Source organism: Chlorocebus sabaeus, chromosome 16, assembly GCF_047675955.1.
Source record: "Chlorocebus sabaeus isolate Y175 chromosome 16, mChlSab1.0.hap1, whole genome shotgun sequence".
Taxonomy (NCBI): domain Eukaryota; kingdom Metazoa; phylum Chordata; class Mammalia; order Primates; family Cercopithecidae; genus Chlorocebus; species Chlorocebus sabaeus.
In genome coordinates this window covers 51,538,016-51,676,792 of record NC_132919.1, presented here as the reverse complement: position 1 = coordinate 51,676,792, position 138,777 = coordinate 51,538,016, and the positions used below count along the sequence as shown (strand labels likewise).

General features: G+C 49.3%; 6 protein-coding genes across 16 annotated transcripts; 2 read left to right on the top strand and 4 right to left on the bottom strand.

The window, feature by feature from the left end:
* Window positions 1–16,564: 16,564 nt before the first annotated feature.
* Window positions 16,565–33,004, bottom strand: SUMO2 (small ubiquitin like modifier 2). Of its 2 annotated transcripts, XM_008011783.3 has the most exons (4): window positions 32,810–33,004; window positions 31,066–31,197; window positions 24,242–24,313; window positions 16,565–17,231 (listed from the first exon to the last, which is right to left on the bottom strand). In XM_008011783.3, the coding sequence occupies exons 1-4, from the start codon at window positions 32,828–32,830 to the stop codon at window positions 17,169–17,171; spliced, it is 288 nt and encodes a 95-aa protein (XP_008009974.1). In that variant the 5' UTR covers window positions 32,831–33,004; the 3' UTR covers window positions 16,565–17,168. The 2 variants fall into 2 exon arrangements, with proteins under 2 accessions (XP_008009974.1, XP_037849182.1); XM_037993254.2 differs by lacking the exon at window positions 24,242–24,313 and having other exon boundaries at window positions 32,810–32,978.
* Window positions 33,005–50,454: 17,450 nt separating this feature from the next.
* NUP85 (nucleoporin 85) lies at window positions 50,455–82,873 on the top strand. Of its 2 annotated transcripts, none has more exons than XM_008011782.3 (19): window positions 50,455–50,745; window positions 53,048–53,141; window positions 54,740–54,902; window positions 57,189–57,259; window positions 58,340–58,383; window positions 61,028–61,097; window positions 64,390–64,511; window positions 72,399–72,533; window positions 72,638–72,760; window positions 72,994–73,125; window positions 73,350–73,456; window positions 78,681–78,764; window positions 78,918–78,983; window positions 79,174–79,325; window positions 80,168–80,285; window positions 80,375–80,475; window positions 81,768–81,919; window positions 82,219–82,320; window positions 82,697–82,873. In XM_008011782.3, exons 1-19 carry the CDS (start codon window positions 50,713–50,715, stop codon window positions 82,796–82,798), a joined length of 1,971 nt encoding a protein of 656 aa, XP_008009973.1. In that variant the 5' UTR covers window positions 50,455–50,712; the 3' UTR covers window positions 82,799–82,873. The 2 variants fall into 2 exon arrangements, with proteins under 2 accessions (XP_008009973.1, XP_037849733.1); XM_037993805.2 differs by having other exon boundaries at window positions 82,219–82,357.
* A 1,137-nt stretch (window positions 82,874–84,010) lies between these two features.
* On the bottom strand, window positions 84,011–105,023 carry GGA3 (golgi associated, gamma adaptin ear containing, ARF binding protein 3). Of its 2 annotated transcripts, XM_008011772.3 has the most exons (17): window positions 104,899–105,023; window positions 94,310–94,394; window positions 94,109–94,184; window positions 92,078–92,176; window positions 91,199–91,322; window positions 90,816–90,919; window positions 90,583–90,663; window positions 89,748–89,885; window positions 89,030–89,111; window positions 88,815–88,931; window positions 88,233–88,478; window positions 87,770–87,840; window positions 87,177–87,496; window positions 86,772–86,968; window positions 86,315–86,484; window positions 86,056–86,166; window positions 84,011–85,794 (listed from the first exon to the last, which is right to left on the bottom strand). In XM_008011772.3, the coding sequence occupies exons 1-17, from the start codon at window positions 104,936–104,938 to the stop codon at window positions 85,684–85,686; spliced, it is 2,172 nt and encodes a 723-aa protein (XP_008009963.1). In that variant the 5' UTR covers window positions 104,939–105,023; the 3' UTR covers window positions 84,011–85,683. The 2 variants fall into 2 exon arrangements, 1 of the variants encoding a protein (XP_008009963.1); XR_005238772.2 differs by lacking the exon at window positions 84,011–85,794 and having other exon boundaries at window positions 86,059–86,166; window positions 86,315–86,419.
* On the top strand, window positions 105,020–109,702 carry MRPS7 (mitochondrial ribosomal protein S7). Its single transcript, XM_008011775.3, has 5 exons — window positions 105,020–105,339; window positions 105,871–106,062; window positions 106,178–106,241; window positions 106,705–106,872; window positions 109,032–109,702. The coding sequence occupies exons 1-5, from the start codon at window positions 105,257–105,259 to the stop codon at window positions 109,251–109,253; spliced, it is 729 nt and encodes a 242-aa protein (XP_008009966.1). The 5' UTR covers window positions 105,020–105,256; the 3' UTR covers window positions 109,254–109,702.
* On the bottom strand, window positions 109,557–115,680 carry MIF4GD (MIF4G domain containing). 5 transcript variants are annotated; one of them, XM_073005041.1, is made up of 6 exons: window positions 115,578–115,680; window positions 114,324–114,455; window positions 111,548–111,657; window positions 111,211–111,366; window positions 111,004–111,096; window positions 109,557–110,271 (listed from the first exon to the last, which is right to left on the bottom strand). In XM_073005041.1, the coding sequence occupies exons 2-6, from the start codon at window positions 114,403–114,405 to the stop codon at window positions 110,044–110,046; spliced, it is 669 nt and encodes a 222-aa protein (XP_072861142.1). In that variant the 5' UTR covers window positions 114,406–114,455; window positions 115,578–115,680; the 3' UTR covers window positions 109,557–110,043. The 5 variants fall into 5 exon arrangements, with proteins under 5 accessions (XP_072861142.1, XP_008009968.1, XP_008009967.1 ...); XM_008011777.3 differs by lacking the exon at window positions 115,578–115,680 and adding an exon at window positions 115,322–115,526; XM_008011776.3 differs by lacking the exon at window positions 115,578–115,680 and adding an exon at window positions 115,073–115,409.
* Window positions 115,681–116,976: 1,296 nt separating this feature from the next.
* SLC25A19 (solute carrier family 25 member 19) lies at window positions 116,977–136,091 on the bottom strand. Of its 4 annotated transcripts, none has more exons than XM_037993518.2 (8): window positions 135,993–136,091; window positions 135,024–135,097; window positions 133,136–133,305; window positions 132,807–132,962; window positions 129,623–129,793; window positions 122,478–122,661; window positions 121,707–121,837; window positions 116,977–117,633 (listed from the first exon to the last, which is right to left on the bottom strand). In XM_037993518.2, the coding sequence occupies exons 3-8, from the start codon at window positions 133,265–133,267 to the stop codon at window positions 117,445–117,447; spliced, it is 963 nt and encodes a 320-aa protein (XP_037849446.1). In that variant the 5' UTR covers window positions 133,268–133,305; window positions 135,024–135,097; window positions 135,993–136,091; the 3' UTR covers window positions 116,977–117,444. The 4 variants fall into 4 exon arrangements, with proteins under 4 accessions (XP_037849446.1, XP_037849447.1, XP_037849449.1 ...); XM_037993519.2 differs by lacking the exon at window positions 135,993–136,091 and adding an exon at window positions 135,530–135,593; XM_037993521.2 differs by lacking the exon at window positions 129,623–129,793.
* Window positions 136,092–138,777: the final 2,686 nt, after the last annotated feature.

Genomic DNA, 138,777 nt, shown 5'->3' with positions numbered 1-138,777 from the left:
GCATTTATGTGCTTACCACAACAGTGTGAAGCACACCAATTGTTTGCGTTAGAAAGTTCCCTTTTTTTCTTTCTTTTTTTGAAGTGGAGTTTCGCTCTTGTCACCCAGACTAGAGTGCAATGGCGCTCAAGGCAACCTCCATCTCCCAGGTTCAAGCAATTCTCCTGCCTCAGCCTTCCTAGTAGCTGGAACTACAGGCACGCGCCACCACCCCTAATTTTTGTATTTTTAGTAGAGATGGCATTTCACCATATTGGCCAGGCTGGTCTCAAACTCCTGACCTCAGGTGATCCACCCTCTTTGGCCTCCCAAAGTGTGGGGATTACAGGCGTAAGCCACCACACCTGGCCAAAATCTTACCATTCCTTTTTTTTTTTTTTTTTGAGACAGAGTCTTGCTCTGTCACTCAGGCTGGAGTACAGTGGCGCGATCTCTGCTCACTGCAACCTCCACCTCCCAGGTTCAAGCGATTCTCCTGCCTCAGCCTCCCGAGTAGCTGGGACTACAGGTGCATGCCATTATGCCTGGCTAATTTTTTGTAGTTTATTAGTAGAGACAGGGTTTCACCATGTTAGCCAGCATAGTCTCACTCTCCTGACCTCGTGATCCACCCACCTTGGCCTCCCAAAGTGCTGGGATTACAGGCATGAACCACCACATGCCTGGTCCATCTTCCCAATCTTTTTTTTTGAGATGGAGTCTTGCTCTGTCGCCCAGGCAATCTCAGCTCACTGCAAGCTCCGCCTCCCGGATTCACACCATTCTCCTGCCTCAGCTTCCAGAGTAGCTGGGACTACAGGCACCCACCACCACACCCGGCTAATTTTTGTATTTTTAGTAGAGACGGGGTTTCACTGTGTTAGCCAGGATGGTCTCGATCTCCTGACCTCATGATCTGCCTGCCTCGGCCTCCCAAAGTGCTGGGATTACAGGTGTGAGCCACTGCACCTGTCCAATCTTCCCATTCTTAAATGGCTGAGCCTACATTTCCAAAACCTTAAAAGAAAACAAAAAATCAGACCAATCTAGTCAGTGAGCATGCCTTCCTCAGAAACCATATAATTACCAACTAGGAGGTAGTGGAGTATAGTGGTTGCTGGCTCAGACTCTCATGGGAGAAATTGGGATTGGAATCACGACCCTTACCTTTTCTGAGCACTAGTTTTCACCTTTCTGAAATAAACACACAATAGTACCTGGGGTCCATGGAGTTTTGAGGACTAAGTGACCTCATGGATGTAAACTGCTTGGCTCAATATACAAGTCATCAAAGTGATAGTCCATTTTATTATCACACTTATTTAGAAAGCAATCACATACTTGTATGTTAAATGAGGGGTTTGGACTAGACTCACAGGGTCCTTTGGCTTACATTTTCAGGTTGTACTTATTTCCTTGCAGTCTAGTAGAAGATAGCTTGGTGAGGCAATGCTACAATAGACTAGAAGTCAAAAGACCGAAGTTCTGGTTTTGCCTTTTCCCAATATAAGACACTGGTACATCATTCATGCCCTCAAGCCTCATTTTTCTTATCTATAAAATGGGATTGCAGGCCGGCCACGGTGGCTCACGCCTGTAATCCCAGCACTTTGGGACACAGAGGTGGGCGGATCAGAAGGTCAGGAGTTTGAGACCAGCCTCACTAACATGGGGAAACCCCATCTCTACTAAAAATATTTAAAAATTAGCTGGGCATGGTGATGCACCTGTAATCCCAGCTACTCACAAGGTTGAGGCAGGAGAATCGCTTGAACTCGGAAGGCAGAGGTTGCAGTAAGCCGAGATCGTGCCATGGCACTCCAGCCTAGGCAAAATGAGTGAAACTCTTTCTCAAAAAAAAAAAAAAAAGGGATTAACAGCACTTGTGTTACTGGAAAGGTATCCCAATCCAGACCCCAAGGGAGGTTTCTTGGATATCACAAAGAAGAGTTCAGAGCAAGTCTATAAAGTGAAAGCAAGTTTATTAAGAAAGTAAAGAAACACACTGGGCGCGGTGGCTTACGCCTGTAATCCCAGCACTTCAGGAGGCCGAGGCGAGCTGATCACGAGGTCAGGAGATCGAGACCATCCTGGCTAACACGGTGAAACCCTATCTCTACTAAAAATACAAGAAATTCGTCGGGTATGATGGCGGGTGCCTGTAGTCCCAGCTACTCAGGAGGCTGAGGCAGGAGAATGGCATGACCCCGGGAGGCAGAGGTGGCAGTGAGCTGAGATCATGCCACTGCACTGTAGCCTGGGTGACAGAGCGAGACTCCGTTTCAAAAAAAAAAAAAAAAAAAAAAGTAAAGGAACAAAAGAATGGTTACTCCACAGGTAGAGCAGCCAGGAAGGCTGCTGGTTGCCCATTTTTATGGTTTTCTTTTTTTTTTTTGAGACAGAGTCTGGCTCTATCGCCCAGGCTAGAGTGCGGTGGCGTGATCGGCTCACTGAAACCTCTGCCTCCCAGGTTCATGCCATTCTCCTGCCTCAGCCTCCCAAGGAAGCGGGGACTACAGGTGCCCGCCACCACGCCCGGATAATTTTTTATATTTTTAGTAGAGACAGGGTTTTACCGTGTTAGACAGGATGGTCTTGATCTCCTGACCTTTGATCCGCCCGCCTCGGCCTCCCAAAGTGCTGGGATTGCAGGCATTAGCCACCGCACCAGCCAGTTATTTCTTGATTATATGCTAAACAAGGGCTGGACAATACCTAGAACTGAGGGTTTCTCCCCTTTTTAGACCACATAGGGTAACTTCCTGATGTTGCCATGGCATTTGTAAACTGTCATGGTGCTGGAGAGGCTGTAGCAGTAAGGATGACTCTCTTTTTTTTTTTTTTTTTGAGATGGAGTCTTGCTTTGTCACTCAGGCTAGAGTGCAGTGGCGCAATCATGGCTCACTGCAAGCTCTGCCTCCCGGGTTCACACCATTCTTCTGCCTCAACCTCCCGAGTAGCTGGGACTACAGGCACCCGCCACCACACCCGGCTAATTTTTAGGATGACTCTCATTGCCATCTTGGTTTTGGTGAGTTTTGACCGACTTCTTAACTGAAAACTCTTTTATCAGCAAGATCTTTACGACCTGTATCTTGTGCTGACTTCCTGTCTCATCCTGTGACTTAGCACGCCTAATTGTCTGGGAATGCAGCCCAGTAGGTCTCAGCCTTATTTTATCCAGAACTTATTCAAGATGGAGTTACTCTGGTTCAAACGCCTCTGACACCTGTTCTGAATTATGAGGGCTGGAATTAGATAAATATAAGAATGTACATGCTGGACAGGCACGGTAGCTCATGTCTGTAATCCCAGCACTTTGGGAGGCCAAGGTGGGTGGATCACGAGGTCAGGAGTTCAAGTCCAGCCTGGCCAATATGGTAAAACCCCATCTCTACTAAAAATACAAAAATTAGCTGGGCGTGGTGGCACACCCCTGTAGTCCCAGCTGGTCGGGAGGCTGAGGCAGGAGAATCGCTTGAACCCGGGAGGCGGAGGTTGCACTGAGCCCAGATCATACCACTGCATTCTAGCCTGGTTGACAGGGCAAGACTCCATCTCAAAAAAACCAGAAAACTTTCTATTAGAAGTGCCCCATCCTGGCTGCACATCAGAATCACCTATGAGATTTTTGAAGAATACAAATGAATGCCAGGTCTCCACCCAAAATCTACTAAATTGCAATTTCTGGGGTGAGGGTTTAGTCATGGATATCTTTAAAATGTTAAACAGGTAATTCTCATTTACAGCTTAGGCTGAGAACCTTTGCTACAAAGGTAAGGAATCAGTCCCAGGAGAACCCTTTTAATCTAAACTGATTTATGAATCACAGCAAATGTATGTAAAACAAACAAGTGAGTAAGGCTGTTGGCCTATTTGGCATATTTGTTTAAGTTCTCAAGTTAACCAAAAAATCAAAGGAAACAGAAGAAAGATTAATTCTGATGACCAGGAATGGTCTAACAGCTTCTTCGTGACCTATAGCAGTGTTTCTTAAACTTATTTTTTTTGAGACAGAGTCTTGCTCTAAATAACCCAGGCTAGAGTGCAGTGGCACAATCTCAGCTCCCTGCAGCCTCCACTTCCTGGACTCAAGGAATCCTCCCACATCAGCCTCCTGAGTAGCTGGGACTACAGGCACATGCCACCACACCTGGCTTTGGTTGTTGTTGAGACAGAGTCTTGCTATGTCACTCAGGCTGCTCTCGAACTCCTGGCTCCAAAGGATCCTCCCACCTCTGCCTCCCAATGTGCTGAGATTACAGGCTTGAGTTAACTGTGCCCAGCCTCTTGAACTTCTCTGAAAGCAAAACTCATATATATAAAATAGAATTAACAGCAAAGCAGCTGTGATTAAAACTGGGCAGAGGGTCCCAGATCCTGGCCCTCTCTCCCTCTGTCCTTTGTCACCTTTTTCTTGACTGTCCTCATAAAACAATACCAGGTTTCCATTAATATTTCATTTTAAAACCACTGCTAGCCAGGTGCGTGTTGGCTCACGCCTATAATCTCAACACTTTGGGAAGCTGAGGCGGGCAGATCACAAGGTCAACAGATCAAGGCCATCTTGGCTAACTCAATGAAACACCAACTCTACTAAAAATACAAAAATTAGCCAGGCATGGCAGCACGTGCCTGTAGTCCCAGCTACTCAGGAGGCTGAGGCAGAAGAATCGCTTGAACCTGAGACGAGATCCCACTAGTGTTCCCAGCCTGGCAACAGAGGTAGACTCCGTCTCAAAAAAAAAAAAAAAAAAAAAAGCAGGGGGATGGTGGCTCAGGCCTGTAATCCCAACACTTTGGGAGGCTGAGGCGAGTGGATCACAAGGTCAGGAGATCGAGACCATCCTGGCTAACACGGTGAAACCCTATCTCTACTAAAAATACAAAAAATTAGCCGGGCACAGTGGCGGGCGCCTGTAGTCCTAGCTACTCGGGGGGCTGAGGCAGGGGAATGGCGTGAACCCTGAAGGCGGAGCTTGCAGTGAGCCGAGATTGCGCCACTGCACTCTAGCCTGGGCAACAGAGAGAGACTCCATCTCAAAAAAAAAAAAAAAAAAAAGCCGGGCACGGTGGCTCATGCCTGTAATCGCAAAACTTTGGGAGGCCGAGGCGGGCAGATCACAAGGTCAGGAGTTCGAGACCAGCCTGGCCAACATGGTAAAACCGCGTCTCCACTAAAGTTACAAGAAATTAGCTGGGCGTGGTGGCACGTGCCTGTAGTCCCAGCTACTCAGGGGGCTGAGGCTGGGGAATCACTTGAACCCGGGAGGCAGAGATTGCAGTGGGCTGAGATGGCGACATTGCACTCCAGCCTGGGTGACAGGGCAAGACTCCATCTCAAAAAAGAAAAAAGAAAAAGTCACTGCTATGGCCAGGCGCAGTGGCTCATGCCTATTAGCCCAGTACTTTGGGAGGCCAGATTACCTAAGATCAGCAGTTTGAGACCAGCTTGGCTAACATGGTGAAAATCCGTCTCTACTAAAAATACAAAAATTCGCCGAGCATGGTGGTACACACCTGTAATCCCAACTACTCAGGAGGCTGAGGCAGGAGAATCGCTTGAACCTGGAGGCGGAGGTTGCATTGAGCCAAGATCATGCCACTGCACTCCAGCCTGGGTGACAGAGTGAGACTTCTCAAAAAAATAACAACAACAAAAACCCACTGCCTTATATACTTGTAAATTTCACCTGCTTTTAAAATGCAGGTATGAGGAGAATGGGCTAGGCACAGTGGCTCATACCTGTAATCCTAGCAGTTTGAGAGGTTGAGGCAGGAGGATTGCTTGAGCCCTGGAGTTCAAGACAAGCCTGGGCAACATAGCAAGACCCCATAACTAGTTTTATTAAAAAATAAATGTAAGGCCAGACACGGTGGCTTACGCCTCTAATCCCAGCACTTTGGGAGGCCAAGGTGGGCAAACCACTTGAGGTCAGGAGTTTGAGACTAGCCTGGTCAACATGGTGAAATCCCGTCTCTACTAAAAGTACAAAAATTAGCTGGGCATGTCAGTGGGCCCCGGTAATCCCAGCTACTTGGGAGGCTGAGGGAGGAGAATCCCTTGAACCTGGGAGGCAGAGGCTGCAGTGAGTTGATATTGCGCCACTGCACTCCAGCCTGGGTAACGGAGGCTGTTTTTTGTTTGTTTGTTTGACTCCATCTCAAAAAAAAAAAAAAAAAAAAAACAATTGGGCCACGCGCGGTGGCTCACGCCTGTAATCCCAGCACTTTGAGAGGCTGAGGCAGGCGGACCACAAGGTCAAGAGATTGAGACCGGCCGGGTGCGGTGGCTCAAGCCTGTAATCCCAGCACTTTGGGAGGCCAAGGCGGGTGGATCACCTGAGGTCAGGCATTGAGACCAGCCTGGCCAACATGGTGAAACCCCATCTCTACTAAAAAAAAAAAAAAACACACACAAAAATTAGCCAGGTATAGGCTGGGCATGGTGGCTCAGGCCTGAAATTCAGGTACTTTGGGAGGCCAAGGTGGGCAGATCACCTGAGGTTAGCATTTGAGACCATCCTGGCCAACATGGTGAAACCCTGTCTCTACTAAAAATACAAAAATTATCCGGGTGTGGTGGCTGAGGCAGGAGAATCACTTGAACTCGGGAGGCAGAGGTTGCAGGGAGCCAATGTCGCCCACTGCACTCCAGCCTGGGTAACAGAGCAAAACTCCATCTCAAAACAAAACAAAACAAAAAGCCGGGTGCAGTGGCTCATGCCTATAATCCCAGCACTTTGGGAGGCCAAGGCGGGTGGATCACAAGGTCAGGAGATCCAGACCATGATGAAACCCCATCTCTAGTAAAAATACAAAAAATTAGCTGGGCGCAGTGGCAGGTGCCTGCAGTCCCAGCTACTCGGGAGGCTGAGGCAGCAGAATGGCGTGAACCCAGGAGGTGGAGCTTGCAGTGAGCAGAGATTGCACCACTGCACTCCAGCCTGGGCAACAGAGCGAGACTCCATCTCAAAAAAAAAAAAAAGAAAGAAAAAAAAAGAATATAAAAAAAATATAAGAAGCCTGGATAACATGGCAACACTCCATCTCTACAAAAAACAGAGAAGTTAGCCAGGAGTGGAGGTGCCTGCCTTTAGTCCCAGCTACTCCAGAGACTAAGAGGTAGGAAGATCAGTCTGGCCCAGTGGCTCACCCTGTAATCCCAGCACTTTGGGAGGCCGAGGAGGGTGGATCACCTGAAGTCAGAAGTTCGAGACCAGCCTGGCCAACAAGGTGAAAACCCATGTTTACTAAAAATACAAAATTAGCCACACATGATGGCACACACCTGTAATCCCAGCTACTTAGGAGGCTGAGGCAGGAAGAATCACTTGAACCCAGGTGGCACAGTTTGCAGTGAGCCAAGATCTCCTGACCTCGAACTCCTGACCTCATGATCCATTCACTTCAGCATCCCAAAGTGCTAGGATTACAGGCATGAGCCTCCATGTCTGGCCTCTCTGTAATTTTAAGCAGCCTCAACTTATCCCAGAATGCCAAAGGAAATGGCAATCTACACTGCCCTTCTTCTTGCGATTTATTCTCCCTAGATTCTGCGATCTAGATTGAACCAATCTCAGATGGTGTCTTTCAGTATGATCCAGTAGACATATATTATTTTGTTTTTTGGTTTTTTTTTTTTTGAGACAGTCTCGCTCTGTCACCCAGGCTGGAGTGCAGTGGCATGATCTCAGCTCACTGCAAACTCCACCTCCCAGGTTCACGCCATTCTCCTGCCTCAGCTTCCCAAGTAGCTGGGACTACAGGTGCCCACCACCACCACGCCTGGCTAATTTTTTTTTTTTTTTGTATTTTTAGTAGAGACGGGGTTTCATGTATTAGCCAGGATGGTCTTGATCTCTTGACCTCGTGATCCACCCACCTCAGCCTCCCAAAGTGCTGGGATTACAGGCGAGAGCCACCGCGCCCAGCTGACATATATTATTTTGAACTCCATGAAAAAGCAGATATTTGACTGGTTTTGACCTACAATAGTAACTGACTAGATTCACATTAGTTTAATATACATTCTTAGTATTTCCTTCATGGGTTTGTTTTTGTTTTGTTTTGCTTTTGAGACGGAGTCTCACTCACCTGTCACCCGGGCTAGAGTGCAGTGGTGCAATCTCGGCTCACTGCAACCTCACTTTCTGGGTTCAAGCAATTTTCCTGTCTGAGCCTCCCAAGAAGCAGGGACTACAGGCACATGCCATCATGCCCAGCTCATTTTTGTATTTTTAGTAGACATGGAGTTTCGCCATGTTAGCCAGGCTGGCCTCGAACTCCTAAATTCAAAGAGATCTGCGTGTCTCAGCCTCCCATAGTGCTCATATTACAGGTGAGAGCCACCATGCCAAGCCCACTCTTACATATTTTCTTTCTTTTTTTTTTTTTTTTTTGAGACAGAGTCTCCATCTGTCACCCAGGCTGGAGGGCAATGGCGTGATCTTGGCTAACTACAACCTCTGCCTCCAGGGTTTAAGCAATTCTCTGCCTTAGCTTCCCGAGTAGCTGGAATTACAGGCACCCGCCACCATGCCAGGCTAATTTTTGTATTTTTAGTAGAGATGGTGTTTCACCATGTTGGTCAGGCTGATCTCGAACTCCTGACCTCATGATCCACCCGCCTCGGCTTCCCAAAGTGCTGGGATTACAGGCATGAGTCACCGTGACCGGCCTGTCTTATGTATTTTCTTTTTCTTTTTTTTTTTTTTTGAGACACTCTCACTCTGTCGCCCAGGCTGGAGTGCAGTGGCCAGATCTCAGCTCACTGCAAGCTCCGCCTCCCGGGTTTACGCCATTCTCCTGCCTCAGCCTCCCGAGTAGCTGGGACTACAGGCACCGGCCACCACGCCTGGCTAGTTTTTTGTATTTTTTTAGTAGAGACCGGGTTTCACCGTGTTAGCCAGGATGGTTTCGATCTCCTGACCTCGTGATCCGCCTGTCTCGGCCTCCCAAAGTGCTGGGATTACAGGCTTGAGCCACCATGCCCAGCCTGTCTTATGTATTTTCTATTCTACTTTATTTCATTATTAGAAGAAAATGCTAGTCACCGGGCATGGTGGCTCACGCCTGTAATCCCAGCACTTTGGAAGGCTGAGGCAGATGGATCACCTGAGGTCAGGAGTTTGAGACCAGCCTGGCCAACATGGAGAAACACCGTCTCTACTAAAAATACAAAATTACCTGTGCATGGTTGCACATGCCTGTAATCTCAGCTGCTTGGGAGGCTGAGAGGAGAATTGCTTGAACCCAGGAGGTGGAGGTTGCAGTGAGCCAAGATGGTGCCATTGCACTCTAGCCTGGAAAACAAGAGCAAAAACTCCTGTAAAAAAAAAAAAAAGAAACAAACAAAAATGCTAGTCATGTGCTTTTGAACTTGATTAAGTTATTGAACTAACAAAATCATGCAGGGACAAGTATTTCCCCCAAACTTTACTTCTCAATCCCAACATCTCAGGGTGTCCCTTAAGTGTATCACTTGTGACTTAACCACATCTTCATAGACACATTCTGCATCCATTACTTCGAAGGCCAAATTTAGTATGCATCTGTCCATTCTTTTCTTAGCTGTATCCTCACAAAAAAAGACAGATCAATGTACTGGAAGAGACAGCTCAAGGAGTTTATTTCCTTTTAAAACTCATTTGCCATTAAACAAATAAACCGAGAGTTCTCAAATGTGGAAAATGGCTTTGTCAAGTTTATGTCTTCCCTTTATTTCAAGTTAAAGTTAACAGAATGGCACATACACTCTACTAAGGTCTGACATGACCCTCTTGGGTCCTTTTTAACCTCTCTAAAGTGTAGAGATGGAGAGCATGATTCCTAAATTGTCCTCCTCAAGAAATTCATATTTCCTCCTCCTCAGAGTAAGGACTGAATAAAATTATGTGGTTTAAGTTTCTCCTGTTTACCCCAATACTATACTGCTATTTCTCTATTTAAAAACAAGCAGAATCCCAGCACTTTGGGAGGCAAAAGCAAAAGAACTGCTGGAGCCCAGGAGTTCAAGATCAGCTTGGGCAACATGGCAAGATCCCATCTCTAAAAAAAATACAAAAACTTTTTTTTTTTTTTTTTTTTGAGACAGAGTTTCGCTCTTTTTGCCCAGGCTGGAGTGCAATGGCGCGATCTTGGCTCACCGCAACCTCCGCCTCCCGGGTTCAAGTGATTCTCCTGCCTCAGCCTCCTGAGTAGCTGGGATTACAGGCATGTGCCACCACCCCGGCTAATTTTGTATTTTTAGTAGAGACGGGGTTTCTCCATGTTGGTCAGGCTGGTCTTGAACTCCCGACCTCAGGTGATCCACCTGCCTCGGCCTCCCAAAGTGCTGAGAACTTTTTTTTTTTTTAGACAGAGTCTCGCTTTGTCTCCCAGGCTGGAGTGCAGTGGCATGATCTCGGCTCACTGCAACCTCTGCCTCCTAGGTTCAAGCGATTCTTCTGTCTCAGCCTCCTGAGTTGCTGGCAACACAGGCGCGTACCACCATGCCTGGCTAATTTTTGTATTTTTAGTAGAGACGGGGTTTCACCACATTGGCCAGGCTGGTCTCAAACTCCTGACCTCATGATCCACGCGCCTTAGCCTCCCAAAGTACTGGGATTACTGGCGTGAGCCACTGTCCCCAGACAAACTTTCCCTTTTTTTTGAGATGGAATCTCCCTCTGTTGCCCAGGCTGGAGTTCAATGGCCGAATCTTGGCTCACTGCAGCCTCTGCCTCCCGGATTCATGCGATTCTCTGGCCTCAGCCTCTCGAGTAGCTGGGATTACATGCACCCACCACCAATACCTGGCTAATTTTTGTAGTTTTAGTAGAGACGGGGTTTCGCCATGTTGGCCAGGCTGGTCTCAAACTTCTGACTTCAGGTGATCTGCCTGCCTCAGCCTCCCAAAGTGCTGGGGTTACAGGTGTGAGCTACTGCACCCAGACAACTTTTTTTTTTTTTTTGAGACACGGTCTCGCTCAGTTTCCCAGGCTGGAGTGCAGTGGTGTGATCTCGGTTCACTGCAACACCTCCCAGGTTCAAGCAATTCTCTTGCCTCAACCTCCCAAGTAGCTGGGATTACAGGCGCCCGCTAACACGCTCGGATAATTTTTGTATTTTTAGTAGAGATGGGGCTCGCCATGTTGGCCAGGCTGGTCTTGAACTCCTGACCTCAAGTGATCCACCTGCCTTAGCCTCCCAAAGTGCTGGGATTACAGGTATGAGCCACTGTGCCTGGCCTACAATTTTTTGTATTTTTGTATGTATGGTGGTGTGTGCCTGTGGTCCAAACTACTCAAGAGCCTGAGGCAGGAGGACTGCTTGAGCCCAAAGGTTTAGGCTGCAGTGAGCCATGATCACACCACTGCACTCCAGCCTGGGTGACAGAGCAAGACCGTTTCAAAAAAAATTAAAAAAAAACAGGAAAACCCCATTACCCATCTGTCCTGTTCTCCTAGAGAAGAATTTAGCCTCCTTTGCAAATATATTTGTTAAAATTACAAATACATAACTTCAAAGGGTATCCCCAGAAAAAATGTGGAAAAATTCTTCCCTTAACAGTCTAAATTCTGTAACTTGTGGCAAATTTAGCCACATAATATACCTTTAAAATATGAACAGTAAAAAAATATATATATATAATTTATATATTTTTTGAGACGGAGTCTCGCTCTGTCACCCAGGCTGGAGTGCAGTGGCGGAATCGTGGCTCACTGCAAGCTCCGCCTCCCTGGTTCACACCATTCTCCTGCTTCAGCCTCCTGAGTAGCTGGGACTACAGGTGCCCGCCACCATGCCCAGATAATTTTTTTTTTTTATTTTTAGTAGAGATGGGTTTTCACTATGTTAGCCAGGATGGTCTCCTGACCTCGTGATTCACCTGCCTCAGCCTCCCAAAGTACTGGGATTACAGGCATGAGCCACCGCGCCCGGCCAAGAAAACAAATATTAGGTGATAATTCTTGGACTTTAAAGTGTTTCACAAAGCCCTCAGGGTATAAGAAATCCTAAAAGTGCCTCATACAGCACTGCTTACAGGGAACTAACAATCTACAATTCAAATAACAGATTAATTCCAAACTAGTTTATATACTCTGTTCTAATTATGTTTTACCTCGAGGAACTTTTTAAATTAGCTAACCACTATAAAAACCAAAGTCTCATTATAAAACATGCTTACAGGCATGCCTCATTTTATTGCACTTTGCAGATACTATGTTTTTTGGGTTTTTTTGAGATGCAGTCTCACTCTGTTGCCCAGGCTGGAGTGCAGTAGCGCAGTCTCTATTCGCTGCAACCTCCGCTTCCTGAGTTCAAGCAATTCTCTGCCTGAGCCTCCCAACTAGCTGGGATTACAGGTGTCTGGGATATCCAGGGTGCACTGAACTGTGATTACATCCCTGCACTCCAGGCTGGGTGGACCAAGCAAGATCCTGTCTACAAAACAAAGTACTTTAAGGTATGGGCCAGGCACAGTGGCTCATTATTCCCAACACCTTGGGAGGCTGAGGTGGGAGGACTGCTTGAGTCCAGGAGTTCGAGGCTGCAGTAAGCTATAACTGCACCACTGCCCTCTAGCCTGGGCAACACAGAAAATAAGATCCTGTCACCCCCTCCCAAAATATAAAAATTAAAGTATGTATTTTTTTTAAAGACGTAATGCTACTGAATACCTTACTACAGTATAAACTTTTTTTTTTTCCCTAAGACAGGGTCTTACCCTGTCAACCTAGCTGGACTGCTGTGGCACGATCACAGCTCATTACAGCCTCGGCCTTCCCCCGGGCTCAGGCAATCTTCTCACCTCAGTCTTCAGAGTAGCTGGAACTACAAGCATGCACAACTGCACCTGGCTTTTATTTTTTGTAGAGATAGGGTCTCACTATATTGCCAGGGCTGAACATAACTTTTATATGCACTGAAAAACAAAAAAATTTGTGTGACTCGTTTTATTGAGATTATCTTCTTTATTGTAGTGCTGTAGTCTGGGACCAAGCCCGTAGTCCCTGTGAGGTATGCCTCTATTTCCTACCACAACCAGCAGAAACTTTCAAGTCACAATGTAGATAATCAGAACTCTAACTCATCCTATGGATGGATGCTTTGCTTCTTAGGGTACCAAAGAGACAGTGAGACTGTCTCAGAAAAAGAAAAAAACAAAAAAAAAACAAAAACAAGAAACAACTTACATGCGGGAGACACCATGCTAGACATCTAAAACACACATTGCTTGGGCACAGAGGCTCATTCCTGTAATCCCAGCACCTCGAGTGGCTGAGGCGGGTGGGTTACTTGAGGTCAGGAGTTCAAGACCAGCCTGGCCAACATAGTGAAACCCCATCTCTACTAAAACACAAAAAATTAGCCAGGCGGTAGTGGCCCACTCCTGTAATCCAAGCTACTCCAGAGGCTGAGGCACGAGAATCGTTTGAGCCTGGGAGGCAAAGGTTGCAGTGAGCCGAGATCGCGCCACTGTACTCCAGTCTGGGCAACAGAGTGAGACCCTGTCTCAAAAAAAAAAAAAGATAAAACACATTAATATTTTCATAGCAGTGTTAAAAAAAAAACAACACACATTACCTTATTTAATCTTCACCATAAGGTGCTTAACTTGTGAAGATGCCTGCCAGAGGTGGTTTTCAATTCCATATTGCTTTGAAAATACATTTCTGGGGGTAGGGTACAGGCTTTCGGTATTTTTTAAAAACTTGCCAGAGGGCCGGGCGCAATGGCTCAACGCCTGTTAATCCCAGCACTTTGGGAGGCCGAGGCAGGTGGATCATAAGGTCAGGAGTTCGAGACCAGCCTAGCCAAAATGGTGAAACCCTCTCTCCACTAAAAAATATAAAAATTAGCGGGTGTGGTGGCGGGTGCCTGTAATCCCAGCTACTTGGGAGGCTGAGGCAGGAGAATCACTTGAACCCGGGAGGCAGAGGTTGCGGTGAGCCGAGATCGTGCCATTGCACTCCAGCCTGGGTAACAAGAGCAAAACTGTCTCAAAAAAAAAAAAAAAAAAAAAAAAAAACTAGCCAGGCGCGGTGGTGTGTGACTGTAATCCCAGCTACTCAGAAGGCTCAATTAAACCTGGCAGAGGTTGCAGTAACTAAGATAGCGCCACTGCACTCTAGCACTGAGCAACAAAGCGAGACACTGTCTCAAAACAAAATGGCAGTGAGATAATCTGTGATTATAAAACTGCCATTTTCCCCTAAATATTTGAATTAAAAACTGTAGTGATGGCTGGGCGCGGTGGCTCACACCTGTAATCCCAGCACTTTGGGAGGTTGAGGAGGGCAGATCACAAGGTCGGGAGATCGAGACCATCCTGGCTAACAAAGTGCAACCCCGTCTCTACTAAAAATACAAAAAATTAGCCAGGCGTTGTGGCGGGTGCCTGTAGTCCCAGCTACTTGGGAGGCTGAGGTAGGAGAATGGTGTGAACCTGGGAGGTGGAGCTTGCAGTGAGCCGAGATCGCGCTACTGCAACCCAGCCTGGGCAACAGAGCGAGACTCCATCTCAAAACACACACACACACACACACACACACACACACACACACACACAAAACTGTAGTGGTTGGCTGGGCACGGTGGCTCACGCCTGTAATCCCAGCACTTTGGGAGTCTGAAGTGGGTGGATCACGAGGTCAGTAGATGGAGACCATCCTGGCTAACACGGTGAAACTCCGTCTCTACTAAAAATACAAAAAGTTATCTGGGTATGGTGGTGGACGCCTGTAGTCCCAGCTACTCAGGAGGCTGAGGCAGGAGAATGGCATGAACCCGGGAGGTGGAGCTTGCTGTGAGCCAAGATTGCATCACTGCACTCCAGCCTGGGTGACAGAGCAAGAGTCTGTCTCAAAACAACAACAACAAAAAGACTGTAGTGGTTGGGCATGGCGTCTAATCCCCAACACTTTGCAAGGCCAAGACAAGGGATTGAGGCCAGAAGTTCGAGACCAAACTGGTCAACATGGTGAGACCATATCTCTAATTTAAAAATAATAAAAAATTTGGCTGGGCACAGTGGCTCAAGCCTGTAATCCCAGCACTTTGGGAGGCCAAGGCAGGCGAATCACCTGAGGTCAGGAGGTCGAGACCAGCCTGACCAACATTGAGAAACCCCTTCTCTACTAAAAATACAGAATTAGCCAGGCATGGTAGTACATGCCTGCAATCCCAGCTATTCCGGAGGCTGAGGCAGGAGAATCAGTTGAACCTGGGAGGCGGAAGTTGCAGTGAGCTGAGATCATGCCATTGGACTCCAGCCAGGGCAACAAGAGCGAAACTCCGTCTCAAAAATAAACAAACATTTAAAAAAAATTTAAAAGGGGCTGGGCGTAGTGGCTCATGCCTGTAAACCCAGCACACTGGGAGGCTAAGGCAGGTAGATCACTTAAGATCAGGGGTTTGAGCCCAGCCTGGACAATATGGCAAAACTCTATCTCTATTAAAAAATATAAAAATTAGTGGGCTGTGATGGCATGCACCTGTGGTTGTAGCTACTCACGAGGCTGAGCAGGGAGATCTCTTAAGACCTGGAGGTGGAGGGTGCAGTGAGCCGAGATCACACCACTGCACCACTCCAGACTAGGCAACAGAGGCATAACCTCTTTCAAAAAGACCTAAGATGGGAGGCTGAGGCAGGAGAATGGCGTGAACCTGGGAGGCGGAGCTTGCAGTGAGCCGAGATTGCGCCACCACGCTCCAGCCTGGGCGACGGAGTATGCTCTGTCTCGAATCACCACCACCACCAAGAAAAAAAACCTAAGAAACAAAAATTAAAATAATAAAGACTGTAGTGACCTGTATATTTAAGGTTCTGAAGATGGATACAGATATTTTCTGTCCCTCAATATTCTTGAATAAGCCAGGCGCGGTGGCTCACACCTGTAATCCCTGTACTTTGGAAGGCTGAGGGGGGTGGATCACCTGAGGTCAGGAGTTCAAGACTCCCAGCCTGGACTACATGATAAAACGCCATCTCTACTAAAAATAGAAAAAAAATTAGCTGGGCATGGTGACATGCACCTATAATCCCAGCTACTCAGGAGGCTGAGGCAGGAGAATCGCCTGAACCTGGGAGGCGGAGGTTGCAGTGAGCCGAAATCATGCCACTACACTGCAGCCTGGGAAACAAGAGGAAACCTCCGTCTCAAAAAACAATCCTTGGATAAGGAACGAAAACTTTTATTTTAGGTTAGGGAGTATTTACTTATTTAAGTGAGGGCTAGAATGGTTCATTTTATCAGCAACAAAGGCAAATCACAACTTTTTCCTTGCCACATGTGCTACCCTATACCCTACACTCTGTGCCTCACTTACTATACAGAAAATACTTGGAAATCCACAATACTATGGCCCAATTTTTCTGCTAGTATACTTGCATATTAACATGGGACCTAGAGAAACTTTTGGAACAAGGTGATATTTATAAAACTGTTATTCTTTGTTTCACATCAGTATCAAGTCTGTCAGAAACACCAAGTAGCTTTATTTCCTTCCTGAAATGTTACTTCTAAGCAGGCCTATTTATGTGTTTTTTCTAAGCCTCAATTTTCTATTTAATATTTCTCAGAATAAAGAAAACAGCTCATTTTAAACAAGAAGTTTATTTAAACAACAAGACGCTTGACTTGAAGGGAAAACTATCTAAGATTCTTTTTTGTTTTAGAGTAATTTATCCCTACTTAAAGACAGATTGCCCTACATGTAACAGCTACGTACAAAAAAGTTATAAAATTGTCCTTGGTTTTACAATGATAAATGAAAAACATTAAAATTCTCCAATTGAACAAGGTATGCAAGGATTTTTATGTTGTGTGTTTTTGTTAAAACAGTGAGAGCAAAATAACTTACTGGAATATAAAGATAAGAGCTGAATGAGCATGCCACTAATGGAGAAAGGGGGTATTTTCACAGAATCAGTATTTTTCCCCATCCCGTCTCCACTTGATGTCAATTAAAACATACCATTGGCTGTTTAGTTAAAAAAAAAAAAAAATGCAATATGCTTGTGCACATATACCAGTTACTTTATGTACAATAAAGGAATGGGGAAGGGGGAAATGAAAGAATAGAGAAAACTATACGGTAGTAGTCAGGATGTGGTGGAACCAAATTGCAGTTTTCTAATTGAGAATGTAATCTTGGTCTTTAAAGAACAGAGTTCTGGAGTAAAGAAGCAGGTTCCCTTTTCAGTAGACACCTCCCGTCTGCTGTTGGAACACATCAATTGTATCTTCATCCTCCATTTCCAACTAGCATAAAAGAAAAAACAAATGTAAGAGCACTGATTAAGTTCTGAAAATTAATGATTTTCGGGTTTAAGTATGCTGAAAACATGTACATGTTCCACTGAGTTCCAAGTTTCATTATTTTAGATGCCTCATAGCTTAATGTATCAACACACTTGGTTTAAGTAATTTACTTGGCTTCCTTTTTTATGACTATTAGATAAAACTTAACTTGTTATGTGTGTTTTTTTTCTTTTTTTTTTTTTTTTTTTGAGACAAGATTTCTGTCACCCAGGCTGGAGGGCAGTGGCATGATCTTAGCTCACTGCAACCTCCATCCCTCAGGTTCAAGAAATACTCCTGCCTCAGTCTCCTGAGTAGCTGAGATTACAGGCATCCACCGCCATGCCCAGCTAATTTTTTTTGTATTTTTAGTAGAGATGGGGTTTCATCATGTTGGTCAGGCTGGTCTCAAACTCCTGAGCTCAAGTGATCTGCCTGCCTTGGCCTCCCAAAGTGCTGGGATTACAGGCGTGAGCCATTGCACCCAGCCAAAACTTAGTTTTTGAGTAAAAAGCAGAATATTATCCAGGTGCGGTGGCTCATGCCTGTAATCCCAGTACTATTAGAGGCCAACACTGGAGGACTGCTTGAGCCCAGGAGACCTAGACCAGCCTGGGCAACAGAGAGAGACAACATCTCTACAAAAAAAAGTAAAAAAAAAAAAAAAAAAAAATTAGCCAGCCACGGTGACACATGTCCATACTCCCAGCTACTCAGGAAGCCAAGGTGGGAGGATCGATTGAGCCCATAAGATAAGGCCACAGTGAACTGTGACCACACCAGCTCACTCCAGCCTGAGTGACAAAGCGAAAGACCCTGTATCAAAAAAAGAGAAAAAAAGGCAGGGGCCAGGCACAATGGCTCACTCCTGTAATCCGAACACTTTGGGAGGCTGAGGCGGGCGGATCACCTGAGGTCAGGAGTTCAAGACCAGCCTGGCCAACGTGGTAAAACCCCATCCCTACTAAAAATATTTAAAAAATTAGCCGGGCATGGTGGCATGTGCCTGTAATCCCAGCTATTTGGGAAGCTGAGGCAGGAGAACTGCTTGAACCCAGCAAGCAGAGGTTGTGGTGAGCCAATATCGTGCCATTGAACTCCAACCTGGGTGACAAAGCAAGACTTGGTCTCAAAAAAAAAAAAAAAAAAAAGAGAGAGGCTGGGTGTGGTGGCTCACACCTGTAATCCCAACACTTTGGGAGGCTGAGGCAGGCAGATCACCTGAGGTCAGGAGTTCGAGACCAGCCTGGCCAAAATCGTGAAACTCAGTCCCTACTAAAAATACAAAAAAAAAAAAAAAAAAAAAAAAAGAAATAATAGCTGGGCATGGTGCCGTACGCCTGTAATCCCAGCTACTTGGGAGGCTGAGGCAGGAGAATCACTTGAACCCGGGAAGCTGAAGTTGCAGTGAGCCAAGATCATGCCATTGTATGTGACGAGAGAGAAACTCTGCCTCAAAAAAAATTAAATAAAAGCTAAATATGTGTGTATCGAGGGTCCACAGAAGGGTGATATGTTTAAAGAATCTCGCTGCACTGTTCAGCAAAGACTGAAAATAAATCTCAATAAAAACCCAAATTAGGCCGGGTGCCAGGGCTCACACCTGTAATCCCAAAACTCTGGGAAGCCAAGGTGGGCGGATCACCAGGTCAACAGGTCGAAACTCCATTTCTATCAAAAATACAAAAATCAGCTGGCCGTGGTGGCGCACGCCTGTAGTCCCAGGTACTCAGGAGGCTGAGGCAGGAGAATCAGTTGAACCCATGAGGTGGAGGTTACAGTGAGCCATGATTGCCCAACTGAACTCCAGCCTGGCAACAGAGCAAGACTCTGTCTCAAAAAAAAAAAAAACAAAACCCCAGGCCGGGCACCGTGGCTAACACCTGTAATCTCAACACTTTGGGACGCCGAGGCAGGTGGATCACGAGGTCAGGCATTCAAGACCAGCCTGGCTAACATAGTGAAAACCCATCTCTACTAAAAATACAAAAAATTAGCTGGGCGTGGTGGCAGGCGTCTGTAATCCCAGCCACTTGGGAGGCTGAGGCAGGAGAATTGCTTGAACCTTGGAGGCAGAGGTGGCAGTGAGCCGAGATTGTGCCACTGCACTCCAGCCTGGGTGACAGCGGGAGACTCCGTGTCAAAAAAAAAACAAAAAAAAAAAACCCAAACTAATAAAACATAGTATGCTCAGATATTAAATACCATATAGCCGTTAAAAAATAAGATTTTCATGTACAGAAATGAAAATATCTTTAAGATACAGTAGATACAGTGTTAGGCTAAAAACACAATTTTAAAACTAAGCAGCAGCCAACTCTGGGTACACTGACTATATATAAGTTAGCCATGCTTTGTAAGGAGCAGTTAAAAAAAAAAAAGTACACCCCAAGGAGCAAAGCAGCTTATTGTATGACTAAATTGGTTTTTTTTTTCTTGCGATGGAGTTTCGCTGTTGTTGCCCAGGGTGGAGTGCAATGGTGTAATCTCGGCTCACTGCAACCTCTGCCTCCCGGGTCAACCAATTCTCCTGCCCCAGCCTCCCAAGTACTTGGGATTACAGGCATGTGCCACCATGCCCAGCTAATTTTGTATTGACTCCGTCAATACAAAAAAATAAATAAATAAAAAAACAAAAACAAAATTAGCCAGGCATCGTGGTGGGCGCCTATAAATCCCAGCTAATCGGGAGGCTGAGGCAGGATAATCACTTGAACTCAGGAAGCGGAGGTTGCAGTGAGCTGCGATCATGCCACTGCACTCCAGTCTGGGAGACAGAGCAAGACTGTCTTGAAAAATAAAAAAACAAAAAAAAGTTGGGGAGGCGGGGGCAGGCAGAGGCCTGCTAAGATGTTTTAATTTATCAAAATCCTGTTATCAAAAACTATTGGGAGAACAATTCTAAAACGAATCAATTCCAAATTCTTCAAAATGAAGTAAAATGAATTGCAAAGTCAACCTGAAGATTTTTAAATGCCTCAAGGTCACGGATCCAAACAAATAACTCCTTGTTTAATATTTGTAACTAGTATAGCAGATAATCCCGTTTTACTGGTGGGTAAGGAGGGCTTAAAGAGAGGAAATACATTCTAATAACTGAGAGTATAGCACAATGGATACTTTTTACTACTACTGTTTTTTTTTTTTTTTTGAGACAGTCTAGCTCTGTCGCCCAGGCTGGAGTGCAGTGGTGCGATCTCGGCTCACTGCAAGCTCCGCCTTCGGGGTTCACGCCATTCTCCTGCCTCAGCCTCCCCAGCAGCTGGGACTACAGGCGCCCGCCACCACACCTGGCTAATTTTTGTATTTTTAGTAGAGATGGAGTTTCACCAGGGTGGTCTCGATCTCCCGACATCCGCCCACCTTGGCCTCCCAAAGTGCTGAGATTACAGGCATGAGCCACCGCGCCTGGCGTATTTCTTTTAAAACCAAACAAGCCTGTCATCTATCTACTAAAACAAAATTATCCAACTGTGAAGTTTTACAGTGAAACTTTAAATGCCTTTAAAAAATGAAGTTCCTGTTCCAGCCTCATTTATCAACAGAATTTAGCTCCTCCTTGTGGCTATATACCATAATTGCGCCCCCCCCCTTTTTTTTTTGAGCTGGGAGTTTCACTCTCACCCAGGGTAGAGTGAAGAGGCATGACCTCTGCTCACTGCAACCTCGGCCTGTCTACCCCCCGACACCTTCCCCCCACCCAGATTCTCCTAGCTCAGCCTCCTGAGTAGCTGGGATGGGATTACAGGGGAGCACCACCATGCCTGGCTAATTTTTGTATTTTTAGTAGAGATGGGGTAGTTTCGCCATGTTGGCCAGGCTGGTCTTGAATTCCTGACCTCAGGTGATCAACCCACCTCTGCCTCCCAAAGTGGTGATTACAGTGGTGAGCTACTGTGCCCAGCCTTTTTAATTTTTTTTTTTTTTTTTTTTTTTGAGACGGAGTCTTGCTCTGTCGCCCAGGCTAGAGTGCAGTGGCCAGATCTCAGCTCACTGCAAGCTCCGCCTCCCAGATTTACGCCATTCTCCTGCCTCAGCCTCCCGAGTAGCTGGGACTACAGGCACCCGCCACCTCGCCTGGCTAGTTTTTTGTATTTTTTAGTAGAGACGGGGTTTCACCGGGTTAGCAAGGATGGTCTCGATCTCCTGACCTCGTGATTCACCCGTCTCGGCCTCCCAAAGTGCTGGGATTACAGGTTTGAGCCACCGCGCCCGGCCAATTTTTTTTCTTTTTCTTTTGAGACAGGGGCTGTTACCCAGGCTGGAGTGCAGTGGCACGATCTCTGTGCTTCAACCTCCGCCTCCCGGGTTCAAGTGATTCTCCTGCCTCAGCCTCCTGAGTAGCTGGGACTACAGGCATGCACCACCATGCCTGGCTAATATATATATATATTTTGTGAGATGGAATTTCGCTCTTGTTGCCCAGGCTGGAATGTAATGGCGCAATCTCCAGCTCATCACAACCTCTGCCTCCTGGGTTCAAGCGAATTCTCCTGCCTCAGCCTCCTGAGTTCAAGCGATTCTCCTGCCTCAGCCTCCTGAGCAGCTGGGATTACAGGCCACCACATCCAGCTAATTTTGTATTTTTAGTAGCGACAGTGTTTTCCCCATGTTGGTCAAGGTGATCTTCAACTCCCAACCTCAGGTGATCCACCTGCCTCGGCCTCCCAAAGTGTTGGGACCACAGGCGTGAGCCACTGTGCCCGGCGATGCCTGGCTAATTTTTGTATTGCTTGGCAGACATAGGGTTTCACCATATTGTCCAGGCTGGTCTCAAACTCCTGACCTCAAGCGATTTGCCTGCCTCAGCCTCCCAAAGTGCTAGGATTATAGGTGTGAGCCAGTGTGCCCAGCCCATAATTCCTTTTTAGAGACTGTCACCAGTTGAAATTTCTTCAAAATATTCTTCTTTTCAGTACAACTCATGGGCTTTTCCAATTTTCAAAGATTATCAACAAAACTACAATCTGGATGTGCTGCTTCATGCCACATTTATCATTTTCTAGTTTTTACTGGGTGATAAAGTTGAAATTCAAAAGCACATGGGATCCAATTTAAATTTCTACTATCACAACATTTTAAAATATTTTTCAAAAACCGTAAGTCTTCTATTTTCGAGACAGTCTTGGTCTATCACCCAGGCTAGAGTGCCACAGTACGATCATAACTCACTGCAGCCTGAAACTCCTGGCTCAAGCACCCCTTCCACTAAACTTCCCAAGTAGCTGGGACTACAGACACATGCTACCATGCCCAGCTCCTTTTTTTTTTTTTTCCCTGTAGAGACTGGGTCTTGCTATGTTGCCCAGGCTGGTCTTAAACTCCTGGCCTCAAGCAACCCTCCTGCCTGTGTCAGTTTCATAAAGTGCTAGGATTACAGGTGTGAGCCACCAAGTCAGGACAAGACTGGAAGTTTTTTTTTCTTTGAGAGAGGGCCTCACTTTGTCACCCAGACTGGTGTGCAGTGGCGCCATCTTGGTTCACTGCAGCCTCCACTTCCTGAGCTCAAGCAATCCTTCCACCTCAACCTAAGAAGTAGCTGGTACTACAGGCATGTACCACCACTCCCTGGCAAATTTTTTATTTTTTTGTAAAGACAGGGTTTTGCCATGTTGCCCAGGCTGGTCCTGAAATCCTGGACTCAAGCACTCCGCCCACCTTAGTCTCACAGTGCTGGCATTACAAGCACTTTGTAATCTTGACAATGGCTCTCATGAGCCATCTTGCTAGGCCAAAACTGGAAATCTTTAATGGAACTTTGAGAGGGTAAAAAGAAACAAAGAGCTTCTGCCACAGAAGACAATCCAGCTGATCCTACAGAAAGTGACAGAACAAAATGAAGTAGTATGTAAAGAGAGTTAAAGGATCAGAGAGCATCACGTTTTGTAGTAAGGGTTTGGAAAATATATCATCAGGGGCTCTCCCTGTCAAACAAAGCTATGGAACGCGGCAGTTAGGGCCATTAGTTCCCTTTCATTCATGAAGACACGTAAAGGAGAATTTCTTTTTTTTTTTTAGAGACAGAGTCTCACTGTCGTCCAGGCTGGAGCGCAGTGGCGCGAACTCGGCTCACCGCAAGCTCCGCCTCTCAGGTTCGCACCATTCTCCTGCCTCAGCCTCCCCAGCAGCTGGGACTATAGTGGCACAACCCCACACTTGGCTCATTTTTTGTATTTTTAGTAGAGACGGGGTTTCACCGTGTTAGCCAGGATGGTCTCGATCTCCTGACCTCGTGATCCGCCCGCCTCGGCCTCTCAAAGTGCTGGGATTAGGGGCGTGAGCCACCGCGCCTGGCCGAGAATTCCAATTCAGCACGTAGAACTAAAATGGTGAGGATTTGGCTGGGTGCGGTGGCTCACACCTGTAATCCCAACACTCTGGGAGGCTGAGGCAGGTGGATCCCTTGTGGTCAGGAGTTCAAGACTAGCCTGGCCAACATGGTGAAACCCTATTCCTATCAAAACTACAAAAATTAGCTGGGTGCGGTGGTGCATGCCTGTAATCCCAGCTACTCTGGGAGGCTGAGGCAGGAGAAAGGCTTAAGCACAGGAGGCGACAGCTGCAGTGACCTAAGATCGTGCCACCACACTCCAGCCTGAGCGATGGAGACTCTGTCACAAAAAAACAAACACAAACCACTGGTGGGGTTGGGAACATTGATTTGTGCCTATAACCCCATCACTTTGGGATGCCAAGGATGCAGTGAGCTATCATGAGGCCACTACACTTCAACCCAGGCAACAGAGAAGCCCTATCCCTAAAAAAAAATTAAAATTAAAAATAAATGAATAAAAACCATTGGCATTTCCTGAGCCTATTCCTATTTTCCTTTCTGTTCCCCTTTGGTCATACTTCCCAAAGCTCTGAACTCTACAAAAACTATACTCCAGTGTCTCAACGTTCAAATTCATAAACACAGCTGTTCAAAAAATTACAAATGGTAATTTTTCTAATTAGGAGAGATTTTTTACCTGTGCAGGTGTGTCTGTTTCATTGATTGGTTGCCCGTCGAATCGGAATCTGATCTGCCTCATTGACAATCCCTGAACGAGAGAATTTAAAAGCAATAAACGGCATTAAGAGAAATAGAATTCTATTTAGATAAAACTACATGCATATTTAGCCATGACTATATTAAAGAAATAGCTAAATAAACAATCGCTAACATGTTAACATACCCTATAAATAAAAAGATTTGGGGTGATTCTCTTTTTTTTTTTTTTGAGACAGAGTTTTGCTCTGTTGTCAAGGCTGAAGTGCAGTGGCGTGATCTCGGCTCAAGGTAACCTCCACCTCCTGGTTCAAGCGATTCTCCTGCCTTAGTCTCCCAAGAGTAGCTGGGACTACAGAACCCTGCTACAACAACCGGCTAATTTTTGTGGTTTTAGTAGAGACTGGATTTCACCACGTTGGCCAGGCTGGTCTTGAACTCCTAACCTCAGGTGATCCGTCCGCCTCGGCCTCCTGATTAGCTGGGACTAGGCACGTGCCACCATGACTGGCTAATTTTCATATTTTTTAGTAGAGACAGGGTTTTGCCATGTTGGCCAGGCTGGTCTCGAACTCCTGACCTCAGGTGATCTGACCACCTCAGCCTCCCAAAGTGCTGGGATTACAGGCATAAGCTGCCTGTTTGTTGTTGTTGTTGTTGTTTTTTGAGACAGAGTCTCGCTCAGTCGCCCAGGCTGGAGTGCAAGGGCACAATCTCGGCTCACTGCAAGCTCCGCCTCCCGGGTTCATGCCATCCTCCTGCCTCAGCCTCCCGAGCAGCTGGGATTACAGGCGCCCGCCGCCACACCCGGCTAATTTTTTGCATTTTTAGTAGAGATGGGGTTTCACCATGGTAGCCAGGATGGTCTTGATCTCCTGACCTTGTGATCCGCCCACCTCAGCCTCCCAAAGTGCTGGGATTACAGGCGTGAGCCACCGCGCCCAGCCTGTTTGTTTTTTAAGACAGAGTTTTGCTCTGTCGCCCAGGCTGGAGTGCAGTGGTACGATCTTGGCTCACTGCAACCTCCGTCTCCCGGGTTCAAGCAATTCTCCTGCCTCAGCCTCCTGAGTAGCTGGGATTACAGGTGCCCGCCACCACGCCCAGCTAACCATGCCTAGTTAATTTTTGTGTTTTTAGTAGAGACGGGGTTTCACCATTTTGGCCAGGCTGGTCTCGAACTCCTGACCCCAAGTTGTCCACTCACCTCAACCTCTCAAAATGCTGGGATTACAGGTGTGAGCCACTGTGCCTGGCCAGTAAATCATTCTTTTAAAAAGCTTTACTGCTTTTCAGACACAGCTACTATGTTAAATAGAACATACCTTGAGACAAATATGCATTTAAACGAGTTAGACACTGAAATGAATTTTTTTTTTTTTTTTTTTTTTGAGACAAGTCTCCCTCTGTCGCCCAGGCTGGAGTACAAGTAGTGCAATCTCAGCTCAATGCAACATCCACCACCGGAGTTCAAGCAACTTTCCTGCCTCAGCCTCCTGAGTAGCTGGGACTACGGGCTCATACCACCATGCTGGGCTAATTTTTTGTATTTTAGTAGAGATAAGAGTTTCACCATGTTAGCCAGGATGGTCTCAATCTCCTGACCTCGTGATCCCCCCCACCCAGCCACTGACAGGAAATTTAAAGAAAAAAAAAAAGCCCATTTAAAGACTTTCCAGTCAGAGCTCGCGGGCTCACGGTGTAATTCCAATGCTTCAGGAGGCCAAGGCGGATCATCTGAGGTAAAGAGTTCAAGACCAGCCTGGCCAACGTGGTGAAACCCCGCCTCTACTAAAAATACAAAAATTAGCCCAGCATGATGGCGCACACCTGTAATCCCAGCTATTCGGTAGGCTGAGGCAGGAGGATCGCTTGAACCTGGGAGGCGGAGTTTGCAGTGAGCCTAGATCGTGCCATAGCACTCCAGCCTGGGTGACAGACCAGACTCCGTCTCAATAACAACAATAACAACAACAAAATCGACCTAAAATGCCACAACCTATACCCTTGAACTACCTGGAATAGCTTTAAAAAAGCACCTGCTTTTTAATTTCCTTTAATACTTACCCAAATCTGTACTCACTTATCGTCCTACTAAAAAACACTCTTCAGGAAGTATAGGAACCTAGATTGTTTTACTTACACAGTCTATTCCTTGCACATAGTAGGTGCTGCTCATTAAGTATCAGTGAAATAAAAGGGATGAAAAACATTATATAACCATAATCTACTTAAAAACGAAGGCCAAGTGTGGTGGCTCACGCTTGTAATCCCAATACCTTGGGAAACTGAGGTGGAAGATCACCTGAGGTCAAGAGTTAAGAGACCAGCCTGTCCAACATGGTGAAACCCTGTCTCTACTAAAAATACAAAAATTGACTGAGCACGATGACACACGTCTGTAGTCCCAGCTACTCCAGCCAGAGGTTGAGGGGGGAAAATTGCATGAACCTGGGAGGTGGAGGTTGCAGTGAGCCGAGATTGTGCCATTGCCTGGGCAACAGAGTGAGACTGTCTGAAAAAAAAAATTAAATAAATAAACAAATAAAAATACAAAAAATTAGCCAGGCAAGGTGACAGGTGCTGTAATCCCAGTTATTCAAGAGGCTGAGGCAGGAGAATCGCTTGAACCCAGGAGGCAGAGGTTGCAGTGAGCTGAGATCATGCCACTGCACTCCCGCCTGGGCAACAGAGCAAGACTCCATCTCAAAAAAATTTAAAAATTTGCATGGTGGCCAGGTGCAGTGGCTCACGCCTGTAATCCCAACATTTTGGGAGGCCAAGACAGGTGGATCACCTGAGGTCAGGAGTTTGAGACCAGCCAACCTGATCAACATGGTGAGGCCCCGTCTCTACCAAAAATACAAAATTAGCCAGGCGTGGTGGCGCATGCCTGTAACCCCAGCTACTTGTGAGGCTGAGGCAGGAGAATCACTTGAACCTGGGAGGCAGAGGTTTCAGTAAGCCTAGATTGCGCCATTGCAGTCTAGCCTCAGCAACAAGTGGGAAACTGCATCCTAATCCCAGCATGGGATTACATTGGGAGGCCGAGGCGGCGAGGCGGGTGGATTACCTGAGCTCAGGAGTTCGAGACCAGCCTGGCCAACATGGTAAAACCTCATTTCTACTAAAAATACAAAAATTAGCCAAGTGTGGTGGTAGGTTCCTATAATCCCACCTACTCAGGAGGCTGAGGCAGGAGAATTGCCTGAACTCGGCGGTGGAAGTTGCAGTGAGCCGAGATTATGTCACTGCACTCCAGCCTGGGCGACAGAGCGAGACTCCGTCTCAAAAAAAAAAAAAAAAAAAAAAAGAATTGCATAGTGGCACAAGCCTATAGTCCCAGCTACCTGAGAGTCTGAGGTGGGAGGATTGCTTGAACCTGGGAGGCAGAGGATGCAGTGAGCCATGATCATAAATAATCCTGCCACTACACTTCACCATGGGCAACAAGGCAAAACAGTGTCAAAAAAAAAAAAAAAAACAAAACAAAAACAAAAAAGGCAAAATTTTGTAATTGCAGAAAAGTTAAATAAGATATGCATAAGAATAGTGTTCAAGGCTGGCACCAGTGACTCACGCCTGTAATCCCAGCACTTTGGGAGGCTGAGGCAGGCGGATCACAAGGTCAAGAGATCGAGATCCTGGCGAATACTGTGAAACCCCATCTCTACGAAAAATACAAAAAGTAGCCGGGCGTGGTGGCGCACACCTGTAGTCCCAGCTACTCAGGAGGCTGAGGCAGGAGAACTGCTTGAACCCGGGAGGCAGAGATTGCAGTGAGCTGAGATCGCACCACTGCACTCCAGCCTGGGCGACAGTGTGAGACTCTGTCTCAAAAAAAAAAAAGAAAAGAATACTGTTAAAAACCACCAAAGTGAAGCATGATTCTGTTTGTGGTTTTGAGACAGGGTCTCACTCTGTCACCCATACCAGAGTACAGTGATGAGATCATAGCTCACTGTAGCCTAGACTTGCCAAGCTCTAACAATCCTCCCACCTCTGTCACTGAAATAGCCTGGACTACAGGTGTGTGCCACCACACCCAGCTAATTTTTTTTTTAAGAGATGAGGTCTGGGCCAGGCACGGTGGCTCATACCTGTAATCCCAGCACTTTGGGAGGCCAAGGCGGTTGGATCACGAGGTCAGCAGTTTGAGACCAGCCTGACCAACATGGTGAAACCCCATCTCTACTAAAAACATACAAAAAAAATAAACTGGGCGTAGTGGTGGGCGCCTGTAATCCCAGCAATTTGGGAGGCTGAGGCAGAAGAATCGCTTGAAACTGGAAGGTGGAGGTTGCAGTGAGCTGAGATTGCACCACTGCACTCTAGCCTGGGCAGTAAGAGCAAAACTCCATCTCAAAACAACAACAACAAAAAAAGAGATGAGGTCTTACTATGCTGTCCAGACTGGTCTTCCAGCCTTGGCCTCCCAAAGTGCTGGATTACCACGCCTAGCCTATGATTTTCCATTTTGTATGCAGTTTTGCTACAGAAGTTCTCCAAAAGGATTACCATTTAAAATTCCCCTGTATCCTGAAGGGGCACTAGTGTTCAAATATAGAAGATACCAGTGGATAAACTATTTAGCACAACTTGTAAGTTCATGTAGGGTAATTTCAGCAAAATTATTCAAATAAGAGTATATGGTATATTGCTGGGCACAGTGGCTCACGCCTGTAATCCCAGCATTTTGGGAGGCCGAGGTAGGTGGATCACCTGAGGTCAGGAGTTCAAGACCAGTCTGACCAATATGGTAAAACCCCATCTCGCTGAAAATACAAAAATTAGCTGGGCGTGGTGGCCTGCGCCCGTAGTCCCAGCTACTCGGGAGGCTGAGACAGGAGAATTGCTTGGTCCCGGGAGGCAGAGGTTGCAGTGAGTCAAGATCGCACCACTGCACTCCATCCTGGACAACAGAGCGAGCCTCTGTCTCAAAAAAAAAAGTATCTTCACAAGGAACTACATACAAGAAGGTTTACATATGAAGAATTATGAGCATAGTATTTTCTTATTACATCGTAAATACACTAAGCATAAAAATACTTCAAACATTCTAAAGTTTCTTTTTTCTTTTCCTTTGAAATGCTCTTGCTCCATCACCCAGGCTAGAGTGCAGTGGTGTGATCTTGGCTCACGGCAGCCTCCACCTCCCAGGTTCAAGGGATTCTCAGCTTCAGCCTCCGGAGTAGGTGGGATTATGGGCGTGTACCATCACGCCGAGCTAATTTTTTTGTATTTTTTGTAGAAATGGTATTTTGCCATGGTGGCCAGGCTGATCTCAAGTGATCCACCCGCCTCAGTCTCCCAAAGTGCTGGGATTACAGATGTGAGCCATTGCACCAGGCCTAAAGGAAGTTTTTATCTTCACTGATCTTTCAAGTATGAACTCAAACTCAATTTCCCAACTTACATAGGCCTTATTCTACTTTGAACCTATTTAGAACAATCTGAAGGGGCCAGGCACAGTGGCCCATGCCTGTAATCCCAGCACTTTGAGAGGCCAAGGTGGGTGGATCACTTGAGGTCAGGAGTTGAGGTTAGGTCTACCAAAAATACAAAATTAGCTGGGCATGGCGGCGCACGCCTGAAATCCCAGCTACTCAGGAGGCTGAGGCATAAGAATAGCTTCAACTTGGCCGGGCACAGTGGCTCAAGCCTGTAATCCCAGCACTTTGGGAGGCTGAGACGGGCGGATCAGGAGGTCAGGAGATCGAGACCATTCTGGCTAACACGGTGAAACCCCGTCTCTACTAAAAAAAAAATACAAAAAACTAGCCAGGCATGGTGGCGGGCGCCTGTAGTCCCAGCTACTCGGGAGGCTGAGGCAGGAGAATGGCGTAAACCCGGGAGACGGAGCTTGCAGTGAGCTGAGATCTGGCCACTGCAGTCCAGCCTGGGCAACAGAGCAAGACTCTGTCTCGGGGGGGAGAAAAAAAAAAAAAAAGAATAGCTTCAACTCAGGAGGCAGAGGTTGCAGTGAGCAGAGATTGAACCACTGCACTCCAGCCTGGGTAACAGAACAAGACTCCGTCAAAAAAAAAAAAAAAAAAAAAAAACCCCACGATTTACAAGGTAGATAAGTTCTAGCTTAAAAAAATACAGCGAGACTCCCATCTCAAAAAAAAAAAAAACAAAAAAGACTTCTTGGTCTGGCGCGGTGGCTCATGCCTGTAATCCCAGCACTTTGGAAGGCCGAGGCGGGCGGATCACCTGAGGTCAGGAGTTTGAGACCAGCCTAGCCAATATGATGAAACCCCATCTCTACCAAAAATACTAAAAAAAATTGGCCAAGCGTGGTGGCGGGCACCTGTAATCCCAGCTACTCAGGAGGCTGAGGCAGGAAAATTGCTTGAACCCGGGAAGTGGAGGTTGCAGTGAGCTGAGCTCACGCCACTGTACTTCAGCTTGGGCAACAAGAATGAAACTCCGTCTCAAAAAAATAAAATAAAATAATAAAAGACTCATAAGTAATTTTACCAAGTTCACTCTTACTTTCTTATAAACATAAAATTACATTTCCTTGGTTAAAAAAAAACACAAAAAACAAGTATTGTAAATATAATTTGATGGATTTCTGGCACAGGACTGGAACCACATATAATACTAACCAAATCATCCTAAGGGTTTTCATGAGCAATCACTATACCAAGTGCACGATAAAACTGACATGCCAAGTATAAGTGCATATTCATCCCATCAAAAAGTCACTGTAGTATTATGCCAGGCTAGTTTTTGTTCCCATGAAAATAAGATTTTTAAAAATAGTTTTATTCAGTAGAAGTACACATATGAATTCCTCACCTGTCGTTCACAATAGGCTTTCATTAGTTTACTAAGTGGTGTATGCCTCTTAATCTTAAACTGCACCACAGAACCATCCTGCCCCGCCACCTTCAAATTAATATGATCGTTGTTCTCAGTCTTGACTCCTTCCTGTTAAAAGAAAAATAAAAGTATAATTTGGGAAATGTGATCAACACACACTTTTATAAAGCAGCAGCCGCCCTAAGTTGCTTCAAAAATCAACAGGTTTCTCATACGGTATGCTAAAACGGCATACGGCTGTTTTCAGCTGCTGAAATCAATGTGAAAGAGGAGAAATCCTGCAGCAACAATATTAGATAGCTGTCAGATACAGAAAAGCCTACATGCAATACTATCAGTAACAACAATACATGTTTAAAGTTGGGTCCTATTCAGTGTATTGAACGTTCTCTTGAAGCTAAACTTTCTAAAATGGCATAATCACTCCCAAAATATACATTTTACCCCCCAAAAAAGTTGAAAATAAGAGTCTCTTTTCTAAGCACTTTAAGTACAACTGCAAGAAACGAAACAATAAATCTACAGCCTGCCATTCAAAACTCATTACCGTTGTCGTTAGAAAGTTACCAAACTCAGTTTAATAACCTAAATCCAATCTCCATTAAAGTAAACACACACACAAAAAATCGAAGAATATCCCGATTCCCTCCGGAACAGCGGTAATACTCAGGACCACAGTTACGTTCTCCTCTATTAGCAGCTTCATTTTCATCTTCGGTTAAGAGCACTTATTCTCCCCTCCCCTTTGTTGTCATGGGTCAAATGCATGTTTCATCCCAAGTGTTTCTTGTACATTTCGACCCAACCTAAAGTTGTCCAAAATCGAGTGTAGAAGGCATTCTGCTGCCCTAAAACGCTCCAGAAAGTAAAGGCGCGAGAGGCGGGAGGTGTCACCAAACTAAAAGCATCAAGTCCCGTGTGCCCCGATGATGGGTGTCCCCTAGTCCTCCCGAGAAGTCTTCGGGTGCCTCAAAAGCCGCATTCAAAAGTTAAGCCGCACAAAGTCTCTCTGCTCGTACCTGTGCCTCCAACTTCATGAAACCGCATGGTCTTCGCGGATTAGGGGTTCGTTGGCACCCAGGGAAAAGCCGCTGCCCCTCCCCCCTCAGGTCCCTGAGGCCATTAAAGTGGGAAATACTCCACGGGAATCCCCCTACCCCCAGGCCCAGTACGGCGGCCAGCGGACATCCAGGTTCCTGCTCATCAGCAGCCCATTGATTCGCCCCGAACCCTCGCCCCGCCGCCGCCGCCCTGGGCAGGAGTCCCCAGATGCCCGCGGTTCCTACCCCTGAGAGGTGAAGCCCGAGCCCAGGGGACTCCCCGCCGCCTCGGAGACTGCAACACCCGACGCGGGGTCGGCGCAGGGTGGAGACCCCGCGCGCCCTAACGCCCCTCCTCACGCGCGCCGGTCGGCTGGGCCAAGAATCCCCGTTCGGGGCTGGTGGGCCCGCGGGCGTCCGCGATCTGCCCGCCCAACTCGCGCCCCGCGCGCACTCAGAGGCCGCCGGGGGCGGGAGAGAGCGGCGGGGCCTCCTCCGGCGCGGGAGGGAGGAAGAGAGGGAGGGAGGAAAATGGCGCGGAGCGCCGGGGCCTGAGCTGCGGCCGGCCCTGTGGGGGGCCCGGGAAGGCGCTGGGAGCCAGCGGCGAGCTCTGGCCGGACCCCGGCCCGCGCCCTGACCCCGACCGCGCGGCGAGGCGAAGGGGCCGGCGCTGAGCTCACCTTGGGCTTTTCGTCGGCCATGGCGAGCGCCGGAGTCTCCTCAGCTGCCGCTTCACAAAAGAGGTACCAGGTCCGCACCAAACGAGCACACAAGCAGCACCAGGAGCGGCAGAAGAAGGAGGCGGCAGCGGTGGACGAGGGAGAGGGTGCGCGCACGTCGTGCGCTCCCTCCCCCCACCCTGCGTGCGCGAGCACGAGCCGCCGGGGCCTCCCATTGGCTGGCGCCTCGCGGGAGCGCGCAACGCTTACATAACCACCCCCACCCCCCGCCCCGCGCCGCCGGGTCCTGGGCCAGGCGCCCGCCCGGCCGGCGGGAAGAAGCGCGGACACGCGCACCCGGCCCGCCGCGGGGGCGCGCCTGGCTCTGGGCGGGGCTGTATTGTCCTCCTTCGTGGTGGAGCATAATCAAAATGGCTTCCAGCTGGTCCTCGGTGGGAACGATGGGGCTCGAGGCTTTAGACGTGAGCCATAGGCCAGGGAAGGCTGACTGACTAGAGGAAGAAGGGGATTCCTAAATCAAAGCCCCAGCATGAGGTTCTGGAAAAATCTCTCTCTTTCAGTGGACCAGCAGCCCTCCCACGGTTACTTCCTCTCAGTCAGTCTTAACCTGCTTTCCACCGGACTCTTGCCTCAAATGCAGTCTCTTTTTTTTTTTTTTTTGAGACGGAGTCTCGCTCTGTTGCCCAGGCTGGAGTGCAGTGGCACGATCTCGGCTCACAGCAACCTCTGCCTCCCAGGTTCAAGTGATTCTCCTGCCTCAGCCTCCCAAGTAGCTGGTATTACAGGCGCACGCCACAACACCCGGCTAATTTTTTGTATTTTTCGTAGAGACCAGGTTTCCCCGTGTTAGCCAGGATGGTCTCGGTCTTCTGACCTCGTGATCCGCCCGCCTCGGCCTCCCAAAGTACTGGGATTACAGGCGTGAGCCACCATACCCGGCCTGCAGTGTCTTCTTCTGTCCTGCTGGTAACCCTAGACTTTGACTAGCTACGGGAAAATGTTCATGTATTCATTCAACGAACTCCTTACTCATTGCCTATCTTCCAAGAGGAAACAGTATCCTTAAACGAGAACTACCCAACAATCAAGCTTCCAGCCAATTTAATCATTTCCTCCTTGCATCCAGTTAAAACATAGACATGCATCCCTCCTGTCTGAAGACCAATCCAGTGTGTGCACTGGATTCCATCTTGCTCCTCCCCCTGGGCTTTGTTATTTCCTTTTGTCCCTGAATTTTCTTCCTCTCCTCCGTTAGTATAGAAAAAAAAAAAAAAGAAGCTCTCAATTCTATTAAGTTACCATCCTATCTCTCTCCATTCTTGGCCAAACAGCTTGAAAAAATGTCGCTGCCAGCTGTCTCCAACCCCTCCCCTCCCACTCACTCCTCAACCCACTGCAATCTGGTGCCGTCCCCAAAGTTCCACTAAAACTGCTCTCCACAAGGTCACCGCAGACTTCTTTGCTGAATCCAGTATGCTTCTCAGTTTGTCACTCTTTCTCTTGAACTTTGCAGGAGGTAGGTTTTCCTCTCATCTCTAGCCTGTCCTTTGTTTTCTCTGCAATTTTTTGTCTTACTCACTCCTTCCCTTAACTGTTCCTTAGGGTTTTCTTCAAGATCCTTTAATCACTCTATTCCCTCTCCGGGGATGATTTCACCCGCTTTCGCTGCCATCTCTTTGCTAATGATCCTCAAATCTGTTATTTCTAGTCCACATCTTTCTCCTGAGTTTCCAGTTGGATGTCCCAGAGGCACCCCAAACCCAGCAACTCTCAACTAAAACTCCTCACTTTACCTTCCGCGTGGGTTCTTCTTCCTGACCTACCACTCTTAAACTGAGTGACACACCACAACAACAGCTGCCCTAAGCTGGAAAGGCCAGTGACATTCCTGACTTCTTCTCATTCACACACTCCTCATCCAATCACCAAGTCTTGTCTATTCCACCTTCTTACCAAATCTACTTTCTTCAGCCTCTGGATGGAGCTGCATTTGTTCGCCTTCTGTAGGTCCTCTTTGGGTAGGAAGAGGCTCAAGACCTTAGATATGTGATAGGCCAAAGTAGGAAGATTAACTCTATCTAGTTCAGATCAACACTCTCAAAAGATACTGCAATATCAGCTGGGCATGGTGACTCACGCCTGTAACCCCAACACTCAACACTTTGTGAGGCTGAGGCAGGCAGATCACCTGAGGTCAGGAGTTTGAGACCAGACTGGCCAACATGGTGAAACCCTCTGGTGGCTCATGCCTGTAATCCCAACACTTTGGGAGGCCGAGGTGGATGGATTGCCTGAGGTCAGGAGTTCGAGACCAGCCTGGCTAACATGGTGAAACCCTGTGTCTCTACTAAAAATACAAAAATTAGCTGGGCGTGGTGGCAGGTGCCTGTAATACCAGCTACTTGGGAGGCTGAGGCAGGAGAATCTCTTGAACTCAGGAAGTAGAGGTTGCAGTGAGTCGAGATCACACCACTCAGTGCACTCCAGCCTGGGCAACAGAGCAAGACTTCGTCTTGAAAAAAAAAACAAAAACAAAAAAACACAAAGATACTGCAATATGGAAATACCCTCCTAACTCATCTGTTTTTGTTGTTGTTGTTGCTTGTTTGTTTTGTTTTAGACGGAGCCTCACTCTGTCGCCCAGGCTGGAGTGAAGTGGCACGATCTCGGCTCACTGCAACTTCTGCCTCCTGGGTTCAAGCTATTCTCCTGCCTCAGCCTCCCAAGTAGCTGGGACTACAGGCACGTGCCACCACGCACAGCTAATTTTTTGTAATTTTAGTAGAGATGGGGTTTCACTGTGTTAGCCAGGTTAGTCTTGATCTCCTGACCTCGTGATCCGCCTGTCTCAGCCCCCCAAAGTGCTGAAATTACAGGCATGAGCCACCACACCTGGCCGTTTGTTTGTCTGTTTGAGACAGAATGTTGCTCTTGTGGCCCAGGCTGGAGTGCAATGGCAAGATCTCGGCTCACTGCAAACTCTGCCTCCTGGGTTCAAGAGATTATCCTGCCTCTGCCTCCTGAGTAGCTAGGATTACAGGCATGCCATACACCACCATGCCCGGCTAATTTTGTATGTTTAGTAGAGACGGGGTTTCTCCGTGTTGGTCAGGCTGGTCTTGAACTCCCGACCTCAGGTAATCTGCCCACTTTGGCCTCCCAAAGTGCTGAGATTACAGGCATGAGCCACTGTGCCTGGCCTAACCCATCTGTTTTAAAGTACCTCCATTATGCCTGGATGTTTAAGTGAGTCAGAATCATCTAAAGGACTGGTTTAAATACAAATTTTGGGGCCCCTTGGAAGGTTGGCTCTGGAATTCACCTTATTTATTTTTTTTCTTTTTTAAGAAAGGTCTGCTTTCCACCCAGGATAGAGTGCAGTGCCGCAATCATAGCTCACTACAGCCTCGAACTCCTGGGCTTAAGCCATCCTCTCACCTCAGCCTCCAAGTAGCTAGGACTACAGACATGTACCTCCATACTCACCTAATTTATTTTTATTTTTTATAGAAATAGCATCTCCTGGCCAGGCGTGGTGGCTCATGCCTGTAATCCCAGCAAGAATCACTTGAACCCAGGAGGCGGAGGTTGCAGTGAGCCAAGATCGCGCCAGTGCACTCCAGCCTGGGCGACGAGCGAAACTCCATCTTCAAAAAAATGATGGAAGAAATGGCGTCTCCTGGGCTCAAGTGATCCTCCAGATTCAGCCTCCCAAAACGCTAGGATTACAGGCATGAGCCACTGTACCCTGCCAAATCTGCCTTTTTTTTTTTTTTTTTGGAGGGTCTCACTCTGTTGCCCAGGCTAGAGTGAATTGGCGTGATCTCAACTCACTGCAACCTCTGCCTCTTGGGCTCAAGGGATCCTCCTACCTCAGCCTCCCAAGTAGCTGGAACTACAGGTGCATGCCACCACACCAGGCTAATTTTTTTTAAATTTTTTGTACAGATGAGGCTCTCACTATGTTCCTCAGACTGGTCTCAAACCCCTGAGCTCAAGAGATCCTCCCACTTCAGCTTCCCAAAGTGATAGGATTATAGGTGGGAGCCACTATGCCCAGCCCTGGTGTTTCTTAAACACACTAAAGTTTGAGGCCGGGCACAGTAGCTCATGCCTGTAGTCCCAGCACTTTGGGAGGCCGAGGTGAGGGGATCATCTGAGCTCAGGAGTTCAAGACCAGCCTGGACAACATGGTGAAACCTCGTCTCTACTACAAATACAAAAATTAGCCGGGTGTAGCTGGCATACCCAGCTACTCTGGAGGCTGAGGCTGGAGAATTGCTTGAAACCAGGAGGCAGAGGTTGCCGTGAGCCAAGATTGCACAATTGCATTCCAGCCTAGGTGACAGAGTGTGACTCTGTTTCAAAGAAAAAAAAAAAGGAATAAATAATAACATTTGAGAAACACAAGCCATTATAAAATAAATATAAACCAAAAAGGTCGGGCACTGTGGCTCACACCTGGAATCCCAGCCCTTTGGGAAACCAAGGCAGGCAGATCATCTGAAGTCAGGAGTTCAAGACCAGCCTGGCCAAAACATGTTGAAATCCCATCTCTACTAAAAATATAAAAATTAGCCAGGCATGGTGGCAGGCGCCTGTAGTCCCAGCTACTCGGGAGGCTGAGTCAGGGGAATCACTTGAACCCAGGAGGCAGAGGTTGCAGTGAGCAGAGATGGCGCCACTGAACTCCAGCCTGGGTGACAACACAGCGAGACTCTGTCTTAGAATAAGTAAGTAAGTAAATAAATAAATAAAATACAAAAATTAGCTGGGCATCGTGGCAGCCACCTGTAGTCCCAGCTACTCAGGAGGCTGAGGCAGGAGAATTGCTTGAAACCAGGGGGCAGAGGTTGCCGTGAGCCGAGATTGCGCCATTGCACTCCAGCCTGGGCAACAGTGCAGACTCTGTCTCAAAAAAATAAAATAAAATAAATAAAAATAAAAAATAAACCAAAAGAAGTTTCTGACACTCCCTGGTTCCTCACTAATCATCTGCTTCATAGGATAAGACCTGCATGCCCTTTGAGAACTAATCCAAACCAACCACTCTAGCCTTGTTTCTCATCTTGAAGCCTCTGCTTTGGTCATATTCAATTACTTGGGGTTCCTAAATGTTCCCTCTCAACTTCAAGCTTTTGTACACTGTAGGCATTCGAGGATTCACTGTCTGACCGACTGACTGAATGAATGAATGAATGAATTGAAACTATCAGCTGGATGCAGTGGCTCATGTCTGTAATTCCAGCACTTTGGGAGGACAAGGTGAGAGGATTGCTTGAGCCCAGGAGATTATGGCTGCAATAAGCTATGATTGTGCCTATGCACTCCAGCCTGGGTGACAGAGCGAGACCCTACCTCAAAAAACAACAACAACAAAAACCTATTACTAGGCCAGGTGCGATGGCTCATGCCTGTAATCCCAGCACTTTGGGAGGGCGAGGCGGGTGGATCACCTGAGGCCAGGAGTTCCAAGACCAGCCTGGCGAATAGGCGAAACCCTGTCTCTACTGAAAATACAAAAATTAGCCAGGCATGGTGGTGCATGCCTGTAATTCCAGCTACTTGGGAGGCTGAGACAGGAGAATCGCTTGAACTCGGGAGGTGGAGGTTGCAGTGAGCCGAGATTGTGCCACTGCACTCCAGCATAGGTGACAGAGCAAGACCCTGTCTCAAAACAAAAACAAACAAAAAAAACTATGTGTAAGATCCTATGACACTGGAAATACCAATAAGGGGAGACAAAATCTCTGACTCATATAACTTATGATTGGCGGAGGAGGAAATACACAAGAAGTGAAAGAGAAAGAGAACCGACAACTATTGAATACCTGCCACTTCTCAGGCACTAAGTGGGGTATTACTAATGTTAGCTCATTTTCCGCTTACACAAACTATTCCAAGCAGGTGTAGTAGTTATTTGCTACTCACTCTCAAAGGGGTTAAGTAACCTATTATCACACAGCTAGAAAGTAGTGTTAATTGAGCTCCTACTATGTGCTAAGGAAAAGACAAAGAGATACTGGCTGGGCACGGTGGCTCATACCTGTAATCCCAGCACTTTGGGAGGCCGAAACGGGCCGATCACCTGAGGTCAGGAGTTCAAGACCAGCCTGGCCAACATGGTGAAACCCTGTCTCTACTAAAAATACAAAAAAATTAGCTGGCATGGCAGTGGGCGCCTGTAATCCCAGCTACTCAGGAGGCTGAGGCAGGAGAATCACTTGAACCCGGGAGGCAGAGGTTGCTATGAGCCAAGATTGCACCACTGCACTCCAGCCTGGGCGAGAGGAGCAAGACTCTGTCTAAAATAATAATAATAATAATAGTAATAATAATACCTGACAACCTATTACACTAAATTACAAAATCACCTTCAGGCAAAGGAGTAATTTGTATAAGATGCATGTTCGGCAGGGGGCAGTGGCTCACGCCTGTAATCCCAGCACTTTGGGCAGCCAGGGCGAGTGAATCACGAGGTCAGGAGTTCAAGACCAGCCTGACCAACATGGTGAAACCCCATCTCTACTAAAAATACAAAAAAATTAGGTGGATGTGGTGGCAGGCACTTGTAATCCCAGCTACTCGGGAGGCTGAGGCAGGAGAATCACTTGAACCCAGGAGGTAGAGGTTGCAGTGAGCCGTGATCGTGCCACTGCACTCCAGCCTGGGCAACAGAATGAGACTCCATCCCAAAATAATAATAATAATAATAGTGATAATGCACATTCAAGGCCGGGCTCAGTGACTCACTCCTGTAATCCCAGCACTTTGGGAGGCTGAGGCGGGTGGACCACCTGAGGTCAGGAGTTTGAGACCAACCTGGCTAACATGGTGAAACCCCATCTCTTTTTTTTTTTTTTTTTTTTTTTTTGAGACGGAGTCTCGCTCTGTTGCCCAGGCTGGAGTGCAGTGGCCGGATCTCAGCTCACAGCAAGCTCCGCCTCCCAGGTTTACGCCTTTCTCCTGCCTCAGCCTCCCGAGTAGCTGGGACTACAGGCGCCCGCCACCTCGCCCGGCTAGTTTTTTGTTTTTGTTTTTGTTTTTTTTGTTTTGTTTTGTTTTTTTGAGACGGAGTCTCGCTGTATCGCCCAGGCTGGAGTGCAGTGGCCGGATCTCAGCTCACTGCAAGCTCCGCCTCCCGGGTTTTTACGCCATTCTCCTGCCTCAGCCTCCCGAGTAGCTGGGACCACAGGCGCCCGCCACCTCGCCCGGCTAGTTTTTTGTATTTTTTAGTAGAGACGGGGTTTCACCGTGTTAGCCAGGATGGTCTCGAACTCCTGACCTCGTGATCCGCCCGTCTCGGCCTCCCAAAGTGCTGGGATTACAGGCTTGAGCCACCGCGCCCGGCCCTTTTTTTTTGCATTTTTTAGTAGAGACGGGGTTTCACCGTATTAGCCAGGATAGTCTCAATGTCCTGACCTCGTGATCCGCCCGTCTCGGCCTCCCAAAGTGCTGGGATTACAGGCTTGAGCCACCGTGCCCGGCCGGTGAAACCCCATCTCTAATAAAAATACAAAAATTATCCGGGCACAGTGGCGCACACCTGTAATCCCAGCTACGCAGGAGGCTGAGGCAGGAGAATTGCTCGAACCTGGGAGGCGAAAGATGCAGTGAGCTGACATCATACCACTGCACTCCTGGCTGGGCAACAAGAGCAAAACTTCATCTAAAAAAAAAAAGGGCCAGGCACAGTGGCTCATGCCTGTAATCCCAGAACTTTGGGAGGCGGAAGCAGGTGGATCACCTGAGGTCAGGAGTTCAAGACTAACCTTGTCAACACGGTAAACCCCTGTTTCTACTAAATATATAAAAATTAGCTGGGTGTGGTGGTGAGCGCCTGTGATCCCAGCTACTCAGGAGGCTGAGGCAGGAGAATTGCTTGAAACCAGGGGGCAGAGGTTGCCGTGAGCCAAGATCACGCCACTGCACACAGCCTGGGCAACAAGAGCAAAACTTCATCTCAAAAAAAAAAAACAAACAAAAGAAACATGCTCAAATATCTGAGCAATACATATTCCAAGGGCACATTGAAATTCTGGGAGCTGGTCCTAGGGAATGTACTGAAATTATATCCTGAGAATCCTTTTGCAATTTCCAGGAAAAAATTGTGAAGAGATAGAAATTTCCACTGGGCGCGGTGGCTCACGCCTGTAATCCCAGCACTTTGGGAGGCTGAGGCGGGCAGATCACGAGGTCAGGAGATCGAGACTATCCTGGCTAACACGGTGAAACCCCATCTCTATTAAAATACAAAAAAATTAGCCGGGCATGGTGGTAGGTGCCTGTAGTACCAGCTACTTGGGAGGCTGAGGCAGGAGAATGGCATGAACCCAGGAGGCGGAGCTTGCAGTGAGCCGAGATTGCGCCACTGCTCTCCAGCCTGGGCGACAGAGCAAGACTCCGTTGCAAAAAAAAAAAAAAAAAAAAGAAAAGAAAAAAGATAGAAATTTCCTATTAATATTCTCCATCTTTTTGTTTGTTTGTTTGTTTGAGATGGGGTCTTGCTCTGTCACCAGGCTAGAGTGCAGTGGTGTGATCTTGCCTCACTGCAACCTCCACCTCCCGGGTTCAAGTGATTCTCCTGGCTCAGCCTCCTGAGTAGCTGAGACCACAGGTGCGTGCCACCACGCTCAGCTAGTTTTCTATTTTTAATAGAGATGGGGTTTCACTATGTTGGCCAGGATGGTCTTGATCTCTTGACCCTGTGATTGCCCACCTCAGTCACCCAAAGTGCTGGGATTATAGGCGTGAGCCACTGCACCTCTCCCTCCATCGTTTTTATAGGGGTGGGAGGAAAGGGATAGCTGTGCACTGAAAAAGGATGCTTTAGAAAAAGAAAGTGGGTCTGGGCATGGTGTCTCACCCCTAGAATCCCAGCACTTTGGCATGCCTGGCAGGCTGAGTTGGGTTGTTCGAGGCCAGCCTAGGCATCATGGTGAAACCTCATTTCTATCAAAAATACAAAAAATCAGCCAGGCATAGTGGCGCTTCCCTGAAGTTCCAGTTACTCAAGAAGCTGAGACGGGAGGATCACTTGAGCCCAGGAAGCAAAGGCTGCAGTGAGCTGTGACTGCACTACTGCTCTCCAGCCTGGATGACATAATGAGGCCCCATCTCAAAAAAAAAAAAAAAAAAAAAAAAAAACAGGAAAAGAAAAAGAAAGTGGACTGGGAGACAGTGGCTCATTTAAGTAATCCCAGCACCGTGGCAGGCCAAGGCATGAGGATCACTTGAGGCCAAGAGTTCAAGACCAGCCTGGGCAACATAGCAAGACCTCTGTCTCTAATAAATAAAAAATAAAATAAATAAAAATAAATAAATAAGAATAAATAAATTTTTTTTGAGACAGAGTCTCACTCTGTCACCCAAGCTGGAGTGCAATGGTGCGATCTTGGCTCACTGCAACCTCCACTTCCTGGGTTCATGTGATTCTCTTACCTCAATCTCCAGAGTAGCTGGGATTACAGGCTATGCCACCATGACTGGTTAATTTTTGTATTATTGTTATTGTTATTTTTAGAGACAGGGTCTTGCACTGTCACCCAGGCTGAAGTGCAATGGTGCAATCTCAGCTCACTACAAATCTCCCAGGTTCAAGCAATTCTCCTGCCTCAGCCTCCTCAGTAGCTGGGATTACAGGTGTGTGTCACCACGCCCGAATAATTTTTTTTTTTTAGATGGAGTCTCGCTCTGTCGCCCAGGCTGGAGGGCAGTGGTGTGATCTTGGCTCACTGCAAGTTCCGCCAACCAGGTTCACGCCATTCTCCTGCCTCAGCCTCCCAAGTAGCCGGGACTACAGGCACGTGTCACCACGCCCAGCTAATTTTTAATTTATGTATTTTTAAAATTTTTTTGTATTTTTAGTAGAGACGGGGTTTCACCGTGTTAGCAGGATGGTCTTGATCTCCTGACTTCATGACCCACCTGCCTCGGCCTCTCAGAGTGCTGGGACTAAGGTGTGAGTTTGAGACAGAGTCTCCTTCTGTTGCCCAGGCTGGAGTGCAGTGGCGTGATCTCTGCTCACTGCAACCTTGCCTTCTGGGTTCAAGCGATTCTCCTGCCTCAGCCTCCTGAGTAGCCGGGATTACAGGTGAGCGTCACCAAGTCTGGCTAATTTTTTTTTGCATTTTTAGTAGAGATAGGGTTTCACCATGTTTTTCAGGCTGGTCTCAAACTCCTGACCTTGTGCTTCGCCTCCCTTGGCCTTCCAAAGTGCTAGGATTACAGGCATGAGCCACCGGGCCCAGTCAATTTTATTTATTTATTTATTTTTTTTTTTGAGACAGGGTCTCGCTCTGTCACCCAGGCTGGAGTGCAATGGCACCATCGCATCATCTGGGCTCACTGCAAGCTCCACCTCCCGGGTTCACGCCATTCTCCTGCCTCAGCCTCCTGAGTAGCTGGTACTATAGGCTCCCACCACCACGCCCAGCTAATTTTTTGTACTTTTAGTAGAGACAGGAATTCTGTTGTTTTTGTTTGGTTTGGTTTGGTTTTCTTTTTTTTTTAAGACGGAGTTTTGCTCTGTCGCCCAGGCTGGAGTGCAGTGGTGTGATCTCCGCTCACTGCAAGCTCCGCCTCCTGGGTTCATGCCATTCTCCTGTCTCAGCCTCCGGAGAAGCTGGGACTACAGGTGTCCGCCACTACGCCCGGCTAATTTTTTTTGTATTTTTAGTAGAGACGGGGTTTCACCATGTTAGCCAGGATGGTCTCGACCTCCTGACCTCGTGATCCGCCTGCCTCGGCCTCCCAAAGTGCTGGGATTACAGGCGTGAGCCACCACGCCCAGCCAAGTGCTAGGATTATAGGTGTGAGCCACCACCACGCCTGGCCTAATTTTTTTTTTTTTGGAGACAGAGTCTCATTCTGTTGCCCAGGCTGGAGTGCAGTGGCACTATCTGGCTCACTGACACTTCTACCTCCTGGGTTCAAGGGATTCTCCTGCCTCAGCTTCCTGCAAAGCTGGGACTACAGGCACCTGGCACCATGCCTGGCTAATTTTTGTATTTTTAGTACAGGCAGGATTTTGCAATGTTGACCAGGCTGGTCTTGAACTCCTGACCTTAAGTGATCTGCCTGCCTCGGCTTCCCAAAGTGCTGGGATTACAGGTGTGAGCCACCGTGCCCGGCCTATTTTTTTTTTATGTTTTGTAGAGATGGAGTTGGTGTTGCTCTCACTTTGTTGCCCAGGCTGGTCTTGAACTCCTGGCTTCAAGTGATTCTCCCACCTCAGAACTGAGTAGTTATTATTATTATTATTATTATTATTATTGTCACGGAGTGGAGTCTCACTCTGTCGCCCAGGCTGGAGTGCAGTGGCGCGATCTTGGCTCACTGCAAGCTCCGCCTCCTGGGTTCACGCCATTCTCCTGCCTCAGCCTCCCGAGTAGCTGGTACTACAGGTGCCCACCACCATGCCCGGCTAATTATTATTATTCTTATTTTTTGTATTTTTAGTAGAGGTGGGGTCTCACCATGTTAGCCAGAATGGTCTCGATCTCCTGACTTCGTGGTATGCCTGCCTCAGACTCCCACAGTGCTGGGACTACAGGTGTGAGCCACCGCGCCTGGCCAGAACTGAGTAATTATTAAGTGGAACTCTGGGCTAAACCCTTAATTCTCACAAAGCCTCTGTCATAATCATCCCCATTTTACAGATGAAAAATGTGAGACCGGCCGGGTGCGGTGGCTCAAGCCTGTAATCCCAGCACTTTGGGAGGTCGAGACGGGCGGATCACGAGGTCAGGAGATCGAGACCAGCCTGGCTAACATGGTGAAACCCCGTCTCTACTAAAAAATACAAAAAAACTAGCCGGGCGTGGTGGCGGGCGCCTGTAGTCCCAGCTACTCGGGAGGCTGAGGCAGGAGAATGGCGTAAACCCGGGAGGCGGAGCTTGCAGTGAGCTGAGATCCGGCCACTGCACTCCAGCCTGGGCCACAGAGCCAGACTCAGACTCCCTCTCAAAAAAAAAAAAAAAAAAAAAAAAAAAGAAAAAGAAAAAGAAAAAAGTGAGACAGAGAATGGATGGATGGGCAACTTGGTCACTTAACTTGAAGTGGCAGAGCCAGCGTGGAACTTAGATCTTCTGACTCAGAGCCCAGTGCTTAATTATTGTAGAACTGCTGCTGTGGAAAGCCACAGAGAGAAAACATACCAAAGAAAGAAAAAAAAAAAAATTCCGGCCAGGCAAGGTGGTTCACGCCTGTAATCCCAGCACTTTGGGAGGCTGAGGTCGGCAGATCATGAGGTCAGGAGATCGAGACCATCCTGGCTACAGTGAAACCCTGTCTCTACTAAAAATACAAAAAATTAGCCGGGCATGGTGGTGGGCACCTGTAGTCCCAACTACTCGGGAGGCTGAGGCAGGAGAATGGCATGAACCCGGGAGGCAGAGCTTGTAGTGAGCCGAGATCATGCCATTGCACTCCAGCCTGGGCAACACAGCGAGACTCCGTCTCAAAAAAAAAAAAAAAAATTCATAGAATAGTACCAGGAACATCAGTCAAGTTGTCGTGACCTAAATTTGTGTGTGTGTGTATTTTGTCTCCTCCAGTAGAACAGAAGTTGCACAGAAGCAGAGGTCTGTCTGTAGTATCACACTTTTATTTCCAGCAGCAAGCACAGTTTCTGGGTCCTACTAGGTAAATAAAAGAATTAATGGGGAGAGACAGTGAGCAGTTTGTACCATTAACAGTTAACTAGAAACTCTGGTAAGAGGCCCAGTGCAGTGGCTCATGCATGTAATCCCAGAACTTTGGGAGGCCGAGGTGGGCGGATCACCTGAGGCTGGGGGTTGGAGACCAGCCTGACCAACATGGAAAAACCCCGTCTCTACTAAAAATACAAAATTAGCTAGACGTGGTGGCGCATGCATGTAATCCCAGCTACTCAAGAGGCTGAGGCAGGATAATCGCTTGAACCAGGGAGGCGGAGGTTGTGGTGAGTTGAGATCGCATCATTGTACTCCAGCGTGGGCAACAAGAGTAAAACTCCATCTCAGAAAAACAAACAAACAAACAAAAAGAACTACAGATTAAGGGCCAGGCGTGGTGGCTCACGCTTGTAATCCCAGCTCTTTGCAAGGCTGAGGCAGGCAGATCACTTGAGGTGAGCAGTTCAAGACCAGCCTGGGCAATATGGTGAAACCCCGTCTCTACTAAAAATACAAAAATTAGCCTGGCATGTTGGCATACACCTGTAATCCCAGTTACTTGGGAGGCTGAGGCAGGAAAATCACTTGAACCTCAGAAGCAGAAGATACAGTGAGCCGAGATGGCACCACTGCACTCCAGCTTGGGGACAGAGTGAGACTCTGTCTCAGGAAAAAAAAAAAAAAGAAAAGAAAAGAAAAAAGAAATACAGAGTAAGAATAGAGTGAACTGTCAGGGTGCAGTGGCTCATGCCTGTAATCCCAGCATTTTGAGAGACCAAGGCAGGAGCATCTTTTGAGCTAAGGAGTTTAAGACAAGCCTGGGCAATATAGCAAAACCCCATGTATGTTGCAAAAAAAAAAAAAAAAAAAAATTAGCAGTAAGCCAAGATTGCACCACTGCACTCCAGCCTGGGTGACAGAGTGAAACCCCATCACACACACACACACACACACACACACGGATCAACTAGGCAGAATTCTGCAGGATCAGCTGCCAAAGAAAAATACATCGTTCCTAAAAGGGGTAAGAGGGCCGGGCATGCTGACACACGTCTGTAATCCCAGCACTTTGGGAGGCCAAGGCAGGAAAATCACAAGGTCAGGAGTTTGAGACGAGTTTGACCAACGTGGTGAAACCTTGTCTCTATTAAAAATACAAAAATTGGCCGGGCGTGGTGGCTCAAGCCTGTAATCCCAGCACTTTGGGAGGCCGAGACGGGCGGATCCCGAGGTCAGGAGATCGAGACCATCCTGGCTAATACAGTGAAACCCCGTCTCTACTAAAAAATACAAAAAACTAGCTGGGCGAGGTGGCAGGCGCCTGTAGTCCCAGCTACTCAGGAGTCTGAGGCAGGAGAATAGCGTATACCCGGGAGGCGGAGCTTGCAGTGAGCTGAGATCTGGCCACTGCACTCCAGCCTGGGCGACAGAGCGAGACTCCGTCTCAAAAAAAAAAAAAAAAAAAAAAAAAAAAAAAAAAAAAAAAAAAATTAGCCAGGTGTGGTGGCCCATGCCTGTAATCCCGCTACTCAGGAGGCTGAGGCAGGAGAATTGCTTGAATCTGGAAGGCGGAGGTTGCAGTGAGCCGAGATCATGCTGTTGCACTCCAGCCTGGGCGACAGAGCGAGACTACATCTCCAAAAAAAAAAAAAAAAAAAAAAAATTAGCCAGGCATGGTGGCACACACCTGTAGTCCCAGCTACTGGGAAGGCTGAGCCAAGAGAACTGCTTGAAGCCAGGAGGTGGAGGTTGCATCGAGCCGAGATCATGCCACTGTACTCCAGCCTGGGTGAGAGAGTGAGACTCTGTCTCAAAGAAAAAATCTAAAAGAGGTAGGAGAACAAGAATCATAGAGTTTTGTTTAGAATTTAAGTCCTTGCCAGAATCCCTAAACACATACCAAATTTATAATACACGTGACTAAACTTGTGTACTTTATACCATCAAATTTTCTTTCATTCTATAACATAGTTTAGTTGAGTACTTCAGCTATTTGTGAATACTGTACGAATGTGCATAGTGAATTCTGGCCAGGTGCAGTGACTCACGCCTGTAATCCCATCACTTTGGGAGGCTGAGACAGGTGGATCACTTGAGATCAAGAGTTCAAAACCATCCTAGCCAACATGACCAAACGCTGTTTCTACTAAAAATACAAAAATTAGCTAGATGATAGTGACACGTGCCTATAATCCAAGTTACTCAGGCGGCTGAGGCAGGAGAATCGTTTGAGCCTGGGAGGCAGAGGTTGTGGTGAGCTGAGATCCTGCCACTGCAATCTAATCTGGGTGACAGAGAGAGACACTGTCTCAAAAACAAATAAAAAAACCTGAATTTCTCAATACTGCAGGAAGCCTGGAGGCCGAATGCTGATGATATTGTAGAAATGCTATCGGCTGGGCTTCAGGGCTCACACCTGTAATCCCAGCACTTTGGGAGGCCGAGGTGGGCAGATCACTTGAAGTCAGGAGTTCAAGACTAGCCTGGACAACATGGTGGAATATCGTCTCTACTAAAAACACAAACATTAGCTGGGCATGGTGGTATGTGCCTGTAGTCCCAGTTACTAGGGAGGCCGAGGCATGAGGATCGCTTGAACATGGGAAGACGAGGCTGCAGTGAACTGAGATCCTGCCACTGCACTCCAGCCTGGGCAACAGTGCAATATTCCATCTCAAAAAATAAAGTAATTAAAAAAAAAAAAACTCTACCTGTGTCATGGCAAAAATGATGGGACCCAAGATTGTACTCACAGTGAATGCCAAGAAGCTAGCACAGGCTGAGTGTCTCTAATATGAAAATCTGAAATGGGAAATATTCCAAATTCCAAAACTTCTTGAGTGCCAACATGATGCCACAAGTGGAAAATTCCACACTTGATACCTTGGCTTTCTTTCTTTCTTTTTCTTTTTTCTTTTTTTTTTTTTGAGACAGAGTTTTGCTCTTGTTGCCTAGGCTAGAGTTCAATGGTGCGATCTCACCTCACTGCCACCTCTGCCTCCTGGGTTCAAGAGATTCTCCTGCCTTAGCCTCTCGAGTAGCTGGGACTACAGGCACCCGCCACCATGCCCGACTAATTTTTGTATTTTTAGTGGAGATGGGGTTTTACCATATTGGCCAGGTTGGACTCGAACTCCTGACCTCGTGATCCGCTGGCCTTGGCCTCCCAAATTACTGGGATTATAGGCGTGAGACACCGTGCCCGGCCTTCTTCTTCTTCTTTTTTTTTTAAATTATGTTTTATTTTATTTTGTATTGGGACAGAGTCTCGCACTTTGGCCCAGGCTGGAATGTAGTGACATCATCATGGCTCACTGCAGCCTCAACCTCCTGGGCTCAAGCGATTCTCCCACCTCAGCCTCCCAAGTAGCTGGGACCACAAGCATGTGTCACCATGCTAATGTTTTAATTTTTTTCTCTTAATTGTGTTATATTTGGTAGAGACAATCTCACTATGTTGCCTAAACTGGTCTCAAACTGCTGGGGTCAAGCAGTCCTCCCACCTCAGTCTCCCAAAGTGCTGGGATTACAGGTATGAGCCACAGCACCCAGCTCACCTTTGCTTTCTTTCTCTTTCCTTCCCTCCCTCACTCCCTCCTTCCTTTCTTTCTTTTCTTTCTCTCTTTTTTTTTGAAACAGGGTGTCACTTTCTCACCGGAGTGCCAGGATCTCGGCTGACTGCAACCTCTGCCTCTTGAGCTCAAGCGATCACCCCAACCTCAGCCTCCCGAGTAGCTGGAACTATAGCATGTGCCACCACACCTGGATAATTTTGCTTTTTTTTTTTTTTTTTTTGAGACGGAGTCTCGCTCTGTTGCCCAGGTTGGAGTGCAGTGGCCGAATCTCGGCTCACTGCAAGCTCCGCCTCCCAGGTTTACACCATTCTCCTGCCTCAGCCTCTCGAGTAGCTGGGACTACAGGTGCCCGCCACTTCGCCCGGCTAGTTTTTTGTATTTTTTAGTAGAGACGGGGTTTCACCGTATTAGCCAGGATGGTCTCGATCTCCTGACCTCGTGATCCGCCCATCTCGGCCTCCCAAAGTGCTGGGATTACAGGCGCGCGTCACCAAGTCCGGCTAATTTTTTTTTTTTTTTTTTTTTTTTTTGGGTTGCCCAGACTGGAGTGCAGTGGCACGATCTCGGCCAACTGCAACCTCTGCCTCCCGGGTTCAAACGATTCTCTTGCCTCAGGTGTCTGCCACCACGCCCGGCTAATTTTGTAATTTTAGTGGAGATAGGGTTTTTCCTTGTTGGTCAGGCTGGTCTCGAACTCCCAACCTCAGGTGATCCACCCACCTTGACCTCCCAAAGTGCTGGGATTACAGGCGTGAGTCACCGCGCCCGGCCTAAATTTTGTATGTTTAGTAGAGACGGGGGTTTCACCATATTGGCCACGCTGGTCTCGAACTCCTGACCTTGTGATCCACCCGCCTCGGCTTCCCATAGTTTTGGGATTACAGGCGTGAGGCACCGCACCCAGCCCAAGCCTGGCTAATTTTTAAAATATTTTTAGTAGTGACGAGGTTTCCTCATATTGGCCAGGCTGGTCTTGAACACCTGACCTCCAGTGATCCGCCCATCTCGGGCTGCCGAAGTGCTGAGATTAGAGGCTTGAGCCACCTCAAGCCTCTAATCCTTCAGGAGCATCGATTTTGTCCCCGTGCCTCTTGTGTGTGTTCTAGTGTGGGAGTGACGGCGATTGCTTTCCAGCACAAGCCCATTTGACTGTTGGGGTTTGGACAAGTGGCTGCTACGACACTAAGGTGGAGATAAGGATGGAGCGAGGACTCCCAGAGTTGGGAGAGCTTCCAGGCTTACTGGGGCCTCAGTCCGGCACGAGTTCGCACCCAAGTGCCGCCGCCCCAGCCTACGCACGCGCAGTCGCACCGTCTCTGGCCAAGGGTTCCTCCTGCCCCGCCCGCCCTCTCCGGGGGCCTTCTCTCCGCTCGGCACCAGGGTGTCCGCGGCGCCGCCTGATCCTGTTAGCGCGGTACTGTGAATGCAGTCCGTCCTCGGCGCTGTTTTCCCTGACTTGCTGTCGACGCCCGGAAGGAAGGACGCGCGCAGAGGACCGCAGAGGGGTGGCCGTGGCTGAGGGAAGAGAGCGCCGCAGCACTGAGGGTTTGGGCTTGCAGGCGCTGCAGGAGGCGCCCAGGCGGGGTCCTGTCTCTCAGCCAGCTCTGAGCGGGAGGCCTGAGCGGGAAGCATTGGCGTCCCGGCGATTTCCCAGAGCCTGGGGTTCGGCGCTATGGAGGAACTCGATGGCGAGCCAGCAGTCACTGTAAGGGCACCCCGAACAGGCTTGATCGTCCTTGCGGGTTGAGAACTGCATCTGCTTCGTTACTTCAGGCTTGTCTGCTTCCCTACTGGCCGCGAGGCTCTCGTCCCCTTCCCTCGATTCAGTTGCCACTTTCCGGAGGTCGCAATGTTAACGAGGTGCCCGACCTCGGGTCGTAGTGGTCGCGGGCTTTCTGCCACCCGTCACAAAGCGAGGCCTCGAAGGTCCCAGTCTGTCCCTTTCCTTCCTTTGTCTTGCTGACCTTTCTACTTCCCTCGCATTTCCCCTTGGGTATTAGAGTGGGTTCAGCCCAAGCAGAGGAATTTATGTTTTTCTTCCAGCCATATTAAGCTCTGCATCGCGGCACGTTGAGTTTCTGCTCGTGTGACTTAAGGTTTATTAAACGTATTTATTCTCTCAGGAGACTATTCATATTTTATCGCTGTGCATTCAATTCCATTTGAACTTTGAAGAGAGTATGTCAACTGTGGATGATCTGTGATGTGTATAAAAAAAATTCATGGACTTTATGTGCGAGATACCTACCGTTTCTGCTACTTGGAATGCTTTTGTTTTCCCTCTTTCTCTTGTTAACCGCTGACTGAGGCAGGTCTCAACCGATAAAGGTTTATTTAGCTAAGGTTGAGGATCCAACCGGGAAAAAACACAGGTCACAGGAGGATCTGAGACTTGTGCTTTTTCCAGAAATGGGTTTGGGAACATCAGTAGTTAAAGAGGAAGGAACTAGCAGGAGGGGCAAAAAAGGGAGGTTAGACAGTGAGGAGGCAAATGGTTACATTCTTGTGAGTCTCTGATTAGCTTCAGTAAATCTTCATTTTACCTGTGAAAAGAGGGAGTAGAGGAAAAATTTATGTATGCATTCATCTCAGGGTAGGTAGAGGGATGGTTTCATTTCTTTTTTTTTTTTTCTGAGACGGAGTCTCGCTCTGTTGCCCAGGCTGGAGTGCAGTGGCGCACCTCTGGGCTCACTGCAAGCTCCGCCTCCCGGGTTCACACCATTCTCCTGCCTCAGCCTCCCCCAGTAGTTGGGACTACAGGCGCCCACCACCACGCCCAGCTAATTTTGTTTTGTATTTTTAGTAGAGACGGGATTTCACTGTGTTAGCCAGGATGGTCTGGATCTCCTGACCTCGTGATTTGTCCACCTCGGCCTCCCAAAGTGCTGGGATTACAAGTGTGAGCTCCTGTGGCTGGCCTCTTTCTTTTTTTGAGACGGAGTCTCACTTTGTCACCAAGGGTGGAGTGCAGTGGCGCCATCTCAGCTCAGTGCAACCTCTGGCTCCCAGGTTCAAGCGATTCTTCTACCTCACCCTCCTGAGTAGCTGAGATTACAGGTGCGTGCCACCACACCCAGCTAATTTTTATATTTTTGGTAGAGATGGGGTTTCACCATCTTGGTCAGGCTGATCTTGAACTCCTGACCTCGTGATCCGCCTACCTCGGCCTTCCAAAGTGTTGGGATTACAGGCGTGAGCCACCACACCTGGCTAAGAGTTCGAGACCAGCCTGGCCAACATGGCGAAACCCCGTCTCTACTAAAAAAAAATACAAAAATTAACCTAGCGTGGTGGCGCATGCCTGTAATCCCACCTACTCAAGAAGCTGAGGCAGGAGAATCGCTTGAACACAGGAGGCAGAGGTTGCAGTGAGCGGAGATCGTGAGATCGCGTCACTGCACTCTAGCCTGGGCAACAAGAATTCGAACTCCTGACCTCAGATGATCTGCCCGCCTCAGCCTCCCAAAGTGCTGGGATTACAGGTGGGAGCCACTGTGTCCAGCACAAAATGAATTTTTCTTACTAGTGTTATAAGAAAATGTTATTGAAGGATACAATGTTATTACAGGACCAGCTGTGCTCTTCACTTAAAGTGTTTTTCAGCCAGGCCGCCATGGTGGAAAGTGTTTTTCAGCCAGGCGGGCACGGTGGCTCACGCCTGTAGTCCTAGCACTTTGGGAGGCTGAGGCGGGCGGATCACCTGAGCTCGGGAGTTTGTAACCAGCCTGGGCAATATGGTGAAACTCCGTTTCTACTAAAAATGAAAAAAAAAAAAAATAGCCGGGTATGGTTGCATACACCTATAGTCCCAGCTACTCAGGAGGTTGAGGCAGTAGAAGACCTTGAACCCAGGAGGCGGAGATTGGAGTAAGCTGAGATTGTGCCACTGTACACCAGGCTGGGAGACAGAGTGAGTCGCTGTCTCAAAAAAAAAAAAAAAAAAGAATAGAACGACTTCAGTAAGAAGAACAGTCTTCATTTTAGATTTCTACGTCTTATTTTACTAGGTGGTTCCAGGCGTGAATTCCAAGAAGAACCAAATGTGTTTTGACTGGGGTCCAGGGGAGATGCTGGTATGTGAAACCTCCTTCAGCAAAAAAGGTAGGGGTTTTTTTTTCTTCCAAATTGTCCATCTTGGCACATTTGGTGGTTTTTCTGTTTATTACCTCAGATTCGACTAGTTGTGGACTGAAACAATTGAATTTGTTTTGTACCATTTTAATTTTCTTTATTTTGTTTTCAAGATACAACAGGGTTTTGTTGTGTCACCCAGGCTGGAGTACAGTGCGATCATGGCTCACTGCAGCCTCTACCTCCTGGGCTCAAGTGATCCTCCGCCTCAGTCTTCCTGGTAGCTGAGACTACAGGTCACCGTGCCCCCACACCCAGCTAATTTTTTTTTTTTTTTTTTTGTAGAGATGGGAGTCTCGTTTTGTTGCCTAGGCTGGTCTCACACTTCCGGCCTCAAGTGATCCTGCTGCATTTTGGCATTTTTATTTTTGAAATGTTAGCTATTTTAGATTTTCATTGATTTTTGAGATCTTGAAGATGTTGAATCCTGGGAAAAAATTAACAGTAGTTTTCATGAAAAATTTTCTTCATATTTAAAATGTCAAGCTTTTTATCTGCTTTTCTTTGTCCAAAGTGACCAAATTCCTTAGTAGCTTCCTTATTGTGAACCTTGCAGATGCTTGGCCATCACTTTTGTGTCCACAGCATGGATTCAGCTGAATAATAGTTCTGTAGGCTGAGCTAGTATCCAAAGCACAGATGGAGCTGGAGAGTGACATAGCTTGTCCTTGGCTTGATTTTCTAAGTTCCATCAGCTATTGGATAGGATGTGAATCTTTTTCTTTTCCTGATACAGTCTTCCTCCAGTAGCAGGATAAAACTGGAATCTTAACATTTGATTTGTTTTCTTTCTTTCTTTCTTTCTTTCTTTCTTTCTTTCTTTCTTTCTTTCTTTCTTTCTTTCTTTCTCTCCTTCCTTCCTTCCTTCCTTCCTTCCTTCCTTCCTTCCTTCCTTCCTTCCTTCCTTCCTTCCTTCCTTCTTTCTTTCTTTCTTTCTTTCTTTCTTTCTTTCTTTCTTTCTTTCTTTCTTTCTTTCTTTCCTTTCTTTCTTTCTTTCTTTCTTTCTTTCTCTCTCTCTCTCTCTCTTTCTCTCTTTCTCTCTTTCTCTCTTTCTCTCTTTCTTCTTTCTTTCTTTCTTTCTTTCTTTCTTTCTTTTCTCTCTCTCTCTCTTTCTTTCTTTCTTTCTTTCTTTCTTTCTTTCTTTCTTTCTTTCTTTCTTTCTTTTCTTTCTTTTCTTTCTTTTCTTTCTTTTCTTTTTTTTTGAGATGAAGTCTCGCTCTGTCCAGGCTGGAATGCAGTGGTGCGATCTTGGCTCACTGCCACCTCTGCCTCCCCGGTTAAAGCAATTCTCCTGCCTCAGCCTCCTGAGTAGCTGGGAATGAAGGCATGCGCCACCACACCCAGCTAATTTTTGTATTTTTAGTAGAGACAGGGTTTTGCTATGTTGGCCAGCCTGGTCTCGAGCTCCTGACCTCGTGATCCGCCTGCCTTGGCCTTCCAGAGTGCTGGGATTATAGGCATGTGCCACCGTGCCTGGCCACAAAACATTTTTTTTAGAGTAGATTGACTTTTGGGGATGATCATAATAGATGTTAAATGTTTTTTTTTTTTTTTCTGTTTTGTTTCAGAAAAATCAGAGATGGTGCCAAGTTGCCCCTTTATCTATATTATCCGTAAGGATGTAGATGTTTACTCTCAAATCTTGAGAAAACTCTTTAATGAATCCCATGGAATCTTTTTGGGCCTCCAGAGAATTGATGAAGAGTTGACTGGAAAATCCAGAAAATCTCAGTGAGTTGGTTGCTGTTTGGTGTTGAAGCCCACTCTACACTGTGGAAAGCCAAATGAAGTACATTGTTGTCTTTTTGTGTGTTTTAAGGGTTGTGTAAAGAAATAAGAGACTCCTGGTTCTAGTTGAGGCATTAGTACTGGACAATGTACATTAGCAGTGATGGGAAGACTTAGCAGGAATATGCAAATGCTGTTGATTGGCTGGCTTGACAAGCTTTATTTATAGTCCTATTTTACTTACCCTCTAAAGAAGAAAATTTAGGCCACACAAGCATGTGAGAGTCATTGAATGAGGTCACGTTGTTGGGAGATTTGAAAATTAATGTAACAGTTTTGTCTCTAAAAATTATGGTTGAGACATTATCTGACAACAGACCAGAAAACTCTTGTAGTATTTATAGATTAGGATTTTCTTGAATTGTAGTTCGTAACTTCATCATTATCAGAGTAGTACTTGTAAATTGTAGACTTTTGGGACCCACTGCAGATCATCAAAATCAAAATCTCTGGTTGGATCTTAAAATCTCCAGCACACTGGAGTTTAAGAACTCCTGTGTTAGACTTTTGTCAGCATCCCTTCACATGGCTAGGGCATGGGCAGTGTTGGTATATTACTTCTTTGATAAGCTTTTCACAAATGAATCATTCTGGACAAGACCCAGGTCAACTTCTGTGTGAGTGTGTGTGAGAGTGATTATTGGTGGTTTTTCTGTTTTTTTCAAGACAGAGTTTCACGTTGTCACCCAGGTTAGAGTGCAGTGGCGCGATCTCTGCTCGCTGCAAGCTCCGCCTCCTGGGTTCACGTCATTCACCTGCCTCAGCCTCCTGAGTAGCTGGGGCTATAGGTCCCCGCCACCACGCCTGGCTAATTTTTTGTATTTTCAGTAGAGATGGGGTTTCACCGTGTTAGCCATGATGGTCTCCATATCCTGACCTCGTGATCCACCCGTCTTGGCCTCCCAAAGTGATGGGATTACAGGCGTGAGCCACCATGCCCGGCCCTGTTTTTTGTTTTTTCTTTTTTTTTGTTGTTGAGATGGAGTCTTGCTCAGTCACCCAGGCTGGAGTGCGGTGGCGCGATCTCGGCTCACTGCAAGCTCTGCCTCCCGGGTTCATGCCATTCTCCTGCCTCAGCCTCCTGAGCAGCTGGGACTACAGGTGCCCGTCACTACTCCTGGCTAATTTTTTTGTATTTTTAGTAGAGACGGGGTTTTACCATGTTAGCCAGGATGGTCTCGATCTCCTGACCTCGTGATCCGCCCATCTCGGCCTCCCAAAGTGTTGGGATTATAGGCGTGAGCCACTGCGCCTGGCCGTGCCCTGTTTTTTTTGACTCTGTTACCTGGGCTGGAGTGCAGTGGCAATCTCGGCCCACTGCAGCCTCTGCCTCCTGGGTTTAAGCCATTCTCCTGCCTCAGCCTCCCGAATAGCTGGGATTACAGGTGCATGCCACCACGCCTGGCTAATTTTTGCATTTTTAGTAGAGAGGGTTTCATCATGTTGGCCAGGCCGATCTCGAACTCCTGACCTCAAGTGATCTGCCCACTTCGGCCTCCCAAAGTGCTGGGATTATAGGCGTGAGCCACTGCACCTGGCCTGATTATTGGTTTTAAGGGACTCTGGTAGGTAATATTGGTGAGTTTGAGAAATCTATTGTCACTTCTAGGAAAAAACATGTCAAAAGTCCTGTAATTCCTTGATGGCAGGGGACCCTGTCTTATTTTTTATTTATTTATTTTTTTTTGAGATGGAGTCTCGCTCTGTCGCCCAGGCTGGAGTGCAATGACATGATCTTGGCTCACTGCAATCTCCGCCTCCCGAGTTCAAGAGATTCTCCTACCTCAGCCTCCCGAGTAGCTGGGATTTTTGTATTTTTAGTAGAGACTAGGTTTCACCAGGTTGGCCAGGCTGGTCTCAAACACCTGACCTCAGGTGATCTGCCCGCTTTCACCTCCCAAAGTGCTGGGATTACAGACCTGAGCCACTGGGCTCGGCCATTAAATAACTTTATGTATCTATTTTTTTGAGACAATGTCTGACTAGTAGATTTCATCTGCAACAATTAATGTCAGTATGGGTTTATGGATATTAACTTTAGCCCATGGGTTGTTTTGTGGCGTTTTATTTTGTTGCCCAAGTTGTTCCAGCTTCAGAAGGTTATGAGCTCCTTCACAATGGCTCCCCTCTTTCTTTCAACAAATTTCTACATTTATTTGAGTGTTTTCTTCTTTTGTGGCACTACAAGATGTTCCAGGCTCATCTTGTGTGTTATTTCGTTTTTTATAGATTGGTTCGAGTGAGTAAAAACTACCGATCAGTCATAAGAGCATGTATGGAGGAAATGCACCAGGTTGCAAGTAAGGACTGTGTGTGTGTGTGTGTGTGTGTGTGTGTGTGTGTGTGTGTTGGTATTTTGAGTATATATCTATGCATAAATACTGTGAGGTAAAATTTGATTGATATTCCAGTCCAAAACTTACTTTTCCATCTTTCACAATCCTTACTTTTTTGGTAATCATTTAGAGTATTTTTTTTTTTTTTTTTTTTTTTTTTGAGACCGGGTGTCACTCTGTCGCCCAGGTTGAAGTGCTGTGGCGTGAACTCAGGTCACTGCAACCTCCACCTCCCAGGTTCAAGCGATTCTCCAGCCTCAGCCAGCCTCCTGAGTGGCTGGGACTACGGTTGCATACCACCAAGCCCAGCTAATTTCTGTATTTTTAGTAGAGGTGAGATTTCACTATGTTGGTCAGGCTGGTCTTGAACTCCTGGTCTCAAGTGATCTGCCTGCCTTGGACTCCCAGAGTGCTGGGATTACAGGAGTCAGCCACTGTGCCTGGCCTTTTTTTTTTTTTCTGAGACAAGGTTGCCCAGGCTGGAGTGCAGAGACATTGTGGCTCATTGCAGCCGTGACCTCACCTCCTGGGCTCAAGTGATCTTCCTACCTCAGCCTTCCAAGTAGTTGGGATTGCAGGTGTGTACCACCATGCCTGGCTATTAAAAAAAATTTTTGTCCCCTCTTCCTCAGAGACATTTGTTCTGATAATTTTTAAATTTTTGTAGAGACAGGGTCTCCCTAATTTTGCCAAGGCTGGTCTTGAACTCCTGGGCTCAAGCAGTCCTTTCACATCAGCCTCCCAAGTGTTGGGCTTACAGGTGTGAGCCACACATGAAGCCACTCTGACAAAGGTCAGAGACCTTTATGGTAACTTTGTTGCAGTTGAAAGTGCCATTTGGTAACTTGAGGGCCTTTGGTTTGAGAATTGAAGGGATATGAAGCATTAATAACAAAAAAATCCATAATTAGAAGAGATTATAATTTCTTTTAATTTTTGTCATTAAAGGAAACAAAGGCTCAGGCCATACACCCTGGAATATTCAGCTATGACAATAAGCCTAAGAGTTCCATTGCTCATTTAAAATGTTTTGTGTTTCGTTAGTTGCTGCTAAAGATCCAGCCAGTGGCCGCCAGTTTAGCAGCCAGGTAAGGGGAGTCACCTTTGTTGTTTTAGCACCACTGTGTCCTGTGTCCTGGGCACCCACCTGGGGTGGCTGTGCAGTTCCTGTTACGGCAGAAGTCTCTTCAGGTAGATAGGCAGCTCCTTTGGGTGACAGTGATTGTCTTACCCCTTTCAAGGTCTAGCTCACAAGGAAATGCTTGTTAAATACTTGAGTGAATGTTTGGTTCCTTTTTTTTTTTTTGAGACGGAATCTCGCTCTGTCACTCAGGCTCAAGTGCCCTAGGTTCAAGCAGTTCTCCTGCCTCAGCCTCCAGAATAGCTGGGTCCTACCGGTGCGTACCACCAAGCCCAGCTACTTTTTGTATTTTTAATAGAGATGAGGTTTCACTGTGTTGGCCAGGCTGGTCTCAAACTCTTGAACTCAAGTGATCCACCCGCCTTGACCTCCCAAGGTGGTGGCATTACAGGCATGAGCCACCGTGCTGGCCCTGAATGTTCAGTTCTTATGGAATATGTACGTCCTGACCAAATTGTGTTGAGGGGTTGTCACCTGAAATGGAGAACTAATCTTGTGAGATCACTGTTCAGTCTCATAAACACTACTCACTTCTCGAACTTAACATTTTTTTTTTCTTTGAAAGACAGGGTCTCTCTATGTTGTCAAAGCTGGTCTCGAACCCCTGGGCTCAAATGATCCTCCTGCCGTGGCCTCCCAAAGTGCTGGGATTATAGGTGTGAGCTGCCACACCTAACCAAACTCAACATTTTTACTGAGTTGCAAGTGGCTCTACTTTACTTGGAGCTGGAAGATGACTTTTTTCTTAGTAGATGCTTCATATTAAATACTTTTCAAAGTCAGTAAGTGACTAGGCGGTAATTCACTGTCTCTGAAGTACCCTTATGAACAAGTCATCGTGGTGTCTGTGGACTGAAGGATGGTGAGGAAAGGAAGCCTGCATATTCCTAAGGGCAAGGTCCAGGTCTGATTTATTTTGGGGTCTTATATTGGGCTTTCCCATTAATAGACTATTTCTTAAACTTCAGTCCTTGGAATACCAACTTCACAATTCTTGCTCTGTCTACGTGCTTCGTGTCATCTACTGAATATTTTTGTAAATATTGTCTCTTCCTTTTACTCAAATGAAGTCCCTTCCTAAAGCATCAATTCATCGAGGTAGGCTGGGCGCAGTGGCTCACGCCTGTAATCCCAGCACTTTGGGAGGCTGAGGTGGGCGGATCTCTTGGGGTCAGGAGTTCGAGACCATACTGGCCAACATGGAAACCCCGTCAACTAAAAATACAATATTTAGCCAGGCATGGTGGTGTGCACCTGTAATCCCAGCTACTCGGGAGGCTGAGGCAGGAGAATTGCTTGAACCCTGGAGGCAGAGGTTGCAGTGAGCCGAAATCATACCAGTGCACTCCAGCTTGGCTGACAGAGTAAGACTCTGTCTCCAAAAAAAAAAAAAAAAAAGCCAGGTGTGGTGGCTCAAGCCTGTGATCCCAGCACTTTGGGAGGCCAAGTTGGGGAGATCACCTGAGGTCAGGAGTTCAAGACCAGCCTGGCCAATGTGGTGAAACCCTGTCTTGACTAAAAATACAAAAAATTAGTTGGGCGTGGTGGCACATGCCTGTAATCCCAGCTACTGGGGAGGCTGAGGCAGGAGAATCACTTGAACCCAGGATGCGGAAGTTGCAGTGAGCCGAGATTACGCCACTGCACTGTAGCTTGGGCAACAAGAGTCAAACTCCATCTCAAAAAAAATAAAATAAAAAAGTAATAATTGGTGACATGCAAGTTATATTTTTTTCTTTTCTTTTCTTTTTTTTTTTTTTTTTTTTGAGATGGAGTCTCCCTCTGTCGCCCAGGCTGGAGTGCAGTGGCACGATCTCAGCTCACTGCAAGCTCCGCCTCCTGGGTTCACGCCATTTTCCTGCCTCAGCCTCCCGAGTAGCTGGAACTATAGGTGCCCACAACCACTCCGGCTAATTTTTTGTATTTTTAGTAGAGACGGGGTTTCACTGTGTTAGGATGATCTCGATCTCCTGACCTTGTGATCCACCCGTCTCGGCCTCCCAAAGTGCTGGGATTACAGGTGTGAGCCACCGCGCCTGGCCATATTTTTTTCTTTTTTTAAATTTTGAGACAGGGTCTCACTCTTGCCCAGGCAGGAACGCAGCGGCACGATTATGGCTCACTGCAGACTCAACTTCCTGGGCTCAAGTGATCCTCCCACCTCAGCCTCCTGAGTAGCTGAGACTACAGGGATGTATCACCACACTTGGCCAATTTTTGTATTTTTTGTTGAGACAGAATCTCGCAATGTTGCTCAAGCTGGTCTCGAACTCCTAGACTCAAACATTCCACCTGCCTTGACCTCCCAAAGTGCTGGGATTACAGGCATGGGCCACTGCACCTGGCCAAGTTATTTTTGTAATGCATGGTAAAATAAAATCACAACCACTAAAACAAAATAATGTTAGCCTCCATCCCGCCACCTAACATCCTCGTGCTGACTCCCCTCTGGGAAATCCTCCTGTAGGATTGCAGTAGCTGTTGGGTTAAGGAATGACTGTCATGTGAGTCAAGGCCTGCTTTATCCCTTGGCTCTCAGAGCAAAGTTCAGGAATGATTTCAGGTGAAACCTGTCTCCATTTCTCCCTTAGGTCTCCATTTTGTCAGCAATGGAGCTCATCTGGAACCTGTGTGAGATTCTTTTTATTGAAGTGGCCCCGGGTAAGCATGGAATAATCTCACCTTATAACATCATAGGTGTCCCCTGCCATCTTCTGCTCTTTCCTTATCTTTCCTGTGCATGGTGATGAGTGTTTTATTCCTGAGAATGTTCTTTCCATCATTATAACCACGGGAAATCGTTAGAAAACACCCAAAGAAACCTGACCATTTTGTCAGGTGCTACAAAAAGAATCATGCAGAGTGCCTCCTAGAAAGCTAAACCGTCACAGGTACTGAGAAATATTAAACTAGTGTGTGAAAGGCGGGGTCAGTGTTAACATCATGAACTGGCTAAGCTCAAGAAAGTTTTATGAACGTGGGGTGGGATTAGGTGGTGAGAGGCAAAGTCACGTTGGGAATTCTGTCACTAATGATTGGGACAGGGCAATTCTGTGTGTTAACTCTGCCAATGGGAATTTTTTTGTTGATCTTTTTTTTTTTTTTTTTTTTTTTTTTGAGATGGGAGTTTTGTTGTTGTTGCCCAGGCTGGAGTGCAATGGCATGATCTCGGCTCACCACAACCTCCAACTCCCAGGTTCAAGTGATTCTCCTGCCTCAGCCTCCTGAGTAGCTAGGATTACAGACATGTGCCGCCATGCCCGGCTAATGTTGTATTTTTAGTAAAGATGAGGTTTCTCCATGTTGGTCAGGCTGGTCTCGAACTCCCGACCTCAGGTGATCTGCCCACCTCAGTCTCCCAAAGTGCAGAGATTCCAGGCTTGAGCCACCGTGCCTGGCCTTCTGTTGATCTTGAGTTAAACTGTGATCAGTATAGTGTCATGGCCTGTATGAGCTCTCTGTGGATCTGCTGCAGCTTTTTTGCATTTCTTTTAAGGATTTATGTTTGCTATTTCCCATAAATGAGTAGTAACCTCTGTGTAGCCCTAGCATTTTTTTTTTTTTTTTTTTTTTTTTTTTGAGACGGAGTCTGGCTCTGTCGCCCAGGCTGGAGTGCAGTGGCCGGATCTCAGCTCACTGCAAGCTCCGCCTCCCGAGTTCATGCCATTCTCCTGCCTCAGCCTCCCGAGTAGCTGGGACTACAGGCGCCCGCCACCTCGCCCGGCTAGTTTTTTTGTAGTTTTAGTAGAGACGGGGTTTCACCGTGTTAGCCAGGATGGTCTCGATCTTCTGACCTCGTGATCCGCCCGTCTCGGCCTCCCAAAGTGCTGGGATTACAGGCTTGAGCCACCGCGCCCGGCCAGCCCTAGCATTTTATTCATACTCTCGCTAAAAAAGTGAGGAACTTGAAATTAGAGTTGGTTGTTCAGAGGCCTCCCTTCTCCAGTGGATTTTTGAGGAGGTTACAGTTGGCCGTTTGTATCTGCAGGTTCTACATCATGGATACAGAGTGCTGGCTATACTCTGCCATTTTATTTCATTTTATTTTTATTGATTGATTGAGACAAGGTCTTACTGTGTCACTTAGGCTGGAGTGTGGTGGTCCAATCACGGCTATTGCAGTCTGGACCTCCCAGGCTCAAGCGATTTTCCTGCCTCAGCCTTCTGAGTAGCTGGGACTACAGGCACGTGCCACCATGCAGGCTAATTTTTTGTGTGTATGCGCTGGGGGAGGGGAGACAGGGTCTTGCTCTGTCACCCAGGCTGGAGTACAGTGGCGTGATCACAGCTCAGCAGCCTTGACTTCCTGGGCTCAAGCAATCCTCCTGCCCAGCCTTTTAAGTAGCTGGGACCACAGGCACGCACCACCACGCCCAGCTAATTTTGTATTTTTTGTGGAGGGGAAGTTTCGCCGTGTTGCCCGGGCTGTTCTTGAACTCTTGGGCTCAAGCAGTCTGCCCATCTTGGCCTCGCAAAATGCTGGGATTATAGGCATGAGCCACCATTCCTGGCTCAGCTAATTTTCTTTCTTTTTTTTTTTTTTGTAGAGATGGGGTCTCCCTATGTTGCCCAACCTAGTCTCAAACTCCTGGGCTCAAGCGATCTGCCTGCCACAGCCTCCCAAAGTGCTAGGATTACAGACATGAGCTACGATGCCCGGCCATATTATTTTTTTGTTTTGTTTTTTGAGACAGAGTCTCACTCCGTCACCTAGGCTGGAGTGCAGTGGTGCGATCTTGGCTTACTGCAACCTCTCCCTCCTGGGTTCAAGCAATTCCGCCTTAGCCACATGAGCAGCTGGAATTACAGGCATGCGCCACCACGCCTGGCTAATTTTTGTATTTTTAGTAGAGACAGGGTTTCACCATGTTGGCCAGGCTGGTCTCGAACTCCTGAGCTCAGGTGATCCACCTGCCTTAGCCTCCCAAAGTGCTGGGATTCCAGGTGTGCACCACCAGCCCCTTGGCCATATGTTTTTTTTGTTTTGTTTTGTTTTTTTTGAGACGGAGTCTCGCTCTGTCGCCCGGGCTGGAGTGCCTTGGCCGGATCTCAGCTCACTGCAAGCTCCGCCTCCCGGGTTTACGCCATTCTCCTGCCTCAGCCTCCTGAGTAGCTGGGACTACAGGCGCCCGCCAACTCACCCGGCTAGTTTTTTGTATTTTTTAGTAGAGACGGGGTTTCACCGTGTTAGCCAGGATGGTCTCGATCTCCTGACCTCGTGATCCGCCCGTCTCGGCCTCCCAAAGTGCTGGGATTACAGGTGGCCATATGTTTTTTATCATCATTGCATACCTGGCTGCTTGCTAGTCAGTACTGGTTCCTAAACGGCCATTACTTGTGTAGCTATTGAGTATTTGTGAAGAATCTGGTGGTGAGGTCTGCATTCCATTTTCACCCCTTTCTGGGGTCAGTTAAAGATGGAGCTGCCTGGCACAGAGGTAATATTTGGTGAAAGTGCACTTGCTTTTTCTTAGCACAGTCCTTCATTCAGGACCACGTGTGTGACTGCTTAAAAGGGATAAACCGGCCGGGCGCGGTGGCTCAAGCCTGTAATCCCAGCACTTTGGGAGGCCGAGACGGGCGGATCACGAGGTCAGGAGATCGAGACCATCCTGGCTAACACGGTGAAACCCCGTCTCTACTAAAAAGTACAAAAAACTAGCCGGGCGAGGTGGCGGGCGCCTGTAGTCCCAGCTACTCAGGAGGCTGAGGCAGGAGAATGGCGGGAACCCGGGAGGAGGAGCTTGCGGTGAGCAGACATCCGGCCACTGCACTCCAGCCTGGGTGACAGAGCAAGACTCCGTCTCAAAAAAAAAAAAAAAAAAAAAAAAAAAAAGGGATAAACCTGTGTAGTCAGCTCGTCTGCCTTAACATTCTCTGTTCTTTGGATAAAGTGGAACTTGCTGCAGGTGAAGCTGAGGCTTTTGTGTGTGATGAGAGTCTCTCCTCCCAGCTGGCCATCTCCTCCTCCACCTCCTTGACTGGGTCCGGCTCCATGTGTGCGAGGTGGACAGTTTGTCGGCGGATGTTCTGGGCAGTGAGAATCCAAGCAATCATGACAGCTTCTGGAACTTGGTAAGACAGGCCAGGCCCCCACCTCTCACCATGAGTCCTATTGTCCCTGGTGCCGCTGGGTGGGTCTGAGGACACCCACTGAGCCTCCAGCAGTAGGCTGGCTTTCGGAGTCTGTTACTATGGAGATGCTCTTGGATCTTTTCTTCCCTGGATTTGGATTTAGACTATGGGAGAGTCTAAAACCGAGGTAACATGTAAGAAAAATAATGCTTTGAAGACTTTCCAGAGTAAAAGGAAATTTGATTTCTTTGTGGGTCTAAGAAAGAGAAGACATAAAAAGTAATACAAAACCTTTTTTTTTTTTTTTTTGAGACGGAGTCTCACTCTGTTGCCTAGGCTGGAGTGCAGTGGCGCCATCTCGGCTCACTGCAAGCTCTGCCTCCTGGGTTCACGCCATTCTCCTGCCTCAGCCTCCCAGAGCAGCTGGGACTACAGGTGCTCGCCACCATGCCTGGCTAATTTTTTGTATTTTTTTTTAGTAGAGACGGGGTTTCACCGTGTTAGCCAGGATGGTCTCGATCTCCTGACCTCATGATCCGCCTGCCTTGGTCTCCCAAAGTGCTGGATTACAGGCATGAGCCACCGTGCCTGGCCTTTTTTTTTTTTTTTTTTTTTTTTTTGAGAAAGGGTCTTGGCTGGGTGCAGTGGCTCATGCCTGTAATTCCAGCCAGCACTTTGGGTGGCCAACTCAGGAATCGCTTGAGCCCAGGAGTTTGAGATTAGCCTGGGCAACAAAGTGAGACCCCCATCTCAAAATAAATTAATAAAAATATGAAAGAAAAAAGAGAATCTGACTCTGTTCCCCAGGCTGTTGTGCGGTGGCGTGATCTTGCTCACTGCAGCCTCTACCTCCTGTGCGGTCCTACCACCTCAGCCTCTCAAGTAGCTGGGACCACAGGTGCGAACCACCATGCCTGGCTAATGATATAAAACCAATTGATAGGGGCCGGGGTGCCTACGGGGTTGGATGTAAATGAGCTTGCACATTACTTTGGATTATCAGTTTGGAAGTCAGCATGTCGTATGTGTGTATATGGATGTATTATCTATGTGTTAGGTATTTCCATTCACCTCTGCTGACTGACCTAATTGGGAGGTGGCAGGGAGAAGATTGCTAGTTGACTGGGCTAATGGAAAGTTGACTAAACGTATAAAACCTGAAATTGGGAACAGATTGTGAGGACAAAAAAGAAAAGAAAAGAAAACCTGTAGTTCGGCCCGGCACGGTGGCTCACGCCTTTAATCCCAGCATTTTGGGAGGCTGAGGTGGTGGGATCACCTGAGGTCAGGAGTTCAAGACCAGCCTGGCCAACATGGTGAAACCCCATCTCTACTAAAAATACAAAAATTATCTGGGTGTAGTGGCAGGTGCCTGTAATCCCAGCTACTCAGGAGGCTGAGGCAGGATAATTGCTTGAACCTGGGAGGCAGAGGCTCCAGTGAACTGAGATGGTGCCGCTGTACTTCAACCTGGGTGACAGAGCGAGACTCTGTCTCAATTTAAAAAAAAAAAAGAAAACCTGGAATTCAAATAAGGAGTTGTTACCGTTGGGGCTATTTCTAGGCCTTATGGTGCTGGGAGATCTGTGCAGGTAAGGGAAGTGCCTTTGTTGAGGAAGTAGTGGGCCAAATGTTTGAGTCTCTGATTGATTTGCTAAGGTTTGTTGTTGTTGTTGTTTAGAGACAGGATCTCGCTTTGTGGCCTGGGCTGGAGTGCAGTGGCGGGATCATGGTACACTGCAGCTTTGATTTCCTGGGCTCAAGCGATCCTCCCACCTCAGCCTCCTGAGTGGCTGGGACTACAGGCGCATACCACCATGCCTGGCTAGATTTATTTTTTGTAGAGATGAGGCCTCACTGTATTACCCAGGCTGGTCTTGAACTCCTGGGCTCAAGCAGTCCTCCCACCTTGGCCTCCCAAAGTATTGGGATTGCAAGTGTGAGCCACCATGCCTGGTCATTCACTGAGTATTTATTGAGCCCCTTCTATTTGCAAGGCACCAAGGAGACAACCATGACTAAAACAGGCAAAGATTCCTGCCTTTATAGAGTTTATATCCTGTGTGTGGAGACAGAACAGCAACACATAGGCCAGTACCATATATCCTGGCACATAGCGAAGTGCTCTGGCAAGGTGCCAAAAAGAGGGGAGGCTGCAAGTGCTGGAGTGGCATCAAAGAAGGCCTCCCTCATGAGAGATTGGAGGTGAGACCTGAAGGAGGTGAGGAGAGCTAGGCTGAAGAAGGCATTCCATATCGCAGGGCCTGCAGATGCTGTGTTCTAGAGCCAGGGTGGGGCAGGAGGGGCTGTGCTGTGTAGGGATAGGTGGGAGGGATGAGTTGGGGAGAGAAAGACAGAGAGATACCAGTCTGAGGGCCCCCTGAGTTGTCACTGAGACTAGCTTTTTGCAGCCTACATAGCAGGGTGACTAAGAACATGGTCTGTGGTGCCACACTGCCTGGGTTAGCTTTCTAGCTCTGCCTTTTACTAGCTGTGAGGTGGTGGGGGTTTTTTTGTGGGTTTTTTTTTTTTTTTTTTTTTTTTTTTGAGACAGAGTCTCGCTCTGTCATCTAGGCTGGGGTGCAGTGGCACAGTCTCGGCTCACTGCAACCTCTGCCTCTGGGGTTCAAGTGATTCTCCTGCCTCAGCCTTCCGAGCAGCTGGGACTACAGACGCGTGTCACAACACCCAGCTAATTTTTGTATTTTTAGTAGAGGTGGGGTTTTACCATGTTGACCAGGCTTGTCTTGAATTCCTGACCTCATGATTTGCCCACCTTGGCGTCCCAAAGTGCTGGGATTACCAGCGTGAGCCACCATGCCTGACCTTTTTTTTTTTTTTTAAATACAGTTTTGCTGTGTTCCCCAGCTGCAGTGCCCAATCACCACTCACTGCAGCCTTGGCCTCCAGGGCTCCAGTGGTCCTCCTACTTTAGCCTCCCAAGTAGCTGGGACCACAGATATGTGCTACCAGCACCAGCTAAAGTTTTTTATTATTTATTTATTTGTTTGTTTTTTTGAGATGGAGTCTTGCCCTGTTGCCTGGGCTGGAGTGCAGTGGCGCTAGCTCAGATCACTGCAACCTCCACCTCCCTGGTTCAAGCAGTTCTCCTGTCTCAGCCTACTGAGTAGCTGGGATTATAGGCATACACCACAATGCCCAGCTGATTTTTTTTTTTTTTTTTTTGTATTTTTGGTAGAGATGGGGTTTCACCATGTTGGCCAGGCTGGTCTTGAACTCCTGACCTCATGACCTCAAGTGATCTGCCTGCCTCCCTCCGTCCTAATTTTTTTTTTTTTTAAGCCAGAGTCTCGCTCTTTTGCCCAGGTTGGAGTGCAGTGGTCCGATCTTGGCTCACTGCAAGTTCCGCCTCCTGGGTTCACTCCATTCTCCTGCCTCAGCCTCCTGAGTAGCTGGAACTATAGGCGCCTGCCACCACGCCCGGCTAATTTTTTGTATTTTGTTTAGTAGAGATGGGGTTCCACCATGTTAGCCAGAATGGTCTCAATCTCCTGACCTGGTGATCCGCCTTCTGCGGCCTCCCAAAATGCTGAGATTACAGGTGTGAGCTGCCGCACCGACTAACCCAATTATTTTTTATTTTTATTTATTTATTTTTTGAAACAGAGTCTCACTCTGTTGCCCAGGCTGGAGTGCAGTGGCGCGATCTTGGCAGGGGTTACAGGCTCCTGCCATCTTGCCTGGCTAATTTTTGTATTTTTAGTAGAGATGGGGTTTCGCTGTTTTGGCCAGGCTGGTCTTGAACTCCTGACCTCAAGTGATCCACCTGCCTCAGTCTCCCAAATTGCTGGGATTACAGGTTTGAGCCACCATGCCCAGCCAAATTTTTAAATTTAATTTAATTTTTTATTTTATTTTATTTTTCGAGACGGAGTTTCACTCTTGTTGCCCAGGCTGGATGGAGTGCAATGGCACGATCTCAGCTCACAGCAACCTCCGCTTCCTCAGCTCAAGCGATTCTCCTGCCTCAAGCCTCCCGAGTAGCTGGGATTACAGGCATGCACCACCATGCCCGGCTAATTTTGTATTTTTTTTAGTAGAGACGGGGTTTATCCATGTTGGTCACGGTGGTCTCGAACTCCTGACCTCAGGTGATCCACCTGCCTCGGCCTCCCAAAGTGCTGGGAGTACAGGCATGAGCCACCACACCCAGCAATTTTTTTATGTTTTGAACTCCTGGCCTCAAGCAATCCTGCCTTGGCCTCCCAAAGTATTGGGATTATAGGTGTGAGCCACTGTGCCCAGCCAATAGCTGTGAGATCTTGAGTGAGCTACTTAATGGCCCTAAGGGTCCTCATCTGTGTAGTGGAGATAATAATACTTGTCCCACGGGGCTGCTGTGATCATTAAATTAGTTAAAGGACATAAATGTGGTTGAAGTAGTTGACATGGTTGATGCACAGTAAAAGCTAGTCTTTTACTTCTAAGCCACATGGGGTGAGGGGGCATTGGAGAGCTGAGCAGAGGAAGCCTGAGATCTTACTTAGGTTCCCAAAGGCTGTCCTGGCTGCTATGTTGAGACTATACAGCAAGGATGGAAGCAGGCCAGTCCGGATTCTGCTGTACTAAGCCAGGCAAAAGATGGTGGTGGTGTAGGCTAGATATGTTTGAAGAGAGTTGATGGGGTTTGCTGATGGATTGATTTGATGTGGGCATGCAAGAAATAGAAGAATGTGGGAGGATGAGGTTGGTGAGTTGGAGGCAAACTGGTGTTTAATTTTAGACATGTTATGTTTCTCTCGTGTGTGTGTGTTTTCTTTCTTTTTTTTTTTTTTTCCTGAGACAGAGTCTCTTGCCCATGTTGGAGTGCAGTGGTCGGATTACAGCTCACTGCAGCCTTGACCTCCTAAGCTTAGGTGATCCTCCCACCTCAGCCTCCCAGGTAGCCAGGACTACAAAGGCGTGCCACCACATCCAGCTAATTTTCTTATTTTTAGTGGAGATGGGGTTTTGCCGTGTTGTTCAGGCTGGTCTTAAACTCCTGGGCTCAAGCAGTCCACCCTCCTTGGCTTCCCAAAGTGTTGGGATTACAGGCGTGAGGCACCATGCCTGTCCGACATGTTACGTTTTAAGATGCCTATTCAAGATCCAAGTGGAGATGTTGACTAGGCCCTTGGATATACAAAGCTGGAATTCAGAGAAGGAAGTTTGGGCTAGAGTGGAAAAGTTGGGAGTTATTAGTATGTGTATGTATATATATTTGTGATTTTTTTTTTTTTTTTTTGAGATAGAGTTTTGCTCTTGTCGCCCAGGCTGGAGTGCAGTGCCTTGAATACTGAATTAGTGAATGTTGAACCATTGCTTCTAGGGGAAATACAGGGTTAGGTTCCTGCAAGCCTCTGGTCACATTTTGTTCAACTAATCAATATATAACTGATCACTTGTTTTATGTGTGTTTCTCTTTAGAGACAACTTACTTGACATAATATTGTTGATTCATTAACAGTGAACTCAGGGCCAACAGCACTGTGATTTGTGCCTGACTGAACCTTATTCAACACCTCCCATAGTTCTTGCACTTAGCAACACTAGAAAGCACCTCAGTACTAGGGGACCCAACAAAATGTACACAAATGAAAAAAAGTAGCATTAACTGCATAACAATAAAGCCTTGTTTAGTGTGTGTCAAGCAACTCAATATTCTTACCACTCTGTACACGCCCATGAATTTTGATTTGAAAGTACCACAAATATTGATTTGGGGGTTACAAATGAATTTTAGTGAGTAGGCAGATTCATAGATAAAGACTGAACTGTGAGGACTATTTGGTTGAGTGTATTTTTATTTTATTTATTTTATTTTATATTTTATATATATTTTTATATTTTATATTTATTTTATATTTTACATATTTTACATTTTATATTTTATATTATTATTTTTTATTTTATTTTATTTTATTTTCGAGATGGAGTCTCACTCTGTCGCCTGGGCTGGAGTGCAGTGGCGTGATCTCGTCTCATTGCCACCTCTGCCTCCCGGGTTCAAATGATTCTCCTTCCTCAGCCTCACGAGTAGCTGGGACTACAGGCACACACCACCACGCCCAGCTAATTTTTGTATTTTTAGTAGAGACAGGGTTTCACCATGTTGGCCAGGCTGGTCTCAAACTCCTGATCTCAGGTGATCCACCCGTCTCGGCCTCCCAAAGTGCTGGGATTACAGATGTGAGCTACCGCTCCCGGCCTGAGTGTATTTATTTTACATATTTATATTTGAACTGAAACTTTTATGAACCATTTTATTTAATGCATTCTGACATTTTCTATTATTTCATTTTAATTTTTTTCCAAACAAAACTTCTCACATATTTATTATTGAACCAGCCTACCAGTGTAGAGCTTATAATCAGAGAAAAACCATTTTCTCAACAAAGTATGTCCACCTTTCCAGATAGTGGTGACAGTTTCAGCTTGTTGTGATAAGGTGTGCTGCATCTCATGTGTAATTCCTGGCAGACCTAGCTTGGTTCTTCTCCAGTCCCTCCTCTTGGGGTTGTAGCTAACTGGATTAGCAGTTTTTTGTTTTGTTTTGAGATGGAGTCTCACTCTGTCGCCCAGGCTGGAGTGCAGTGGCGCAATCCCAGCTCCCTGCAACGTCCGCCTCCCAGATTCAAGCGATTCTCCTGCCTCAGCCTCCTGAGTAGCTGGGACTGCAGGTGCGTACCACCACGCCTTGCTAATTTTTTTGTATTTTTAGTAGAGATGGGGTTTCATCATGTTAACCAGGATGGTCTCAATCTCCTGACCTTGTGATCTGCCTGCCTTGGCCTCCCAAAGTGCTGGGATTACAGGCATGAGCCACCACGCCTGGCCCTGTATTACCAGTTTTAATCTGAATCCACTGGGGAATGGGACGATTTTGCTTTTGTTTCTTGGCCAGGAATTGCATGACCCTGAACGTTTTGTGAGAAGACGGTGGGAGAAAGAATCAACAGCACACACCATGATGGTGGAGAAGAGGTGGGGGGAAGCGGGTGGAGGAACATGTTTCTCTGTTTCATTTATTTTTGAAAAGCTGGGTCTGGGCGCGGTGGCTCACACCTATAATCCCAACACTTTGGGAAGCCGAGGCGGGGAATCACTTGAGTTTAGGAGTTCGAGACCAGCCTGGCCAACATGGTAAAACCCTGTTTCTACTAAAAACACAAAAATTAGCTGGGCGTGGTGGCATGCACCTGTAATCCCAGCTACTCAGGAGGCTGAGACAGGAGAATCACTTGAACCCGGGAAGTGGAGGTTGTAGTGAGCCAAGATTGTGTCATTATACTCCAGCCTGGGCAGAAAGAGCGAAAATCTGGAAAAAAAAAAAGCTGGTCACAGACTATAATGGACTACAGCTGGCTGTTTGAAAAACATGGTGGAAGTGGCAAAGCCATGAGACTGGATGTGATAGATTACTTCTGGAGGGAAAGAGCCATCATTCTTCCCAGGGCCGACTCAGGGGCAGAAAGAAGCCTATGTGTGAGGAGTTAAAAAGCCAAAGTGTGGCTGGGTGCGGTGGCTCACGCCTGTAATCCCAGCACTTTGGGAGGCCAAGGCAGGTGGATCATGAGGTCAGGAGATCAAGACCATCCTGGCTAAGACGGTGAAACCCCGTCTCTACTAAAAATACAAAAATTAGCCAGGCATGGTAGTGAGCGCCTGTAGTCCCAGCTACTTGGGAGGCTGAGGCAGGAGAATGGCATGAATCCGGGAGGCGGAGTTTGCAGTGAGCCGAGATCCCGCCACTGCACTCCAGCCTGGGCGACAGAGCGAGACTCAGTCTCAAAAAAAAAAGCCGAAGTATGGGGTGAGGGGACTGGCCTCCTCGCCTCGGCAGGGCCAGGCCTCCTGCTAGTGCTCATGGGCCCAATCTCCTCCCAGGTGACCATCTTGGTGCTGCAGGGCCGGCTGGATGAGGCCCGACAGATGCTCTCCAAGGAAGCCGACGCCAGCCCCGCCTCTGCAGGCATATGCCGAATCATGGGAGACCTGATGAGGACAATGCCCATTCTCAGTGTACGTGGGGGTAGCTTTGCTCTGCTGGGTCACAGGAGATGGGTGATTCACTAAATATAAAGGGCTTGGGTGGGATGATGTCTCATGGCTGGTCTCTCCCTTAGCCTGGGAACACCCAGACACTGACAGAGCTGGAGCTGAAGTGGCAGCACTGGCACGAGGAATGTGAGCGGTATCTCCAGGACAGCACATTCGCCACCAACCCTCACCTGGAGTCTCTCTTGAAGGTCTGGGAAGCAGTTCAGATTGCATCCATGTTGGCTTCCTGTGGGGGCTGTGGCATCCAGTGCAGCAGTGGCAGAAGCTTGGTCCTTTTTGGATAGGGCTGTCTGTTACTCTGCCATGATGGTGAGAGCTTTCAGACTAGTTGAAATCCAGTGCCCTAGCTGAGAGCAGGAGCATTATGGAGAAGGTACCCCTGAAAGGAGGACAGAGTTCAGCACAAATGTCTCTTCCTCAGATTATGCTGGGAGACGAAGCCGCCTTGTTAGAGCAGAAGGAACTTCTGAGTAATTGGTATCATTTCCTAGTGACTCGGCTCTTGTACTCCAATCCCACAGTAAAACCCATTGATCTGCACTACTACGCCCAGGTGAGTGAGCTTGGGGTGGGCAAGGGTGGAGGTAGGAGTCCTGGTGGCGCCGTGATGGGTCATTCTCTTTGAATTTGTCCCCGAGGAACAGGAAGACCCTTTCCTTTGGCCCTTAGTGAAAGAACATGGCACCCTTCTCTGGGGTTCCTTATACAGCAGCCCTGCCTGTCCCCGGAGTCTCTGCTTCCATCCTCGGGATTGAGTGTCTCATCACCTTTCCACAGTCCAGCCTGGACCTGTTTCTGGGAGGTGAGAGCAGCCCAGAACCCCTGGACAACATCTTGTTGGCAGCCTTTGAGTTTGACATCCATCAAGTGATCAAAGAGTGCAGGTAGGATCTCTCCCACCCCCCACTGTAACCATTTTTAGGTGTGCAAATATCACCACCATCCGTTTCTAGAGTGGCCTGTTCTTCCTTACCCTTCTTTCCTCAGACTTGCTATCTTAGTCCATCTCTTGCTGCTATTGCAGAATACCTGAGACCAGGTAGTTTATAAAGAAAAAGATTATTTTCTCACAGTTCTGGAGGCTAGGAAGTCCAGGATCAAGGCACTGGCAATGTTTCTGGTGAGGGCTGCTCTCTGCTTCCAAGATGGCACCTTGAACACTGTGTTCTCATGTGGTGGAAGGGCAAGAAGGACAAACTCCCTTCGTCAAGTCACTTTATAAGGGCACCCAATCACATTCATGAGTGAGGAGTCCCTCCTGGCCTAATCACCTCTCAGAGGCCCTACCTCTTAATACTATCACATTGGCAAAACTGGGGTTTTAGAGGGGGATCCCTTCAAACCATAGCACCTGCTCCCCTGCTGGGCCTGCTACAGGTAGATAATGGCTTCTCCCTGGGTGAGCTTGGGGACTTCCTGGAGGCTTGAGGGCTACCATATACATAACTGTTTCTATTTTAGGGATGTTTATTTAAAATAACATTGCAGGAAATTACTTTGACAATTTAAAATCTAGAGAAAGCCAGCAAGCCTGTTTCTTGGCACCTAATGGACATGTAGTCACCTTATGGGATGGCATGTTCCAACAGTCTCACTCCAGTGACGTGAGCTACCGAACCACCGGGCTTGAGGCTGGGTATTATTCAGAATTTCCAGCCCTCTATCCAAAAGAAGGTGTTCTGTCATTGCACTGAATCTTTAGCAAGGCAGGAAAGGGAGTGCCAAACATAATGAATCAAAGATAAACCTTTCCAGAACTCTCCATATATGTTAAGTCAGAAAGAATGTCCCCTTCCTTCTTGTGCACCCTGGATGGTGGGCATTGCACTGAAGACCTGCTGGGAAGGGAGGATGTGGGTAATAGCAGAAGATGGCCTTGATCAGGTGTCACATTCACTGACCTCAACTGGCTCTTTGTAGATCTGGGCATGGGAAGAGTTTCCTTAGCCCTGCCGGCTCTTATTTTGGCCAAAAGAAAGCCAGGGCTTCAAGAAAATGATTCTAGATTTGGGGAATGAAAAAAGTTTTTGTGTGTTTGTTTGTTTCTGGGGTTTTGTTTTTTTTTTTGAGACAGAGTTTTGCTCTTGTTGCCCAGACTGGAGTGCAGTGGCGCGATCTCGGCTCACTGCAACCTCCACCTACTGGATTCCAGCGATTCTCCTGCCTCAGCCTCCCAAGTAGCTGGGATTACAGGTGTCTCCCCACGCTGAGCAAATTTTTGTGTTTTTCAGTGAGACAGGGTTTCACCATGTTGCCCAGGCTGGTCTGGAACTCCTAACCTCAGATGATCTGCCCACCTCAGCCTCCCAAAGTGCCGGGATTACAGGTGTGAGCCACTGCCCCCTGCCAAGTTTTTTGGTTTTTTTTTTTGTTTGTTTGTTTTTGTTTTTTTTTTTTTGAGACAGGGTCTCACTTTGTCACCCGGGCTGGAGTGCAGTGGAGTGATCTCAGCTCTCTACAACCTTGACCTCCTGGGTTCAAGTGATCCTCTTGCCTCAGCCTTCCAGGTAGCTGGGACTACAGGTGTGCGCCACCATGCCTGGCTAATTATTATTATTTTTTTTGTAGAGATGAGATTTCACTATGTTGCCCAAGCTGGTCTTCAACTCGTGAGCTCAAGTGATCTGCCTGTCTCAGCCTCCCACAGTGCTAGGATTACAGGCATGAGCTGCCATGCCCGGCTTGATAGTCAAGTTTTGTGTCAGTATTTTCACAGGCCTGTAAACATCGTGGGAAGTCCCTGCATGGAGGAATTAGAATAACGTAAAAACACGCAAACACACCATCATTTGGCTTTTTTGGTGTCTCTGCCCATAGTTGAGTATTCCTAAATTTCCTGTCCGTTATAATAGTGAATGCGCTTCACCAGGGCTTCCTTTATAAGCTGTATCTGAATTTTTAGGAATAAAACAGATTTGAGCAGAACAAGTCTCTTGGATGCAGGGAGTATAAAAGGGGAAAGCGTCCTGCTAGTTCCAGTGGCAGAAGAGAAAGAGAAGTACCAATGAAGAGGGGTGAACAACACTCTCATGCCGGACACAGACAAGGAAGGGTTAGGCTTACAGTCCCCCAGTCTCGGCCTCTCTCCACCCTCACAAGCAGGAAGGGATCTGAGCTCTGTTAGTGGGAAATCTTGGAGTTTGCATTTCTCTGATGGCGAGGCTACCTCCTATCCTGTTTTGAAAGAGGAACAGAAAAGCAGAGCTTGTACCAGGAATTGTGAAATGGGCTGAAATGTCTTGAGAGACAGTAGCAGTTTTAGAAGTGTGCCCTCCTGGCTCTGGGGAAAGATTGAATTGGGGTCTTGTGGGCACATGTTTTCTCATGGGATGTATCAGACCCATGCACACTTCCGGGGGACAGGGAAGTGTCTCTTTCTGGACTTGAGCCAGTGGGCTGTTGGCATGCCTTTTTAAAGGCATTAGAAAGAGGTTTCTTTCTCTTTTTCCTTTCCTGTTCACACCACCTTCATATGAACATGGAGAAGGGAGGTTTCTAAGTGGGCCCCTGATTTACTCCTATGTCAGTAGTCATGCCAGACCCTAAGGGGCAGAAAAGGCAGCCAGGGGATCCTGACTCAGAGGCTGTAGTTCCTCAGCCCTGCTAAAGGGCCAGGGGTTTGTCTGTCAGCGCCTGGCTGGGCATGCTTGACTGTTAACCCCTCAGCTGAAAAGATGGCAGGATTCTTCCATGGGGTCCTCCACAGGGTCCCTTCTTCCCTCCTGGCTTACAGCTTCCTCTGAAGACGGGCCAATTCCTTGCTCTCTGGCAAGAGGAAACAGAGCTGGGGTACACTTCACTGGGAATTGGGCAAGATGTCAGCAGTTTCCTGGTGCCCTTCAAGTCCTCCAAAAGTATCGAGCTAAAAGGTGACAAGTCTTCCTTCAGTAACCAAGAAGAGTTCCAGTTTAATGTCTGCTGAGTCTAGAATCTTCTGACTTGTTTTTTGGCCCAGCACACAACCTTGGATGCAGGGTGCAGCAGTGTTTGCAAACCTCACACCCCATTTCCAGAATAGCAGGCAGAGGCTCTGGAGCTTTGATTACTCCAGGGCCCCCAACAAGCAAGATGGGGCCTGGGTAAGGAGTTGACAGTGACCTTAGTACAGGACAAACAGCTCATTTGGGGCTACAGTTGCCCAGGGGGGTCACCTTCATCGTAGCTGGTCTTCCCAACTCCACAGCGTTCTTTCATTTTCAGCAGAGGGCTACTTTGGAGCTGATAATTAGGCCTTTCCCGCCTTGAATGTTGAGGTTGCCCGCCTGCTCTGCGTCTCAGCTGCTCACTCAGAATCCTTCAGAGTGAGAGTGAGTGTGAGAGTGTGTGTGCGTGTGTGAGTGTGTGTGTGTGTGTGTGTGATCTAAGACCTAACTGTATGGTTCAGGCCTGCTGGGCCCTGCAGGGAGACCGTGGTGGCCTTGTGCAGCACTAGGTCTGGTCTCCGTCACTTGAGTTGTATTGTGGGCAGAGGCCCTCAGTGCTTGCTGCCTTCCAGCCTGGGAGGCTGCTGGATCCTTTGGGAAGACACTGGGCACCGTCTCAGCCCTTCCTTCCACTGGCGGGTGACTTTCATGCAGGCTAAGGCTTTGGCTCCCTTAGCCTGGGTCCCCTATAGCCTTTTCACTGGCTTCTCTAATGGTTTTGACATAACCATCAGCTATAAATCTGGGTAGCAACAGCTGTTTTGGGAAGCTGAGGTGTCCTTTCCCTGGGCCAGCCCACTCCCCATTTTTTTCCCCAGCTTTTTTTTTTTTTTTTTTTTTTTTTTTGAGACGGAGTCTCGCTCTGTCGCCCAGGCTGGAGTGCAGTGGCCGGATCTCAGCTCACTGCAAGCTCTGCCATCCGGGTTTATGCCATTCTCCTGCCTCAGCCTCCCTAGTAGCTGGGACTACAGATGCCCGCCACCTCGCCCGGCTAGTTTTTTGTATTTTTTAGTAGAGACGGGGTTTCACCTGGTTAGCCAGGATGGTCTCGATCTCCTGACCTCCTGATCCGCCCGTCTCGGCCTCCCAAAGTGCTGGGATTACAGGCTTGAGCCACCGCGCCCGGCCTCCCCAGCTTTATTGAGGTGTGATTAACAAAGTAGTATGTATTTAAGGTATACAACCTTTTTTTTTTTTTTTTTTTTTTTTTTAAAGACAGTGTCTTATCCTGTTGCTCAGGCTGGAGTGCAGTGGTGCGATCTCAGCTCACTGCAACCTCTGCCTCCTGGGCTCAAGCCATCTTCTGCCTCAGCCTTCTCAGTAGCTGGGACCACAGGCACTCGCCACCACGCCCAGCTAACTTTTGTATTTTTGGTGGAGATGGGGTTTTGCCATGTTGGCCAGGCTGGTCTCAAACTCCTGAGCTCGAGTGATCCATCCACCTCGGCCTCCCAAAATGTTGGGATTACAGGAGTGAGCCACTGTGCCCAGCCAAGGTGTACAACATGTTTTGATAGATGTGTACATTGTGAAATTAAGCTAGTGAGCACATCCGTCACCTCACATAGTGACCCTTTTGGTGTGCGTGTGGTGAGAACATTCAAAAGCTGCTTTCTAGCTGGGTGTGGCAGCGCATGCCTGTAACCTCAGCTACTGGGGAGGCTGAGGCATGAGAATTGCTTGAACCCGGGAGGTAGAGGTTGCAGTGAGTCGAGATCTCACCAGTGCACTCCCACCTGGGTGACAGAGCAAGACTCCGTCTCAACTACTTTCTGAGCAATATTTTTTTTTTTTTTGAGATATGCTTGTGCTCTCTCACCCAAGTTGGATTGCAGTGGTGTGATCTTGGCCTACTGCAGCCTCTGCTTCCCAGGCTCAAGCAATCCTCCCACCCCAGCTTCTCGAGTAGCTGGGATTACAGGTGTGTTCCACCACACCTGGCTAATTTTTGTATTTTTAGAGATGGGGTTTCGCCATTTTGCCCAGGCTAGTCTTAAATTCTTGGGCTCAGGTGATCTGCCTGCCTTGGCCTCCCAAAGTACTGGGATCATGGGCGTGAGCTACCATCACACCCGGCCCCATCTCTCTGAGGGATAGGACATGTGGGGTTCCTGCTCACCCCCGCTCTTGTGGGACACGGCCTCTGCCCTGACTCTCCTTCTTGCTTTGGTGTCTGAATCTGCAGCATCGCCCTTAGCAACTGGTGGTTTGTGGCCCACCTGACAGACCTGCTGGACCACTGCAAGCTCCTCCAGTCACACAACCTCTAGTAAGTGGCCTGGAGGCACCGATCCTCCTCTTCTTACCACCAAGCCCTCGAGGGTGGGGTGAACTGAATGCCTGGAAGGGAGGTTGGGCTGAGGAAGGGGGCCCTGAACAGGGCAGGCCAGGAGTCTTGGTCTTTTGGTATGTTTTATTCCAGTTTCGGTTCCAACATGAGAGAGTTCCTCCTGCTGGAGTACGCCTCTGGACTGTTCGCTCATCCCAGGTAGGAAGGCTCCCACGGGTGCAGGCTGTGCTGTGTGCTCTTCAGCATGCGGGTGCCACTGGAGCTTGGACTGTTCTCTCCTGGTTGGCTCCCTGAAGGCTACAGAAGGGTCAGTGAAAGGGAGCTGCAGGTGCCAGTCCCCAGAGCCACGAGGCAGCACCTCATGTCTGTCTTCCTCGAACCTTTGCAGCCTGTGGCAGCTGGGGGTGGATTACTTTGATTACTGCCCCAAGCTGGGCCGAGTCTCCCTGGAGCTGCACATTGAGCGGATACCTCTGAACACTGAGCAGAAAGCCCTCAAGGTGCTGCGGATCTGTGAGCAGCGGCAGATGACTGAACAAGGTGAGCTGGCCCTGCTCCCAGCCTTACCATCTGTGGGACATGGAAGTCGGGACCCTGAGGTGACACTTTGTGCCTACCCCAGCCATTCTCCTCCTCACGAGCCACACTGGAGAGAGGTGGGGCTGTGGATGCCAAGAGGTAAACTAAGAGATGGGATAATTATTTGGGAGGGACAGGAAAGCTAGGGATCCTCTGGAACTGAGACAAAATCTACACACCACCTGGAAAGGCGTGAGCCGCCCCTTTTCTCACACACTTGATTCCACGAGGTCAGGGCTGGGGTTGGCGCTATTTCCCTGTGCAGGTGGGTTGCTGTTGCTATCTCAGCCTGGCTCAATGGGGAAGCAGTGCTGGAGGTGGCTCCAGAAAAGCACAGAGAGTGGAATGAGGATGACCAAGTCTGCCCCTTCCTTTCTCCCCTCACTGTTGAGTGATGTAAACATGAGTTACTACCCTGCAGAGAGACGGTTGGCATGTTCATGACCATTTCTGAAAGCATATGGTATTCATGATCCACAGGAAGATAGGATTTGAGGCATCTGGAGAGGTAACAGAAGAGCTGACACGTAGGGAGAAACAAAAATCTTTTGCTACCCTTGAAGCCACACACACACTCACAGAGCCAGTCCTGCCGTGATGGGCACTTACACTCTTAGCAGAGCCCAGACACTGTTAATCAGCCTGAGTTTCCAGGTCTGCCAATCCAGCTGCGTTTAGAGCCCACAGAGTGGCTTTGGGGTGGAGTGAGGCTGTGAGGCCACTCTGGTCCCCACAGGGCTCAGGAATGGAGTGATTTGTGGAGTGAAAGCCGTTTTGTTCACCTTTTCTTTTCCCTCGCAAAGTTCGCAGCATTTGTAAGATCTTAGCCATGAAGGCCGTCCGCAACAATCGCCTGGGTTCTGCCCTCTCTTGGAGCATCCGTGCTAAGGATGCCGCCTTTGCCACGCTTGTGTCAGACAGGTGGGTACTGCTGGTGTTGGCTTCCCAGGGACTGGGTGGTTGAGGTGGGCCTTAGACTGCTGCTCTGATGTCTGGGCTGGGCCCTGCAGGTTCCTCAGGGATTACTGTGAGCGAGGCTGCTTTTCTGATTTGGATCTCATTGACAACCTGGGGCCAGCCATGATGCTCAGTGACCGACTGACATTCCTGGGTGAGTCCCTGGGTTTTGTGCCCTGTGCTTTAGACACAAGTGGGTAGGGTAGTTGGGGAGGTTGGAGGGATCATATCAGACCTCCCAGCACTTCCTTCATATATTCCCATTGCATCAGTGGCCCCAGAAACATCCTCCGTCATGTCCAGGATCGTGAGTTTGGCTGTCACATCTCCTTAGTGCCTCCATGTTTCTGTCTTTTTTTTTTTTTTTTTTTTTTTGAGACAGAATCTTACTCGCTCTGTGGCCCAGGCTGCCAGGCTGGAGTGCAGTGGCATGATCTCAGCTCACTGCAACCTCCACCTCCTGACTTTAAGCAATTCTCATGCCTCAGCCTCCCAAGTAGCTGGGATTACAGGCATGCGGCACCACGCCTGGCTAATTTTTGTCTTTTATTTATTTAGTTTTTTGGGACAGTCTCACTCTGTCACCTAGACTGGAGTGCAGTGGTGTGATCTCGGCTCACTGCAACGTCTGCCTCCCGAGTCCAAGCGATTCTCCTGTCTCAGCGTCCCAAGTAGCTGGGACTACAGGCATGCGCCACCATGCCTGGCTAATTTTTTGTATTTTTAGTAGAGATGGGGTTTCATCATGTTGGCCAAGCTTGTCTCGAACTCCTGACCTCAAGTGACCCGCCCGCTTTGGCCTCCCAAAGTGCTGGGATTATAGGCGTGAGCTACTACGCCCGGCCAGTGCCTCCATGTTTCCTTTTTTTTTTTTTTTTTAAAGATGGCGTCTCACTCTGTCTCCCAGGCTGGAGTGCAGTGGTACAATCCCGGCTCACTGTAACCTCCACCTCCCAGGTTCAAGCAATTCTCCCTCTTCAGCCTCCCAAGTAGCTGAGACTACAGGTGCATGCCACAATACCTGGCTAATTTTTGTATTTTTAGTAGAGATGGGGTTTCACTATGTTGGCCAGGCTGGTCTCAAACTCTGGACCTCAGGTGATCCACCCACCTTGGCCTCCCAAAGTGCTGGGATTACAGGCATAGGCATGAGCCACTGCACCTGGCCTAGTCAATCTGTTTTAATCCATGACTATTGTTATGTATTTTGACTCTGATGTTTCCCCAGATTTGGCTCTTTGGAGTTCTTCCAAGTCTGCTTTGAACGCTCTTGGTCTGCATCTCATTGGGGCCTATGAGCTTGGAGATAGAAAAAATCTCCTGCTCTGTGGAGTGGCTGGTCTCTGGTTTTTCTTCTCTTGTTTAGGGCCAGGGTGACTTTTGTAGGTGTCACTTGGGCAATTTGGGGGAATATGCACGTTACCTAGTGCCCTTGTTTCGCTGCAGGAAAGTATCGCGAGTTCCACCGTATGTACGGGGAGAAGCGTTTTGCTGATGCAGCTTCTCTCCTTCTGTCCTTGATGACGTCTCGGATTGCCCCTCGGTCTTTCTGGATGACTCTGCTGACAGATGCCCTGCCCCTTTTGGAACAAAAACAGGTGAAGGTTGCAGCAGGGTGGTTTTCTTTGCTTGTCCCTGCTGGAGCTTAGTTGTGTAGCTGTTGGCAACGTGTGTTTCCTCCCTTGTCGTTCTGCCTGCACACGTGTGTTCCCCTTAGCACCCTCTCTGGAATTCCAGACTCACACAGGAAACACTGCTTAATTTGAAATGAGGTCTTCCTGTACAAAGCACACTGTTGAGAAAGGCATGAAAGGAAGAACGTCCGAACGTGGGCCCCTGCCCAACCAGTGCAGGCCTGGGCTGGGGGCAGCCAAGCAAGGCGGGCTCTCTTCCCTAGGTGATCTTCTCAGCAGAACAGACCTACGAGTTGATGCGGTGTCTGGAGGACTTGACGTCAAGACGACCTGTGCATGGAGAATCTGATATCCAGCAGCTCCAGGTCATTTTCACTTCTGGGCTGATGGTTCCACATGGAGGTGGGCAAAGGCTCCCTCTATTTCAGGCTTCCCCTTCCTTCCAGAAACACTGGCTCCTATGGACACATGTGCCTCTGTTCCCCTTAACCTGTGTCATTGACACACCACCTTCTTTTAGGAGGAAACGAGGGATTCTAGTGTTCTGAGCTCTACATTTTGCTCTTTCCTGTTCATCATTTCCAGTATGGCCCTTTGGTATTGCTTTCTTTTATATTGATAATTTTCTGGAAGCCACTATGAGTGTTAAGTGCCCTCTACCTTTGGATTAGCTAGAACCTTCGGGAGTGTGAAAGGGCTCCTTCCTGCTCTTGTCTCATGCTGGTGCTCTCTGCTTTGCAGGATGAGGACATAGAAACCACCAAGGTGGAAATGCTGAGACTTGCTCTGGCACGAAATCTTGCTCGGGCAATTATAAGAGAAGGCTCACTGGAAGGTTCCTGAGAACTGCTTCATTGTGGTATCTTTGTATGGCAATGTATATAGATTTTTTAAAGGAATAAATGTGTTGCAAATGTAGGTTCTTAGAGTCCACCCAGGGAGTTTATCTGTCCAGTCTGAACCTGAGGTAATAAGATTAAAAAATGCTTGTTTTTTTTTTTTTTTTTTTTTTTTTGAGACACAGTCTTGCACTGTTGCCTGGGCTCGAGTGCAATGGTGCCATCTCAGCTCACTGCAACCTCCGCCTCCCAGGTTCACGTGATTCTCCTGCCTCAGCCTCCCAAGTAGCTAGAATTATAGGTGCACACCACATCCAGCTAATTTTTTTGTATTTTTAATAGAGACGGGGTTTCACTGTGTTGGCCAGACTGATCTCAAACTCCTGACCTTGTGATCTGCCCGCCTTGGCCTCTCACAGTGCTGGGATTACAGGTGTGAACCACTGCACCCAGCCTTCTCTTATGTTCTATTTGATGTGGAACTGTCTTCCTGTGCCTCCATAGATAAGAAACCACCCCCCAGCTCTGGCGCAGTGGCTCACGCCTGTAATCCCAGCACTTTGGGAGGATCCCTCAACCCCAGGAGTTTGAGACCAGCCTGGACAACATAGGGAGACCTCATCTCTGTTTAAAAAAAAAAAAAAGAGGCCGGGTGCGGTGGCTCAGGCCTGTAATCCCAGCACTTTGGGAGGCCGAGACGGGCGGATCAGGTGGTCAGGAGATCGAGACCATCCTGGCTAACATGGTGAAACCCTGTCTCTACTAAAAAATACAAAAAACTAGCTGGGCGAGGTGGTGGGCGCCTGTAGTCCCAGCTACTCGGGAGGCTGAGGCAGAAGAATGGCATAAACCCGGGAGGCGGAGCTTGCAGTGAGCTGAGATCCAACCACTGCACTCCAGCCCGGGCGACAGAGCGAGACTCTGTCTCAAAAGAAAAAAAGAAACCCCCAAAGTTATGGTGCCTACAGTGTCTTGGAAATTTGAAGAGCCCTTGGTGGTATACTTGTGCTTCTGAAATCTTGCCTCACCTCTTCTGCAACACTTAACATTTTGGTTATTTAGTTCCCTTAAAATAGAAGCATACAGGAACCTGCACTTTTAACAAAAACCTTGGGCAGTTCTATCACAGGCTATCCACTCATGTATACCTGGAATTCATAGGTGGTACCTTTTCCTCCATCAGGGTGAATGGCGTCTATATTAGGAAGATTCCAAATACAGTGAAAATGGTTTTATTTAACATGCAGCAAAACAAGGGCAGCAGAGTTGGTATATCCAGTACAGCCATTTGCCACGAAGCACTGACCTCAATAGTAACGAATAACACTCAAATAACTGTAATGTCTAGAGCATAATAGAAAGTTCCATTTCCAGAGTAATTCCAGACATTCCCAGGGCTGCAGCAGCCAGTCTCTGGAAAGCTCTTGGGTTTATTCTTTAGTGAAAAATGATTCACTTTTGACCTGTCCTGTTCTAATGAAGCAGTGAAACCTGCTTGCTAAAGACAGCGAGGGGCAGGGAAGGAATAAGGAAGCCTGGCAAGGGGCAGGGAGGAACCACGGAATGTGGTCTGTGCCACCTTCCTTTCCCCCAGAGATGTCCGATTGCTGAGCTTGTTCATCTGAGCTCTGCAAGCTTCCCCGTGTCTATGGCAGCTGGTGATTATTTTCTTTCTTTCTTTTTTTTTTTTTGTGAGGGAGGCTTGGAATCCCTGTCCCAGGATCACATCCAGCAGCCAGAGTGGCCAGGACACGCTGGCTGGGGCCAAGCACTGTTGAAGCAATAGGGTCTGGTGACTCGGCTCAAGTGTGGCCCCTGATCTCATCACCTCCAGACCCAGCATTTCGCTGACAGTGCCCCTCAGGAACTGGGGAATAGTCGAGGTTTCTGGGCAGCACATTAGGACATATGTCTAGTGTAACATTTGTGATCCTGAGGCCTCCTGTGTCCAGCCACAGGTGCCACACCACATGCCATCTGGTGAGAGGAGAGGGAGGCCAAAGCAGTAGGACGCAGAGTGGCGGGAGATTGTAAGGGGAGGACAGCAGTTTATTTCATGCCAAGCAAGAGGTAGTCAGTAGGATGGCCTGTCCCCATGGCTGGATGCACGCTTTTCCCAGAAAGCTGAGTACCTGCTTCTGGAGAAGGGGAAACACTGGCTCTCTTCATTTTCCTTCCTATCCCTAGTTGGGCCTGTCATGAGGCCAAATTCCATGTCCTGCCAAGATGTCCATAGGACACAGCCTGCCACTGCCAGGGATAAGCACACAACTCATTACTCCGTGGCCATTCCAGGATGATGCTATCCACCAGAGGCAGGGCTGGGGACTTTGCAGTATGCCAGTTCCTTATTCTGGGCCAGGTATCTTCCTGGGCCACTGAGCTTGGCCCACCTCCCTGGGGATGGCAGCAGGAGCTGGCTGGCGGGGGAAGCATGGAATTGCAAAAGGGCTGCGGCCCCTTGGGCCATGCATCTATCAGGTGTGAGGATGTGGCTCTTGTGGGGAGTGAGCCGTGACAGCCTCCCTTTAGAGTCTCCCACCCCCACCCCGGTGGCTTCAGTGAATGCCAGTAGAAAGAAGAAAACACCTACGCCAAGCCTGGGGTCCATGTTCCCGGGACAGCAGTGAAGTCAGGGGCCACTCCCCACCCCTGACAGCATATGGCCACTTCAAGTCACACAGGTAGATAAAAACAGGTCCTTTTAGGGGCCAAAGGAGAGGTTACCACAGCAGCAGTTTGGTTCCCAGCAGAAATGCCCAGGGCCCTTGTTCCACATCAAAGCTACAAGCACTGTCGTCAGGGCATGGAGAGTGATGGGACCAGAGCCCTCCCGGTCTCGGGGCAGCCTTCCTGGCTTCAAGGTGGAGATCACAGCATCCTCGGGGGTCATAGGTTCCCCCATTGCTCCACAGGAGGGAACTGGTCCACCTCGCCCACCTCTGTGCTCAGCTGCTCCCCCAGGGCGAAGGTCAGCTTATACCGAAGCCGCACCTTCTCCTGTGACAGAGGGCAGCAAGTGAGATCCAGCCCAGGCGGCCCCTCAGCAGGACGCCCTCTACTCTGCTACCCTCTCTGTGCTACAGGAATGGTCCCTTTTCCCCACAACCCCCAACCATGCTCAGCTGCTTAACCTAAGGCAGCAAAGGGATGTGTCAATCCTACAGTCAAAACACTTCCGGCTGGGAGGTGGTGGTCCTGAGGTCCTAATCTGGGGCAGCTGGGGCCTCAGGCTGGGACCCCGGGTGCTTTGCTGCTCACCTTCAGTGGATTGGCCAGCAACATGACCTGGGTGATGGCTGCCGGTGGCTGGATGGGGCTGAATGGAGAGAGTTCTGTCCCAGAGGGTGGCTGCAACTTCACTTTCATTGACTAAAGAGAGAAGCTCCTTTGAAGACAGCTGGCAGGTGCCCCAGATGGAACCCACAGTGCACATACACACTGCCACCTGCTGGCTGCAAAGGCCTCCACACAATAGGATCAAACTAAAGCCGTTTTGGCCCCAGGGAGACACTAGTACCTTGGGCACTGCAGCCTGCAGCACGATGCTCTTGACGGGCAAGGGAGCTGTGTTCAGCATGGACACCACCACCACCAGTACGTCAGGTCGTCCTGGGGGACACTCCTTGGCAAAGTGGAAGAGGATGCGGAAGCCGTTTTTATCATAGGCTGTGATGGGAAGGGCACTGCCTGCAAGAACGTGGCACGTGGGTGTGGGAGGAGCAGCACCAGAGACACCCAACAGAGCCCTGGCGGTGAGGGGACAAAGGCTACTCCGTGGCCATGATGAATCCAATGCTTCCTTATGGAATCTGGGAGGGGCGCTCAGGAGCTTAAGGCCAAAAATGCAGGCAAGGAGGACTGCCTGGCTCTAAGGGACCCCCTGCAAACAGTGCCTGGATCCACCCGTTGCATGTCCTACAGCTCTGTGGCTGTAGGCCCCACTGCCCTGCCCACCTCAAGCCTCCAACACCTACTAGGCTTGATTGATTCCAGGGGCACGTGGATGCTGGCCAGGGAGAGCTCAGGCCCCTTCAGGGGGCTGCCCTGGGACTGGAAACTCAGCGGCTGGAAGAGTGGGCTGCCGGGCCCCGTGGAGAAGGGCAGGAGAGGCCTGGCTGGGGTGGTGGTGGAGATGAGAGGGGAGGTGGCAGGTTTCACCAAGCCTGAGGTCCTGGGAGGTGGGAAGGATGGAAGGCACATCAGAGAGCCAGCCAGAGCTGGACTGACCCTCACCCAAGGCCCCTGGCCATGCTCTTACCCAGGCCCACCCCTTGCCTTCCAGCCTGACTGATGGGACTACAAGGCACCCCCACCCCTTCAAAGTTAGCTCTGGTTCTGACACATTCAGGCCCAACCCCACATCTCCTCCCACTCATTACACTTTGGCCTCTTCTAGAAGCTGATCGAGGGCATCCAGGTGGTGCAACACGCTGTCGCCCAATGCCAAGCCATGGTGCCCAGGGACTGCAGGCTCAACTTTTGGGGCCAAGGCTGGGGCCACTCCAGTAGAAAACAAGAAGGAGCCCGCACTGGGGGCAGGAACACTGGCTGGGACCACAGGAGCTGGGAAGGGAGGCGGCAGTGGAGCTTGGGAGCTGCTTGAGGAGGGGGCTGAAGGCTGGAGAAGAGGAGCGTCGGAGGCGCCACAGGCAGCGGTCCCCGGCCTGGGGCTGAAGAAGTCCAGGTCGGACTGTTCCCTCTATGAGCAATGGAAAAGGTGGTGAGCTGAGGGCTGGCGGGGAGGGCCTGCCGCTGGAGCGGGGCACAGCCCTCCAAGGACCGCACGGAAGACAGACCCGGAAACACTCATTGTTCCCCGCTGCAGCTGGCAGGCTCTGGAGGGAAAGGACAGCTAACTGTAGCCCAGGAGACATGACACTGGAAAGTGGAGGTCCTTGGCACAGTAGTGCTGTCACCGATCCTGTGCCCCTACCTGGAGCAGGTAGTGCTGTCACCGATCCTGTGCCCCTACCTGGAGCAGGTGCCACTGGCTGTTCCCAGCTGACTCTTTGGGAGGGACGTTAGGGGCTGGGTCGGCGAGGCCTGACAACAGAGAAGAAAACTGGATGAGAAGAGACTGAGCTGGGCAGCCCTAGCCCCGCCTTGCCTGGTCAGGTGACAAGTGACATCAATGGGTGAAGGCACAGGGAGAAGCTGCTCTGCAGGCAGCCTCCAGAAGGGAATGGAGCCCTCCAGTCCATGATGCAGAAGTGGGGGGTTTGTGGGACGGGGTGCAGGGCAGGAGGCAGAGTCCACCGGGAGGATGGCCGTGGGGCCCTCAGGGTTGCTGAACTTCACTGACTACCTACAACTCAGGGCTCTTTGCCTACCTCAACAGTCACACTGGGGCCCTGCTCAGGACTCCTCCTAATTCCACACACCCTTCTTCCTCCCGGAGCCCTGTCAGGGGATGGACAGTCCCCTGCGGGTCGTACCCAAGCAGAGCAGCTCCTCGTCCAGCAAGGAGAGGGTGTTGCTTGTGCTGTTGGGCCCTGGGGTGGCCTCGGCCTGGCTAGAGGAGCGGCTACGTGGAGGTCCTGAAGCCTGGGGTGGTGGAGGGAGGATCGGGATGCCTGAGGAGGGTGGAGTGGGTGCTGGGGCCAACACAGAGGACAAACTGTTTGTCGTGTCCAGCTCGGCAAGGTCGATGAGCGTGCCTTGGTTACTGCACTGACTGTTTCCTGGATGGGTCAACAGAGCGGAACACGAATAATTAGCGGTCTTCTAGTGGCTGTGTGGCAGGAGGCAGCACCCTAGGCACAGTGGTTACTGCTCCAGCCTCTGGCCTAATCCAATGGCATCTCTGCCAGGGGATGCTGTAAAGCAAGCCTGAGAAAGCAGGTGGGGAAATTCCCACCCACATCTCCAGGCCTCCGGGAAGCTGAAGGACTGCTTGGAATGGCAGAGAACCCCCTCGGGCCTCGTGCAACACCACGCTGGCCAGCCTACACCCGCAGCTTCACGGTCGTGACCTGAGGCTGGTCTGGAGTCTAGAGTTGGGGACCAGAGCATCTCACCTTCTGAGTCAGGCAGGGTTAAGGTGGCCACCTCGCCATTGATGACCTGCCCTTCAATAATTGTTTTGTAAGAGTTGATGACCCGGGAGAGGTTGTCACTGGCCTGCAGGATGTCCCCTGGAGCAGGAAAGAGAGACTTCTCACTCCTGTTGTGACAGTTCCCACCCACGTATCTAAACGCCTGGGTCATCCCTGACAGTTGCTCTTTCACTTACCCAAACTGTTATCATTGTCCTCAGTCTCACTGGCGAGTTTAAATAAAGTCCGCCTCTTGTTCTCACACCGATCAAACAGCTCCTGAAAGAGACTCAGACATAAAAATCAAACCACACCGGCCCTAAGAGATCATCTGATTCATTCAGGGTTCACACCCAGAAACGACGGGGATCTGCCAGTTGCCATGGTCAGTTAACAGCAGAGCTGGGACCACAGCGCACGTCGTCTTGCCACCAGCCACCACCACACCACGTCACCCAGGATGTTGGTTTAGGTAGCAGTCACCAGGATGGATGAGGGGAAGTCAGTCCCCTCCTGCCTTCCAGGCTGGCATGCTCCTCAGAACTCAAAATATCCACCCAACCATGGCCTGCACCACATGGGCATCAGGGTCACAAGGAAGCCTCTCTGTCTCAACGTCCCCAAAGCAGTAAGGAAAGGCAGAGAGCAGGGGTGAGCACCGAGGGCATGGTCTCTGGAGTCAGACTCAGGTTTCCATCCAGCCCTTACACCCTGGGCAAATCAGCTGATCCCAGGCAGCAAATGGGGACGGCCACTCTCTACTAACGTGGCTGCTGTGCAGATGAGTAAGGTCATGAATACGCTGCCAAGTGCACAGCCTGTGTCTCTGACAAGGCAGGTGCTCAGCAAATGCTGGCTGAGCTCCTGGAGGGCAGCATAGCCCCGGGAGGCAGCCTTTGCCATCGGCGGTCCCACCTTCATCAGCTCTCTGTCCCCGTCCGAAGAGTCCTCCTGGCTGTAATGAAGCAGCATCTCATTGAGCAGTCTCACGTTGTTGTTAACTTCCTCTAACGTGTGCAGACGCTTGGTCACCTTCTGGATCCGTGCCTCATCCTGCCCCAATTAAGAAGATCAGGAGAGGCCGGGCGCGGTGGCTCAAGCCTGTAATCCCAGCACTTTGGGAGGCCGAGACGGGCGGATCATGAGGTCAGGAGATCGAGACCATCCTGGCTAACACGGTGAAACCCCGTCTCTACTAAAAAGTACAAAAAACTAGCCGGGCGAGGTGGCGGGCGCCTGTAGTCCCAGCTACTCGGGAGGCTGAGGCAGGAGAATGGCGGGAACCCGGGAGGCGGAGCTTGCGGTGAGCAGAGATCCGGCCACTGCACTCCAGCCTGGGTGACAGAGCCAGACTCCGTCTCAAAAAAAAAAAAAAGAAAGAAAAAAGAAAAAAAAAAAAAAAAAGAAGATCAGGAGAAAGAGAGATTCACTTGACTGTCTTTCCACTTGCGCCAGGTCATACCTTTACCCCACGACACAAGCGCAGAGGCACGGAAGCTCCTTCCAGTGTTGGGTGCCTGGGGCCCAGTCTACACTTCTGCTTTCACATCCCTGCTCCCGTCCCACTCCTCTCTTCCGTGCTCCCGTGGAAGCTATTGTGCTCCTCCTCCCACTCTCAGCCTCCGGGGCACAGGTAGGGCAGCTGGCAGCAGGGGAGAACAAAACAGGCCCGTGTCCAGGGGCAAAGAGGCTTCTGCTGTGTGGTCATGGGTTCCTCCACCCCGTGCCTGAAGGACCAGGGCCCACTCACTTCCTTCACCATGAACTTGATGAGCTTGTTGGCCTCTTGCAGGTCATCTGGGTTCTTGCTTTTCAGCAGCTTGGCTAAAAGCTGAGAGAGGAGGAAATCAGAGGTGAAGGGAAGAGGTAGCATCCCTACCCCAGGGAGACCCCAGAGAGCTCCCCGCAGCACAGCGCAAACCACATTCCCCTCGTGCTACCCCCTCTCATCTGAGAAAATCCCAGGCCCAGGGTGCTCTTTACCTTAGACTTCTCCTCATCATCAAAAACAGGGTTTTTGGGACGAGGTGGTGGAGAGGGGATCAGCGTCCTGTCCACAGGAATTGGTGGGTCAGACTGCACTATGCCTGAAAGGGGACATGGCAGCGTGTGCACTCAGGCTGTGGTCACTTTGTCACCCCTCCTCATACACCAAGGGCGACGTCCCTGTGATCAAGACCTGCAAAGGGTAGTGGGGTGGAGGGCAGGCTGCTACACCTTATCCCATCCAACCCGACTCAGCCTTGCCTGGGGACAAATGCTGTTCGCTTTAGGAGGGACTCTGAGGATCCCAAACCTTCCCTTCTCTCCTTGCCTGGGCCAGCCTTCGAGGGCTGCCTGGAGGCTGTGGGCAGGCAGACACGTACCCTGTCTCTTCAGCATGTGGTAGGCGTCTTTGATCTTTGCTTCTTCTGGCAGGGCCATGGTCCAGCTGTATAGCAGCTCAATAACCTTGGTCTTCACTTTCTCAGACACCCTGTCCCCCAGGTACTACACGGCAAGAGAACATGAGAGAACCTAGTAACTGCAGTGTTGAGGCAGAGAAAGTGTAAGGCTCCCTTCACAGCAATGGCATGGCTGCTCAGCAGCTACGGTCCTACTCAAAACCCACAGGTGTCCAAGTGTGTGTGAGACAGCGTGGGGACGGGAAGGACCTCCCTGTGGTGTGGTTGTGTCCATCTGGATACAGTCTGTGGATAGGCAGGGGGCCCGGAGGTCATCACTGCATTTTCACACACAAGTTGCCAGAAACAAACTGCATTTTATCTTGAGGGTGTTTATGAGAATGTCTTTAGCCTGAAAAAGTATTCCCTCTGCTTTAAGTGGGGGCCCAGAGCTGTGCCACACCAGCGTGTAACAGAACATGGCCAGCTGAGCATCGGAGCAATGACGGAGGCCAGCTCCCCGTATCCACGTGAGACAGGCCAAGAAAACCCACAAAACCCACAACTGCCGTGTGCCAGGAGCCTAGAGTCCCATACTACATGGGCTCTCACCTTGGACAAATACACAGCCACTGCCACATCACCTGTCAGATTTGGGTTGTGGGTGCTTCAGAAAAAGCTGCTAGTCCCTGTGGCCTGTTTGGTCATCCCGTTACCTCCAGGGCCTAGCTCTCTAAGGACAAGACACGGATCATCTCAGTTCCTTGGAGATGCTGGATGGGCAGTGAAAGCCAGTATGATGGGAGATGGAAATGAACACAAAAGAAGTCCCTAAGAGCGAGGAATCCGCCGCCAACTGACCTTTGGAGAGACGACTTTGATTAACTCATTCAAAAAGCGGAACTTCCCCACTTCGCTATGAAATCTCCTCCCACAGTTCTTCATGCACGCCTCCAGCACCTGTAGCCGCACAGAGGAGAGGCACTGAGTGAGGGTGCGCTCGGGACTGGGACCTGGCACTGGCAAGACCCCTGGCACCCAGAGAGTGCTGAATAAACACGCCCACAGGAAGGAGCTCATCACAAAAAGCGGTGTGCACTGCCCGGGGACAGTGCAATTAAGCCATGGGATCGCCCACAGACCACGTCCCTCCAACTGCAAACCTCTGCTGGCGAAGCTGGGCAGGGACTAAAGCAAGAAACCCCGAGAACCCGACCCCAAGAAGGCCTGGATGCCAGTCCTGGAAGGTGCCTTCCTTAAAGATTCTGGCCTTGTGTTTTACAATGAGGGAGGTGAGGTCCAGGGACAAAGTTTCTCTGACTCGGTGTCCTGGGTTCTTTCCACAAGCTCACCAACAGTTGTGCAGGGGGTGGGAGGGATGTTTAAATCCTGTTATCTTTGAGAAAGATGACAGGGTATTTCACCTCCCTCCACTGATCTCCCTAACTTACGCTTCGGCTTTCCTGTGCTGCCTGTGGTCCCTGGCACTGCGGTTTCTAAGGAGGGGTGGGGTGCACTGTCCATGCTCCCTTTCTCGGTTTCTGCATTTTAAAGCAGGGTTTCTCAGATGAGGCCTGGCTGATACTTTGGGCTGCTCATTCTTTGTCGGGGGGGGCCACTCTGCACTTTATAGTGTGTTGAGCAGCATCCTTGGCCTCTGCCTACTTGATGCCGGGAGGACCCCTACCCCGACGTGTGACAACTAAAAATGTTTCTAGACATTGCTAAATGTTCCCTGGAGGGCCCTGTTGAGATTCACTGTTTTTTTGTTTTTTGTTTTTTGTTTTTTGAGACAGAGTCTCACTATGTTAGGCTAGAGTGCAGTGATGTGATCACCACTGCACTTTAGCCTCAACTTCCCAGGCCCAAGCCATCCTCCAACCTCAGCCTCCCGAGAAGCTGGGACCACAGGTGTGTGCCACCATGCTTGGCTAATTTTTTTATTTTTTGTAGAGACAGGGTCTCACTATGTTGCCTAGGCTGGTCTTGAATTCCCTTAAGCAATCCTCCCGGCCTAGGCCCCAAAAAGTGCTGGAACTATAGGTACAAGCCACCATGCCCCGCTGAGAATCACTGTTTTAAGGAATTTGTTCTACAGCAAACACGACTGAGGGGAGCATGTGAGCTAGATGATATTTCTTTTCTCTTTCCAGGACCCGAACGCAGTAAGGCTAAAGCCCCGGATTCCTTAGATCTCGGCTGCTCTTTGGTTTAGGAGCATGTGGAGGCACTGAGGGCCAGGCACCATTCCACGCCTTAAATTCCCTCAGTCTGAATAGACACCAAGATCTGCCCCAGGGGACTCAGCCATCAGTGCGACACCTTCGCTAGTGACCGGCATTATGTTTAACTACAGAATGAATGGACTCACCTCTCTTTTCTTCCCCCGGCCAACTCTGAACTATCAACACAGCCCTGTCAGCATCTCTTCACGAAGGCTTCTCCTGCCCCACATGAGGCTCAGGGCCTTGACTCTGCACTGATTTCCTTAGCCCCTCTGCCTCACACACTAACCATGTGGCTGTGCTGGCAGGGATGGCACTGCAGTCACCTAACTGCAGTTAAGGAGATCAGCGGAGGGAGGAGAAATACCCTGTCGTCTTTCTCAAAGATAACAGGATGTAAACATCCGTCCCAGCCCCTGCACAACTGTTGGTGAGCTTGTGGAAAGCACCCGGGACACCGAGTCAGAGAAACTTTGTCCCTGGGCCTGGCACAACGCACACACATTTGTGGAACAGCTGGCTGAACAGATTCTAGATCTATCTAGTCTGTATCAAGGACTTTCTGTTGGCTTTTGGGATGAGCCCTTAGAACCACTATGGGGGCATGAGGAATGGCGTAGGCAGGTGAAGGGCTGCAGCTTCCATCTCCGGAGAGTGAAGGACCTACTGTCAGGGCCTGGAGTGCCTCCCATTCCTGCGGGGACTGGATCTTGTGGGCCAGCAGTCGGACGGCGATCTGTGGCCTGGGGGACAAGTAGAACACACTTCAGTGCACTAAGCCTGGGGCTACCTGGCTGGCCCTCCTTGGCCATGGTTGTTTCCCTTCCCAGTCCGCTCCCTCAGCTGTCCCCACAGTGCTGAGACTCACCCTTCGAGCTCCTTGTTGATCTGATCGCAGAAGCCAATTATGTATTCCCAGTCCTCCTGGCGGTTGGAAGGATTGGTGGCTTTATCTTGGGACAGAACAAAGAAGAAGACGAGTGTTAGGAAGAGCAAGGAGGATGCAATGGAAGGTTTTCTTCGCAAGTTTTAGGCACTAAGAGTCTGCTTTCAACTTTGTAATACAGAAGCCTCAATAGTTGAGTCAGTAGCAAGGAGAAAGGAAAAAAAAAAAAAAGGGTCAGTCGGAGAGCAAATACAAATACTGCTTTCTGATCAGTATTTTGAAAGCCACAAATAAAACAAATTCTGTCTCATGAAGCTTAGAGTGGATCAAGGTCAAAAGGACAAACACAAATAATTAAAATATTCCCAAATAAATGTCTACATAAAACATGTAAATATAATAATAAAGGGAATATAAATATAATAATAAAGGGAACATGTAAATGTAATAACAAAGGGAACATGTAAATATAATAATAAAGGGAATATAAATATAATAGAGGGAACATGTAAATATAATAATAAAGGGAACATGTAAATATAATAACAAAGGGAATATAAATATAATAATAAAGGGAACATGTAAATGTAATAATAAAGGGAACATGTAAATATAATAATAAAGGGAACATGTAAATATAATAACAAAGGGAATATAAATATAATAATAAAGGGAACATGTAAATGTAATAATAAAGGGAACATGTAAATATAATAATAAAGGGAACATGTAAATATAATAATAAAGGGAATATAAATATAATAATAAAGGGAACATGTAAATGTAATAATAAAGGGAACATGTAAATATAATAATAAAGGGAACATGTAAATATAATAATAAAGGGAATATAAATATAATAATAGAGGGAACATGTAAATGTAATAATAAAGGGAACATGTAAATATAATAACAAAGGGAATATAAATATAATAATAAAGGGAACATGTAAATATAATAATAAAGGGAACATGTAAATATAATAATAAAGGGAATATAAATATAATAATAGAGGGAACATGTAAATGTAATAACAAAGGGAATATAAATATAATAATAGAGGGAACATGTAAATGTAATAATAAAGGGAACATGTAAATATAATAATAGAGGGAACATGTAAATGTAATAATAAAGAGAACATGTAAATATAATAATAGAGGGAACATGTAAATGTAATAACAAAGGGAACTCTAGCTGTATACAAATGAGCTCAGTGTTAAGCAAGTGGAGATGGTCAGGAAGGGTCTGTGGGGAAACTGAAATCAAATTGAACTAGATAAAAAATATACATATTTATAACCATTAATTTTTTTTTTTTTGGATACAGTCTCACTCTTGTCGCCCAGGCTGGAGTACAGTGGTGCAATCTCAGCTCACTGCAACCTCTGCCTCCCGGGTTCAAGTGATTCTCCTGCCTTAGCCTCCCAAGTAGCTGGGACTACAGGTGCGCACCACCATGCCCGACTAATTTTGTGTTTTTAGTAGGGACGGGGTTTCTCCATGTTGGTCAGGCTGGTCTCGAACTCCCGACCTCAGGTGATCTGCCCGCCTTGGCCTCCCAAAGTGCTGGGATTCCAGGCGTGAGCCACCGCGCCAGGTGAATATTTTCCACAAACCTGTCAAAAGGTTTTTCCAGACCTAACCTTCCAAAATGCTTTAAGTACTTTTGAAATTGCACATAATGCTCATCACTGTCAAGCCAACAACATTTACTTAGCCCCTACTAAGCCCCGGTCACTGTGCAATCTCCCTGGGATTGCAGCTTGAGTATCTAGCACCCCCAGGCTCTAATGGCCTTCCATGGTCAAGCACAAACACAAGTACTAGAGTTCTCAGAGGGCCACTGGGATTTAAAATCCAGGCACTAAATGCAAAGTTCCGATATTTGGTATGGGCTCTCCTCCCTGTTACCTTCCCAAACCTGTGATTACACTGAAGAGCCCCGCTGAGGGTAGCTACATGGGTTCCCATCTCTGATTCAGATCCAGAGGCTCCCTCTTCAGAAAGCACTCTCCAGCTGTTTGCTAAATTTAGGGCTTTGGGTTCCGAAGACAAATGGAAGGCTGAAGACACACATCCTTTAAAACACTCCTGCTCCCAGCTGGGTGCAGTGTCTCACGCCTGTAGTCCCAGCACTTTGGGAGGCCGAGGCGGGCGGATCATGAGGTCAGGAGATCAAGACCATCCTGGCGAACACAGTGAAACCCCGTCTCTACTAAAAATACAAAAAAATTAGCCGGGTGTGGTGGTGGGTGCCTGCAGTCCCAGCTACTAGGGAGGCTGAGGCAGGAGAATGGCGTGAACCTGGGAGGCGGAGTCTGCTGTAAGCCGAGATCCATTGCACTCCAGCCTGGGTGATAGAGCAAGACTCTGTCTCAAAAAACAAACAAACAAACAAAACCAAAACACTTCTGCTCCCTCCCCAGATCTCCATGAAGGCCCAAGGCAGGGCATCAGAGCCCCTCCCGACAAGCCCCTCTTTGTCAGAAGTTTCTAAATTCTCATTTCTCATAATTGTGTTTTGTTAACTTTAAAAATCACCAGCTGGGCTGGGTGCAGTGGCTCACGCCTGTAATCCCAACATTTTGGGAGAACGAGGCAGGCAGATCACCTGAGGTCAGGAGTTCAAGACCAGCCTGACCAACATGGAGAAACCCTGTCACTACTAAAAATACAAAATTAACTGGGCGTGGTGGCAGATGCCTGTAGTCCCAGCTACTCAGGAGGCGGAGGCAGGAGAATCACTTGAACCCAGGGGGCGGAGGTTGCCTTGAGCAGAGACTGCGCCACTGCACTCCAGCCTGGGCAACAAGAGTAAAAATTCCGTCTTAAAAAAAAAAAAAAAAATCACCAGCTGGATGAGCAAATCCTAACAGAGACTCCAGCTCCTTCACTGGGAACAGGGCTGCAGGGATCTGAGTAGAGACAGCTGCGAGGCAGAGGGAAGGCCCAGGGCACCCAGTGTAGCACCCTGCTTCCCAGGTCCGGGCTCGGCCTCCCTGGCAGTGTTTCTGTTCTGGCTCCAATGGCTGCGAGGGGAAGATTCTGATGGTTTAGATTCATATTTATTTATTTATATTTTGAGATTGAGTCTCACTGTATCACCCAGGCTGGAGTGCAGTGGTGCGATCTGGGCTCACTGCCACCTCCGCTTCCTGGGTTCGAGCTATTCTCCTGCCTCAGCCTCCTGAGTAGCTGGGATTATAGGCATGCGCCACTACGCCTGGCTACTTTTTGTATTTTTAGTAGAGATGGGTTTTCACCATCTTGGCCAGGCTGGTCTAGACCTCCTGACCTCAGGTAAGGAGGTCAAGACCAGCCCCAGCCTCCCAGAGTGCTGGGATTACAGGCGTGAGCCACCGCACCCTGCCTAGGTTTCTATTTAGAAGAAAAGGGCCGGGCGCGGTGGCTCAAGCCTGTAATCCCAGCACTTTGGGAGGCCGAGACGGGCGGATCATGAGGTCAGGAGATCGAGACCATCCTGGCTAACACGGTGAAACCCCGTCTCTACTAAAAAATACAAAAAACTAGCCGGGCGAGGTGGCGGGCACCTGTAGTCCCAGCTACTCGGGAGGCTGAGGCAGGAGAATGGCGTGAACCCGGGAGGCGGAGCTTGCAGTGAGCTGAGATCCGGCCACTGCACTCCAGCCTGGGTGACAGAGCGAGACTCCGTCTCAAAAAAAAAAAAAAAAAAGAAGAAGAAAAGAAGGTGTCTGTCTTCAATCTTGAAAGAGAATCAGTAGGTCCTTCAAAATCTCGAGCTTGAAAGGAGGGGAGCTGAATGTAATCAAGGGTGGCCATCTGGAAAGAAATGTCTGCAATCCTGCATTACTGTACGGTAGCCCACCAGCTCTCACATTCCAAATGCCGAGTCTCTCCCACCAAGTGTCTGAAACCTTCTCAGGTGTTAGCATTAGTGTGGCTCTGTTACTAATTCCTATCGGGTGCTTAAAGTTCTCCGTAACACCAAAAGGCTGCAGGGTACAAAAATTAAATAGTCTGAGGAGCCGTCCCCATCCCCCAGTGCTATTATTTTGGGAACCGTCATACACCTTGTGATAGAAGAAAAATTGGCCCACTCCCACTTTTTGCACGGGGAAAAGCATCTTCCAAGTACAGAGTAAAATGTGGATCCCCCCACCCCCGAAGCAATGGGTATTCACCACAAAATATCTTCTTCCCAAGCCTATTAGTGTTCCAACAGCATTTCTACTTCCAAGAACACTCCTGTCCACTTTTCACTCGTATTAATTTCTCTAGACTCTCACTTTCTTCCACCTTGATAGACCCTTTTACAGCAAATCCACAGGGAGCTCTTTGCCTACTCAGGGGCACAAAAAGCCCTGGTTTCTGCAATGGTCAGTTCTGTATCTATCTCCTCCAGCTCTCTGGGCAGCTCAGAAAGCAGAGCTCACCCGCCCACAGGAATGGGAAGGAACCTCTGGGGATAATTCTGGGTGACTTGATCTCTCCATCTGCCTACTGCCTCCCCAGCAGATGCACACAGCCTTCCACCCACTCAACATTTCCTTCACCTGGCACAGAGGTGACACTCGAGCTTCCCCTACAGACCTTGCCTTCCCGAACCGCCCCTCTGGGCTCCGCTCTGACTCATGATTTCTGTCTATTTTCGGGCCTCTGTTGAAAGCCTCATCTGTTTCTGTGTCTCTGGATTTCCTGCTTTCATTTTTTCAGCTTCACTCCACTGCTAGCCTAGACTCTCGTGGGATTTAAAACGTCATGTGGCGATGGAAACAGCAGCATTGGGTACCCCATTCCAGCATGGCTCAGACATTCCAGAGAAAACAGAGAAAACAGAAAGCAGGCTGGATGTGGTGGCTCATGCCTGTAATCCCTGCACTTTGGGAGACCAAGGCAGGTAGATCATTTGAGGTCAGGAGTTCGAGACCAGCCTATACAACATGGTGAAATCCTGTCTCTATTAAAAATACTAAAATTAGCCGGGCACGGTAGCACACACCTGTAATCTCAGCTACTTGAAGGCTGAGGCTGGAGAATTGCTTGAACCCAGGAGGCAGAGGTTGCAGTGAGCCATGATTGTGCCACTGCACTCCAGCCTGGGTAAGAGTAAGACTCCATCTCCAAAAACACACACACACACACACACACACACACACACACACATATATGGGCTGGGCACGGTGGCTCATGCCTGTAATCCCACCATTCTGGGAGGCCGAGGCAGGTGGATCACCTGAGTGAGGTTAGGAGTTCGAGACCAGTCTGACCAATATGGTGAAACGCCATCTCTACTAAAAAGACAAAATTAGCTGGGCATGGTTCCGCGCGCCTGTGATCCCAGCTACTTGGGAGGCTACGGCAGGAGGTGGAGGTGGCAGTGAGCTGAGATCAGGCCATTGCACTCCAGCCTGGGCCATAGAGTGAGGCTCCATCTCCAAAAAGAAAAATCTATGTAACAAACGACTTATAAACAAGCAGACGCAAGAACATGGGCTGGAAAGGGAGTAAAGGTCAATCTTCAATGGTAGGGTCCTGAATGGAAACACAAACTTAGTCAATCACCAAGTCTTTGTTAAGCACTCACAGACAACGAAGTAAACAGCATGTCAGCATGCCAGACCCCGGAGGGACTGCAGAAAAAGTTCAGAGACTCAGATTTTACCCTCGAGGAGGCTGTGCTCTCCGGGTTCAATACATGAAAAAAAAAAATCAGTTCAAAACACAAGACAGTAGACAATTGGTCTAATTTGGTACAGAAATGAGTCTAAAAACAAATGTATGGCCCGGGCTCACACCTGCAATCCCAGCATTTTGAGAGGCTGAGGTGAGTGGATCACGAGGTCAGGAGTTCAAGACCAGCCTGGCTAAGACGGTGAAACCCTGTCTCTACTAAAACTACAAAAATTAGCCAGGCGAAGTGGCAGGCACCTGTAATCCAGCTACTTGGGAGGCTGAGGCAGGAGAATCACTTTAACCCAAGTGGCAGAGGTTGCAATGAGCTGAGATTGTGCCACTGCACTACAGCCCGGGTGACTAGAGTGAGACTCCGTCTCAAAAAAAAAAAGCATCACTTCTCTTTCCTGACTTCCCTATTTCTTCTTCCTTTTTCTTTTTTTTGAGACAGGGTCTCACTCTGTCACTCAGGCAAGAGTGCAGTGGTGTGATCATGGCTCACTGTAGCCTCAACTTCCCAGGCTCAGATGATTCTCCTATCTCAGCCTAGCTGGGACCACAGGCACTCACATCATGCCCAGCTAATTTTGTGTACTTTCGGTAGAGACAGAATTTTGCCATGTTGCTCAGGCTGGTCTTGAACTCCTAGGCTCAGGCAATCCGCCTGCCTCGAACTCCCAAGGTGCTGGGATTACAGGTATGAGTCCCAGTGCCTGGCCTCTTTCGTTTTTTTTTGTTGTTGTTTGAGATGGGGTCTCATTCTGTCACCCAGGTTGGAGTGCAGGGGCTCCATCACGGCTCACTGCAGTCTCTGCCTCCCAGGCTCAAGTGATCCTCCCACCTCAACCTCCCAAGTAGCTGGGACCACCCACAGGAGTGTGCTAATTCTTTTTTTAGAGATAGGGGTCTCACTCTATTGCCCCAGGCTGCAGTAGGCAATCATGGCTCACTGCAGCCTCCAACTCCTGGGCTCAAGCAATCCTCCCACCTCAGCCTCCTGAGTAGCTGGGACCACAGGAATGAGCCACTGTATGTGGCCTATTAAGTCACTATTCCTATAAATAGTACCACCTTCCAAAAGTCCCCTAGGCCCCCACCTCTTTTTTGACTCCTTCTTCCCTCTCTCCTCATCCATTCCTCTCAGTCCTGTGGTCCTTTCCTTCTCAATGTCTTTTTAAATCCCTTCCTTCCTTATCCCTATCTTCCACTCCTTCTCACCTGCTTCTAGAACTTCCATTCTAATCCATCCTAATCCTATGTAAAGTCCTTATATCAAATCAAGACTCTTAAGACACCAGGCCGGGCGCGGTGGCTCACGCCTGTAATCCCCCAGCACTTTGGGAGGCCGAGACGGGCGGATCACGAGGTCAGGAGATCGAGACCATCCTGGCCAACACGGTGAAACCCTGTCTCTACTAAAAATACAAAAAAATTAGCCGGGCGTGGTGGTGGGCGCCTGTAGTCCCAGCTACTTGGGAGGCTGAGGCAGGAGAATGGCATGAACCTGAGGCGGAGCTTGCAGTGAGCCGAGATTGTGCCACTGAACTCCAGCCTGGGCGACAGAGCAAGACTCCGTCTCAAAAAAAAAAAAGACACCAAAACACTGATTTCATCTAGTACAGAAAGAATGAGGTCCTGATAACTGCAGAAATTTAAACTTCTTTGGCGGGGCCGGGCGCAGTGGCTCATGTCTATAATCCCAACACTTTGGAGGGCACTGAGGCAGGTGGCTCACTTGAGGTCAGGAGTTCAACACCAGCCTGGCCAACATGGCGAAACCCGATGTCTACTAAAAATACAAAAATTAGCCAGTTGTAGCGGCACATACCAGTAGTGCCACTTGGCACCTCCCAAGTCCCACTACTTGGGAGGCTGAGGCTGGAGGATCGCTTGAACCCAAGCAACAGAAGTTGCAGTGAACCAAGACTGTGCCACTGCACTCCAGCCTGGGTGACAGAGCGACTCTGTCTCAAATAAATAAATAAATAAATAAAATAAACTTCTTGGGCTGGAAATTGGAGACTTGGTAGAATTTGGTCTTAACCTCCCAGCCTTATCTTCCCTCATTTCCAAACCCCTCTGTTACTGCGTGCCCCAAACAGGTTTGCTCTCTCTACATCACCATCTAGTGCTTTTTTTGTTTTTTTTGCGCCAAATTTTCCCATTCTTTAATGGCTAGCTCAAATGCAGTATCCTCACTGAATCATCTGTTCCCCCATCCCCAGTTCCCTAAAGAGAATGCCTGCATTTTAGCACTGCCTTGTATCTTTATCTTTTAAGAGTTCTTTATCCACTCCAGCATCAACCTCCATCCAACTAAAGGCAAAATCTTTTTTTTTTTTTTTTGAGACGGAATCTCGCTCTGTAACCCAGGCTGGAGTGCAGTGGCGTAATCTTGGCTCACTGCAAGTTCCACCTCCCGGGTTCATGCCATTATTCTGCCTCAGCCTCCCCAGTAGCTGGGACTACAGGCGCCCACCACCACATCCGGCTAATTTTTTGTACATTTAATAGAGACGGGGTTTCACCGTGTTAGCCAGGATGGTCTCGATCTCCCGACCTCGTGATCCACCCGCCTCAGCCTCCCAAAGTGCTAGGATTACAGGCATGAGCCACTGCGCCCGGCCGCAAAATGTTCTTAAACTTCCCAACTCCTATAACACCCCACATAGCAGGTACTCATTAAACACTGTTTGACTGATCGCGGTGGGACTTGAGAGAAGACTGAAGTCATCAAGAGATGGTTTGTGAGAAAAGAGAATCTGAGGTGGTTTTTCAAGCATTTAGTTGAGGAAAGGGGAGCAGGGCTTCCACGTAAGGAGAGCAATGTGTATTGGTAAGCTAAGAACATCAGACTGAGCAGAGGAGAAAAACGTGGAAGCCACAGAAAAAAAGGCCTGGAACAACCAAGGCCAGATTACAGGCAACAGTGGAATGACTTGATTCAACACAAGCACGCTTCTGGGAGCAGAATGGACTGAGGAGAGGTGAGGACGGGAGAGACCTGAGTCTCTGGGCCAAGCAGAGGCTTCTGCAACCATTCAGGCAAACGTGGGGTGACAAGGACCCTGAGTGAGATGATGCTGAACCCCAACTGCTGGTTTGCTCAACTGGTACAGTTAACATCATTAAGTCCTAACAACTGTGAAGCTTGTGTCTCTACAGATAGCATGTGACTCCCCCACAACCAAGTGTCCCTCTCATTTCATAATGTGACTCTAGGCTGGGTGCAGTGGCTCACGTGGCTCACGTGTGTGATCCCAGAACTTTGGAAGGGAAAGGTGGGACGATCACTTGAACTCAGGAGTTTGAGACCAGCATAGGCAACATACCAAGACCTCATCTCTACTAAAAATCAAAAGAATTAGCCAAGCATGGTGGCGTGTGCCTATAGTCCCAGCTACTTGGGAGGTTGAGGCAGGAGACTTATTTGAGCACAGGGGTTCAAGGCTACAGTGAGCTATGATCGCGCCCCTGCACTCCAGCCTAGACAACAGCGCGAGACTCTGTCTCAAAACCAAGTAACAAAAACAAAATGTAACTCTAAATGTAGCCTATTAAACTCAGCTTAGGTCATTTAAACTATTCAATACCCATATTAATATCTTCAAAGCAAACTAATTCCACTGTGGTTATAGCAAGTTAGGCATTTCTAGGCAAGTGGTTTGATAGGAGTCAGGATGTCCTCTTTTTGTGAAATGATGGCAGTAGTACCTGCTTTGCTAGGATACTTGATAATCGAATTTAATGAATATCTGTAAAGTACTTTGAGCTCCTTGGAGAACAGTTCCATATATAAAGAAGCCTTATGACCTGCCTGCAACTGTAGATTTGGCAAACGTAATCTTACTTTTTTTCTCTTTTGGGATATGCTCCCCTTTAAACTGAAGCTCAACCTCCTGAAGGGGGTTTCTTACTAGGAAAAATCAGACAATTTAAGGAAATAGCTATCACCTCCAAGATCCTGGAAGCAGTACTAAATAAGAGACCTCAGAACGAGGCAGTACTAGGTATCTCGCCTATCCCATTACCAATCCAATTTTTCTCTCCACTTCAAGGAGGCTTCCAGGTCTAGCCTATAGAAAAGTTCACTTATTAACCCTCAGGCCGAGTACTACCTGCTAACCAGATTAACACACATTTCCTTCGTAGCACTGTAATTCACAGTGCAATGACAGCAATATGCCTCTATAACTACAGCTTCAGACTGTGCTCCTCGGCCTTACTCAGAATAGGCTATCAACACTGACTCGTTAGGATGTTCAAAGGGGTATATGTACGTGTGCGGGGTGGGGGAGTCCTTGATACCGATTTCACCATGCTTCTGTGGTCACTGCAGGAAAAAGGTAGAGCTCTCTGCTCTCTATCGTCGCTCTCTTTGAAATATTATTCTCACTTCAAGCAATCTGCCTGAGCGAAGCCGTCACTTCTTCAACACATGGTCGCAATTCTGAAGCTGCCAGGCGACTGAACGCAGTCGGCAGCACCCACCACTACCAGAGATTCAGCCCCAATCCGAAGCTTTTCCCTTAGTCAGGGATTGGGGCGCTAGGTTCCTGGAGTCACCGCCGGGCGGCGACCCCACCACAATCTCCCCAAAGCGCCGATGCATGTCAGCCCTAAGATCGTGGCTGTCGCCTTCCCCCGAGCCTGCGGTGCCCAACGGGACCCCGAGTTCACGCCGCCGCGCGCCAGAGCAAGAGGACGAGCCGCAGCTAGGGAAGCGGGGGCCGGGCAGGGGCCCCGGCGCCCTGATAGGGAAGGGGCGTGATAGCATGATGTTCGCGGCGAGGGCGAGCCCGAGCGTGAACTGCTAAGAGGTGAAGCCGTGGAGCCCGAGGAGGGGACGTGGGGGTAAAGAGAGGGGCAGCCCAGCGGCTCGAGGGCAGCCAGAACCGGCCGCGGCTACTCACTCAGCCAGGACTCCAAGCTCTCCCCTTCCGCCTCCGCCATATTGCAGCCGCCCGGGCCGGCCCCGCGGCCTCAAAACTCGCGAGAGTCTGCACGAGCTGAGGCGGGGCGGGGCCTGCATGGGGGCCTGAGAGGAGTGAGTGCCGTCACCGAGGGCCGCGCCAGACTGCGACAGATATTGGGAGGGCAAGTGTTTCCTTTTGGCTCTTCCCTTTGGACCCCAGAGTGAGAAACTCTAACGTCCAGATCAGTGGAGAGAAACGCAGATTTAGGACCCTGAGGAGTCTTCGTCACCCGTTTCGCGTCATTCGCTCAGGCGCGCCGAGGGCAGTCCTTGTGGGGTCCTCGTGACCAGCCAAGATGGCTGCCCTCGCAGTGAAGGTTGCCCGAGGATGGTCGGGCCTGGCGTTGGGCGTGCGGCGCGCTGTCTTGCAGCTTCCAGGGTGAGAGGGCGGTGGGCAGCGGGGGGCGCCGCTTGGTTCTACACGAAGGGACCTGGGAGGAAGGAAGGGGGTCACAGGCAGGCCGCGTGGGGCCCTGGAGAGAGCATTGTCCTGGGGGCCGGAGTATCTGGATTCAAGCTTATAAGTTAGCTGCGTGACCCTGGGCCAATCTGAAGGTTTAGTGACGACCTCTCGCCTAAGGGGTCTGGCTGATCTAGGGTCTAACGCGGAGCTGAAAGTGCGGTTCAGCTAAAGAGCTCAGAGCTGGGATCGCCTGTGAATTGGGAAGGATGTGTAGGCGCCAAGACCATCCTTACCGTTAGCACTTGACCAGGAGGAGACTTGACCCGCCTGCTTGAGGGATGTCCTACTTCTTGGGACAAGGGCCTGAATTGTTGTGGCTCAGTTTTAGCTCGCAGTCTCCGCGCCGCTCTCCGTATTCGGCACGTTGGCAGCCATGCCTATTGTTAAGTCAAACCTACTCGCTTGTGGAGTCAGCTTTTGCCTGTCTCCTCCTCTTCCCCTTCCTAGGTTAACTCAGGTGAGGTGGAGCCGCTATAGTCCTGAATTCAGGGATCCCTTGATTGACAAGGAATATTATCGTAAGCCTGTGGAGGAGCTAACTGAGGAGGAGAAGTATGATCGGGAGCTCAAGAAGACTCAGCTCATCAAAGCTGCTCCAGCAGGGAAAACAAGTTCTGTGTTTGAAGACCCAGTCATCAGGTTAGATGGAAACAAACATCTGTTACATGGACTGGGACTATCCCAGGGAGGGTCTCTTGTGAGGATTCCGTGATACAGCCTTGGAGAGCTAAACATGTTGCTTTTCTCTTTGAAGTAAATTCACCAACATGATGATGAAAGGAGGAAACAAAGTACTGGCCAGATCCCTCGTGACTCAGGTAAACAGCACCTCCCTCCTCAGTCATCTTTCTTTTGCTCCCCACCCCGTAGCCTTATACTTGGTACTTTCAGTGTAGCTTAAGAGGAAATGGATTCATATACCTATTATTAAGATTAATTTCCCTGCATGTGTACGGGCTTTAATGAAGCCCTGTAGGAGTCAACAACTGCCATTCCTTGGTGTTTCGGAAATAAACACACAATTACAAAAAAAGGGAAAATAAAACAACTGCCATTCCCCACCTCACTCACCCCCCCTCCACGCCACAAATCTCAGTCCACTCTTTTTGTCCTAGTCTAGCAAAGGGGGAGGCACTTAAAACTTTGTTTTGGATGTGCTGTGAGAGGAGCTGCATTGCCATAGCAGAACCGGAGGATTGGAGTAAAGGCCAAGGTACTAGCTTGGCTGGGTAAACCCTTTAGGGAGCCTGGGGCAGCCTCTTCCACTGCATTCTTTTGCAGACTCTGGAAGCTGTGAAAAGGAAGCAATTTGAGAAGTACCATTCCGCTTCTGCAGAGGAACAGGCAACCATCGAACGCAACCCCTACACCATCTTCCACCAAGCACTGAAAAACTGTGAGCCTGTGATTGGGCTGGTACCCATCCTCAAGGGAGGCCGTTTCTACCAGGTGAATGAATGGCCAGGGCAAGAAAGCAGGATCCCTCACATGTGAAACAAGATAGGTGGTACTTGGGAGTTGGGTCAAGATTGATAGCTTTCTAGCTGGTGCAGTGGGATTGCACCTGTAATCTCAGCACTTTGGGAGCCTAATGCAGGATAGCTTGAGCTCAGGAGTTAGAGACCAGCAGGGCAACATAGGGAGACCCCATCTCTACAAAAAAAAAAAAAAAATTAGCCGGCTGTGGTGGTGTGCACCTGTGCTCCCAACTACTCAGGAGGCTGAGGTAGGAGGATCACTTGAGTCCAGGAGGTTAAGGCTGCAGTGAGTTGTGATTGCGCCCTAAAGCTTGTCTCAGGAAAAAAAAAAAAAAACAGCTGGGCATGGTGACTCATACCTATAATCCCAGCACTTTGGGAGGTCAAGGCCGGTGGATTACCTGAGGTTGGGAGTTGGAGACCAACATGGAGAAACACTGTTTCTACTAAAAATACAAAATTAGCCAGGCGTGGTGGCGCATGTCTGTAATCCCAGCTACTTGAGAGGCTGAAGCTAGAGAATCGCTTGAACCCAGGAGGTGGAGGTTGCGGTGACCCGAGATCACGCCATTGCACTGCAGCCTGGCGACAGAGCAATACTCCGTCTCAAAAAAAAAAGAAAAGATTGAGACCGTCATGGTCCACTCGTCTGAGTCCTATAGCAGAAAAATTATAGGCAGAAGATGGAAGAGAGCAAAAAGTACCTAAATAACATCTGGGAGCCCACCTCCCTTTACTTTCTTCTGTCAAGCATCCTGTGTGTCCTAACCTGTAAAATTCTCATGGTGAGGGACTATTCATATCCTATCTTCGTATGCCAGTGTTTGCCATAGTGCTTGACCCATAACTGATGCTTCATCCGTGTTTGCTGAGCATTACTAGGTACCTCTTTCATAGCATTTAATTACATTGTATTGTCCTGAGTTTTCTGGTGTTCTCCTTTTTCAGTGTCAACTCCATGGGGTAGGGACTTCTTCATTATTGTCTGCACTCTCGTGTCTGGCATGGTACTGACACATAGTGAAGGCCTAGCAAATTATTTTTGGACAGGGGGTCTTGTTTTTTTGTTTTTAACTTTTTTTTTTTTTTTTTGAGATGGAGTTTCACTCTTGCCCAGACTGGAGTGCAGTGGCGTAATCTCGGCTCTTGGCTCACTGCAGCCTCCGCCTGCCAGGTTCAAGAGATTCTCCTGTCTCAGCCCCTGCACCCCACCCCCCACCACCCAGCCCGAGTAGCTGGGATTACAGGTGGCCGCCACCAGGCCAAGCTAATTTTTTTGTACTTTTAGTAGAATATTTTTGTATTTTAGTAGAGGGTTTTGCTGTGTCTGAAGACTGAAGGGGTCTTGTTTTTAGGTACCTATGGTCTGAGGCAGATAAGTCACCCCAGCTAATGGGGCTTTTCCTGTTTGGTTCTTATAACAACTTGGTAGGACTACCATTTAGGAGGGAAAATGGCCAGTGCTTTTCTTTTTTTTTTCCTTTGAGACGAAGTCTTGCTCTGTTGCCCAGGCTGGAGTGCAGTGGTGCAATCTTGGCTCACTGCAACCTCTGTCTCCTGGGTTCAAGCAATTCTACCTCAGCCTCCCAAGTAGCTAGGATTACAGGCGCCTGCCACCACGCCCAGCTAACTTTTGCATTTTTAGTAGAGACGAGGTTTCACCACGTTGGCCAGACTGGTCTCGAACTTCGGACCTCAGGTAATCTGCCTGCCTCGGCCTCCCAAAGTGCTGGAATTACAGGCGTGCACCACCACGCCTGGCCTTATTTTTCTTTTCGATATATGGAGACAAGGTCTTGTTATATTGACCAGCCTGGTCTTGAACTCCTGGGCTCAAGCAATCCTCCTGCCTCGGCCTCCCGAAGTGCTGGGATTACAGGTGTGAGCCACTGTGCCTGGAGAGACCAGTGCTTAATGAGTGTTTGCTGAATGAACGCCTCTTATGTCTGCTGCACTGGGGTCACCTGAAGGTGAGGGAAGCTCAAAGAAGAAAAGACAGGCCCTTCTCACCAGGCCTGACCAGGGCTGGTCCAGAGGGAACGTGTGGCTACTCCTTAGAATTCAGGGAGGCAGGAGGCCCCAAACCCTGGCAGACTCTTGGACCAACTTGCCTATGTCCTGTCTCCCCAGGTCCCTGTACCCCTACCCGACCAGCGCCGCCGCTTCCTAGCCATGAAGTGGATGATCACTGAGTGCCGGGAGAACAAGCACCGGCGGACACTGATGCCGGAGAAGCTATCACACGAGCTGCTGGAGGCTTTCCATAACCGGGGTCCTGTGATCAAGAGGAAGCATGACATGCACAAGATGGCAGAGGCCAACCGTGCCCTGGCCCACTACCGCTGGTGGTAGAGTCTCCAGGAGGAGCCCAGGGCCCTCTGCCGCAGCAAACAGTGTGAGCCACTGCCAGGCTGAAAGCTCCCTGTGGGTTAGGGATGTGGCTCCTTTGTAAGGATGGGCAGGCCTCATGAGAAAGAGGGAGCAGCATGTTCACTATCCGAGAATCCTCCTTTCTTTGAGGCTGGAACTTGCTCTCTCTGCCCCCATTTCCTTATAAAGAGGGAGCACATTGACTTGGGAATTTCCTCCAGGAAACTCAGAGCCGTCTTCTCTTCCCTTAGCTTGGGGTGGACCTTTGGATATAAAAGGAAGCAGTTTTAGTATTAGAAAAGATTTATTAGAAAATTCTCACGCTGAACTGGTGTAGTATGTGGTGCAGCATTCATTGAAACTGGCTGGAGGAAATAGGCTTGCTTCCAGAGTTGTCCTTGTACAAAATGTATAAAAAGCAGTTTCTAGTATGACTTGTGCTCTGCCTCCGCCCATTGACATCCCAAAGCATCCCAATGGCTATGCTTACCCATTTTACAGATGGGTAAACTGAGGCACCAAGGTAGTAGTTGCACTAATCGTTACACAGTGCAGTGGCTCTTAGGAGTTGCTCTTCTCTGCCTGGCCCTGGTGGGAAGGTGGTGGGGAAAGGGGCTCAGGGCAGGACCATGGCATAAGTGGGAAACATCTCACCAGGAGATGGGAAAGTCTAGAAGGGAAGAGTCTTTGGGTGAGGCAGAGACTCCACTGCCAGTTTCAGAGGTGTGTAGAAGAAAGGCCAGTGCTGGTGAGGAAGACCTGATCTGGAGGCCTAGTCGGAGACTTCGCTGTAGTAATACTTGTGAGCAGCTGGCGTCGTCTTCCAGCCGGCCGCCCGGAACTCAATGATCTCCAGCAGCAGCAGCTGGGCCAGGGAGCTGAGGCCAGTTGGGAGCAGGAAGCCATCCCGGATCAGCACAAAGAGCTCATCCATGCGCTGCCCATTCATTTTCTCCAGCTGCTCCCCGACCCGGTGCAGCTGCAGCACCAAACAGTCCACCTGCAGGGGACAGCAGGGGGTTGGGGTAACACGAGTGAACTGGGGCAGGGTCAGCCTGTCACACAGCATTTGTCAAGTGCCAGGTGCTGTGCCTTGCCTTTACACTCATTCCCTTGCTCCCTCCTCACCATCCAGTGGGTACGTCTTCACCATTGAAGCAGAGCTGTCACTAATGATCTGAATTTGACTGGTTTTACAGCTCTGCAGTGTTAGTAGAGTTTTGCAGGAGCCAGCTGTGCTGTGCTGATGGTATCATTCTCTTACTCAAAGCATTTTCAGTGGCTCCTATCAGACTTCCACATCTTACACAGAAAGAAATGAGTGCCGGGACTTCCTGAGGTCCCTCTTCTGGCCAGCCTCCACTGAAGCCTGTCTCCAAACCACTCCTTCATCCCGCTCTCCTGCCTCCCTCACACTGCCTGACCCTGGTTTGGCTTTGGGGCCATCTGTACCCACAGCTAGCCATGGCTCGCACAGCTGCCATCAGAGGTTGGCTTTCTGACTGAGAAGGAAGCTGCTGAGCCAGTAGGTTTTGGCTGCTGTCTGTATTGGATAAATTCCAGACCTGGTAGCTTGTCCTGTAATTCTGACAGGCCTTAGACACCCCCACACTCCTGCCCCAGAAGTGACACGGTCCTCAAAGGCCTCCGTGAGCAGTGAGCTGACACTCGGCTGAGCCAGACTGTCCATCCCGCAGCCTTCTGTGCTTGTACCAGGGCTGGGGCCACCCACCTCCTCCTCCTTGCTCAAACTGTCCGGTTGGGCCAGCCGGAAGAGGCAGTCATAGACAGGGTTCACCAGGGCCATCATGGGCATGTTGTTCACCTGTGAGGGAGAGGAGGGGTCAGAGCACCAAGCTTAGTGGCCAAGGGGAACAGTCCAACCTGGGCCTCGGGTGACAGGCCATGTCGCCTCCCAGGGTGGCTGCCGGGGCCTCACCCTCAGGTAGTCAAAGATGTTGCAGATAAAGGTGACATAGCAGACCCAGCCCTGCAGGGAGCGTGCTCGCAGCTGCTCCCGAGCCTGGTACTCCTGCTGCAGCCGGTTGAGGAGTCCACGCCGGAAGACACTCTGGCCTGCTTGTTTACTCTCTGCCTGTGAGCCAGGGAGAGGAAGGTGAAGGGTGGGGGGCGGTGCCCCTGCAACCCCACCCATCCTATGCCTCTTTATGTCTTTGAGCTAGACCCTGTGCATCTCTGTCCTGCAGGCCAGGCCTTCTGCCCACTCCTGAAGCACCTTCCTCAAAGCAGCTTCCTTTAATCTCCCGACCCCCAACCTGAATGATGGCGTAGCACATGCGTCCTGCTTCCTTGCTGAACACACAGTCCTGCAGAGAATGGTCCACAATGACATTGGCCACTTTCTCCAAGTCCACAGCACCCGGATCTAGGGGTAGAGATATGAGGGGAGTCTAGAGCTGCTGCTTTATCACATTTGCCTCCACCTGCTTCTAAGAACTTGAGATATTTAGAGTAGAGCACTCTCATATGCTTGAAGTGAAAGAGATCAAAAATCATACAGAGGACAGTGACTCCAGTGGTGCAATCAGCGCATGGTACTTACAAGAAATCATGGCCGAGGGGGAAGGGATTGCATTGGGAGTTATACCTGATGTAAATGACGAGTTGATGGGTGCTGACGAGTTGATGGGTGTGGCACACCAACATGGCACAAGTATACATATGTAACAAACCTGCACGTTATGCACATGTACCCTAGAACTTAAGGTATAATTAAAAAAAAAAAAAAGGCCGGGCACGGTGGCTCACGCCTGTAATCCCAGCACTTTGGGAGGCCGAGACGGGCGGATCACGAGGTCAGGAGATCGAGACCATCCTGGCTAACATGGTGAAACCCCGTCTCTACTAAAAAATACAAAAAACTAGCCAGGCGAGGTGGTGGGCGCCTGTAGTCCCAGCTACTTGGGAGGCTGAGGCAGGAGAATGGCGTGAACCCGGGAGGCGGAGCTTGCAGTGAGCTGAGATCCGGCCACTGCACTCCAGCCTGGGCAACAGAGCGAGACTCCGTCTCAAAAAAAAAAAAGAAATCATGGCCGAGCTCAATGGCTCACGCCTGTAATCCCAACACTTTGGGAGACCAAGCTGGGTGGATCACCTGGGGTCAGGAGTTTACGAGACCAGCCTGGCTAACATAGTGAAACCCCATCTCTACTAAAAATACAAAAATTAGCCACGTGTGGCGGCTCGTGCATCATCTCATGTCATCCCAGCTATTTGGGAGGCTGGGGCAAGAGAATCCCTTGAACTCGGGAGGCAGAGATTGTAGTGAGCCGAGATCATGCCATTGCACTCCAGCCTGGGCGACAAAGCAAGACTCCGTCTCAAAAAAAAAAGAAAGAAAGAAAAAAGAAATAATACAAAGGGCCCGGTGTGGTGGCTCACACCTGTAATCCCAGCAGTTTGGGAGGCCGAGGCGGGTGGATCACCTGAGGTCAGGAGGTCAAGACCAGCCTGGCCAACATGGTGAAACCCTGTCTCTACAAAAATACAAAAAAATTAGCTGGGCATGGTGGCGGGCACCTGTAACCCCAGCTACTTGGGAGGCTGAGGCAGGAAAATTGCTTGAACCTAGGAGGCAGAGGTTGCAGTGAGCCGAGATTGTGCCATTGCACTCCAGCCTGGGCAACAAGAGAGAAACTGTCTCAAAAAAAAAAAAAAAAAGAGAAAAGAAACCATACAGAGGACAGTAACCATACAAACAAACAGCTTTAGCTGTCTGTCTGCTGACTGTTGCCCAGTCAGAGAAAATGGGGAGGGGTTATGTGGGTGGTAGGAACCAATCAAAGTAAGAATGTAGTTTCTCAGGAAACACATCTTTTCCTGGCACTAGGTTGAGGAAGGAATACTAACCAGGACATGCCTCCAACAGCAGTTTCACAAGTTTTTTTTTTTTTTTTTTTTTTGAGACGGAGTCTCACTCTATTGCCCAGGCTGGAGCGCAGTGGCCGGATCTCGGCTCACTGCAAGTTCCGCCTCCTGGGTTTACACCATTCTCCTGCCTCAGCCTCCCGAGTAGCTGGGACTACAGGCGCCCACCACCTCGCCCGGCTAGCTTTTTTTGTATTTTTTTAGTAGAGACGGGGTTTTACCGTGTTAGCCAGGATAGTCTCGATCTCCTGACCTCGTGATCCGCCCGTCTCAGCCTCCCAGAGTGCTGGGATTACAGGCTTGAGCCACCGCACCTGGCCAGAAATAGTGTTCTTATAAGACACGGGGCCTCCCAGCAGGCTCGGCTTGGCACATGATGGGTGCTGCTAATTATTAGTTGAAGACAAACTTCTGTCCTGCGTGTTACAGCAGGAAGGCATCAGGCGAGGGCAATTACTATAGCTCCTCTGGCAAACGGAATATTCTCCATCTGTCTCAAAGCAGGCAGCTATGCATTCAAGAGACGGGGCTATGGCAGCACAGAAATGAGCAATTCAAATGTAAGCGCTTCAAGGGCAGGAGTTGTGTTCTTTTTTTTATGATTAAACCTTTTTGTTGTTGTTGTTGAGACAGGGTCTCGCTCTGTTAGCCAGGCTGGAATGTAGTGGCAGGATCATGGCTCATGGCACCCTCACCCCCCAGGCTCAATCAGTCCTCCCACCTCAGCATCTTAAGTAGCTGGGACCACAGGTGCGTGCCACCATGCCCAGCTAATTTTTCAATTTTTTTTTTATTTTGTAGAGATGGGGTTTACACCATGTTTCCCGGACTGGTCTTGCACTTCTGGACTCAAGCAATCTGCCCACCTTGGCTTTCCAAAGTGCTGGAACTACAGGCATGAGCCACGGGGCCTAGCCCTATGGTTAAACTTTTTAAAAAGTCTTTACAGTCTGAGAGGTGACTGATTCATACTCCAAAATAATGGCCTCAATGTAGCTTGTCTTCCAGTTCAAGAATTACGTTTCCGATTCCTATCGCCGATTCCTATCGTCAGAGAATGAGGGGAGGGGTGGAGGCATTCACCAGGCTCAGCCTCTGGTGCTGCCTACAGGGGCCCTTCTCTGTGGCTCCTGACCCCAGCTCAGGAAGGGGTCCCGTGCTCACCTTTGAGTGCTGTCTTCAGCAGCTGCTGGGTCTCTGCATCAAAGGACTGGATTTTATACTCCTCTCTACTGGGCTCCCCCATGACTAGCCAGCCCCAGTAGCTCTTGACTGGGCTGGGACTAAGGACAGCACCTGGGGAGGAGAAGAGGCGAAGGGAGCGGCCTCAGGTGTGGAGCGCAGGGCGGGTTCCGTCCTGCAGACCCTGGGCGGGGCTGACGGCGCTCGGACGGGGGCTCCAGGGCGGTCCGTGGCGTGCGGTGGTTGGCTGACGGCCCACCAGGCTTGGCTTCTGGCGGGCACTGGGCATCAGCCAGGCACCTGCTGCTCAGTTTAGAAACCCCTTGCTTGTGGGATTACACAAGAGCGAGAAGCTGAAGCAGGAAAGCGCCCACCCTCCAGTCCCAGCGGGAGGCAGGAGTGGACGGGGGCAGGGTGTGTGCGGGCGGACGTTACGGTTGCTTAAATAAACCGGCCTGACGCTTTAAGATGCCGGGTGAAGGCCAGGCTGGGAACTCCAAGCGGTGCGACTCTGTCCCCAGCAGGGCTCCAAGGCCCTCTCCCCAACCCTCCCTTTCTGGCTTTTGCCTAGTCCTTCGGTCTAAACACCCGCCGCTGCATCCCCCGGATGGGGCCGGCCTGCGTAGGTAGGAACGCCCGCGCCCTGTCCGCCCCCTAGACCCGGGCCAGCTTCTCCCCGGGACAGACTGGTGGGACCGGCTCCCGAGTGGCTGTAACCCGGTTTTACTCACTCGAGACTCCTAATTCCTAAGCTCCATTATGGAGCTTTCCTCTTACGGTGGGGGGCAGGATGATGCGCCCCCGAGAGGTAGCTCCCGCCGGAGGCTCCCCTCTGGCCATAGGAGGCGCCTTTAGGGTCTCCAGCCCTCGACCGCTCCCCCCGTGCCCAGAACGCCCCTTCCAGCAGCACAGGGCGGACTGCGTAGCCCACGGCCCAGGATCCCGCGGGCGGGAGAGGCGGCGTGGGCGCCGGGACCCACCTGTCGGGCCGGCGGCGCGCGCGCGTGCCCGGGGCCGCTCGGCCGCTGGGAGCGCGCAACCAGCGTCCGGCGCTGCGGGAGCCGCCGTGAGCTCATCTCCTCGCGCAGCGCCGGGGAAGGGTCGGCTCGCCGGCGCCACCTGCCGGGCCCCCGGGGCACTGCCCTGGCCTCCAGGCCGCCCCGGAAGCCACCTCGCCCGCGTGGGATCCTGCTACGCTGCCACTCAGCCGCAGGCGGAACTCGCTCGGCTCGTCACCTCTTCACCCGGTGCGCCTCGGCCCTGTCCGGGCCCACGCCGGACCTGCCGGATCCTCGATCTTGCGCGTGGCCCCGCACCCGGCCCTCCCCGGAGCTCAGGGGCCGGGAGACGCCGCTGGGCTGCCCGGCGTGGGAGGAGCCTGCAGAGGGCGTGGTGGGGACCCGGTGGGAGGAGGAATAGCATCTGCCCTGGTCGCACCACTTTCCCCCTTCCCCCAACCCAGGTAGAGGAGGCAGGGGCTGCAGGACCGGGGCCAGCCACAACCCTCTCCCGCTCCAAGGAGGACATGGTCGAAGCGAGTTTCAGGTCAGAGGGGCAGCCCTGAGAAAGGGGCCCCGTGGGCAACTCGCGGCCGTCGGTTGTTGCGAGTGCCCCTGAAGTGGCGCGGACCGGTCCACCGCCCGGCGTCTGCCCTGGGTGACAGGAGGGCACCTAGAATGGGGGGAACTGCCGCCGCTCCTGCCGGCGCTGCCCGCGTTTTCGCCTCCTTTTAAAAGAACCGCCAAAGTGGTCACCGAAAACGGAGGATAAAGAGAACGCTCAGCTGCAGCAAAAGAAACCAATGGGCAGGAGAGATGAAGAGAAGAAGCTTTAACGGAATTTCATAAAAAATACATTCAGGCAGCTGCATCCAGGGCCAGCGCCGGCTCCCAGTGGGTGCCTCCTTCCAAGGCTGGAGAGGGAGGCAGAATGGAGGGCTTCCCAGGTCGGAGCAACCCTACAGGCCGGGCAGGTGGAGGTTAGGGTGCAGGTCATGTTCTGGAGACCTCCCCTCAGCCTGGAACTGGTTTCTCCTCTGCCTCTCCGCCTGTGGGTGTCCCTGTGCTCTGGTAACACCCCAGGCACCAGCTGTGCCCTCACCAGGCTGCCTGCCCGCCCCTTCCTTCTGCCATCCCCATCAGCGGGCTGCTTCAGAGCCACGGCCCTTCTGGGGCTACAGGGGAGGATGCACCCACAGCATGCTCTGCACTGAGGAGCAGGCAGTGGGCGCTGATGCCACCTGTCCTGCCGACAGCTCCTCACCTAGCAAGGCCGACCCAGCCCCGGGTGAAAGAGGAGCGAGTGAGGTAGATTGGGGAGAGGCTGCACCTTCACCCATGCCTGCCCACAGCATGGCCCCTCCACTTCCTGCACGGGCGCTGGGAACTGCTTTCCATGGAGCCCCACGGCCATGACCAGCCCGGTGCTGGGAGAGGACGGCCTGGGTGGTGTGTGTCTGCAGACACGAAAATCTGGGCATGGGGCCCAGGAAGTGAATGGCTCAGCCTAGAGTTTCCCCCAGCACTAGAAGCAGAGCTGCCAAGGGCTGCAGCTATGGAGAACATGGGATTTGAGGAAGGCAGGAGTCCTTTCCGTCATACTTTGTGAGTAGGCAGATGTGCCAGGGGAGATGGAGTAAGATAAGGAATGTGCGTTTAGCTTTAATGTCTGTTAAATAGGTTGGGAAAAACAGGCCGAGTGTGGGGACCTGACTCCTGCAAAGGGCCTACTGCAGCCCTCTGCACTCAAGCAGCAGCCCCATCCAGACCAGGAGCGTTCTGTTCTCCGGGCAGACGGGGCTGACAGGTGTAGGACGGTATCTCTTTCCTTTGGAGTGTGGGCTGGGGTCAGAGGAGAAACAGCAACTTCCTGCTCCTTCTCGCTGTGTCGTTGGTTCACTGTAGACCACGTCCTGCGTTCCCTCTGATCCTCTCATGGGGAGAGCCCTGGACCTTCTGGTGGTGTCCCAGCTGGGTGGGTTCAAGACTGCCACCCTGCTGGGGGCAGCTGGCCCGCAGGGAAGGGCCAGACAGCACCTCTCAGTGGAGACTGAATCTTCCTTCAGGAGGCTGCCTCCAGGAAAGACCTGGGGTCCTTCCTGCGCTCAGCGCTGGCTGGCTGTCCTGTTCATGCAGTGGAAGACATTACAGAAGAATTCATACCAGAAGAACATGAAGCCTGTGGAGAGGGCAGCCTTCAGCAAGCTGGGGGACAGGCCCTTGAAGAAGCCCAGGGCACCTTCCTTTTGCAGCACCTGCTTGGCACAGTCCACGAGGCCCTTGTATCTGCGCACCTGGGGAGAGGAAAGGGATGAAAATACGGATGTCCACTCTGCTCCCATCAACACAGCCCCTGGCACATCACAGCTCTTAAGAAGTACTTGCTGGACAAAGGAATGAATGCAAAAGAGCAAATATTTTTATTTTATTTTTTCATTGAGGCAGAATTTCTCTCTGTTGCCCAGGTTGGAATGCAGTGGCACAATCTTGGCTCATTGCAGCCTCCACCTCCCAGGTTCAAGCGATTCTCCTGCCTCAGCCTCCTGAGTAGCTGGGATTACAGACACACACCACCACCCCCGGCTAATTTTTTGTATTTTTAGTAGAAATGCAGTTTCGACATGTTGGCCAGGCTCGTCTTGAACTCCTGACCTCAGGTGATCCACCTGCTTCAGCCTCCTAATGTGCTGGGATTACAGTTGTGGGCAACCATGCCCAGCTCAAAATAGCAAATAAATTAATCTCATTCTTTGTACTGCAATTAGGTTAAGACTGAATAGATGACAGGCCTAGAAATCAGCAGCTGGACAGAGCTCCTTCCTGCCCAGGAAGAACGGCTGCCTGTGGCTCCAAAGGATCCAGCAATGGCTCCGGAACCTCTTCCCAGAGGTGTCTCTGACCCTTCACCTCATCCCACCTGATCCCCCTTGGGCAGCAGATCTGAACCTGGCCCTCAGTAGCTCTCAGCCAGGCCTCCCTGCCTCCAGCTCACCCTCTCCAGCTGACCTCATGCACTGCTGCCAGACTTTCGTCCCCAGGCACAGCCCTCCTCAGGCCTGGCTTCCCTCCAAAAGCTGCAGTAACTCATAGTGACAACATCATGAGAAATCAAGTTCAAACCCCAAGATCTGCCATTCAAGGCACTGCACCATTTCGCCTTGATTTCCCTCCCTGATCTGACCTCCACTGTCCTCCCACATGCCCTTCCCACCTCTGGCCAGACTGGATTACACTAGTCTTCGTTAGCAGCAAGGCCTCCCTCTGCCATCCTGGGCTCCCACCATCACTCCCTGTCCAAATTCAAACTGTCCCTTCATGCTGGGTGCAGTGGTGCATGCCTGCAGTTCCAGCTACTTGGGAGGCTGAGATGGGAGGATCACTTGAGCCCAGGAGTTCGAGACCAGCCTAGGCAACAGAGTGATGTCCCATTAAAAAAAAAAAGAAAGAAAAGAAAACAAACTCTCTCTTTAGGACAAGTTGGTAAGTGGAAAAGGGAGGTTACAAACCTTGTATACAGTGTATCCCCATTTTTGTTAAAATGTACACTGTATTTATGAAAAGAAATAAAACTACATTGAACGTTTCTATGTGGTTATCTGTGGTAGTGAAATTACAAGGGATTTTGGTCTTTTTTTTTTTTTTTTTTGAGACAGAGTCTCACTCTGTCGCCCAAGATGGTGTGCAGTGGTGTGATTATAGCTCACTGCAGCCTCGAACTCCTGGGCTCAAGCAATTCTCCTGCCTCAGACTGTCCAGTAGCTGGAACTACAGGCACACACCACCATGCCTGGCTAATTTTTAAATTTTTATTTTGTAGAGACGGGGTCTTGCTATATTGACCAGGCTGGTTTCAGACTCCTGGCCTCAAGTGATCTTCCCATTTTGGCCTCCCAAAGTGTTGGGATCACAGGTGTGATCGACTGCAGCTGGCTTGGTCTTTGTTTTTGTCTATCTAAATTCTCTAAAGTTTCCTACAAAGAAAATGCATTATAACTACAAACCCAACTCTTTCTCTTCCCCCAAGGAAGGAATGCTCTCTCCCTACCTTGCCTCCCATTCCATGCCATCCCTCTCCTCTGACATTGTCAGGCATATTTTTTCATGCCTCCACATCTCAGGTTCCAGGATACACAGGGGAGAGCCCTGGAACTGCCCATCCTTACTCTACCCCCAACCCTACCCATTGATGACCAAAAGAAAGGGAGTATGTAAAAATCTGAGCAACTGAGGAGTGACTACTAAGACTACAACATGACCTAGCATGGGGCTTCTCTGAATGGCCAACTCTCCTAGCGCGCATAAAATACAACTTCGGGCCGGGCGCGGTGGCTCAAGCCTGTAATCCCAGCACTTTCGGAGGCTGAGACGGGTGGATCACGAGGTCAGGAGATCAAGACCATCCTGGCTAACACGGTGAAACCCTGTCTCTACTAAAAAATACAAAAAACTAGCTGGGCGAGGTGGCGGGCGCCTGTAGTCCCAGCTACTCGGGAGGCTGAGGCAGGAGAATGGCGTAAACCCGGAAAGCGGAGCTTGCAGTGAGCTGAGATCCGGCCACTGCACTCCAGCCTGGGCGACAGAGCGAGACTCTGTCTCAAAAAAAAAAAAAAAAACAACTTTGGCCTGGGTGCGGCGGCTCATGCCCGTAATCCCAGCACTTTGGGAGGTTGAGGCAGACGGATCAACTGAGGTCAGGAGTTCGAGACCACCTTGGCCAATGTGGTGAAACCCCATCTCACATGGTGAAACCCTGTCTCTACTAAAAATACAAAAATTAGGACATGGTGGCAGGCGCCTGTAATCCCAGCTACTCAGAGGCTAAGGCAGGAGAATCGCTTGAACCAGGGAGGCGGAGGCTGCAGTGAGCCGAGATCACGCCACTGCACTCCAGCTTGGACAAAAGAGTGAGACTCCGTCTCAAAAAATATATGGCTGGGCACAGTGGCTCATGCCTGTAATCCCAGCACTTTGGGAGGCTGAGGCAGGTGGATCACCTGAGGTCAGGAGTTCGAGACCAGTCTGGCTAACATGGTGAAACCCTGTCTCCACTAAAAATACAAAAAATTAGCTGGGTGTGGTGGCAAGCACTTGTAATCCCAGCTACTTGGGAGGCTGAGGCAGGAGAATTGCTTGAACCCAGGAGGCGGAGGTTGCAGTGAGCCAAGATCACGCCATTGCAGTCCAGGCTGGGCAACAAGAGCAAAACTCCATTTCAAAACAAAAACAAAAAGCAAAAACAAAAAAATACATATATATAACTTAGTTCCTCAAATTCACCCCATTCCAGAACAGCTACAGCAAAACCCCTTTTCTGTGTTCTTTAATATTTGGGGACCTTCCCTATGTGAATGTATTCTACGTCCACACTGTACTGGACATGTTTTGTTTTTTTTGTTTTTTTTGAGACGTAGTCTCTGTCACCCAGGCTGGAGTGCAGTGGTGTGATCGCGGCTCACTGTAACATCTGCCTCCCAGGTTCAAGCGATTCTCCTATTTCACTCTCCCGAGTAGCTGGGACTACAGGCGCCCACCACCATGCCCAGCTAATTTTTATATTTTTAGTAGAAACGGCGATTTACCATGTTGATCAGGCTGGTCTCGAACTCCTGACGTCAGGTGATCCACTAGCCTTGGCCTCCCAAAATGCTGGGAGTACAGGTGTGAGACACCACGACCACACCTAGCCTCTGGATATGTTTTTTTTTTGAGATGGAGTCTTGCTCTGTTGCCCAGGCTGGAGTGCAGTGGCGTGATCTCAGCTCACTACAAGCTCCGCCTCCTAGGTTCACACCATTCTCCTGACTCAGCATCCTGAGTAGCTGGGACTACAGGTGCCCGCCACCATGCTCATTTAATTTTTTTGTTTTTATGTTTTTTTAGTAGAGATGGGCTTTCACCGTGTTAGCCAGGATGGTCTCACTCTCCTGACCTCGTGATCTGCCCGCTTTGGCCTCCCAAAGTGCTGGGATTACAGGCGTGAGCCACCGCGCCCGGCCAGGACATGTTTTAAGAGCAGAAACTGGGCTAGGTGCGGTGGCTCACACCTGTAATTCCAGCACACTGGGAGGGGGAGTCAGGAGTGTTCAACACCAGCTGGGGAAACAGAGTGAGACCCTGCCTCTATTTTAAAGAAAATAAAAAAGAGCAGACACTATATGTCCTTGGCCCAGATCCTTCCACAGTGCTGAGGACCCAGGGCTCGCATGCAGCTTTCCCACATGCTTGGGGATCTCCAGGGATAGACTGGAGGTGAAGGGGCCATGGTCAGGGGTAATGTTGCCCAATGGGTAGCAGGTGACTACTGGTTCCCTCATGTGCCCAGTGATGGCAAGGGTCAGAGCTGTCTGCCCGGGAATGAATGGCTCACCTGGCCAAAGGCAGCTCTGGCGTGCTCGAACCCTCCAACCTGTAGCCGCTTCTTGAAGAGGTCCAGCGGATATGTCAGGGTCTTGCTGATGACACCAGCTCCACTGCCACAAAGCAGGTTTTGGAGGTTCTCTGAACCAGAGAAGTGGGATTGGGAGAACGGATGAGACAAACGCAGTCTATGGGCGACAACTTAAAAGGCAGCAGGGCTAATCCTCCACCACAAACCAAACCCCACAAGCGCACTTCTATCTGACTCCACTGGTCCTCCCATTCCAAAAAGCCAGACATAGCCACTTCTGGCGGAGTGATCCGGGCTGGAAGGGCTGGAGGCCGTAGTCCCTCAGCTGGAGGCAACGTGGGCCTCAGGCTCTGCAGCATGACTCAGTTTAGGGCTGGAGAGGGACCAGGATGCCCCACCTCTCTCCAGCCTCTCCCTGCCCACACCTCCCGCTCCCCCTGCCTGGAAAAAGCAATGGAAGAACCTCAACCAAAAAACAAGTAATTTGCAATTGGATTTCTGACAAAAATGAAAACCATGACCAATCACGGGAAGTAAATGTCAGTAATGCCAGTGATGGGTGTGGCATGAGCTGGGAGGAATCAAGTTCTCTCCAAGCAGCTGCAGTTGCTTTGTTTGCCACATTACAGAGCCGGGTACAGAGACCCACAGTCTTCGATTTGGACAGAACTTTAGCTCCCTCGTGATTTGGAAGAGGGCATTCTGGCGGCTAGGGTGGGAGGGTTCCCTCTCGCGTGAGGGCTGCCTCACCATTTTTCTTTCCTTCGGCTGGCATGGCCCACTTGTACAGGTGCTTCAAGGAGCTGTAGCAGGAGAACTGCAGCCCGGCGTAGGGGAAGATGGCGATCAAGGTGGGGGCCAACCCTTTGTAGAAAACCCGCGGGCCCTCGCTCCTATACATGGTCCCCACGGCGTGGCGCAGCGTATTATAGACCTGGACACACACACGCACTTTGAATGATCTCAGTGAGGTGATTTTAGCCCTGGAACAGCCCATCATAGCTCTGTCCCCTCGCCTAAAAACCCAGTTACCAGGAGCGAAACTCCTGCCAGGAAGACAGTCAAGGAAAACGCTGGACAGAGATTCAAAGAGTGGCATTTTCCAGAAACTTCCCCTTCTACACATGTATACCACTGTTCTATCCACAGGTGTGCACAAAGGTATGTGTCCAAGAGTCACTGCAGTGTTCTGGGGAAGAGCTAAAGATGCGATGTCCATCTGTGGGTGATGGTTACATGAATTACGGGACACCAGCTCACAAGAACATAGTGCAGCTGTTAAAACAGGATGGTGCGGCCGGGCGCAGTGGCTCACGCCTATAATACCAGCACTTTGGGGGAGGCAGAGGCAGGCAGATCACTTGAGGCCAGGAGTTTGAGACCAGCCTGGCCAACATGGTGAAAGCCCATCTCTGCTAAAAATACAAACATTAGCCAGGTGTGGTGGCTCATGCCTGTAATCCCAGCTTCTTGGGAGGCTGAGGCACAAGAATTGCTTAAACCTGTGAGGCAGAGGTTGCAGTGTGCTGAGATTGTACCATGGCACTCCAACCTGGGTGAAAGGCGGAGACTCTATCTCAAAAACAAAAATAAATAAATAAAAATAAAGTAGAGAGGAGGTCTTGCTATGTTGCTTAAACTGGTCTCGAACTCCTGACCTCAAATGATCCTTCCTCCTTGGCCTCCCAAAGTGCTGGGATTACAGGCATGAGCCACTGCACCTGGCCAAGCATGTTACTTAGAATTATGGAAGGAAATAATCAAAGAAACAACTGTAAGTATTAAAAGTAGTCACCTCTGGGGATCGGAATCAGGGAGCAGCTGGTATTTTTAAAAATTATAATTCATGAAGAACTGTCTTTGTAACCTTGATACACTTTATATGTTGTAAAATTTTTTATCACGCAAGGTCAGTTTACAATATGGTTGTGACTAGTCTAAAGCAGGTGGAGGGTCTTGTAGGTTTTAACCAGGTCTCTTCCCCTCACTTTCATGACCAGATATTCTCTGATCATTCTAGAATCTAAAATCCAACATGTCCATAGTTTAAGCTAGAGGTAATATGCTATTATCTTTTTTTTTGAGATGGAGTCTTGCTGTGTTGCCTAGGCTGGAGTGTAGTGGCACAATCTTGCCTCATTGCAGCCCCCACCTCCCAGGTTCAAGCGATTGTCATGCCTCAGCCCCCCTCCCCCAGTAGCTGTGATTATAGGCACCTGACACCACGCCCAACTAATTTTTGTATTTTTAGTAGAGACGGGGGTTTCATCATGTTGGCCAGGCTGGTTTCAAATTCTTGACCTTAGGTGATCTGCCTGCCTCAGCCTCCCAAAGTGTTGAGATTACAGATGTGAGCCACCGTACCTGGCCTAAAAAAAATTATTTATTTGTTATTATTATTTTTTTGAGACGGAGTTTCGCTCTGTCACCTAGGCTGGAGTCCAGTGGCATGATCTCAGCTCACTGCAAGCTCCACTTCCCAGGTTCACGCCATTCTCCTGCCTCAGCCTCCCGAGTAGCTGGGACTACAGGTGCCCACCACCATGCCCAGCTAGTTTTTTGTATTTTTAGTAGAGATGGGGTTTCACCGTGTTAGCCAGGATTGTCTCCATCTCCTGACCTTGTGATCCGCCCGCCTCAGCCTCCCAAAGTGCTGGGATTACAGGCATGAGCCACCGCGCCCTGGCCAAAAAAAAATTTTTTTTTTAAATTTTTAAATAATAAAGAGATGGGGTCTCACTACATCATTCAGGCTATAGTGCAATGGCCATTCACAGGCACAGTCATGGCACACTGCAGCCTTGAACTCATGGGCTCCAGCCATCCTCCTGCCTCAGCCTCCCAAATAGCTAAGATAATAGCTATTAGCTCATTCTCTTTTCTTAATATTTTCTTCACTTCTTCCTCCTCACAGACTTTTACTGAAGGTTGGAAAGAAATACAGGAGGATTATGGTAGACCCAGAACAGGAAAGCTGGACTGACAGGAGCCATCTCTGCCTCAGCTCTGGGGCTACCACGCTGCGGAGGTTGGTCTGTGCTCTCTCTGTGTAAACACCTTCCCCTCCATTTCTGCTTTCAGTTCCTAGGGTCCCTCATCCCATTTCCCTGCAACGACTGTCATCCCAAACTTCCAGTTTTCTACTGAGTTATCATACAGAGCAATTGACCTCTTATGCCCCAATTGTTTTCTTTTTTTCTTTTACATGGAGTTTTGCTCTGTCGCCCAGGCTAGAGTGCAGTGGTATGATCTCAGCTCGCCACACCTCCACCTCCTGGGTTCAAGCAATTCTCCTGCCTCAGCCTCCTGAGTAGCTGGGATTACAGGCGTGTTACCACGCTCAGCTAATTTTTGTATTTTTAGTAGAGACGGGGTTTCACCATGTTGGCAAGGCTGGTCTCGAACTCCTGACCTCAAGTGATCCACCCGCCTCGCCCTCCCAAAGTTCTGGGATTACAGGTGTGAACCACTGCGCCTGGCCTACAATTGTTTTCTTTTTCTTTTTTTTGGCAGGTGAGTTGTGACATACTCCTTAGTGGATTTCAACTTCCACGGCCGCCATCCTGCCCCAATCCTTTTCCTTCGGATTGTTCCCAGGGGACTTTGCCCTTCTCAACCAAAAAAAGTCATGAGGCTGTCTCCTAAACAAAAGGGCCTCCCCACCCAGGACCTGCACGCCAACCAATACAAAGAACTGGCAGAACTGAATCCACAATTATTCTGCACTGGTCCAGATCAAATTCTATTTTTTTTTTTTTTGAGACAGGATATCTCACTTTGTGGCCCGGGCTGGAGTGCAATGGTGCAATCATGGCTCACTCCCCAGGCTCAAGCAATCCTCCCAACTCAGTCTCCCAAGCAGCTGGGACTACAGGTGCATTCCACCATGCCTGGCTAATTTTTTTGTATCTTGTAGAGAGCCATGTTGCCCAGATCAAACTCTTAAACAAAGTATCCTTCCTTTCCACTAACAGTATCCTAAACAGAGTTGAGACAGTGGAAAAATTATTGTTTCTCAGCCACCTGTGGCAGCTCAGCCCTATAACTGCAGCACTTTGGGAGGCCAAGGCAGGAGGATCGCTTGAGCCTAGGGGTTCGAGAACAGCCTGTGCAACATGGTGAAACCCCATCTCTACAAAAAATACAAAAATTAGCCAGGTGTGGCACTGAGCACCTATGGTCCCAGCTACTTGGGAGGCTGAGGTGGGAGGATTGCTTGACCCCAGGAGCTGTAATTATACCCCTATACTTCAGCCTGGATGACAGAGTGAGACTCTGTACTAAAAATAAAGAAAAAAAGACCAGGCGTGGTGACTCATGCCTGTAATGCCAGCATTTTGGGAGGTTTAGGCGGGCAGATCTCTTGAGGCCAGAAGTTCCAGACCAGCCTGGCCAACATGGCAAAAACCTGTCTCTACTAAAAATATAAAAATTAGCCAGGCATGGCCAGGCATGGTGGCTCACACCTGTAATCTCAGCACTTTGGGAGACAGAGGCGGGTGGATCACAAGGTCAGGAGTTCAAGACCAGCCTGGTCAACAAGGCAAAACCCCGTCTCTGCTAAAAATACAAAAATTAGCCGGGCGCGGTGGCAGGCACCTATAATCCCAGCTACTCAGGAGGCTGAGGCAGGAGAATCACGTGAAACCGGGGGGCAGAGGTTGCAGTGAGTCAAGATCATGCCACTGCACTCCAGCCTGGGTGACAGAGTAAAACTTTGTCTCAAAAAAAAAAAAAAAAAAAAAAATTAGCCGGGCAGGGTGGCAGACCTGTAGTCCCAGCTGCTTGGAAGCCTGAGGCATGAGAATTGCTTGAATCTGGGAGGCGGTTGCAGTGAGCTGAGATTGTGCCATTGCACTCCAGCCTGGGTGACAGAGCGAGACTCCATCTCAGAAACAAATAAACAAAAACAACCAGGAGTTCAAGACCAGCCTGAGCCTGAACAACTGAGCAACATAATGAGACCCTGTCCCTACAAAAAATAAAAACATAAAAAATTAGTCAGGTGTAGTGGCACACATCTGTGGTCTTAGCTACTTGAGAGGTTGAGGCAGGAAGATTGCTTGAGCCCAGGAGTTCAAAGCTGCAGCAAGCTATTGCAGCCATTGTACTCCCGCCTGGGTGAAAGATCAAGACCCTGTCTCAAAATATATATACAAATAATAACAATAAAATGATTCTTTCTTGGTTGAGAACACACAGACACACACACATATGATGCTATTCTTAAATATGTCTAGGAAACAATACAGTGGGGAGGTCTATTTCAGGATTTAATCCCTTGTTTTCACTCAGTAAATTCTTCCTCGAGTCTATCCTATTTCTACCACCCCATTCTTTGTGGAAACCAAAGACACTTGGAATTGGCCGGGTGCGGCGGCTCACGCCTGGAATCCTAGCATTTTGGGAGACCGAGGCCGGGGATCACCTGAGGTCAAAAGTTCAAGACCAGCCTGGCCAACACAGTGAAACCCTGTCTCTATAAAAAAATATAAAAATTAGCCAGACATGGTGGCACGTGCCTATAATCCCACCTACTCAGGAGGCTGAGACAGGAGAATCGCTTGAAGCCGGGAGGCAGAGGTTATGGTGAGCTGCGCCACTGCACTCCAGCCTGCGCAACAAAGTGAGACTGTCTCAAAAAACCAACCAAACAAACAAACAAAAAAACAAAGACGCTCTCATAATAATCCAGCAATAAGTTCTCCAGTCCCACTTTCCCAGATGCAGTCCTTGATCCAGCCCACTGCTGGGTATTTATTTGTTCTGTTTCATACCGGTAGGTTCTGTCTCTCAGGGAGGCTGTGAGCTCCTTTGAGGGAGGGACATAGAGCACCCTGCACCATGCTGCCCACAGTCATGGGTTTTACAAACTGCCAGACAAACTGAAAACCCAAATCTCTCCCAGCTTTGCTTTCTGCAAGGACAAGAACTCAACCTCTGTGGAGTGCGGTGGCTCATGCCTGTAATCCCAGCATTTTGGGAGGCCGAGGCTGGCAGATGGCTTGAGCTCAAGAGTTCGAGACTAGACCGGGCGTGGTGGCTCACACCTGTAATCCTAGCACTTTGGGAGACCGAGGTGGGCAGATCAGGAGGTCAGGAGATCGAGACCATCTTGGCGAATACGGTGAAACCCCGTCTCTACTAAAAAATACAAAAAATTAGCCGGGCATGGTGGCGGGCACCTGTCAGCCCAGCTTCTTGGGAGGCTGAGGCAGGAGAATGGCGTGAACCCGGGAGGCGGAGCTTGCAGTGAGCTGAGATCGCGCCACTGCACTCCAGCCTGGGCGACAGAGCGAGACTCCGTCTCAAAAAAAAAAAAAAAAAAAAGGCCGGGCGCGGTGGCTCACGCCTGTAATCCCAGCACTTTGGGAGGCTGAGGCAGGTGGATCACGAGGTCGGGAGATTGAGACCAACCTGGCTAACACGGTGAAACCCCGTCTCTACTAAAAATACAAAAAATTAGCTGGGCGAGGTGGCGGGTGCCTGTAGTCCCAGCTACTCGGAGGCTGAGGCAGGAGAATGGCGTGAACCCGGGAGGCAGAACTTGCAGTGAGCTGAGATCCAGCCACTGCACTCCAGCCTGGGCGACAGAGCGAGACTCCGTCTCAAAAAAAAAAAAAAGAGTTCGAGACCAGCCTGGGCAACATGACGGAACCCCATCTCTTAAAAAAATACAAAACTTAGCCAGGTGTAGTCTCAGCTACTGGGGAGGCTGAGGCAGAAAGATCACTTGATCCCAGGAGGTCGGGGCTGCAGTGAGCAGTGATCGTGCCACTACACTGCAGCCTGGGCAATAAAACAAGATGTTGTCTCAAAAAATATATATATAGGCCGGGTGCGGCGGCTCACGCCTGTAATCCTGGCACTTTGGGAGGCTGAGGCGGGTGGATCGCTTGAGGCCAGGAATTCGAGACCAGCCTGGCCAACATGGTGAAACCTCGTCTCTACTAAAAAATACAAAAATTAGCCGGGCATGATGGCAGATGCCTGTAATCCCAGCTACTCAGGAGGCTGAAGCAGGAAAATTGCTTGAACCTGGAAGGTGGAGGCTGCAGTGAGCCGAGATCGCACCACTGCACCTCAGCCTGGCAACAGAGCGAGACTCCGTCTCAAGAAAAAAAATAAAAATAAATAAAATAAATAAAAATGAAAATGAAAATTATATATATGTGTATATACATACACACACACATATATAAATGTATATTATATATATTTAAAAACACACGCTTATCAAATAAAAGAAAAAAATAAGTTGGGAGCAGTGGCTCATGCCTGTAATCCCAGCACTTTGGGAGGCCGAGGCGAGCGGATCATGAGGTCAGGAGATTGAGACCATCCTGGCCAACATGGTGAAACCCCATCTCTACTAAAAATACAAAAATTAGCTGGGCATGGTGGCATGTGCCTGTAATCCCAGCTACTCGGGAGGCTGAGGCAGGAGAATCGCTTGAACCAGGGAGTTGGAGGTTGCAGTGAGCCGAGATCGTACCACTTCACTCCAGCCTGGCAACAGAGCGAGACTCCGTCTCTAAGTAAATAAATAAATAAATAAATTCTAGGCCAGGTGCGGTGGCTCACGCCTGTAATCCCAGCACTCTGGGAGGCCAAGGCAGGCAGATCACGAGGTCAGGAGATCAAGACCATCCTGGCTAACACAGTGAAACCCCGTATCTACTAAAAATACAAAAAAATTAGCCAGGCGTGGTTGCGGGTGCCTGTAGTCCCAGCTACTCAGGAGGCTGAGGCAGGAGAATCGCTTGAACTCGGGAGGTGGAGCTTGCAGTGAGCACAAAACAAAACAAAAACAAATAAATAAAAAATAAAGAATGCAACCCTTGTGACAACACCTTCCTTATTTGGGCTACCTCATCTGGCCCCTGGTCACTCACCTTGGGCTCACCCTGAGCTGCAAAGCGGGTGCGCAGAACATCCACGGGGTGCACAGTGAGGGTGGCCGTACAGGCAGCCAGGCCACCACACACAAAGTGCACTGAGAATTCCCGGGCGTTGTACACACTGCCTCTGTGGACCAGCTCCGTCAGCATTTCAAACGACAAGAACTGGAAGAGTAAGTGAAGAAGTCACTGACAGCCCAAAGGATGAGGGCGAGGACCAAATACTCCCCAAACACATCACCTGTGACCTGGTTGGGGCCCAGGTGGAGGGAGGAGGAAAAGGTCAGGAAATGTTCTTTTTTTTTTTTTTTTTTTGAGGCGGAGTCTCGCTCTGTCGTCCAGGCTGGAGTGCAGTGGCCGGATCTCAGCTCACTGCAAGCTCCGCCTCCCGGGTTTACGCCATTCTCCTGCCTCAGCTTCCCGAGTAGCTGGGACTACAGGCGCTCGCCACCGCGCCCGGCTAGTTTTTTGTATTTTTTAGTAGAGACGGGGTTTCACCGGGTTAGCCAGGATGGTCTCGATCTCCTGACCTTGTGATCCACCCGTCTCGGCCTCCCAAAGTGCTGGGATTACAGGTTTGAGCCACCACGCCCGGCCTGAAATGTTCTTCTTGAGCAGTGACAGCATATGATAAATATAAAATTCTATGTAAAACTCAGATGCCATTTGATACTTGAGTAGAGTCAGACACTCAAAGGTTTAAGAAGATATATGGGGGCCAGGGGCAGTGGCTCACGCCTGTAATCCCAGCACTTTGGGAGGCCGAGGCAGGCGGATCACGAGGACAGAAGTTCGAGGCCAGCCTGGTTAACATAGTGAAACCCTGTCTCTAATAGAAATACAAAAATTAGCTGGGCATGGTGGCGGGCGCCTGTAGTCCCAGGTACTCGGGGGACTGAGGCAGGAGAATCACTTGAACCCGGGAGGCAGAGGTTGCACTGAGCCGAGATCATGCCACTGCACTCCAGCCAGGGCGACAGAGCAAGACTCGGTCTCAAAGAAAAGACTGGGTGTAGTGGCTCACGTCTGTAATCCCAGCATTTTGGGAGGCTGAGGCGGTCAGATCATGAGGTCAGGAGTTGGAGACCAGACTGGCCAATATGGTGGAACCCCGTCTCTACTAAAAATACAAAAATTAGCCAGGTGTGGTGGCATGTGCCTGTAACCCCAGCTACTTGGGAGGCTGAGGCAGAAGAATCGCTTGAACCTGGGAGGCGGAGGTTCCAGTGAGCCAAGATCGCGCCACTGCACTCCATCCTGGGAGACAGAGTGAGACTCCGTCTCAAGAAAAAATAAATAAATAAAAGATACATGAGAAAAATGTATATCAGAAAATGTCACTGGCTAACTTAGTTTTCTGAGGACTGGGAAAGACGGCCATGCTCTGATTCCTGCAGGGCTCCCTTCCGTGCAGCTGGCGGCGGCACTGTTCGAGAATCATTCTTTTCTGGGGCACATTCTTTCGGGAGCATGTTCAACAGGGTGGCCCCCTTACATTCAGATCTTTGTTTTCTTTTTTTGTTTTTGTTTTTTAGAGACGAGAGTGTCGCTCTGTCACCCAGGCTGGAGTACAGTGGCACAAACACGGCTTGCTGCAGCCTCCACCTCCTGGACTCCAGTGATCCTCCCACATCGGCCCCTCAAGTAGCTGGGACTACAGGTGCATGCCACCATGTCCAGCTAATTTTAGGATTTTTTGTAGAACCAGGGTTCCACTATGTTGCCAAGGCTGGTCTCAAACTCCTGAGTTCAAGCGATCTGCCTGCCTTGGGCTCCCAAAGTGCTGGGATTACACACATGAGCCACTGAGCTTGGCCCTGTTTTGCTTTTTGAGACAAGGTCACGTTCAGTTGCCCAGGCTGAAGTGCAGCAGCTCGATCATAGTTCACAGCAGCCTTGACTTCTCTAGCTCAAATTATTCTCCTGCATCTGGAATAACTGGGGCTAGAGGTGTGTACCACCATACCTGGCTAATTTTTTTTTTTATTTTAGTAGAGAGGAGGTCTCGCTATGTTGCCCAGGCTGGTCTCAAACTCCTGAGCTCAAGCCATCCTCCCACCTCAGCCTCCCAAAGTGATGGGATTACAGGTGTGAGCCACTATACCAGGGCTATGCTCAGATCTTCCTTCAGCCAACTGAAGATGACCTGGCTTCTTTTCTTTTTTTTGAGACGGGGTCTGGCTGTGTCGCCCAGGCTAAAGTGCAGTGGCATGATCGTGGTTCACTGCAACCTCTACCTCACCTCCCGGGCTCAGGTGCTGGGATTACAGGTATGAGTCACCGAGTCCGGCCCAGACCTGGCTTCTTGAGACTATCCTGTTGCTGTATTTATTTGTCATGCTGCAATATCTGTTTGCAGACAAGTGCAGAGACAGGATCGCAGGACATGCCCAGCCAGTAAACACCTGACTTGGGCGGTCACTGTGATGTCACAGGAGGAGTAGGCAGGGACATCTCTGGCACTAGCTGCCTAGGTGGGGGTCGTGGCTCTGCCATTTTCTGGCTAGTGACTTTGGTTGGGTTAATTATGTAAGCTCTGTCCACCTCAGTCTTCTCATGTGTGACATGGGAGGGACAACAGCCCCTACCTTAAGGACTGCTGTGACTGTATGTGAAGTGCTTCCAACAGGGGCCTGGCCCATGGTTTGCACTGTACAGGGCTGGTTCTTACCATGTCTACTGCATAAAATCACACGCTGTGCACTATGACTATACTGGTGCTCCACTGAACGAAGCGTGAGCTCTAACCCTAGCCCTGCCATGTGCAGGCTGTGTGGCCTCAGACCGCTGACTTCACCTCCCTGAGATCCACATGACACCTACCCTGCCCTCCTCATGATGGCGTGGTGAAGTTCAGATGAACCACATATGTGAAGGTGGTATTTCAAAAATTGAAATGCATTAGTGCTGTCCTTCGCCAAGCCCCACAGAAGGCATGACATCAAATCAGTCTCCAAGATGCAGCATCTAAGTTACACAGGATAGATGCGGGGACATAGGGGAGGGGAATGCCTACAGTACAGCTGGTCAGGAAGGCTCCTGGGTGAGGCAGGTGGGAAGCGTGGGGCCTGCCTCTCCCGTCCTGCCCTACGCCGCATTCCTGCTTGCCTCACCCTCCCTCTGCTCCTCCATTGAGCAACGTGACCCCAGAGGCCTGACCAGGTCCCCTGCCACCTACTTGGACAGCTCCATAGCCTATGGAGAGAATCTGAGCTGGGATGTGTCCTTTCCAGAAAGCTGTCAGCCCCTCCTCCTGCAGAATCTGCCTAGACGCCTGGAAGATGCCATGGTACTTTGCGTTGGGGTCTCTTCGAGACAGGCGCTCATGCTGAAGCTGGGAATCAAAATAAAAAAGGTCAGGACAGCGGGGTGGGCTGGAATGTGAAGGGGAACTTTCAGAAAAGGCAAGCCCTTCATCTGGATAGAATTCCAAGTTTTAGGAACTGCTTTTGCAAGAAAGACTAAACTTGTCCTCCAGTCCATTGCATGGAAAAAGGGGAACAGTACCTGGAAACGGATCTTGATGACGTCGAAGGGACTGATCAGCGCCCGAGTGACAAGTCCAGACACAGACCCAGCCACTGCCACCTGGAGCTTGGTGTTATTCCTGCCATCTGGTTTGGGGTCATAGCCAACCATCCCTGCCTCTGGCCCACACAATGTCCATCAGTATCAAGCTAAATGCAAGAGATACGGAATAAACACCAGGCAAGTTTCTTATGGTCTCTGCTCAAATACCACCTCCTGAGAGCAGCCCTCCCTGACTAGACTGGAGTTCAAGTCAGGAACTCCAGGAGTTCAAGAGCTCAGGAGTTCAAGACCAGCCTGGGCAACACTGCAAAACCTCAACTCTACAAAAAATACAAAAATTTAAAAATAAAATAAAATAGCATTTGTTTTATTGTTCTTTACAGTACTTATTACTATGGCATATTCGTTTACTTTTTTAGAGACAGGGTCTCACTCTGTCGCCCAGGTTGGAATGCAGTGGTGCCATAACTCACTGCAGCCTTGAACTCCCGGGCTCAAGTGATTCTCTTGCCTCAGCCTCCCAATTAGCTGGGACTTACAGGTGCAGGCCTGGCTAAGTTTTTTTATTTTTGTAGAGATAAGGTCTCAATATGTTGCCCTGGCTGGTCTCGAACTCCTGGCCTCAAGTGATTCTCCTGCCTCAGCCTCCTGAATTGTTGAGATTACATGCATGAGCCACAGTGCTCAGTGCACCATGGGTTATTTATACAGTACATTTGTTTCTTGTCTCTCTCCCTGACTAGAATGTAAGCCCATGGAAACATGGCCTTGGTCTCATTTGTTCACTCGTAAATTTCCAGTTCCTGGAATAGAACTCATCATGGTAAGTGCTTAACAATATTTGAGAATTGAATGAACAGGCTTGATAGGCAACTGTTGGTCCCAGAGAGCAACTGGCTTTCCAAGACATCTGGCAAATTTATAGCAAACTCCTGCTCACTGAGTGAGCCCACTCAAGTGTAATGCTGAGGGACTGAAGGACATGTAGGGCTTAGAACAGGGATTGGGATTCTTTAACAATCCCCCACTGTCCAAAGGAAGAGCCCTGAGGCCCTGAGCCCCTTAACCTTTCCCTTTCCCCTTCTGCACACACCTCAGGCCTCCCCGGCACAGTGGGGCCATGCTATGCTAGCAAATGATGCTTCTGGCCAGGCGCGGTGGCTCATGCCTATAATCCCAGCACGTTCGGAGGCCAAAGCAGGCAGATCAGCTGAGGTCAGGAGTTCAAGACCAGCCTGGCCAATATGGTGAAACCCTGTCTCTACTAAAAATACAAAATTAGCTGGGTGTGGTGGCGGGTGCCTGCAATCCCAGTTACTGGGGAAGCTGAGGAGGGAGAATCATGTGAGCCTGGGAGGCGGAGGTTGCAGTGAGCTGAAATGGCGCCATTGCACTCCAGCCTGGGCGACAGAGTGAGACTCTGTCTCAGAAACAAAAAACCAAAACAAAACAAAGAAGTACCGAGCGCGTGGCTCAGGCCTGTAATCCCAGCACTTTGGGAGGCCAAAGCGGGCAGATCATGAGGTCAGGAGATCGAGACCATCCTGCCTAACATGGGCTTGTAGTGAGCCAAGATCGCACCACTGCACCTCCAGCCTGGGCCGCAGAGCGAGACTCCGTCTCAAAAAAAATAAAAAAAGAAAGAAAGAAAGAAAGAAAATGATGCTCCTGGGCTCCCCTCACACCTACTGACCTCTTCAGCCTCCCTCTGGACCATTCTTCCCCTTCCCTCACTTAAACAGAGTGGTCTGACTGCTTCTGCCCAGTTCCTGGAAAACTCGGCGAGCGCTCCTATCTACTGCCTTGCCTGTACTCCTCCAGTTCCCTACGTCTGAAATGCAGCCCCATCTCAGCCCCTACTCACTTTTTCAAGGCTAGCTCCTCTCATCCACCAGAGCTCGGCTAAAAAGCATCCTTTCCAGGAGATGTACTCTTTTCCTTTTTTTGTAAAAACAGAAAACAAAAACAAAAAAACAGTAATACCTATATGCGCTCTGTAGAGTTGTACAAAGCATAAAAAGAAGTCTGTAACCACACACACATCAACAGGTAATTGATCACTGGGAGAAGGGCTGGGAAGGGAAGAAGGAAGGTAGACCTGTCGATGTAACTCTATATTGTTTGAATTTGTTATGGAAAAAAAAAAATCCCTAAAACTAGACCTCAAAATTACCTTAGTTCTTGAATACTTGTATTAGCGGGGGTGGGGGTGGGGGAGGAGGGGGGATACTGCCTACAGGATGACAGCCTCCACCCCAGACATCAATTCCTTGTCTCCTCTCACCCACCCTGGAACTCCTCCCCAAGCGCCCATGAGGAAGTTTAAACATGTGGCAAGCGACTGAGAGGCAAAACCTCTCCAGGGGTTACCCAGGGACCGCTCAGGTCACACAGAGCAGTGTCAGTTTCCCGCCCATCTGGGCAGGAAGGAGGAGCAAGCCCGAGTGGCAGGTGTCCTGGATCGGTGTCAAGAGGAGACCGGAGCATAGCAGGCTCTTCCCGATGTTCGGGTGCCCATGTGCCCAAGGGTTCAGCTGAGCAGCTCTGCAGAGGTCCCCGCGTGGGTACTTAGGTGTCCACGTGTGCCTCGGGGTTTGTTTTTTCTCCCCAAGTCCGACGGGACGCCCTGGAGCTCAGGTGCTCAAGGGCGTGCGCGGGGCTCTGCAGCCGGTGTCCCTGGAGATGCTTCTCGGGTCAGGTGTGACACGTGTGTACACAGTCCCCGCCCCCTCGTAAGCGCCCGGGTGCGTGTGCTCCCTCCCTACCGCCCTGCGGAGCAAGGGTGCAGGTCCCCGAGAGGACGGCGAGAAGGACGGAGGTAGAGGTTACTCACACGGCTCGGCGGGTGCGGCCCGGCTACGCGCGCTCTGCTCTGTAGTACCTCGCGCAGTCTTAACCGCAAAACTCTACTGAGCTCGGACGAAAGTGGCGGTCTCCTGGGCCAATCACCGCGCAGCTCCCCGCCAGACCCTGGACCAATGGTTTTGCGCTTGAGGTCTGGCAACCGCCTCCCGCAAGGTATCACTGGGTAATGTAGTCCTTTGCGACCAAGGGCAGGTCCGCTGGACGGCGCACAGCCTCCTGGGAGATGTAGTCCGGCTGCTCGCGGGCGCGCGAGGGCGACGGACGCGTTAGAAGGAGGCGGCTTGCGAAGCCGGGCTGCGACCTTAGGGGTCGCTCCGTGCTCTGGCGTGTGGCTCGAAAGTCAGCCTGCAGGCGGGGTCCAAGGTTAGGGCGCGGTGAATTTGACGCGCTTTCCTTAAACTCTGTTAATGACAGAACACGGATAATCTCAACTTGGTAAAGATGGCAGGAAGCCTAGCAAAAACCTGGAGGACGTGGGGGAGAGAATAGATGAGAACAGTCTCCTCGGGGACAGAGAGGGCAAAAACACTAGTGTCTCCCCGTCTCACCCCGAGTTTTGGTATTTCTCATTATAAGAGAAATATTAAAAGTATGTAGACAGAAAATGTAGAAACGAAGGAGGAAATGATTCATCCTGCCGCCCTCACACAGCTAGCGTCACGGTTTTGCACGACAGGATTGCCTCCTGACTTTTAAATTGCATTTTTTTATATTCGTGTTATTTTGACGCACAATTTTAAGACATTTTTATTGTAGAAAATTTCAAGATATACAGAAAATTTCAAGATATACCTGATGAAGCCGCGTAGAGTCGCTATCCGACCTCAGCAGTTACACGACCCACGGGGCAGTCTGTTTCCTGTGTTTCTGCACCTACCTCGCACTCGCTGCCCAGCCTTATTTTGAAGTAAATACCAGACACCATGTGTCCTCACCAGTAAATATTTCAGTATATGTCTTTAGAGGACAAGCATTCCCTTTTTAATACGTATACATTATGTTTCATACACACACAAAACTGTCACTTCGACCCCAAAAAAATACTTTCTTAATATCAAATATGAATTACTGTTTACACTCATCTAAATGAAAAAAAAGTCCTTCTTTTTTTTTCTTTTTTTTTCTTTTTTTTTTTGAGACAGAGTTTTGCTCTTGTCACCCAGGCTGAGTGCAATGGCGCTATCTCAGCTCACTTTGCCTCTAGGGTTCACACGATTCTCCTGCCTCAGCCTCCTGAGTAGCTGGGATTACACGCGGGCACCACTATGCCCAGCTAATGTTTTGTATTTTTAGTAGAGACGGGGTTTCGCCATGTTGGTCAGTCTGGTCTCAAACTTTTTTTTTTTTTTTTTTTTTGAGGCAAGAGTCTCATTCTGCCACCCAGGCTGGAGTGCAGTGGCACGATCTCAACTCACCGCAACCTCCACCTCCCGGGTTCAAGTGATTCTCCTGCTTCAGCCTCCTGAGTAACTGGGACTACAGGCGTGCACCACCACACCCAGCTAATTTTTGTAGTTTTAGTAGAGATGGGGTTTCACCATGTTGGCCAGGCTAGTTTCGAACTACTGACCTCAAGTGATCCACCCGCCTCGGCCTACCAAAGTTCTGGGATTACAAGCGTGAGCCACCACACCTGGCCAAAATGTCCTTCTTTTTTTTTTTGAGACAGAGTCTCAGTCTCCCAGGCTGGAGTGCAGTGGCACGATCTCGGCTCACGGTAAGCTCTGCCTCCCGGGTTCACGCCATTCTCCTGCCTTAGCCTCCCGAGTAGCTGGGACTACAGGCGCCCGCCACCGCGCCCTGCTAATTTTTTGTATTTTTAGTAGAGACAGGGTTTCACCGTGGTCTCGATCTCCTGACCTCATGATCTGCCCGCCTCGGCCTCCCAAAGTGCTGGGATTACAGGTGTGAGCCACCGCGCCCAGCCAATGTCCTTCTTAAAACAAGTTTGCTTTTCTAAGTGACAGAGCTCAGAAAACAAACAAACAAAAATGTTTGTCTGAATTGAGATCTTGGTTGGGTGCAGTGGCTCAGACCTATAATCCCAGCACTAGCACTAAGAGGCTGAGGTAGGTGGATCACTTGAGGTCAGGAGTTCAAGACCAGCCTGACCAACATGGTGAAACCGCGTCTCTACTAAAAATACAAAAATTAGCCAGGCGTGGTGGTAGGCGCTTGTAATTCCAGCTACTTGGGAGGCTGAGGCAGGAGGATCACTTGAACCGGGGAGGGAGAGGTTACAGTGAGCCGAGATTGTGCCACTGCATTCCAGCCTGGGCAAACAGAGTGAGACTCCATCTCCAAGAAAAAAAAAATTTGAGATCTCAACTGAACATTGCAACTGGAAGTCCTTTTAAAAATCTATCGTTTTTCTCAAGTTTACTTTTTTTTTTACTTGAAATTTATTTTCTTTCATTTCCTTTCATTTTCCTTTCTTTCTCTCTGTTTTATTTTATGATATTTGTTTTTTAAGAAACTAGATAGAGTCAGGCTTGGGGTGCACACCTGTAACCCCACTATTAGGGAGACTGAGGCAGGAGGATCCCTTGAGCCCAGAAGTTCAAAGCTATAGTGCGCAATAATGGTGCCTGTGAATAGCCACTGTGCTCCAGCCTGGGCAATGTAGCAAGACTCCATCTCTACAAAAACTAAATAATACATTTTTAAAAAGAAAGAAATTAAGTGGTTTATGCTGTGGCATTTTCCCTAGTCTGGATTTTGCTGATGGCATCCCTATGGATTTGTTTCCACAT

Coding starts and splice junctions, on each gene's coding strand:
- SUMO2 (XM_008011783.3), bottom strand. CDS start 32,830: ATGGCCGACGAAAAGCCCAAG. Junction 24,314..31,065: donor AAGCCTATTGTGAACGACAG/GTGAGGAATTCA, acceptor TCTCTCGTTCAG/GGATTGTCAATGAGGCAGAT. Junction 17,232..24,241: donor AAACAGACACACCTGCACAG/GTAAAAAATCTC, acceptor CTTTTATGCTAG/TTGGAAATGGAGGATGAAGA.
- NUP85 (XM_008011782.3), top strand. CDS start 50,713: ATGGAGGAACTCGATGGCGAGCCAGCAGTCACT. Junction 61,098..64,389: donor TTTTATTGAAGTGGCCCCGG/GTAAGCATGGAA, acceptor CTCTCCTCCCAG/CTGGCCATCTCCTCCTCCAC. Junction 72,534..72,637: donor GGACAATGCCCATTCTCAGT/GTACGTGGGGGT, acceptor TCTCTCCCTTAG/CCTGGGAACACCCAGACACT.
- GGA3 (XM_008011772.3), bottom strand. CDS start 104,938: ATGGCGGAGGCGGAAGGGGAGAGCTTGGAGTCCTGGCTGA. Junction 87,497..87,769: donor GCCAGTGGCACCTGCTCCAG/GTAGGGGCACAG, acceptor CATTGCTCATAG/AGGGAACAGTCCGACCTGGA. Junction 86,167..86,314: donor TGCAGGCTGCAGTGCCCAAG/GTACTAGTGTCT, acceptor TTCTCTCTTTAG/TCAATGAAAGTGAAGTTGCA.
- MRPS7 (XM_008011775.3), top strand. CDS start 105,257: ATGGCTGCCCTCGCAGTGAAGGTTGCCCGAGGATGGTCGGGCCTGGCG. Junction 106,242..106,704: donor CCAGATCCCTCGTGACTCAG/GTAAACAGCACC, acceptor ATTCTTTTGCAG/ACTCTGGAAGCTGTGAAAAG. Junction 106,873..109,031: donor AGGGAGGCCGTTTCTACCAG/GTGAATGAATGG, acceptor CTGTCTCCCCAG/GTCCCTGTACCCCTACCCGA.
- MIF4GD (XM_073005041.1), bottom strand. CDS start 114,405: ATGGGGGAGCCCAGTAGAGAGGAGTATAAAATCCAGTCCTTTGATGCA. Junction 111,367..111,547: donor TGTGCTACGCCATCATTCAG/GTTGGGGGTCGG, acceptor CCTGGCTCACAG/GCAGAGAGTAAACAAGCAGG. Junction 111,097..111,210: donor ACATCTTTGACTACCTGAGG/GTGAGGCCCCGG, acceptor TCTCCCTCACAG/GTGAACAACATGCCCATGAT.
- SLC25A19 (XM_037993518.2), bottom strand. CDS start 133,267: ATGGTTGGCTATGACCCCAAACCAGATGGCAGGAATAACACCAAGCTC. Junction 121,838..122,477: donor AGCCGAAGGAAAGAAAAATG/GTGAGGCAGCCC, acceptor TCTCTGGTTCAG/AGAACCTCCAAAACCTGCTT. Junction 117,634..121,706: donor CCAGAGCTGCCTTTGGCCAG/GTGAGCCATTCA, acceptor TCCTCTCCCCAG/GTGCGCAGATACAAGGGCCT.